The sequence below is a fragment of the Sorex fumeus genome, unplaced genomic scaffold (genome assembly GCF_029834395.1).
Source record: "Sorex fumeus unplaced genomic scaffold, SorFum_2.1 ptg000061l, whole genome shotgun sequence".
Lineage (NCBI taxonomy): Eukaryota > Metazoa > Chordata > Mammalia > Eulipotyphla > Soricidae > Sorex > Sorex fumeus.
Window position 1 is genome coordinate 14814124 of NW_026606118.1, and position 143235 is coordinate 14957358.

General features: G+C 45.7%; 4 protein-coding genes and 1 pseudogene across 5 annotated transcripts in view; 4 read left to right on the forward strand and 1 right to left on the reverse strand.

Moving 5' to 3' along the window:
* Positions 1-4796: 4796 nt before the first annotated feature.
* KATNA1 (katanin catalytic subunit A1) lies at positions 4797-37727 on the forward strand. 2 transcript variants are annotated; one of them, XM_056126025.1, is made up of 12 exons: positions 4797-4950; positions 8999-9173; positions 12614-12771; positions 15504-15684; positions 21159-21280; positions 23365-23470; positions 25749-25907; positions 27214-27340; positions 27709-27843; positions 28123-28249; positions 30411-30618; positions 37716-37727. In XM_056126025.1, exons 2-11 carry the CDS (start codon positions 9012-9014, stop codon positions 30607-30609), a joined length of 1476 nt encoding a protein of 491 aa, XP_055982000.1. In that variant the 5' UTR covers positions 4797-4950; positions 8999-9011; the 3' UTR covers positions 30610-30618; positions 37716-37727. The 2 variants fall into 2 exon arrangements, with proteins under 2 accessions (XP_055982000.1, XP_055981999.1); XM_056126024.1 differs by lacking the exon at positions 37716-37727 and having other exon boundaries at positions 4798-4950; positions 30411-30787.
* On the reverse strand, positions 34836-56992 carry GINM1 (glycosylated integral membrane protein 1). The gene is made up of 8 exons (XM_056126031.1): positions 56824-56992; positions 50571-50630; positions 50308-50404; positions 42376-42524; positions 41232-41388; positions 40617-40747; positions 36890-37053; positions 34836-35510 (listed from the first exon to the last, which is right to left on the reverse strand). Exons 1-8 carry the CDS (start codon positions 56938-56940, stop codon positions 35399-35401), a joined length of 987 nt encoding a protein of 328 aa, XP_055982006.1. The 5' UTR covers positions 56941-56992; the 3' UTR covers positions 34836-35398.
* A 1752-nt stretch (positions 56993-58744) lies between these two features.
* Positions 58745-58867, forward strand: LOC130034847 (uncharacterized; annotated as a pseudogene).
* A 15226-nt stretch (positions 58868-74093) lies between these two features.
* On the forward strand, positions 74094-107039 carry PPIL4 (peptidylprolyl isomerase like 4). The gene is made up of 13 exons (XM_056126023.1): positions 74094-74258; positions 81706-81773; positions 81858-81922; positions 82195-82312; positions 83071-83213; positions 83698-83794; positions 85009-85125; positions 88617-88741; positions 91267-91333; positions 92014-92125; positions 93633-93729; positions 96703-96850; positions 105443-107039. The coding sequence occupies exons 1-13, from the start codon at positions 74189-74191 to the stop codon at positions 105692-105694; spliced, it is 1479 nt and encodes a 492-aa protein (XP_055981998.1). The 5' UTR covers positions 74094-74188; the 3' UTR covers positions 105695-107039.
* Positions 107040-141811: 34772 nt separating this feature from the next.
* Positions 141812-143235, forward strand: part of ZC3H12D (zinc finger CCCH-type containing 12D) — a 16576-nt gene continuing 15152 nt past the window's right edge. Inside the window, exon 1 of the mRNA XM_056126352.1 lies at positions 141812-142113. Coding sequence (XP_055982327.1) covers positions 141812-142113 — 302 coding nt within the window. The remainder of the gene's footprint in view (positions 142114-143235) is intronic.

The window sequence follows — 143235 nt, forward strand, 5'->3', positions numbered from 1 at the left end:
GTTGCTCCTTCCCCTTTAAGAAACTCCCCCCACAAAATTAAACCCCTAAATATTTGAGGTGTTACTCTCCATATAATTAAACCAATAGCTGCCTAAATAAACAGAAGGAAAAATCTGAAAAAAAAAAACCCTCCAGGGATATATCACTAAATCTAGAGTATCTCCAGCATATTTTGAATGTCTAGGATATACCCCCAAATTACCTTGCATATGAAGAATGTATAACTATGATTTTTCTTTCATGAGAAAAAAATTTTTGCACCACATAATTTTGATATTAGATACATAACTTAGGTCTAAAATATCTCTTTTTTTGGGGGGGGGTCACACCTGGCGATGCACAGGGGTTACTCCTGGCTTTGCACTCAGGAATTACTCCTGGTGGTGCTCAGGGGACCATATGGGATGCTGGGAATTGAACCTGGATCAGCGGCGTACAAGGCAAACGTCCTACCCGCTGTGCTATCATTCCAGTCCCTAAAATATCTTTAAAGATATTACATCTCATAACTTCAAAATGATGTCGAGAAAAATATTCTCTTAAATGTAAAGATGGGGCATCTCAGCAAGACAGTAAAAGTCATTTATTTTGCGAACAAAAAATTTTAGACAAATAGAGTATCTGATGGGCATGACAGAATAGAAATATGAGAGCTTAAGAATCGGTAAACTTGGGGCTGGAGCAATAGCACAGCGGGTAGGGCGTTTGCCTTGCACACGGCCAACCCGGGTTCAATTCCCAGCATCCCATATGGTCCCCTGAGCACCGCCAGGGGTGATTCCTGAGCGCAGAGCCAGGAGTAATCCCTGTGCATTGTCGGGTGTGACCCAAAAAGAAAAAAAAAAAAAGAATCGGTAAACTTGATTATAAATTTTGAAGAACAAAAAAATGAAAATTAAAGTTAAGTGTGAGAGAGTAAAGATTTAACGTGTGCCTTTTTTTTTTCCTTTTTTGAACCCACACTTGGCATTGCTGGAGGGTTACTCCCAGCTCTATGATCAGGGGTTGCTAGGAACAATTACCTTGCATACAAAGAGTGTATAAATATGATTTTATTTCATGAGAAAAAATTGTTGATGTTAGATACATAATTTTGATATTACATACATAACTTAGATCTAAAATATCTTTAAAGATATTACATCTCATAACTTCAAAATGATGTAGAGAAAAATATTCTCTTTGCAAGAAAAATGCAAGAAAAAATGATTCTTGGAGGACCATATGGGGACCAAAAGTGTAGGCAACATGCAAGGCAAGCAGCTTATCCTGAATTATCTCTCTGGCCCACAGTTCTGAAATTCTAAATCACCCTTATGAGGCTGAGAGATAGTACAGCTGGCAAGGCGCTTGCCTTGCATATGTTTGACACAGATTTGATCCCCTGAACCATACATGGCCCCCAGAGCCCTGTCAGGAAAGATCCCTGAACGCAGAGCCAAGATTAAGACCTGGGCACTGACAGATATGGTCCAAAAACCTAAAAAAAAAAAACAAAAAATGTCCTTCTAATTCAACATACCTTTGCATTTATATATGAAAGACACACTTTGGGGTCACGAATATGGCTCAGTGACAGAGCACTTGTATGTGTGAGATCCTTAGTTACAAGACAAAGATTAAATTCAGCCAAACTTGGGGGCCAAAGTGATTGTCTGGCAGATAGGGCCCTTGCCTTGCACGTGGATGACTCTTGGATCCATGAATCCCATATGGTCACCGAGTTCTGCCAGGAGTTAAAAACCAGCCAGACTAGAGTAGTTGATTGGTACTTTCCCGAATTTGGTGTTTTATTTATTATTTATTTTATTTTTTTCTTGGGGAGGGGGGTGTCACACCTGACGATGCTCAGGGGTTACTCCTAGCTCTGCACTCAGAAATTACTCCTGGTAGTGCTTGGACAACCATATGGGATGTGGAGAACTGAAGCGAGTCAGTAGCATGCAAGGCAAACACCCCATCTACTATCTCTATGGCTCTGTTTTTATAATTTTTAATACACAGTGCAGCAGCTAGAGAGAAATTACAAGGGGTAAGATAATTGCTTTGCCTGTGGCCAACCTGGGTTCAATTTCTGACACTGCAATACAGCAAGAAAAAAAAAATAGTGCCCCCCTAGCCCCTTGAGTACCTGAGCAGTCAACCCTAAGCAAAGGGGTCAGGAATAGCCTCAGGGCACTGCAGGGTGTGGCCTTCAAGCCCCTTCTCCTATCTGACAATAAACACAGGGAAGATAGCTCAAAAGTTAGTGCACCTGATTTGCAGGGATCCAGAGCTGCTAGGGAGCATCATCAAGGAGTGAGTGACATCAGGGAGCACCTCTGAGTCCTGAGCTGGGACGACCCCTGTTTAACATTCTATTTTGTTGGCCGCTGTCTATTCAGTGTTTACAAAAGTCTGGCACATAGCACTTGCTCAGTATTTGTGGGTTGAATAATTTTTTGTTGTTTGTTTTGATATTATTTTGTTTTGGCCATACCTCGGGTGTTCAGGGAGAGTTGAGGGACCGACCATAAGTGATGCAGATGACTAACCCCTGCAAAGTTAATTTTCCTTTGGATTATTATTGCATGTCCAAATTAACTACCAGGATGCCCTAAAATTAGAAATTTAGGGGCCAAAGAAAGAGCTTGGTAGATTGAGTGCCTGATTTTCATATGAAAGGTTGGGATCTGATCCCAAGCAGGTATGGTTTCCCCAAGCACTGCCCGGAGTGTTCCAGGGCACAAAGCAGTGTGTAAGATCCCCAAACTAACTAAAATTAGGAATTTAGGTGCACGGAGAGCACTTACTTGGCTTTCATCCCTGGCGACGCAAAAACTTTTTTAATTAACATATTTTTTTTCGATTAGACTTTCGCCCCTATACCCAGGTCGGATGACCGATTTGCACGTCAGGACCGCTACGGACCTCCACCAGTTTCCTCTGGCTTCACCCTGCCCAGACATTTTTTTTTTTTTATCTCATTCTTACTTTGGACAAACCGGCCCACACGGCAGAGTCTGGCAAACTCCCCGTGGCGTACCCAATATGCCAAATACCAGTAACAATGATGGGTCTCATTCCCCTAACTCTGAAAGAGCCTTGAATATGGCATTTTTTAAAAAATCTTAGGGCTAGGACGAAGGAGACGTTACTGGGGCCTGCTCGAGGCATTCGATGAACAACAGGATGGTCGTGATCGTGTCGTGATATTTTTTTATTTTCTAAAAATTTATTTTTTAATTGAATTACAGTGAGATACACAGTTACAAACATAGAGGATAGAGGGTAGGAAATTGGCTTTGCATGTAGCCAAATGGGTTTGATTCTTGATATGCCTTACAATTAGTCCCCTGAGCACTGCCGGGAGTGAGCCCTGCATGCAGACATGCAGAGCCAGGAATAATGCCTGGGCAATGCCGGGTGCGACCCTCAAAACAACAACAAAAAATCTCTATTTCACATTAGGTGGAGGTAGAGAAAAGAGACACTGCTGAATAGTATACTCTGAAACCTCATCATTTTACTTTTCTGGTTGTACTAAAATAGTGCCCCCCCCCCCGCCCCCCGTGGAGCGATAGCACAGCAGGTAGGGCGTTTGCCTTGCATGCGGCCCCACCCGGGTTCAATTCCCAGCATCCCATATGGTCCCCTGAGCACCGCCAGGAGTAATTCCTGAATGCATGAAACAGGAGTAAGCCCTGTGCATCACTGGGTGTGACCCCAAAAAAAAAGCAAAAAAAAAAAAAAATAGTGCCCCCCCTGGCCCCAGAAAAAAAAAGTCGAGAAAGTAGGATTCCACTGGCAGAGTATCTGCATATCGTTGTTTTACTCACTCCCTGTTTATCATGTGATGTCCGGTGCCAAGTGCCTCAACTCAAAGGCCAGGTGTTCTAAAACACTTGTCATAGACGAATTGTTTGGCCCTTTTCACTCACCTGTCAAAGTCACTGTATTTTCCTAACCTCCGACCGGGGTGTGGTGAAAATCAAGTGGGAGTGAAAGTGAGCAAACATCTGCCCCAAGATATCCAGAGTGCACGCGGTCGAACTAAATTAGTCAACTCAAACGGCGCTGGGCACCCAAAAGGAGAGAGAACAAAAGGGAATGCCCTGCCATAGAGGCGGGTTGAGATGGGGGTTGGGGGTGGGTGGGAGGGATACTGGGATCAGTGGTGGTGGAGAATTGGCACTGGTGGAGGGATGGGTACTGGATCATTATATAACTGAAACCCAAGCACAAAAATTTGTAAGTCTACAACTGTACCTCATGGTGTTTCACTAATAAAAATTAAAAAAAAAATCAGGGGCTAGAGTGATAGCACAGCGGGTAGGGCGTTTGCCTTGCAAGCGGCCGAATCCCATATGGTACCCTGAGCACCGCCAGGGATAATTCCTGAGTGCAGAGCCAGGAGTGTGACCCCTGTGCATCGCGGGGTATGACCCAAAAAGAAAAAAAAAAAATCAACCGGTGCTGGGCTCGGCTTGGGTGTTGGGCTCAGTTTGGGAAGAGGCCCGATGTGCGCAGGCGTGCCAGTCCGCCGCGCCCCACCCCTCCAGCCCCGCCCCGGCCCTCGGGGCCCCGCCCCCAGACACGCCCCACCCCGACAGTTCCCACCCTGCCTTCTAGGCCCCGCCTCTCCCCGCCCTCCCGGCCCCGCCCCGCAGCTCCGCCGGCGCCCCGGCGTCGGGCACGCGCACGCCGCCCTGCGTGCTCGCGCCCGGGGGCGTCGCTCCGCGTGCGCCCGAGTCGCTGATCCAGCCGTCGCCGGCTCCGGAAGTGAGACCCTGGCGGCGTTTGCCTTCAAATTCCAGCTGGACGGAAGCGGCGCCGGGGGTCTGCGCCCGGCTCGGAGCCGCCAGTGGCGCGGGGCCGTGAGCACCTCGCAGGGCCAGGCCGGGCCCCCACCCCCGTCTCCGCGTCGCTGGCGGTGGCCCGTTTCCCGAGCCGCGCCTGGCCCGCCGCGGGTGAGTGGGCTCCCGACCCCCCGAGCTGCTCTCTCTGGGCGCTGTGGGCCGGGCGGGCGGCGACGCTCCGACCTCCCCGAGCAGCCCGGCCTCCCCGGGCTCCCTCCCTTCCCCGGGCCCGGGCCCTCCTCCTCTCCTCCTCCTTCCTCCTCTTCTTCATCTTCGGGGTCTCCCGGCACCTCCGCGCACGCCCGCGCCCCCCAAGCCCTTCTCTCCACCCCACCCCATCCCCCTCCCCGCGGAAAGCGTCGGCTCTGGGGTGCAGCTGGACGCGACGTGGTGGCCGGGGAGCCGCTGGGCACCCGGGGACGCGCCTTTGTGCTTCGCGGGTGGTCGCTGCTGCGAGGGACTGGGGGGCGCGCTGGCAACCCTCGTTTCTAGTCTTGTTGGCGCGGAGTGTCGGAGTTAGGGGTGAACGTTGGAAGGGGGTGGGGGAGGGTCCCCGAGGGCCACGCAGCGACTTCAGGTGGGTTTTTTTTTTTTTTTTGCTTTTCTTTTTTTTTCTTTTTTTTGCTTTTGGTCAGCGGGGCTGACTCCTTGGCCCCGCAGCGCTCAGGGATCTCTCCCAGGGTGGGGGTGGGGGAACCGCCTGGGATCTCGGGGGTCGAACCCGGCTCGCCCGCCGTGGGCAGGGCCGAGCTCCCTCCCCGCTGCACTGTCGGTCGCGGTCGCGCCGCCGGGGCTGGGACTGTGGTTCCCCAGAGCCACGGTGCGGGAACTCAGGGGTGGGAGGAGGGACACACCGGCCTTGTGGGTCCCCCCCCCCCCCCGGTGAAGCCCCCACCCCCACTCCACCCTAGCCCGCGGCTCCGGTGGCTCCGGTGACACAGATCGCTTCTCGCACGGGGAAAAGAGTAGCAGAGAGCAACCTCCGCTGCGGGTCCCTCTCCGTAACCTCGTGGATGGGGTCTTAGAAAAAATTTTTTAAAAAATGTAAAAAATTAAAAAAATTTTTTAAATATAATTAAAAAATCAGTCTTTTCCTAAGACTCCAGAGCGGCTCGGTTCCCGCCCCCCAAACAAACTTTTTTGCAATTTACAGCGACGCCGCCGAGCGCGCGCACTCTGCAGTCGAACAAGATGTGGGGGGACGAAACGACTTCCACGTCTTGTTTGAAACCGGCCTCTCGGTTCCGACAGGGAGGGCCAGAGACGTTTAGCACCCACGGGATTCAGGACGGGTGGATTTTCTGCCAGCTGGCGTGGCGGCTTTGTGCGTGCTCGTTGGTTGCTTTTCTTGCGAGGGTCAAAAGAGAGTGAACGTCCAATCCGTGCCGTGACTGTTAGCGTCAAGCCACGTTGGTTTTGCTTGTGTTTACTGACACCTTGTGATTCGTTTATGTTTGGATTGCTTGTCTTTTTTTTTTTCTTTCTTTTTTCAAGTTTTTTTTTGGGGGGGGGAGTTTGGGGGCTACACCCACCGATGCACAGGGCGTATTCCTGACTCAGAATTACTCTGGTGGGGCTCGGGGGACCATACGGGCATTGCACCCAGGTCAGCCTACTGCAAGACAAATGCGGTTTTTCTCTCTGTGCTGTTCCTGTTGTATTATATTTCAGCTGTTCTAATCACTGATTATTTTTGTTTTGTTTAAGGTAAACGGAAAGTTTGGCAAAACTCATAGTAAACATTAGTGGTTTCCCCCTCCTCCCCACCTATTTTTTTTTTCCTGAGCAGGTTTCTTTTTCTTTTTTTTTCTTTTTGAGTCACACCCAGCGATGCACAGGGGTTACTCCTGGCTCCTCATTCAGGAATTACTCCTGGCGGTGCTCGGGGGACCATATGGGATGCTGGGGATCGAACCCGGGTCGGCCGTGTGCAAGACAAACGCCCTACCCGCTGTGCTATGGCTCCAGCCCCTGAGCAGGTTTCATTTTGATGCTTTTTTAGAGCCATAACTCTCTGGTACTCGAATACTTATCATACCGAGATTTGGTGATTCTAAGATTAAAAAAATGTGTGCTATGCTCTAATGGGTCACTAGTCACTCATTTATTGTGCTTATTCATACTCATGGGTGACTGCCTTAGCGTTATGGTTGCTTTATATCCCAGTGACGAACATACTAAAAATTACTTGACAATGTTCTGCACCATTGTTTTGTTTCATTTTCTGTTTCTTTTGGGCCTCCCAAACTGAGCAGGACTGGTATTCAGGAGAGCTTCCTGGCATGAACCGGGACCTTCGCTCATCATCCTGCCCTTTAAGCTGTCTCTGGAACTCGTTTTACACATTTAGTACTGAAACGCCTTCAGGAAAATGCAATACTGAGCTTTACTTTTGTTTTTATAAATCTCAGTGTTGCAGGTTTTTTTCAGCAAATGGTGCTGACTTTGGGATCTGTGTCTTATAATCTATGCTTGTTTCCTCTTAGAATAAATACTATGATATCCCTCCCATGCCTAAACTTCAAGGATTTCAAGGTCTGACTTTTTTTTGTCTTTAGTGCAATTCCTTTTAAGTAGGTAGATGCTTTTGAAATATTTAGGTGGAGCTCAGTCTATAATTATGTAAAAAAAAAATTAAGTGTGGGGCTGGAGAGATAGCACAGCGGGTAGGTCGTTTGCCTTGCACGTGGCCGACCCGGGTTCGATTCCCAGCATCCCAAATGGTCCTCCGAGCACCGCCAGGAGTAACTCCTGAGTACAGAGCCAGGAGTAACCCTTGTGCATCGTCAGGTGTGACCCAAAAAGCAAAAAAAAATAAAAAAATAAAAAAATTAAGTGTACAAGGTATTCTTTATAGGTGTATGGTAGAGAAGACCCCATATTTGTTATTTTGGAAGAGAATTCGTATTTGAATCTGTAACCTGTTGTTTTTCTGTATCCTTGATTAGTTCTCCTTAATCCTAGAGGAGAAAAAAACTACAAAGTTGTCTTTTTGTAAATAAATAGTATTGACACATATTTATTAAATGTGCAAAGGAAAAGTTGTGGGTAGTGCTTTTAATATTTAATTAAAATATAATTAATTTTGTGTTGCATCTCACTTGGCTTAAATGAATTTAGTTGTTAACTAAAATAAGACATTACTACTATGTAAGCAAAAGTATGGCTTTATTAGGGAATATAAAAAAGGATACTGCAGATGGTTTTTAACAGACTCTATAACCAAGAGTCTTAAGGGCTTTTTTTGTTTTGTTTTGTTTTGTTTTGCATTTTGGATTACACCTGGTGATGATCAGGGGTTACTCCTGGCTCTGCACTCAGAAATTACTCCTCATGGTGGTGGGGATTGAACCCAGGTTGGCCACCTGTAAGGTGCCCTACCAGCTGTACTATCGCTCTGGCCTTGTCTTAAGTTTTTTTACAATATTATTTCATGTGTGTTTTAGTAATCAAATCAATAGGTAGTGTTTGTAGTTCATGGTGATTAGAACTCGGCTTATTGGTTTTTCTTTAACTCTATTAATTTCTTAAGGATTTTCAGCTGTTACACCAGGTAACTCCAATGTAATTAGGTAATGATAAGGATATATTCTCTGTTGCTATTGTCAGTGCTGGGATTGAACCCAAGGACTCACAAATGCTGTATGGAGCCTTAATACAGCACGGAAAGTGCTTGCCTTGCTCGCGGCCTAACCTGGGTGGTCCCCGACCCCCATATGCTTCCTACTAGGAATGATCCTTGAGCACAGAACCAGGAGTAAGTCCTGAGCAAAGTTGGGTGTGACCCCCCCCCCAAATAGGTCTTTGTTTGAAGTCCTTTTTCTTTACTCCCTATCTTTCCCTGCCCTGCCTCTCCATCCTGCTATTCCTTCCTTTTTCTTGTCTCTGCTCAGGAGTGGCCCTTGTGAACCGTAAGTGGTACTGGGTATACGATCCTGGGTTGGTGGATAGCTCAGTATAGGCCCAGCATTGGATCCTTCAAGCACTGCTGGGAGTGGCCTTTGAGCACAGAGCTGGGAGAGGACGCAGCATTGCCAGGTGTTTCCCAGAACACTCCCCGCCACACACACACAACCCACACCCCAACACACCAACTTTGTACTGTAGTCATTAATTTTGAAAAATACATAATATGAAAACATTTTTATTTTTGTTTCAGCTTTTAGGTGAGCATGAGTCTCCTTATGATCAGTGAGAATGTGAAATTAGCTCGTGAATATGCATTGCTGGGAAACTATGACTCCGCCATGGTCTACTATCAGGGAGTACTTGATCAGATGAACAAGTATCTATACTCAGTCAAAGACACATACCTCCAGCAGAAGTGGCAACAGGTGAGAATCATGGTTGCATATTTTATGGTTTAAAAGCTCAGAAGTGAATTTCAATAGATTGTACGTACTTTTTGAAGTTTAGAGTTTAGAGTGTTTAGAGTGTTTATTACCTGGATTTATATATGATATTACTTGAAATTTGTTTTCTTGTTATTGTGTTAGTCTGTATGCATTCACCATTGGCATTATGAATTTGTGTCAGTTTTATTCTAATTGTGTCAGTTATTCTAATTGCTAGCTGGAGCGATAGGACAGCGGGGTAGGGCATTTGCCTTGCATGCAGCCGACGTGGGTTCGATTCCTCTGCCCCTCTCGGAGAGCCCAGCAAGCTACTGAGAGTATCTCGCCCGCACAGCAAAGCCTGGCAAGCTACCTGTGACATATTCGATATGCCAAAAAACAGTAACAACAAGTCTCACAATTTGTTGTGAGACGTTACTCGTGCCTGCTTGAGCAAATCGATGAACAACAGGAGGACAGTGCTACAGTGCTATTCTAATTGTTGGAATTTAATAGGTTAAAAAAAAAACGGTTTGGGCTGGAGAGATAGTACAGCAGGTAAAGTGTTTCCCTCACATGCACCATACCTAGGTTTGATCCCTGGCATCCCATATGGTCCCCTGAGCACTGACAGGGGTAATTCCTAAATGCAGAGTCAGGAGTAACCCCTGAACATTTCTGGATGTGACCCAAATGGTATAAAAAAATAATTTTTTCCTAAAAATGGAGGTTTTTTTTTTTAATTGAATCACAAGAGATACAGTTACAAAGCTTTCATGTTTGAGATTCAGCTGTACAATGATCAAACACCCACAGAGATTTATCTGTGGGTCTCTGAAATAAGGCCAGTAAATGAGCTTGTATAGCTGAGGTGGAGGTGGTTTGTGGTCATGGCTCCCGCATACCTAACTTTTGGCCTTTTAATTTCTTGATAAACTTGGTCCTGAGTTGTTGGGGTCCGGCCAAAGGCACAGCAGCAATTTTGAGATTTTGAGGTCTCAGAAAGCCTGAAGCCTGATGCACTTTCCCTACAGGTACAGGTTGACCTGTTGGCGGTACCATGCCCTTTGAGTTGGTTTTATGAAACCATGTTGAAACTTAAGAGGCACTTGAATCTCACAGGTACCATCTTTTCTGTGGAACATTATCAAGCAAACCATATTTGAATTCGTTTGGGAACTTCAGTCACTGGGGAGCAGTAGGAACTTTGGGGGAATTGGAGGGCTCCCAAGCAATGCTCAGGGGACCTGGAGGCCACTCCAAGACTCTTGGCCAACTGGGCCAGGCTGGTAAGTGCGTAGTCCAGCCATGTGGTGTTATTCAGGAGAATCGGGGCTGGGAGCTACCTGGGATTGGAACATTAGTGCTCAGGGCTGCACTGTTTTTCCCAGTGCTGCTCGTATACTAAGTGTGTGGGAGCTGGGGTTTGGATTTGGGGATTGAGATACAAACCATCCATGTTCCAGCCCTTTGATCTGTCAGCCTCGCTCGGGACCTATAGAAATTGACAGGTGGACTTTTAGGTCTGACCCAATTGAAAGGGGCATTTGTAACAAGGTTCACCTATGTCACTGAGGAAAGAAATGTTCCAGAAATTAATAATCTTGGGTCGGAGGGCAGTAATGAAGGAGGGAAGGCACTGGCCTTATGTGTGTCAGTCCCTGGTTCAAATCCCCAGCACCGAATATGAGCACTGCCAGGCATCACTCCTGATCACTGAAGCAGGAGTAGCAAGCCCTGAGCACCACTGGATGTGACCCCAGAACAAAGAAAGAAATTGATAGTCGTCTTGAGCTGGTATGCTAAGTAGAATATTATCCCTCAGATTTTACTGAACTTCTTTGTTAGTCTTTCATTTTTTCCTTTGATCTTCTTTAAAGAGAAAATGATCCTCTTTTGAACTCAACCATTTGCCGAGTTTTCCTCTGCAAAGCCGATGATTCTTTGTGTTTTTGCTCTTTGTTTCTGGGCCACACCCAGTGGTACTCAGGGCTTACTCCTAACTCTGTTCTCTTCTGGCGGGACTCGGGAACATATGGGGTACTGGGGGATCAAACCCGGATCTGCCGCATGCAAGGCAAATGCCCTACCTGCTGTGCTATTGCTTAGCCCTTAAGAAAGAAAAAATTTTCTTTTTCTTAAGGAGCCCTGAATTTTCACTGAAAGATTTGTAATGACTTAGAATTCTAAGGCCAACTTAAAAAACTTTTTTTAATTAAAAAATTTGGGGTGGGGCTGGAGTGATTTTACAGTGAGTAGGGCAGGTCCTTGTACACAGCTGACTGAAGTATGATCCCTGGCATCCCATATGGTCCCCTGACCATTGTCAGATGGGACACTTGCCCCAAACAAAACAAAACAAGACAAAAAACAAAACAGACAAAAAAACTCAATCAGTGTCAGCTTTTGCAAGCCAAGAGCTATACTATCTCTGGCCCAATATATGTACATTTTGAAATGAGTGATGCTAGGAGGCCAGGGATATGGCTCAGTGGTAGAGCGCTTTCCTTGCTTACGTGAGGTACTAGGCTTGATTCCTGCCACCACTTGGGACCCCATTTCCCCAAGCACCTCAAGTAGTATCCCCCAGCACTGAACTGGGTAGGGTTTAAACAGATATATGTTGGGTTTTTCCACCATACCCAGTGTTGCTCAGGGCTTACTCCTGGCTTGGTGCTCTGGTATTACCCCCGGTGGTGTTTAGGGAAGCGTGTGTGATGGCAGGGATCGAACCCAGGTCAGCCATGTTTTAAGACTTCACCTTACCTGCTGTATTATCTCTACAACCCAGAGTGAAGAGTACACTTTTATATTTTTTTATTTTTTGTTTACTTGTTTTATTTTTTTGCTTTTTTTGGGTCACACCCGGCCTGGCTCTGCACTCAGATTACTCCTGGCGGTGCTTGGAGGACCATATGGGATGCTGGGGATCGAACCTGGGTCGCCGTGTGCAAGGCAAATGCCCTACCTGCTGTGCTATGGCTCCAGCACCTGAAGAGTATTTTTAAAAAAAAAATAATCTTAGTTGTATGTGAACTTAGACACTGAAACCAAACCTTTCAAACTGGTTGGCTAACCATTAATGGCTTTTGATCAGCATTTTGACAGTCAAGTAAATAGGATAAAAACCATCAATCTGCACAATTTAAAGCCATGTTATTTTATTAAATTTGAACATTACAGTAGACTTTTTTGTTTGTTATGCAACTTTGAGAAGAACCTTAAGTGAATGATGTAACTGCCCATTTTATCAGAACTGATTTTCAATTGAAGGTAATTAATTGAAACCATTATTTAAATATTAACAGTATATGTGGGTATGGTTTACTGACAGACCATTAGGAAATGGAGGTTTCTAATATCTTTAATAAATGGCCCATGATCTTGGTGGTGATTTGATTTAAAGACATTTTAAGAGTTGTATTCCCCTTTGAAACCAGGTTTGGCAGGAGATAAATGTGGAAGCTAAACATGTTAAAGATATCATGAAAACACTCGAGAGCTTCAAACTGGACAACACGCCCCTGAAAGCCGCCCAGCATGAGCTCCCAGCTTCCGAGGGAGAGGTCTGGTCCTTGCCTGTCCCTGTTGAACGAAGGTAAATGGAGACCTTTTACTTATCTGGGGGGGCTGTGGGGGCCACATCCGGTAGTGCTTGGTGTTCAGGAGTCATGCCTGGTGGTTCTCATAGGATCATATGCAGTGCCAAGGACCCACGAGGCTTGGCTAATTGGGAGGCAAGTACTTTAACCACCCCTGTATTATCGCAGGCCCAAGTGGAGGATTTTTTTTTTTTTGAATGGGGGGAGGCCACACATAGTTGGGCTTATTCCTGGCTCTGTGCTCAGGGGATCATACGTGGGGCCTGCAATCTAACCTGGTTTAGCAATGCAAGCACCCTACTCACTATACAATCTCTCCAGTAGCAGTGTTGGAGGTTTTTGTTTTGTTTTTTAATTTAGTCACCTGTGAAATTACAAAGTTATTCATGATTCAGTTTCAGGCATACAGTGTTTCAATGCACATCCCTTCCTGGTGGTAATCTTTGAAAGAAAACAGTTTAGCATAGGAAACTGATGGCATTGCCTGTTACTAAGAGGACCAGTGACCCATAGAAACTTTACTGAGTGCCCTTTCTAATTCTCTAAGTTTCATATTGTTTGACTAGGACCCATTTCTGTAAATTAGTTATTAGGTGGAAATGACTTAAAAGCAACTCAGATGGCTTAAAAGTAGAGGAGCCCCCCTTATCTAATGGAGTCTGCGAGCAAGGGACTGGGAAAGGAAATACCTGGGCTACTGCTCTCTCACCTCTGTCTGTAGCCTTGGGAAAAATCCTACTTTTCTAGTCTTCATTCTCATAGGTACATTGCAGGAGTTTAGATGAAAACAGTGATTCTCAAGCTGTTACAGAATTCGGATCAGCGGCTATACGTTGCTACATTGAAAAAGCATGCTTTTTAATTGGGGGGGTGGGGGGGGGATAAAGCTCTCAGAACAACAATTTGTTGTTTTGGGGCTATACTTGGTAATGCGTGTGGACTACTCCAAGTTTGGTGCTCTTGGGTCACTCACTCCTAGTGATGCTTTGGGAATCACATGGTACTGGCAATTGAACCCAGTTGCTCATACTTGCAAGGCAAGTGTTTTATCACTGAGTCACTTCCCTGCTCCTCAATTTTAAGTTTTTCCTTTGCTCTGTTTCTCTAGCTTCTTGTTATCTGTTGATAGTAAATGAACAATTAGTAAAAGTTACGTTGTTGCAGCACATTCAGATTTTCCTCTTCAGGCAGCCAAAATTGGAAGCTGGAGACAACATTTACTGTTTCAAAAAAGAAGAAATTCTGTTTAAAAGGGTAGAAGATGGGGGCTGGAGAAATAGCACAGCAGGTAGGGCGTTTGCCTTGCACACAGCCAACCCGGGTTTGATTCCCAGCATCCCATATGGTCCCCTGAGCACTGCCAGGGGTAATTCCTGTGTGTAGAGCCAGGAGTAACTCCTGTGTATCGCCGGGTGTGACCCCAAAAGCAAAGAAAAGGGTAGAAGATGAAAAGTGCAGTAAGGCTTCCATAGTATGGGAGAGGCCTCCTAAGCAGAATTCCAGAGAATGCAAAAATACTTCTCCTTTTTCTGTCTTCTTAACTAGCGGGCGTGGCTGAGTGCTTTTTGTTGTGTTTTCAGTGTGCAGAGCAGTGAGCCGGGTCAGGGATGAGCAGCGTGTTGAGATGATTATCTTCTGGTCAGTCCCAGTTATCGGGCCGTCTTCTTGACATTCTGTCTTCACAAACTGTACTCATCTGACCGCATCTCAGCCCATCTCATTGCCCTTAGCAATCAATGTTACTGATGTCACTGAAGCTCCGGCCATCCTGGGGAGGGAGTGCAGGGTTCAGGTGCTGACTCTGCTGTAATTCCTGTACTTCTAGCACCACCGGTGGATAGAGCCCCACCCTACTGCTCCCCCGACCTCAACCCCCACCCCAAATTGCCAATCAGACTGGAATCAGGGAGATAGTGGCAAAGGCTGGAGCACATACTCTGCTTACAGGAAGGTTCCGTTCCTGGCACCAGGGTATACAAAATGCAACATTTTTTCTTAAAACAAAAGTTGACTTGTCTTCATTATTTATACCATTATAACCATAGTGTGTTCATTTCTCATTAAGTTAGCACAGATAGCTTTGTCAAAATTTTTTGGGTTTTGGCTTTTTTGGGTCACACCCAGCAGTGCTCAGGGGTTACTCCTGGCTGTGCACTCAGGAATTACTCCTGGCAGTGCTCAGGGGACCATATGGGATGCCTGACATTGAGCCCAGGTTGGCCATGTGCAAGGCAAACAACCTACCTGCTGTGTTACTGCTCTTTTTCTTGTTTGTTTGTTTTTTAAGCACCCTGGTGGTGTTCATGGCTTGTTCCTGTGCTCAGGGATCAGTCCAGGTAGGTCTTGGGAGACCTTATGGGGTGCAAGGAATGGAACCATGGGTTTAATGTGTGTAAGGCAAAAGCACGTTACCTGCGTACCATCTCTCCAGTCCCTCAAATTTAAGTTTTAGGGTCAGAGAGACAGTTCAGCGAGTCAGACACTTGCCTTACGTGCGTCGACTTGGTTCAGTCCCTGAGCCCCACCACAAGTAAGCACAGCTGGGTAAAACAAAAATATATATAAGCATTAGATCTTAGATTTCAGTGACCTTTATTCAGTCCTGTCTTAATTTCAGCTGTTGTCTTGGCTTCCGTTCATAAGCTATAACTTGGTCATTATGTGTATTTGTTGATTCGAGCCACCTCTAGGAGCTCATTATGATTTCAGTGATCTTGTGTTTGCTTAGACCCTCACCAGGACCGAGGAAACGCCAGTCTCCTCAGTACAATGACCCCAAGCCCCACAGTAACCGTCCCAGTACAGCTGCCAGAGTTCACCGTCCATCTGCGCACAATCTTCACAATGACAGAGGGAAAGCTGTTCGTTGTCGAGAAAAGAAGGAGCAGAATAAAGGAAGAGAGGAGAAGGTCAGTTGGCTTTCATAATTGAAGATGCTTATTAACATTAAAAATCAAAACTGTACTTGGGGGCTGCAGATAGGGCGCTTGTCTTGTATGCCAATCCGGGTTCTGTCCTCAGCATCCCATATGGTGTCCCTAGTCCCTAGCACTGCCGGGCGTGATCCTGAGTGCAGAGCCAGGGGCATCATTGGATGTGACCTCAAAACCAAAAAAGGAAGACTACACACACATATTTAAAGTGTTTTTAGGTATTGAAAGTGCCACTTGGGCTCAAGATACAGCTCAGTAGACTGGAGTGCATACCTGCCTTCCTGGGGCCTGCCCTGGCTTCTGTCCCCCGTCACTACTTGGTCTCCTGAGTCCCTTTGGAATTGATCCCTAGCATAGAACCAGGTGAAACTCCTCGGCACCACCAGGTATTTCCCCAAAGCCCCTTCCCCCCAAAGCCCCACAAACTGCCTTTCCATAAATGAATAGTAGTCATTCTCCACCTAGGCTTAGATTTTTTTTCTCACTTAGTATTCAACAGATAATTTTGGTTGTTTTTTGTAACTTCACATCTTAATATGATTACATACTTGGAAACAGGTTGTAGGAATGACATAAAGACTTCCCATGTATATTTTACCCATTTTTACCAGTGGTTAATATTTTGTCTCCTTTAATTATCATTTAACCTCTGCCTATTTTTTTCCCTGAAGCATTGAGAGTAAGCTTAGAATTAACATCCCTTTACTCTCAAAGACTTGATATATATTGTGAGCACCGGGACAATTCCTTTATACAAATTTTTAAAAGTTCTGAATTTTACATTGTCAACTTAGTAGTCATCTAATCCAAAGCTTAATGATTGGTCAAGACCTTATGGGATTGCATAACTGAATGTGGAGGTCATGAGAAATTGGCAGCAGTAAAAAGTTTCTGAATACACAATGACCAAAAATTAGCACCAGATCAAATGCGTGCTGAATCTGAGGTATTTCTGGCAGCTCTTGCCTGAGTTGCATTTCTTGGGTGAAAGGGCTTGCAAGTGGAAAACTTTAAAAAGCACTGATCTAATCCTTAGATTTTTTTTTAATAAAGTTTCAATAATTATCGCAGTAATGACAGATTTTTATTTTCTCTCCTCCCATCTGATCATGCCAGGAGCCAATACAGATTCACATTTAGTTGCATTTACTTGCCATATTTAGTTTCTTTTTATGTGATCAGTTCTTGAACTATTGTCTTTTTTTTCCTATAGTATTTTAAACGAATATAGGCTATTTTGGAGTTTTAATTTGAGTTTGTCTATTGCCTTGTAAACATTTTTGGTGGGAATACCACCAAAGGGAGGTTTTTGTTTTTTTCAAAAGAAGAACAGGATTTTGAAAATTTTGCAGGGAAGGGGCAGTGCTTAGGCTTACTCCTGGATCTGTACTCGGATTTTTCCTGGTGGGGTAGGGGTACTATAAAGGGTGCTGGGGATCAAGCGTGACTTGATCATGTGCAGCACCCTACCCACTGAGCTATCTGTCCAACCTCAAAGGGCACAGGACGTATATTTGTTCTAGTTTCTCATTATAAATTGCATAGTTTGGTTAAGGTCGTATCTGTTAGGCTTCTCTACTGTAAAGTTACTCTTTTTCACCTTTTATTTACTTATTTTTACATCTGCTAATTCTTACCTGTATGTTATTTCATATGCCTCTCGGAGAGCCCGGCAAGCTACCGGGAGTATCCCCCCCGCATGGCAGATCCTGGCAAGCTCCCCGTGGCGTATTCGATATGCCAAACACAGTAGCAACAAGTCTCACAATGGAGACGTTACTGGTGCTCGCTTGAGCAAATCGATGAACAACGGGAGGACAGTGCTACAGTGCTTAATGTATTAAATTACCGTAGATCACCATGTTACAAAATAATTCGTGGTTTAGTTTTAGGCCTACAGTGATCAAGTAACAATCCCTTTACCAGTGGCCACCCCTCCCTCCACCAGGGTCTCCAGTTTCCCCCAACTCCCATCCTCACCCCCTGCCTCAATGCCGGCACTTCCCCCTTTTCCTTTTTCAGTTTTAGGCACTGTGGCTTGCAGCACTGTCCCTGCCAGGGAGTCATGCGCCTCACTGTACCTCCTTCCAGCACCCAGTTCTAGTTCAGAGTGACCATGTCCCTTAGCGTTATCGTAGTGGTCCTTACTCACCTTCCCCCACAGCGGCAAGCTCCTACGAAGGACCACTTCTCCTGCCCCTTTTCTCTGTTGTCTGGGCACGTTTTCAGCAAAGGCCATGTAGGAGACCAAGGGAGAAAATAATCCATTTTGTATACTTGTTCTTTGGCTGCCATGTTCTCCTTGCAACTAAGCTCAGTCAACAAAAACATTAACACCGAAGGCTCGACTAGCAACAACAGCTTAGTAAACCCTCAGACAGGGACTTAATGTCCTTATGGTGAGATACAGCAATTCTGACAAGTTTTCTGTTACTGAAGGATTTTTTGATCATTCCATCAGCCAGTTAGTGGTAGTAAGCAATATAAAACAAATTATTAAAAAATAAAAATAAAAAAATAAAAAACAAAACAAAACAAAAAAACAAATTATTGTGTGCCTGCTAGGCTTGAGGGATGGTTGGGAAAATGTGGACAGTTGTGGAGGGCAGGTGGCAGGCGGGGTGGGGTTGGAATTGGAATATTGAATGCCTGTAACAAATCATCACAACAGCTTTAAACCAGGGTTTAAGTAAAGTAGGGGGAAAAACCTCATGAATTTTATTCCCAGACCTCATGAATTTTACTCCCAGACCAACAAAAATTCCAGATTACATACTTGAATTTGAAGTAAGGACCTAAATTATCTTTTATCACTGAACTTAATTCACTTTCTCTTAGCTATCTCACAATTCAATATTATCCTAAAGTAAATTATTAACAATTTGTTTTGTTTTGTTTTTGTTTTGCTTTGGGGGTCACACCCGGAGATGCACAGGGGTTGCTCCTGGCTCATGCACTCAGGAATTACTCTTGGCGGTGCTCAGGGGACCATATGGGATGCTGGGAATCGAACCTGGGTTGGCTGTGTGCAAGGCAAATGCCCTACCCGCTGTGCTATCGCTCCAGCCCCTGTATTAGTTTACTCTTAAGCATGTAAATTATTATGAAGAGAGGCTGGAGTGGGTAGGGTGTTTGCCTTGTACACGGCCGACCCAGGTTTTATTCCCAGCATGCCATGTGGTCCCCCGAGCACTGCCAGGAGTAATTCCTGAGTGCACAGGCAGGAGTAACCTCTGTGCATTGCTGGGTATGACCCAAGAAGAAAAAAAAAATTATTATGAAGAAAACTTTCCATCAGAAAAGTTTCCTTTTATTAATAAAATTTAGAGATTTAAAAACTGATTATTTGAAGACCCAGTTTAAACAAATAGAAATTGAGTGGCTGAAGAGATAGCACACTAGGTAGGGCACTTGCTTTCCATGCAGCCAACCCAGATTCGATTCCTGGCACCACATATGATCTTGGGTGCCTGGCCATGCATGAATGATCCGAGAGCAGGGCCAGGAGTAAACCCTGAGCACTGCCAGTGTTATCCCAAAATAAAATTAAATTAAAAAATTGGGGAACAATGGAGTACTATGTAGCTGTTAGAAAAGATGAAGTCATGAAATTTACATACAAGTGGTACTACATGGAAAGTACCGTGTTAAGCGAAATGAGCCAGAAAGAGCGGGATAGACACAGAAAGATTGTATTCATCTGGGGAACATAAAGCAACAAAGTGGGAGACTAACACCCAGGAGTGGCTGAGATTAGTACCAGGAATTTTGCTCCATGACTTGAAGGCCAGCCACATGTGTTAGGTGAAAAGGAAGCTCAGATATAGAAGGAAGCACCAAATAAAGGGTGTTGTGAGGATCCTCCCAGGGTGGGAGAAGCATGCTGAAAGTAGACTAACCAAACATGATTGGCACGCAATGCCTCTCTTGCAAAATACAGGACCCAAAAGAAGAGAGAGAGAACAAGGGGGAATGCCCTGCCATAGAGGCAGGGTGGGATGGGGGGGTACGGGGGGTGGGAGGGATGCTGGGACCCGTGGTGGTGGCAGATGGGCGCTGGTGGAGGGATGGGTACTGGATCATTGTATAACTGAAACCCAAGCACAAAAATTTGTAAGTCTATAACTGTACCTCATGGTGTTTCACTAATAAAAACAAAACAAAAAAAAATTGGGGAACAGGAAGCTAGTAAACAGTAGGCACACCTTTTGACTGTGCTGTGGAAAAGGAGGGGTAGCTTATTTGGGTTGTTGTAAATACCATGATCCCTGCAAATCAGGGAAACAAAGTTGTAATTGGCAGAATATAGTCTCTGTCCATCTAAGTCTTTATAAGCAGGGTATCAATCTCTCCTTCAAGTTCTTTCAAAGATTGGACTCCAGTTTTGTTAGGGCTTCAGCCCTTGAGCTGTCCCCTTATCCCCTTGGCAATGCACGGTTCTTTGTTTTTGTTGTTGGGTCACACCTGGCAGTGCTCAGGCCTCAGCCTGGGCTCTGTGCTCAGAGATCACTTCTTTTTTTTTTTTTATTGAATCAGTGAGATAGACCCTTAAAAAGCTGTTCATGATTAGGTTTCAGTCATACAGTGTTTCAACACCCACCCCTCCACCAGTGTACATTTCCCAGCACCAGTGTCCCCAGGTTCCCTGCCCCTCCCTCCCTCCCTCCCTCCCTCCCTCCCTCCCTCCCTCCCTCTCTTTCTCTTTCTCTCCTCTCCCTCACTCTCTCCCTCCTTTCCTTCTCCCTCTCCCTTTTCCCTCTGTTTCCCCTAACCCCCCCCCGCCCCCCGGAAGACCATAAGGGGTGCTGGGGCGTGAATCCAGGTCGACAGCATATAAAGCATTTTCCACTGTTCTATCTCTGGTCCAGATAGTAATCCTGTTAATTCATGAAATAAAATATAAATCTCCAATGATGAAATTTAAGGGGAAGATGAAGATAAAACTTTTCTTACAGCAAAATGACAATATATAAAAATGAAGATAAATGCCATACATTCACTAGAGATTACAGCTAATTTTAGTATAATTTTATTCTGACTAACCAGTTTGTATGCATAATCATTTTATTTTATTTTTGGCTTTTGGGCCATATCTGGTGGTGTACAGGTCTTACTCCTGGATCTGTGCTCAGGAATCACTCCTGGCAGGACTGGGGAAACTCTTTGGGGTACTGGGGATTGAACCCAGGTTGGCCGTGTACAAGGCAGGAGCCTTACCTGCTATACTGCTGTGTGGCCTTTGAGTCCAAGTTTTGCTTTTACTTACAGAAACAAAATATAATTTTTCATTGTTCAGAAGCTCTTTTTAGCGTCAGGGGTATAATTCAGCAGTAGACTCCTTGCCTTGCATGTGTAGGACTGAGTTTTAGCTCTGGTACTGCAACATGAAAAATATAAGTAAGCAAATATGTAATAAAAGTTCATGTTTGGTTTTTTTTCTCCCAATGTAGAACAAATCACCTGCTGCAGTGACAGAACCAGAGACAAATAAATTTGATAGTACTGGGTACGATAAAGACTTAGTAGAAGCTTTGGAAAGAGATATAATTTCTCAGAATCCCAATGTTCGATGGTAAGTTACATTAATAGCAGAATAATTTGGTCTGATGATGCTTTTCTCAGGCAGAAAACGAAGCAAATGTGAGCATATACTAAAAAGATTCATTTTGGGGCGGGCCCAGAGTACATACAGAAAGAACTTGACACATAGGAAAAACTTCACGTTGATGCTAGAGGATAGTACAGCTCGCCTTGCTGGCTCTGAGCTCTGGTCTGACCCAGCTGCTGCCAGGAGTGAGCCCTGAGCACTGCCTGGTGTTGCCCTCGTTCTGTTGCCCTTGTTCCCCCCCCCAGCCCCCCCACCCTCCCACCCTCCGCAATAAAAAAAAAAGGGTTTTACTTTGGTGTAGGTTGTACAGATTTCTTTTGGTTTGAGATTAGTAAAATGAATACATTATTTTAAATAGAAATTCACATACAGAATGGGAAATCAAATAACATTTTATCGTCTTTTGGGGAACATCTCTCCTGGGGGATAGGCACTAGTTTCTTGTGTGTTCTATTTGGTTTCACACTGGGTGTTGCTCAGGCCCCGCATGGCTGTATTTGGGATATGATGAAGTACTGGGGGTCGAGGCCAGACTTCCTACATGCAGACCCTTTAGGTTCTCTGCCTGGCCCAAAGTACTGATTTCGTGCAGTGTGTTGCTTCTGAGAAGTAGGTGTCCGGTAGGTGATACCTTTATTTAATAAGAGAGTGGGCTGAGGACAGTACGGATCCTAAGGTCTCTGCCTTGTACGCACCTGACCTCTGTTCAGTTCTCAGCAGTTCTTCTGGTCCCCGAGTACAGCGCCAGGAGTGGACCTGAGCACCACTGCCCTTGGCATCTGCACCCTGAGCACAGCGCCAGGAGTAGGCCTGAGCACCACTACCTGTACTCAGAAAGTGAAGCAACAGAGTACTAGTTTCAGCTTTATCATTTAATCAAAGTACAGTAACACCATCACGATTTGGGAAGATTCCCTCTCCTTAACGCCGTTTCATTGTATACTTTTTGTCAAAATCTTGATGACTTTTAGGTATGTTTTGGTAACTTAAAAAATTTTTTTGGAGGGGTGTCAGAGAGATGGAACAGGGGGAATGGCGTTTGCCTTGCACGTAGCTGACCTGAGTCTGCTGGCAGTGCCTGGAACCCCATAAGGTCCCCTAAGCCCTGCCAGGAGTGATCCCTGAGCATAGAGGCGGAAGTTAACCCAGAGCATCACTGCTGGGTATGGCCTCAAAACAACAACAAAAGTTTTATTAGTATTTGATACTTATCAGTAAACATTTTCATAAGTTAAAAAAGCTACATTTACCAGTAGTACTATGTTGTAGTGGTAGGAAATGACTTTATAGTAATACCTAAGATATTAGTAATCCCTGTGTAATCCCCATGATAGTAATCCCTATGATACTTTTTAATCTCAGTGGTTACTTTTTTTGTTTGGTTGGTGTTCTTTTTGTTTTTTTGGTTTTTGTTTTTTTTTTTTTTTGTTGTTGTTGTTGGCTTTGGTTTTGGGGAACACCTGGAGATGCTTAGGGTTTACTCCTGACTCTGGACTCAGGAATTACTCTTGTCAGTGCCCGGGAGTCCATATGGGATGCTGGGGATTGAACCTGGATGACTGTTCAAGGCCAATGCCTTACCCAGTGTACTATCCCTCAGGCCCCTTAACATTACTTTCTAATTGATCTGGGGACCAGTATTGCAAAGAAACAACATTGCAACTGTTGGTACTTTATGTCCTTTAAGTTATTTCTAGCTTAAAAGAAAAATGGCTCTTTCTTCACTCTGAAGTTTCCGGAATGGGTATCATAACAGCAGGAGTTTAGAATGAAATGGCACGTTAATACTGATGAGTAGAGCAGCAGTCTCTTCTCTCGCTGCAGTCTGTGGTGCCAGGAATTGAAGGTGGTGATGAATTCCTGAAGTGTGCTGGCTAGTATGGCAGACCTCCCCGCCATGCACTGCATCACTCGTGGGGGGTAGGGAGGGGTGGCCTTGGGTTTCTGTCAGCACTCTAGAGCCACCTGCCCTCCGTGAGTTTCAAGAAGGACTGCCTCATGTTAAATAGTCAAAGACATTGATGATCACATTTTCTTTTCCCCTCCAGGGATGATATTGCAGATTTAGTAGACGCTAAAAAGTTGCTTAAAGAAGCAGTGGTGTTACCAATGTGGATGCCAGAATTTTTTAAGGGCATTAGGAGACCATGGAAAGTAAGTTTCTCAGAATGTTTACGACTATTACTACATTATTTTTGCACTGTCAAAGTGGGAGCAGTAAGGAACACCTGATAACAGGAGAGAAAAAAAAATGAGTTGGTTGAATTAAAATTTTAACTTAAAGTCACTATGTTTTAAATTTTAAAAGTGTATAAATTTGTTCAGAATTTTGTTGAAACCAAAATCTATTGCATGGCCAAGAATAAGAAATAAGTATATAAGTATGACATGAGTCCTGAAATATCAAATAACAAGAGTAGATATAGAATGAACTTGTAGTTGCAAATATGAACTGATTATGTAATACCAAAAAATACTGTATTTGGGGTGGAGTGATAGTATAGAGGATAGGGTGCTTGCCTTGTACACAACTGACCTGGATTTAGTCCCTGGCACCACATACAGTTCCTTGAACCCTGCCAGGAGTGATCCCTTAGCACCATGCTGTGGCAAAAAAAAAAAAAATAGTAGTCCATGTTACGTGTTACATTGAAGAACCTGTCGCCTTTAACTCGTAGTGTTTTTATGGAATTACTGGCCACCAGAGATAGCACAGTAGGTTCGAGCACATGCTTTGTGCGTCCTGGGTTCAGTTCCTGGCACCCTGGCATTCCCCTACACACGAAGTCGAGAAGCTCCTGAGCTCTGCTGGTTTTGACCCCAAGACAAGACACAAACAGAAGGAATTAATGAGACAATCTCTGTATCTACTGGGCAGTTTTGGTTTTTGGATCACGCCTGGCTATGTTCAGGGCCTACTCCCAGCTTGGTGCTCAGAGGTCGTGCTCAGTGGTACTGTGGGAACTAATCTTCAGGTTAGCCTGTGACTTTAAAAATGTATTCAAGTACCTCATGGTGTCTCACTAATAAAAATTTAAAAAAAATAAAATAAGCTTAAAATAAATAAAAAGAGGGGAAAAATGTATTCAAGGGGCTGGAGTGATAGCACAGTGGTAGGGCATTTGCCTTGCATGCGGCCACCCTGGGTTTGATTCCCAGCATCCCATATGGTCCCCTCAGCACCGCCAAGAGTAATTCTTTTTTTTTTTTTTTTTTGCCAAGAGTAATTCTTGAGTGCAGAGCCAGGAGTAACCCCTGTGCATTGGGGGGTGTGACACAAAAAGCAAAAAAAAAAAAAAAAAATTCAAGGGGCTAGAGTGATAGCATAGCAGGTAGGGCATTCCCTTGCACGAAGTCAGCCCAAGTTTGATTCCCAGCATCCCATATGGTCCCCCGAGCACCATCAGGAGTAATTCCTGAGTGCAGAGCCAGGAGTAACTCCTGAGCATTGCTGGGTGTGACCCAAAAAGAAAAAAAAAAGTATTCAGACTTGGGAGAGTGAGAGGGTATTGTGGGTAGGGTGCTTGCCTCGTACACAATGCAAAGCATGTACTCCAGCCCAGGAGGGATTTCTCCGCCTATGAAAAAAAAAAATTGGTGGTGGGGGAGGGGGTTTGGGTCCATGGGGCTATGCTCAGGGCTTCCTCCTGGCTCTGTGCTCAGGGCACTCCTCATGCTGGTCAGGGAACTTACTACAATGGGGTGCCCAGGATTGAACCCAGGTTGGCTACATGTAAGGCAGGTGTCTTACCTGCTGTACTATCGCCCTAGCCCCAAATACAGGTTTTAAATCTAGTTAACAGTTTAATGTTTCTTACTGAAATTTAAAAATGATTTTTTATTGAGATTCTGTAGTCTCTAATGCAGTTAATAATGGTTTCTCATGCACATACTCCAGCACCACCCCATCACCAATGAACCCCCTCACTCTCCAAGGTCTGAATACATTTTTAAAGCTGCAGGCTAATCTGAAAAAAGACTATTAAAAACTCTTCTTGGATTTGAAAAAAAAAGTGGCTACGTGTACTTATTCTTACAACTGATATTAAATGATAAGCAGAATACAATATTATAGGAATACTTCCAGGTCAGCTGTGTTAAAAAATTTCAGCAAAAAAACCTAGCAGGAAATATATTCAGATACTGATGGTGCCTCTGTTAAGATATGTTACTATTGTAGCAATATTAATACTGATTTTTTCCTGTCTCAAGTTCCAAATTTTAAAAATCCATAGCTATCTTTTTTTTATAGCTACCTTTCCTAATGAAAAAAGTAAATTTGTGATTAACTATCGTTGTTATCTATTCACCTTTCATTCGTCTTAATAGTACATGTAAGTTGTTCGAAATTTGACACTTAGTAATGGAATTTTTGTGAATTAGAACCATGACAGATAGAAGTCCTTGGCTTATGCGGTTCTGTTCCCGACAGGGAGTGCTGATGGTTGGCCCTCCCGGCACGGGAAAGACGCTGCTTGCTAAAGCAGTAGCTACCGAGTGCAAGACAACCTTCTTCAATGTCTCATCGTCCACTCTGACATCCAAGTACCGGGGAGAGTCCGAGAAGCTGGTCCGTCTTCTTTTTGAAATGGTGGGTGTGTTTCTGAAGAGTCTGCTGATTTCGTACATGTAAAGTGGGAGCGAGGGAGTCGGAACCGTCTGTCGCCTGTCGATGAGCTGGGCAGAATGACATTGTGCCAGAATATGACGGTTCTTCTCTTGAAACAGGGACCTTGCGCAAACTTGAGGGACTTGAATTTCTTCTTGATTCTGTTCAAACTCCAGAGGATGAGCCATTTCTGTAGACACTCTGGGATCATGTTTCTAACCTATCAAAAGCTGAAAGTATTTTGTTGTGTCTGGGTTGTGGGCTGCCTGGTGGTACTCGGCTGTTGTCCCTTTACATGCAAAGCTTGTGCTCAGCTGTTGAGCTCTCTCGCTATCCAGTGTTTCCTAGATTGTGATGGCACTTACCAATGTGTGATTTTTTTTTTTCCTGTTGGGCCTCTCAAGCAGTGCTCAGGTTGCCCCATGGTCCCTCCCAGTGCTCAGGCCCTGTGAGACCAGGATTATCCATCCGGGCTGCACCTGCTGATGCTGGGTGACGCCCGATGGTAGAAAGCAAGCTGGAGCTGCTGTCTGCCAGACATGCGCTTGAACCCTGTGCTGTCTTTCCGCCCCCTATTTTTGGTTTTGGTTTTTGGCCACATTCAGTGGTACTCAAGAGTTTGTGGGGGGGTGGGGAGCGGGGGGTTGGGTCGTGTGGTTCCTAGAATGAGTGTCAGCTGCATGCAGGACTTGTACCTTGACCCCTGCAGTATCTGTCTGACTTCTCAGTGACTATCATATTTTTATTTCATAGCATGCATATTATTTTGTGTTATAATCCTGTGTTTATACATAGCACTGTAGCACTGTCCTCCCATTGTTCATTGATTTGCTCGAGCGGGCACCAGTAATGTCTCCATTGTGAGACTTGTTGTTACTGTTTTTGGCACATCAAATATGTACGCCACGGGGAGCTTGCCAGGCTCTTCAGTGTGGGCAGGATACTCTCAGAAGCTTGCCAGGCTCTCTGAGAGGGATGGGGGAATCGAACTCGGGTCGGCCGTGTGCAAGGCAAACGCCCTCCCCACTGTGCTGTTGCTCCATCGATAGTGTTACATTTCTACATAACACTCATAAAATATCATAAAATACAGTATTGATTGGACCCAAAGCTGCCAATATTTAAACACCTGATGAGTTAGGAACTATACTCAGGCTGTTCCAGTTCTGTCCATCTTCCCTGTGTTGGGAAAAGCACAATGTAACAGGATCCTCAACTGTTTTCTAGATTATTTTAAGAGAAGTAAAAATCTGATATTGCATTTGCATTATTTTTTTCTTTCTCGTAGGCCCGATTTTATTCTCCAGCCACTATATTTATTGATGAGATCGATTCCATTTGTAGTCGCAGAGGGACATCTGAAGAGCATGAAGCAAGCAGAAGGGTGAAAGCCGAGCTGCTGGTTCAGATGGACGGTATGTCTGTATGGAGAGGTTTGGCCATCTGCAGTGCTGGGGCGACTCTCTACTGAGTACCAGGAGGGTCGCTCCTGGCCATGCTCACGGGGCCATTCTAGTGCCAGGATTAGACTATAGTCACCGATACAAGGCAGGCACTTTAACCCCTTTATTCTCTCTCACCCATGACTCATGCTTTTTTACATAATGCAAAAATTCACTCGGTCACCAAATTCACATTGTATATTCACTTAAGGTCAGAAGAGGCTTACAGGAATTTAAGGATTATATTCCTTTGTTGATTGTGTCAAATATTTATTTTGTAGCTGAGCTTCTTTTCACGTAATCCAATTTAGTAGTTATTTACTCTCTCACCCTTTTTTCAGGTGTTGGAGGTGCTTCTGAGAATGACGACCCTTCCAAAATGGTCATGGTACTTGCAGCTACTAATTTTCCCTGGGATATTGATGAGGCTTTAAGACGACGTCTTGAAAAAAGAATCTATATTCCATTACCATCAGGTATCTCCATTTGAATCTTGTCAGAAAGCTCAGGTTTTACTTTAAAATTTGGTGTGAACCATATTTAAGCAACAAACATGGATTGTCTTTCCTTGTTTGGCTACATAGAGGGCCCAGAAGCTTTTGTTACTGGAAGGTTTAAAATTTGATGAAAAATGGCCTTCCATTTTCAGGTAAATGCATTCCAAGAATGAAAAGGCAGTTTCTCACATAAGCCATGATTGAGAATAAATAAAATTCTTTTCGTTGTTGAAGGCTTAAATTTGTTTCTGTCATTAGCCAAGGGCAGAGAGGAGCTGTTACGGATAAGTCTTCGTGAACTGGAACTGGCTGATGATGTTGACCTCGCCAAGATAGCAGAAAATATGGAAGGCTATTCAGGTGCAGACATTACCAACGTGTGCAGGTATGAATTATTCTGGAAGCACAGATAGATGGAACTTCTATTAAGCTGTTTTTTGGGGGGGGGAGAAAGATGGATTTGGGGCCATACCTAGCAGTGCTTAGGGAACCAGATGTGGTACCAGGATCAAACCTGGGTTGTCTATATATATGTGAGGCGGGTACCTTAGCCTCGGTACTCTCTGGCCCTAGTACAAGGTTTTGATGCTGAACTAGAGAGAAAGCCCTATAGTCTATAGTGAGTCACAAGTTCTGGTATTAAATTTGTATTGACAGTTGCTGGTAAGCCACTTGGATATCTTGCATGTCATGGAAGAGTCTACAGCTCATTTGAAAGCTGCCAGTTTTTTAGACACTAACAGTAGAATTGATATGAAATGAAAAAAAAAATCAGTCTTGGACTTTAAAGAAGTGTTAGTGCCTTTGTTCAGTACACTGTCTTATATATAGGAAATCACGAAGTGGATTGATGTGACAGGGAGAGGAGAGTGAAGCTTCACTTTGGGTTAAGAGTGTGAACTGGCATCAGTGCAGCTGATTTCAGTGGCTTTTGTCCTGAGTTTTTTTCCTGGGGGGAGGGGGGAGTAGGATTAGTGGGTGAGATTGGGTCATACCTGTCTCTGGTCAGGCTTACTCTTGGCTGTATATTTAATGATGGCTTCTGGGGCTGGGGGACCGTGTGGGGTGTTGGGAATAAAAATGGCTGCATGCAAGGCAAGTACTTTACCCATTGTGCTATCCCTCCGTCTCTGCCTAATCTGAAGACCGACTCATTGGCAAGGTGCTTGCCTGCACTGGTTTCCTCATCGATACAGGAAGCATACCTTACAGGGTTATTTGAAGGGTTAATGATACAGGACCTGTGAGTTATTGTCCCTTGTATAAATGGTGGCTGCTATTAAGGATGCAACTTGATGAAAGGGAAAGAGGTATGTCACTCTCCTTGCAACAGTCAGGCACTAGGTAACAGCAGCTAGGGCACTTGCCTTGCATGCAACTGACCCGGGTTCAATTCCTGGTATTCCATATTCCCTGGTATTCCTAGCCCACCAGGAGTGATGCCTGAGTACAGAGCCAGGAGTTACCTCTGAGCACTGCTAGGTGTGGCCCAAACAACAACGAAAACACAATATAACCCCAAAAAAAGAAAGTGAGGCACTAGATAGAGAAGGGGGAGACACTATCTTATTTGGTCATTTGGTATTTCTTCTCTATATAGAAAATGGTTTAAATAGTTCATTTTTCAGTGGACGGTACAGATGTAAAGCAATTGACTTGCAGACCCTGGGGCTGACCCTGTTTCAATCCCTGGCACCACATATGGGGTCCCATGAGCACTTTCAGAAGTGACTCCTGAGACAGAGCCAGGATAAACGCTGAGACCGGCTGAGTGTGGCCCCATACTACCTTCCCCACTCCCCAAAAAGTTATTTTTCTTGCTGACATGCTTTCCTTTTTATCTGTGATGCTTATTTTTTTTGGGGGGGGGGTGTGGTTAGGACCACACCCAGTGATGCTCAGGAGTTACTCTTGGCTCTGCTCAGGAATTAACTCCTGATGGTGCTCAGAGGATGCTGAGGATCAAACCTGGGTTAGCTTCATGCAAGGCAAATGTCCTCACGGCTGTACTGTCGCTCCGGCCCCGTATTTCCCTGGATACCTATAATGCAATTCAACTGTAGTTTCCTTGTAATTCTCCTGTACTTGAACATCAGAAGGTACAGTATCAGTATTAGTTTTTGGGACACTCTGTGGTGCTTAGGAGTTACTCCAGACTCTGTGCTCAGGATTGTCACTCCTGGCACTGGCAGTTAAAACCAGAGTGGTGGACACCAGTGGTTCTCAACCTTTCAGGACTTGCAGACTGGCACTAGCCATGGACCAGTAGTTGAAGACCACTGATTTAAATAAGTAGTACTGAGGCTGGAGCAGCTGTATGATGGGGAGGGTGCTTGTGTTGCACACAGCCCACCTGGATCGATCTCCCTGGTACCACATGGTCGTCCAAGCTCCACCAGGACTCATTCCTGAGTGCAGTCAGGAGTAACCCCTAAGAATCGCTCGAGTGTGGCAATATTTGTGTGTGTGTGTGTGTATGTGTATATGTATATACACATATATATATTTATATATATATATCCCCCTCTCTCCAACTCAAAACTTAGGGATGCATCCTTGATGGCGATGAGAAGACGTATTGAAGGTTTGACCCCTGAGGAAATTCGAAATCTTTCAAGAGAAGAAATGCACATGCCTACAACTATGGAGGATTTCGAAATGGCTTTAAAAAAGGTTTCCAAGTCAGTATCCGCTGCAGACATTGAAAGATACGAGAAATGGATATTTGAGTTTGGATCATGTTAATTCTCACATGTAAGCAGTGGGAAACCTGCCTTAAGTGTTTGAATAATTAAATGTAGTTTTTCATTGCACTGAGTGCTATATTTTTTTAAACTTTCATAATGGTAAGATTTTTAAAAAGAGAAACCTTATGATTCTGAATAAAGGTGACTTTTTGTTTTTAAAGCTGCAAGCATATTGTTTCATTTTTGCATGCATTACCTTACCTCTGTTGCACTCACCACAGAAGTCCCAACACAAGCTCCGGTACTTAGCATTGAAGCCTTCTTGTGGACTTGGGTGTGTAACATCTTTTCCACCATCTGCAGCCGCTGTTCCTTCTCAGGAGTAAGTAGACTGCCTTTAGCTCCTTGGGCGCCAGTAGATGATTTGAATTCTCCCAACATTTTCCATACAAGTTGGTACTTTTTTTTTCTTTTTGGGTCACACCTGGCGATGCACAGGGGTTCCTCCTGGCTCTGCACTCAGGAGTTACTCCTGGTGGTGCTCAGGGGACCATATGGGATGCTGGGAATCGAACCCCGGTCGGCCACATGCAAGGCAAACGCCCTACCCGCTGTGCTATCTCTCCAGGCCCCCAAGTTGGTACTTTTATAAAATAAAACGCAGCACAACCTGTGCCTAGAATGACTCCCTGTGGCAGGCAGCTGCTGCTTTTCTTTTCTTAGAACTTTAGAGACTTTTCATACAACCATGCCTGAATTTATTCTCCTACAGAAAGAGATGCATTCTAAGCAAGTTGGTACTGCTGGGTTTGTGTTCTCCTGTTGGTTTGGAGGCCACACCCAGGGATACTGGTATGTGGCGAGAAGGGGAGCATACGGGGCCAGGATCAAACCTAGACCTGGCGTGGTCTCTCCAGCTACAGGTAGGCATATTTCTGTGCCTGCGCTGCTCACTTTAATCTAATGGAATTAACCACAATCGTTTCATATAAGTTAATACATGAAATAAAGGTACACAATTTATGATTACTTGTAAAAATAGAAAAACTTGCAAGAAAGGAGTGGGTGTCTTGCTATGTTCCCTAGGAACATAGCTATGTTCACTGGGAAGCGAGGGGCAGGCTAGCTGTGCCCCCTGCAAAGTCTGCGCCCCACTTTGGCATCAAGCTCCTCTTTGTAATTCTCCTCAAGAAATCTTTTTTTTTTTTTTAATGTAGGAGTACTGCTATTTATTCAGCCACTTATTAGCTGATTGAATTGGGCATGAACTCCACTTTTTTTTTTCATTTTTTATAATTTTGTTTATTGAATTACCATGAGAGCAGTTACAAAGCTTTTGGGTCTAAGTCTCGGTCATACAATGAAAGTACCTTCACCAGTGCCCATTCTCCACCCCCAAAAACCCCAGGATATCCCCATCCCACACCCTCCCCCTACTTAAGGGGGCAAATGATTTCCACATCACTCTCTTTCTACTTTGATTACATTCAGTATTTTGACACCAAACCCACCATTATTATTTTGGATTTTACCCCAACACTCAGATCTGCTGAAAAGGCAACAGTAGACAATTTGTTTTCTGTTGCTGGTTATGAATAATATATGATATTGCGTGGCTGCAGTAGTGGCCGAGATTTGTTCCTGAGTCTCTTGGATCATGGCCATTAAGCAGCTTGATCAGGAGCCAGAGAGGCCAGGCGTTCGTGGACGGGGACTTGGGGTCTCGTTGGGGCAGGGAGGAAAGGGCCGGCTCCACCACCATCCCGTGAGGCCCCACATGTCTTGTTGCTGTGGGCCCAAACCTGACTGTCCAGTGGCCTCTGGAGGATGGTGGCCACTGGGCCACTAGGGGGAACAGGCCAAGGCACGAAACCTATTTTCACTTGGGGTGGCCCAGCGCCAGTAACCTTACTGCAGGGACTGGATGCATTTCTGCCAAAAGCCACTGGGTTTCAAGATTTGTTTCTGAGTCTCTGGGATCATGGCCATTTAATGGCTTGATCAGGAGCCAGAGAGGCTATTCATTGGCGGCGACTCGGGGTCTCATTGGGGTTGGGGGGAAAGTGCCGGCTCCACACCCATCCCGTGAGGCACCACGTCTCGTCACTGCGGACCCAAACCTGACTAATGGCCTCTGGCAGATGGCAGCCACCAAGCCGAACAGGCAGAGGGACAGCACCCTTTCCCCCCTGGGGTGGCCAGGCGACAGTAACCTACTGCGCGGTCCGGATGCATTTCTGCCAAAAGCCGCTGGGTTTCAAGATTTGTTTCTGAGTCTCTGGGATTATGGCCGTTGAGCAGCTTGATCAGGAGCCAGAAAGGCCATTCGTGGGCAGCATCTCGGGGTCTCGGGACGGGGAGGAAAGGGCCGGCTCCACCCTCATCCCGTGAAGCCCCACATGTCTCGTCACTGCGGGCCCAAACCTGACTGTCCAGTGGTCTCTGGAGGATGGCAGCCACTGGGCCACTAGGGGGAACAGGCCAAGGCATGAAACCTATTCCCACCGGGGTTGGTCCAGTGCCTATAACCTACTGCAGGGACTGGATGCATTTCTGCCAAAAGCCGTTGGGTTTTGAGATTTCTTTCTGAATCTCTGGGATCATGGCTGTTAAGCAGTTCGATCAGGAACCAGAGAGGCCATGCTTCCAATTATATAGCTGAGCCGGAGGTGGTTTGTGGGTTGTATCTCCCACATACCTAACTTTTGTTTGTTTACTTTCTTGGTAAACTTTTCCCCAAGTTTTTGGGGTCTGGCCAAAGGCACAGCAGCAATTTTAGGGTATCTGGAAGTCTGAAGGTGCCATCAGGCTGCTGATAAACTCGCCTCACAGGTACAGATTGACCTGCTGGCAGCACCATACCCCCAACCTCAAGAAATCTCTTAAGGGGACTGGGAGAGATAGTACAGCAGCGAGGGTACTTGCCTTGCACACTGCTGAACTGGGTTCTACCCTGGCACTCCATATAGTCCCTGACCCCCATTAGCAGTGATCCCTGAGTGTAGAACCAGGAATAAGCCCCGAGCACTGCCAGGTATGATCCAGCAGACAAAAAATTTACAAGGTGATGCTTCATGAATGAAAAAAAGACAGCACACCCCACCTGGTAACTAACTGAAGAGGTAATTGTAACAATTTAGAAACTGACGAAAGTGAACTGAGGAAACTGAGAAAACTCCTTGAGTGACTTTAGGATCACCCTAAATTGCAATTATTCACTAAAATGGAGATAACAGCTTCCCAGGGTTGCGATTCCTTATTAAAGCCCAGAGGCAAAGTGAATCAGTCCTTCACTCAGCAACTAGTCAGGAGGACCCTCTCATAGGAGGAAAGAGAAGGCACAGACAGGTCATTGGGGGCCTGAGAAGGTGTCTGGCATGGAGCTACTGTCCAGCCGTTAATTGTAAGCTTCACGTTCCACACCACAAAGCCTCACTGTGACCCTCTGGGCAGGAAATGAAGCAAGTCATTTGCTTGGGCTTTTTTACAGTGATGGGTAGCAGAAAAAAAATTTCAATCGGGGCTGAAAGCTCAAAGGGCTGGAGCGCATGTTTTGCATATGGTAAACTGGGTTCCGTACTTAGCCCCACACTGCAAACTCCCTGGGATGGGGTTGATGAGAGAGCACAGTGGTTAAGGTGCTTGACTTAGATGTAGCCAATCCTGGTTTCAACCCAGGCACTGTACAGTTCTGGAGCACCACCAGGAGTCATCCATGAGGACCTCTGTGTGTAGCCAAAAAACAAAAAAATAACCCTAGGAGCCCAGACTAGAGACCAACTGGGACTGGCCCCTAAACAAAACTAGTAAAACTGAGTAGGAAATATATCTGTGGAGTAAAGGTAAGCTTTACCTTAAGTATATCACAATGTAGAATATGCCAACTGGGTTTTAAAAAGGCCGGCGGGGGGGGGGGGGGGGGTTGTGGAGTGATAGTACAGAGGTAAGGGTTTGCCTTGCACAAGGCCCACCTGAGTTCGATCAGTAGTATCCCATATGGTCCCTTCAGCATGACCAGGAGTGATTCCTGAGTGCAGAGCTACGAGTAGCCTCTGAGCATCTCCGGTTGTGACCCGAGAAACCAAAGAAAGACCAAAAAAGCCAAAATAAAGAGTCAAGAGCTTCAGGTCACTAATACTAAACTCAGGCACAAGAGCAGAAACCCATTTCCGTGATTGTGATGGATACTTAACTGATTTGCTCTTGGGTGTCATTATATGAAAAAGAAGGTATTATAATTCTCAACTGGACAAAGATTGTATACCAAAATACTAATTTTTTTTTTCTTCAAAAAGTTTTTATTTTAGAGTGAGGAAATATCACTATTTTTTACATCCTGGTGCATTCATGGTAAGTAGTCTTGGTACAGGATACAGTTAAATCTGATACACTTCAGTGATTTTATACTGAGTCACATAATATAAAGGCACATTTGACTGAATAAAAAAATAAGTGTTAAGCTCTTGAACTTTTAAATTAGAATTTCATAAAGTGCTTTCCATAAAGTCTTACACATTACAGTAATTAAATGGATAAATTTCCCTAACAAAGGCACCTAGGCTTAGGGCATTTGGCTTGCCTTTTAGTTTTCTTTTTGGTGATTTTTAGAAGTTCCTCTGCGTGTCTTCCATTTTGTTTAAATTCTCCTTAAAATTCACCACTTCAACAACCAGCCCTGTTACAGAAATCAGATGAATTGGTCACTTAAAGGTCAAGTTTTTGGCAGTTTTAGGAGCTTAGCCATTTTTTGTGTATAAAATGACTCAATGATTTAAAGAATTATAATCAAGTTGCTGCAAATATATAGTCGATGGTCTAAATCAGAGTCCATGGTCTGAGATGGTATTTTAAATACATGTTTTATCTTCAAGGCTTTCTGCTGTTTTCTCAGGACCATCTGGATATAAGTTCTTGGTTGTCACTGGCACAAAGTCCACTTTATCCAGCTGAAGAATTCCTCTGAAATAAAAATTAAGAATAAAAAACATGGGGTGACTTCAGGGACTGGAGCGATAGTACATCAGGTAGGATGCTTGCCTTGTACATGGCCAACCCAGGTTTGATCCCTGGCACCCCAAATAGTCTCCCGAGCACCACCAGGAGTAGTTCCTGAGTATAGAGCTCGGAGTAACCCCTGAGCATCACCAGGTATGGCCACAAAACAAAAGGTGGGGCTACTTTAGAGTGTACGTAATAAAATAACCTGGCAAGAAGTGCCTTTGATTTACTGTGCCTCTGATTCACTTAACCAAACCAGAGGTCTAGAAGGTTGTAAGCTCTAGATTTGCACAGGTTGGTTCAAAAGACTACCCCAAAGCTTCCTAAGTAGGATTCAGTGGAGTATAACCCTAGATACCTAGCGCATTTCCTCTGTCACTCAGTGACCTGCCTGACCAGAGCAGCCCCATCCAATGCCCTGCAACTGCAAATTCAGGGTCACCCAATCAAACAGGTTGGCTGCTTTTATGACTACCAAGATGACTACATGGCCACAAGAGAACCACCATACATTGTTGTTTCTGACCACTCTGGTGGTACATAGGGGCTACTTCTGGCTCTGCTTGCGGGGTCACTCCTGGTGATCAGGGGATGGAACCTGGAGCTCTAGTTTGCAAAGCAGGTGCTCAGCACACAAAGCTATTTTTCTGGAGCAATAGCACAGTGTGTAGGGCATTTGCCTTGCATGTGGCCGACCCAGGTTCGATTCCCAGCATCCCATATGGTTCCCCCAAGCACCACCAGGAGTAACTCCTGAGTGTAGAGCCAGGAGTAACCCCAGTGCATTGCTGGGTGTGGCCTAACTTTCATGTGTTTGGTTTTAGGGCCACACTTGGCAGTGCTCAGGACTTACTCCTGGCTCTTTGTTCCGAGATCACACCTGACAGTGCTTGGGGAAACTATATATGGTGCTGGGGTTCGAACCCAAGTTGGCCGCGGGCAAGGCTAGCGCCTGCTGCATTCTCTCTCCGGTCCCAACTCAGCTTTTACAGGCTGCAGAACCCCATCCCGTATGGGCCCCTTTATAAGACACCTGCAAGGTGCCATGCTACGCTCCCCTACGAGAAGATCTTCATTTTCAAGGGAGCCATCAGCGAAGTCCTCTTATCTCACTGTCACAAGGAAGTGGGGGACATGCAAACTGAAAGGGGGGAGAAGCACACATATACTGCATTTCCCACGACAGGCGTTTCCTTTCGCTAACACATTATGTTCTAAATGGTAGAGATCGCTTACTCCCAGGTGAGTACCCATGACGAGTGACTCCATAAAGGTCTTCAACAATGTCTTCACTACTGCGCACTGAAAATTCTAATACTGTTTCTGAAAGAAATACTTACTTGTACTCACAGACCGGGAAGAGCAACTTTAGGATGGTGATTATCACTGATGCTCCTACAATCCCGACCATCATGACGTTCAAAAACATAAAGAAGACTGGGAAAACACTACTCCAGAACCTGCACAAGTCCTTCCTCAGCTTCTCCATCCACTGACAGATTACCTGCCAAAAGGGGGGGGGGCGGGGGAGAAGATGTGTTTAAGTATGTATCCTAACAAACTTCTAAAATACTTTTAATCCAACTTCTTTTGGGTGGAGGGGAGGTCCAGGTGGGGAACCACAATGGCTCTGCACTCCTGGCCATGCTCGGGGACCTTATGGGAGGCTGGGGATAGAACCTGGGTCGAGGGCGTGCAAGGCAAGGCAGCGCCCTACTTATCTCGAACCCAAAAACACTAGTATTCCGGATCTTGATAGTGGTGACAGATGGCTGCATGGTATCTGTCTACGTTCGCCCAAACCTATCTAAGTGTACACTTAACGGTGAAATATTTTGGCGGCTGAAGCAATAGAATAGCATGCAGTAGGTAAGTAGGTACTTGCAAGGGGCTGCCCTGGGTTGGATCCCCACAAGAACTGATCCCTGAGTGCAGAGCCAGGAGTAAGCCTTGAGTACCACCAGGTGTGGCCCCAAAACAAAACAAAACAAAAAAAAGTAGACGTTCCCCATAGGCCAGGGAGAGCTCAGAAGGCTAGGGCGCATGCCAGGCATGCATAAAGTCCCGAGTTTGAGTCCCAGCACCACCAGGCTTCCCAAGCGGTTGCTCAAGTGTATTCCGAGTGGCCTCCAAAACCACCAAGCCCAAACACTGAAGCACTGTCAGATTAGCAGTGAGCTGGGTGTCACTGTCTGTGGCCTCTAGGCCCCTCAGTAGTACAATTGGAAGGACCAAGGCAAAAAATAAAATTGGATGCACTTTAATTTTAATGTACTTCATGCTGTTATTTGCCACTTAAACATTATGCTCTGGTGCTGGAGAGAGTACCAGTGGGTCGGGCACTTGCCTCACCTGGGTTCTACCCCAGCACCCTATACGGTCTCCAAGCCTCACCAGAAGTGATCCCTGAATGCAGAATCAAGAATAAGCCCTGAGCACCGCTGATACACACACACACACACACACACACACACACACACACACACACACACTTTACAATGACATACTGTTTTCTTTACTATCACTGTATCATTGTCATCCTCTTGTTCATCAATTTCCTCGAGCAGGCACCAGTAATGTCTCCTTCATCCTAGCCCTGAAATTTTAGAAAGTGCCACATACAAGGCTCTTTCAGGGTCAGGACAATGAGACCCATCATTGTTACTGGTTTTTGGCAGCTGAAGACCTCCGGTTCCAGCCACAGCCATGCTTAAAACCACTCTCCACATGTTCGGATGAGCCTCACGCTTTAAGGAACTGGCAGAGGAATCCTGGGACCCGGGGCTTAGATCTCCAAACCTTAGATCGGGACTAGGACTCCTCCACCCAGATCCCCCATCTTCCAGTAGGTAGGCGTTACACCCACCAAATGCCCCTGGCGCCGTGTAATCCCATCAACGGCCAAGACCCAGAGACTATAGAACCCAGCTCTCTTATTACCTAGTTCTTACTCTGAAGAACCTGGCAGGCTACCAAAAGTATTCTGCCCGCACTGCAGTCTGGCAAACTCCCTGTGACATATTCAATATGCCTTCTTCACTATAATCAAGTGAAAATGATTAACTGCTGACAAGAAGTGACGCGATTTGGGTTATTCTCCACAAAATGACAGCATCGACTGTTTGCAGTGGTTGGAAAGATAAGCATCAGAAGCTTTTTAGAACCAATGGGAAGTTCACTGGTGACGAAGCTTCCACTGAGAGAAGAAACTAAGGCACAGGCTAAGTAACAGGCTTCCAGACAGTCTGGCCTGGCCCGAGTGAGGTGGGCACACCAGAGTTCCGGTATCACCAGCAACCCTGCACAGCAATTCCAACCTGCAGGGAGAGTCTTCAAAGACTAATGTTGGAGATCTTTGGGATCTTGCTCATTAACTGAAAATCATCTGAGACTCAGTGGGGCCTAGTCAATGAATGGCGCATCACAGCTCTTCCCCCGTCCCCTGAGGATGTCTGCAAGCAGCAGAGTCCTGCCACTAGTAACACCTGGGTGTCAGTGCCTGTCTACATCTGTACCCCCTTACCAAATCCTCACCACGACCACTCTACAAAGGCACTGCGTGTCCCAGGGAACTGAGATCCTGAGGTCACAGGGGCTAGGAACTTGCCCAAGAGGTCACACCCCAAGCAAGTGGCAAAACCAAGACTGAAGCCTACAGTGTCACATGAGAAAACGGACTCTTGGGACTGGAAAGACAAGACAGCAGGTGGGCACTTGCCTTCCATGTGGCTGACCCAGGTTCACATACGGTCCTGAGCCCAACGAGGAGCACCACTGGGTATGCCCACCCCCTGCTCCACAAGAAAGTAGGGGGAAAAAATTACACACAAACACACACGTGCGCGCGTATGCCCACCCCCTGCTCCACAAGAAAGTAGGGGGAAAAAATTACACACAAACACACACGTGCGCGCGCGCATGCATTTGTGTGTGTGTGTGTGCGCTTAACCAAATGTGCCTGGTCACTGGATCCTAAGGGAAGCACAAGGTGTGTGTGTAGGGAAGGGAAGAATCAGAATAAACAAGGATATGAAAAATATGTTAGACTGAAGACAGGTAACAAAATCAAATCAGTATCAGATCACTTCCTCGTGGCTCTGCACATAGGGATCAGCCCTAAGTGGGTTCAGGGGACCACACAAGGTGCCAGGGATGAATCCTGGGCCGGCCGCATGCAAAGCTTTACTTGCCATACTCTTGTTCTCACCCTGAAACTTATTTTTTAATTAAAAAGAAACTGGAGCCAGAGATACTGCCTAAAGGGCTGGAGCATGCACTCTGCTTACAGGAGGCCCAGAGCATCAGGGGAAGCAACCCCTAACACAGAGCTGGGAGCAGCTCCTGACTACTGCCGGACATGGCCCCAAACAACCTAAAAATCTAAAAACACCCAAAAAATATCACCAGACCTGTGATGAGGGGCCCAGAGCACTAGCTCAGGGCTTAGAGCACCAGCCTGGCAAGCACATGGTTCCAAGTTCAAATCCCGTGTCCCACCGATGCCACACAAAACCTCGGTAGCTCTGCTGTCTGATCCTTCGTGGTACAAACGACTTCTGGCCACATGGCAGCCAGGTGTGTGGACGCACCGAAGGAAGGGGCGTGAGCCCAGCTAAGTCCCAGTGGTGAGGTGAGCACCCTGCTAAGAGGCTGCACCCCTGGCAAGCACGTGACTACCAGCCACCCCACAATCCAAACCCGTGTGCTTCAACTGAGAGCGTGAGCCCAGTGAGCACGTGCCCACAACCAGGAGGGCAGACTCAGTGAGCACTGTGACCAAGTGAGCAGGTGGGTGAGCGTCAGAGCTAAGGTGTGTCACAGCCAAACCCCTGGTCATCACATCATCATCATCATCATCATCATCATCATCATCATCATCATCATCATCATCATCGTATGGCAAAGGGGAACGGGAATAAAAACAACCGTGGTGAAGCCATTCCTACTAACACTCTGGATTTTCATCTTCAGGATTTCAACCTCACTTTAAATGCTATTTTCTTTGTCTTAATTCTAAGTGCTTACACTACAGAAATACCCCTCCCCCAAAAAAAACAACGGCTTTACCTTATATGAAGACGGGGGGTCGGCTCTGAGAGGTGTCTCAGGTAACTTGCCGGGTAAAGCATCTTCATCTACTGTGGTTTCCACATTCCTGATAAGATACGGGCTGGTGGTTTGCAACGAACCAACACTTTCTAGAAGGAGAAAAAGTCAAGTCACCGAGACGCCTATTTCTATATTTATGAGCGAAAAATTGACCAACTAAGAAATCATTTCCGGGGGCCGAAGTTATGGTACAGCAGGTAGGGTGTTTGCCTTGCATGCAGCCAGTCTGGGTTCAATATGGTCCCAACAGCACTGCCAAGAGTAATTCTTGAGTGCAGAATTAGGACTGATTCTTGAGCATCACCCGGTGGGACCCAAAAAGCAAATATAAATAAAGTTTAAAAAGAAAGAAAAAAAATTTTTTTTTCTCAGGACCAGAGAGATAAGACCGTGGGGTAGGGTGCTTGCTTCTCATGCGGCTGACCTGGATTCAATCCCAGTACCCCGTATGAGATAAGATCCCCTGAGCAGAGCCAAGAGGAAGCCTGTGTACAGGCAGGTGTGCACCTCCCCCCACCCATAAAAAAAAAAAAATCATTTCTGTAAGACTCTCCATCCTGCCTGTTCAAGTACCTTTCTTGGCGAGGTTGGGAAGGGTAAACAGGATGTCGCTGGCCCGGGAAGCCGAGTGCAGCATGCTCTCCTCCAGGGGCACCGTGTACCTGGAACGTCTGAGTTCTCCCAGGTTCTTAACTAAAATATTCATTTCGGTCACCTCCGCCTGCTGGGCCTGTGAAAGAATAAAATAAGCCTTTATGTTTTAAATAATGGCACAATCCAGGAGCACGTGAAACAATTTTTCCTTCTGATCTCTTCTATCCCCAAGAAGTTTCTCATTTACACACGCTTTATTTCGTACCCATTTTGAGGCATCTAATTCATGACTTTACTCATATCCCCATGTGCCTGAGCACGATTATAAAGCTGCGTTGAGGCCATTTCATTTACTTAGAGACTCTCAGAAGAAATAGCTGCAGAGCTTTGAGCCATATTCAGTCTTTTCACTGATTTGCTCTGTATAAGGTTCGTTTTGGGGTCAGCGCAATAGTACAACGGGTAGGGTGCTTGCCTTGCATGTGGCTGACCTAAGTTCAACCCTGGCACCACATACGGTTCCCTGAGCACTGCCGTGAGTGATCCATGAAAGTGAGAGCTAGGTGTATTCCTGTGTACTGCCAAACGCAGGGGTACTATAGTTTTGGTGTGGTCCAAAAACAAAAATGATGCTCATTTCATAGATATACACACATATATATACCGCTATAATAATAATTATTTTGTGGTGCCAGGGACAGAACCCAGGGCTTCCCAAAGGCAAGGCAAGTGCTCTCCTACCATGCCACACCTCAGTCCAATGTTCCTCCTTTTTTGTTTGTTTTTGGGCAACACCAGTGATGCTCAGGGTTTACTCCTGGCTCTGCACGCAGGGATCACACCTGCCAGGATCAGAGGACCATAGAGGGTGCTGGGGATCAAACATGTCAGTGCCCTACTTACCTGCTGTACTATCACTCCAGCCCAGGTTATAATATTTTTGTGGATGAATGTAACCAGTTTTCAGAAAGTTAAGCCTTCAGAGGTCAGACGATATAAAAACAAAAGGCAACATGCGAAGGTACTTTTCTCTTTTTATCAAGTCAGAAATAATTGTGAACACATACATAATACCCAGCACATCTCTCCACAATGTAATTCCCAATTCATTAGCATATCTTACTTGTTTTCCATCGATCTCGACCACCTCCTCTTGAATGACAATTAGTTGCAATCTGGAATCAGACGTCATAGGCCATTTATGAACTAAAATTCTTACACTGACAGTTCCAAAATACTCTTTCTTCAGATTTTCCAGATTGTCATTCTTCACTATATAAAAAAAAAAAAGGCAGTGACAGCTTTAATGAAAAAAACGCCACCATACCTCTTATAGACTGCCACATGTACGACAATTTCTTTGGCTTTCTTCCTCTCTAACCTCAGTGATATTTCCAACTGATGGAAACTACAGAGACTGGCAATTCATTACAATGCTCACAGTCATGGAGAAAAAGAAGAAAATGCTTAAGTCTTCAGATTTTGTTTCAAACGCCCCTTCTAAGTCACATCTTTCCTATCTTACATGGACTGTCAATCAAGAACAAACAGCATTGTTAAGCCAAGTAAGCCCATCTGTGGTCCGTCTCTTGTCAATCCATCCACCCACCCTCTCCATGCATTCATTCACACACCTACCCATCTACCCACCCATTCATCTATCTACTCATCTCCCCACCTCTGCATCCATCCACCCATCCCCCCATCCATCTACCCAACCCATGCACCCACCCATCATTCATCTACCCATCCACTCACCCACCCACCCATTCACCTGTCCATCCGTCCACACATCCATCCATCCTTTTATTTCTCAGGCAACACCTGCGGTGCTCAGGGGCTGCTTGCAGACAGTTGTGCGCGGGAGACTGTGCAGTGCCAGGGACCGAGTTAAGCTCCTGTGTGTGGAGCACGTGCTCTAGCCCACAGAGCTACTTCTTAGCCCCATCCACACGTTGTTTCACTCGCAGTGACAGAAAGGGACCAAGCACTAAGGATACTAAGTTTTCCCCTCAACTCTCTCCCCACTAAGTACTCATTACTGTGGAGAGCTCAGGAATGTGTGAGAGTGTGAAAGCCCTGTAATTACTCCCTCAGGGACAACAGCGTAGGATTAGCTACTGCCATGCTCAAGACACCACCCGCCCCCCAACCCCAATCCCACCCTCCTGGGGAAGGCATGGAGCAGTTACATTCTGTTTCCAGAGCCAACTGCTACTGTGAGGCAGGGAGTGCCACACACACACACACACACACACACACACACACACACACACGATGAATAGCCCCTGAGCAACACACATGCACAAAAGATAAATTAACAAAAATCAGTGAAATTTCTGCAAAAAAAGTAATTCCTGTCCCTCAAATTTGATTGTCTTTAGATCACTTGTCAAGCGGGAATTCAGGTGTATATTCTGTATATTCTAAACGCAGAAGCAGCTGTTTAAATGGATTCCATTCCTCTATATTGCTAAATCACTTAACTGAACACTCTTGACATTTACCTCCCCGCCAACCACCTTTTTTTGCTTTTTGGTTTTTTTTGGACCGCACCGGGTAGTGCTCAGGCGATCACTCTGTGCTCTTAGGAGCAGTTCTGCTAGGCTCCAGAGACCATATGAGGTGCCAGGGACTGAACCTAGACCAGCTATGTGCAAGGCAAGTATCCTAGTATCCTGCCTACTGTGTTATCGCTCCAGCCCCCAACCACGTATTTTTCAACTACCCCACAATGTAATGCTAACCCTCTCCACCAACAGTGCTGGATTCATGCTGAGTGGGAGTGAGGATCTTTGTCAATGAGCTGTACAGTTCTCAGTGTAGAAAGATGAATTCTCTTCACTAGGATGAATTTTATGGAAGTATGCATCAAGGTCATCGTTCTACAGTTTTAGTTAAGCAATGATTCCATCCAGAACTTTGAGAGAGAAAGAGGAGAGAGAGAGAGAGACAGAGAGAGAGAGAGAGAGAGAGAGAGAGAGGAGAGAGAGAGCGCTGGAGAACATGCTTTGCATATGAGAGGCCCAGATTCAAATCCCAGCAATACAGGGAGTAAACTCAAATGTGGCCTCCAAACAATAAATAAATGAATAAGTAATGTATCATCACAAAGTATCCAGTGAATGTTGTTTATTCAACAACATTCATTCAACATTCAACAACATTCACAGCTGATTCAGTGGCTGGAAATCCTAACTACGTATCAGAATCCAGTGGGAAATCACAGACCCCAGGGTTGGAGCACCTTAACCGCAAAAGACCAGAATCTCTGGGGTGGATCCGAGCAAGAGCACAGTGGGTAGGAGCTTGACTTGCAGCCACCGACCTGGGTTTGATTCCCGGTACACTCCCGAGCCTGCCAGGAGTGATCCCTGGCAGAGTTAGAGGTAAGCCCTGAGTACAGCCAGTGTGGCCCAAAAGAAAAACAAAAAACTCACAATCTCTGATGTGTAGAGACATCGTATGTAATTTTAAATTTTTTTACAATGCCAGGAGTAGAACCCAAAACCCCATACAAGTGCAGTGTGCAGTCTGCCACTGAGTTGCAGCCCTGGCTTTTCTAAATTAAATTTAAAAAATTTTTTTAAAAAATAAGAAGAATGGGGGCTAGAGCGCTAGCACAGCAGGGAAGGTGCTTGCCTTGCATGTGGCCAGGTTCCATCCCTGGCACCACAGATGGTCTCTGAGCCTGTCAGGAGTGATTCCTGAGTGTAGAAGCAGTAATAAGCTCTGAGCACATACAGGTGTGTCCCCTCTCCCCCAAAAAACAACAGGATTCCTCAAAAAAAAAAAAAAAGAATCGATACAGGGGTGGAGGGATAATACAGGGGTAAAGTACTTGCTGCCACACATGGGGACTTCAATTAGATCCCTGGTACCATATCTGAACCCCAGAGCACCACCTGGAGTGGTCCCTGAGCAGTGTGCCTGCACAGCTATCATCTCTTTGGTCCCCTGAATTTTTTTTTTTTTTGCTTTTTGGGTCACATCCGGCGATGCACAGGGGTTACTCCTGGCTCTGCACTCAGGAATTACCCCTGGTGGTGCTCAGAGGACCATATGGGATATTGGGATTCAAACCCAGGTCGGCCGTGTGCAAGGCAAAAGCTCTACCCGTTGAGCTATCGCTCCAGCCCCGGTCCCCTGAATTCTTAATTAGACCTGGGATAACTTCTCTTGAAGCCATGATAAACTAGCGATAACAAATTGATTATGAAGCATCACTGGAGATGTGAAAAAAAGAACTACAAGGGGCTGGGGCGACAGTACAGCAGGCTGGATATTTGCCTTGCATGCCGCCGACCTGGGTTCGATTCCTGGCATTCCATATATATGACCATATTACCTCCCCCGAGCACTGCCAGGAGTGATTCCTGAGTGCAGAACCAGAAAGACCCCCTGAGCATCACCAGATGTGACCCAAAAGCCAAAAAAAAAAAAAAACCCAAAACCCACAAATCTCTACTTCAGCATCTATCTACTGGAGGCCCAGAGCACTGCCAAGGCAGCCAAAGCCCCACAGGCACCTGCCAATTCTCAAGCTGAATAGGCAGAGAAATTGGAGAGTTGAAGTAAAAGCAGTGACTGAAAGGAGAGAAGGAGAACTCTGCTCCTGGCAGCCTCAGCCTCATGGGATTAAAGTGAAGGTTAAGACTGCAGAGGAATCCCGTCAGACAAGATCCCAGGGAGCAGCGAAGCAGGGACGGAAGCCGACGTGTCCGCCGTTGCCACTGAGGCAGCTGTCGGCCAGTTCGGCTGTGAGTGACTGAGCGGAGGTATAAAGAGGAAGGAACTGTGTACATCACAACCATATGTGCTCATACTATAATGATGTAATTTTACTTCAACCACAAGAAAAGTTTTCTTCTAAGAAAAAAAAAAGAGGGGCTGGAGCAATAGCACAGCAGGTAGGGCGTTTGCCTTGCACGCAGCTGACCCGGGTTCGATTCCCAGTATCCCATATGGTCCCCTGAGCACTGCCAGGAGTAATAACCCCTGAGCATCACCGGTGTGACCCAAAAAGCAGAAAGAAAAAAAAAGAGAATTTTAGAAATAAAGTGACATAAACTAAATCAATTAGACATATCTGGTGGAAATAAATCAGGACGGAACCAAAAAAAAAAAAGAGTTTATATCACAAACAGAGCCTTGAGAAAGTCAAATACGAAGATCAGAGATTACCAAACTTATTTGACCTACTACCCCTTGTATAGGGAAAAAAATCACTAAGCACCCCCCTGGAAACCTACTTTCTTAGACAAACAGTCATACCTGAGGCAAGTCCAACCTAAATACTGGGCCCCTCGGTCTCCCTGTGTTCCCTCTGGGAGACACAGACCGATAGGGAGAGCGAGAAAGACAGAGCGGCTGAGGAAGCAGCATTGATCGAATCTGATCGTCAAAACTTCCCCCCAACTGGCAAGCGACACCATTAGATCATACAGTAAAAGAAACCCACACGTGGACACATCTGAAAACCCACCGAAAACCAAAGGCAGAGAAAAAAAATCTCTCTGGCCTTGCCCTGGTGACGGCAGCATGCCTGCGAGCAGGCGTGCCCAGAGCCCACGCAGCACTGCACAGTCAGGACGGACAGTCTGCTCTCAAAACACGCGGCTCCCCTGTCACCCAGGCACTGGGGAAGGAATACATGCACTCTAAAGGGTATTTGCACCCCGAAGCTCACAGCACATTCACAGTGAACCCAGATGCCCACTGGCAGTGAATGAGTCAGGACGCTGGGGTCTGCATGCATGAAAGTGAGCCTGTGGGACAAAGAGCTGGAACTGGGGGTGATTATATGCCAAGTGGAAGAAGGAAGTGAAAGACGCTTATTGCAAGGCTTCACTCACACGTGGAACATGAACTACTAAAGCAAAAACACTGGGGCTGGAGCGATAGCACAGCAGGCAGGGAGTTGCCTTGCACACGGCCGACCTGGGTTCGATTCCTGGCATCTCGTATGGTCCCCTGAGCACCGCCAGGAGCAATTCCTGAGTGCATCAGCCAGAAGTAACCTCCGTTGTTCATCGATTTGCTTGAGCGGGCCCAGTAACGTCTCCAATGTGACAATTGTTATTGTGTTTGGCATATCTAATATGTCACAGGTAGCTTGCCAGGCTTTGCCGTGTGGGCGAGATCCTCTCGGTAGCTTGCCGGGCTCTCCGAGTGGGGTGGAGGAATCGAACTCGGGTCGGCTGTGTTGGCTGCGTGCAAGGCGAACGCCCTACCCCTTGTGCTATCGCTCCAGCCCAAAAAGCAAAATATAAATAAAAAAATAAAACAAATACACTAGCAAAATCCAATAAAACTAACCTCCAGAAACGCTGTCAACTACGGTGGTTACTGGAAGGGCAAGGACAAGGACAAGGGTGGGACAATAGTGGAGGGCCCCTTTCTGGCAACAGGATGGGGCTGGTGTGCATTCTGTCTGTCATGAGCAAACATCAGTACAGAAATCCATGATTATGTCACATAGAACATAGAGTTTAAATGCATGATAACTGCACAGAGTCGAAAGGGAGTGAACTGAGTTTAAGTGGGCTAAGGTCCCTGCACTGTCTGAGAAACAGTAACAGTCTGAATTTGCTGATCTCAATGGTAACCACCAAAACAGTAAAGAAAAATACACGGTAGAAGGAAACCACAAAACAAAATGTCCCAAGAGTGGACAAAAAGGGGAAGAAAAAAGGAACAGAGAAAAAGACGGGCCACAAGTAGGACGCAATAAGATGGAAGATTTATCTGCTAGTGTATTCAAGTAAAAGTCCCAATAAAAGAGTGAATTTAAAATTACGTGATTCACCTTAATTATGAGGGCCCAGCAAGACTGAAAACTGGTGAGAAGAAACCCTGTCCCCGTCAACCCTCCAGAGAGAAAGCTAAGTGCACCTGAGCCTGACCGAGCCAGGCACGTCGCTTCCAGTAAGGGCAGCTCTCAAGGGCAGTGCTCGTGTCTTCCCTGCAGAAGCCCCAGCTCAGGTCACAGTGCCACAGTTCCCAAATCCTGGGCTTGGAGTCACCCCTGAGCACCGTGGGTGGTCCCTCCCCCAGAAATGTGGGTCTCAAAGGAAGACAACAGTTCTAAATCTGTAGGGATCGAGGGGATTGTTCAGTGCAATCACTAAACTGGCAGCTCTGGTCTCTGTGATCCCTGGCTTCACAAGCAACTTCTAACTGCATAGCAGTTAAGAAGATACACGAGCACCAAGGCCAAGGAGCTTGCCCACCCTTTGGTGGGCGTGGGGAGGAGCAACGCGGTGAGCCCTGGCAAACATCACAGCCAGAGCTTTAAACCTCGACTAAGAGTGTGACTCCCGGCGAACATGTGTGCAAACTACACAGTAGTCAAACCTTGGGGCTGGAGTGATAGCACAGCGGGTAGGGTGTTTGCCTTGCACGCGATCAACCCAGGTTAGATTCCCAGCACCCCATATGATCCCCTGAGCACTGCCAGGAGTCATTCCTGAGTGCAGAGCCAGGAGTAATCCCTGAGCATCTTGCTGGGTGTGACCCAAAGAGCAAAAAAATAAAAAGGAAGTCAAACCTCAGTGAATGCTCATTGGCACCATTGCTAAAAATGTGTAAGAACTATACACAGGGTGTGTGTGTGTGTGTGTGTGTGTGTGTGTGTGTGTGTATGTGTACTAAAAGAAAAAAAGTCAAACCTCAGTGAATGTGATTCCTGACTGGCACCACTGCTAACAATGTGCGAGAACTATAGGGTGTGTGTGTGTGTGTGTGTGTGTGTGTGTGTGTGTGTGTGCAAAAAAAAAGTCAAACCTCAGTGAAAGTGATTCCTGACTCTGTGTGTGTGTACAGAAAAAAAAAAATCAAACCTCAGTGAATCTCAGTGAATGTGATTCCTGACTCTGTGTGTGTGTGTGTGTGTATGTGTGTGTGTGTGTGCAAAAAACAAACAAAAAAGTCAAACCTCAGTGAATGTGATTCCTGACTCTGTGTGTGTGTGTGTGTGTGTGTGTGTATGTGTGTGCGCGTGTGCAAAAAACAAACAAAAAAGTCAAACCTCAGTGAATGGGATTCCTGACTGGCACCACTGCTAAAAATGTGCGAGAGCGGAGGCTGGAACAATAGCACAGCGGGTAAGGCATTTGCCTTGTACTCGGCCAACCCAGGTTCGATTCCCAGCATCCCATATGGTCCCCTGAGCACCGCCAGCAGTAATTCCTGAATAGAGAGAGCCAGGAGTAACCCCTGTGCATCGCCAGGTGTGACCCAAAAAGCAAAATAAATAAATAAATAAATAAATAAAATGTGCGGGAACCATAGGGTGCGTGTGTGCAAAAAAGCAAAAAAAAAAAAAATTCAAACCTCAGTATTGTGATCTTGACTGTGTGTGTGTGTGTGTGTGTGTGTGTGAGACCCCACCAGTCACCACATCATCGACAATAAAAAGGAAAGAGGAAAAGGAAATAAAGTAAACAAACAGATGAGAAAAATCAGGTTGGAGAGACAGTAGACGGTAGGTTGCTCACCTTACATGTGGCCCAGGTTTAATCTCCAGCACCACACATGGTCCCCTGAGCCCTGCCAGGAGTGGTCCCTGAGCACAGAGCCAGGAATTGGTCACCAACAGATGTGCAACCGTTCTAACCTCCCCCCACCCCAATAAAACATTCTCTAAAACAAAACAAAAAAACAAATTATGTGAAATAAAGGTGGAAGAAACAAATACCCTGAGAGTCAGGACAATTTTCTTTTTAAACTTTTTCACAACTGTGATAAGCAATCCTCTACAATTTTTGCCTCTTGCTTGTAAATCTCCATTTTCTACTATAAGCACATTCTTCTGCTGGCGTCAACCTACCAGAAATGCAGTTCCCATCAATGACAGTGTCATGAAAGAAAAAAATGCAAACATGCCAAGAATAACCAATATAAAGAAGAAAAAATGTTATAGACACACTTGTGCTATATTCTCTAATCATCATTTATGTTCACTTTCAGAGGAAACACAATGTTGGAGAACTGTCTTACTCATTGAGTAATATCAAAAGCAGAACAATTATGAAAATAATTTAGTAGTACTCACCTATCAAGGTCTGACAGCTTATTCGGGTTACACCACTATTTACAGGGAAGTCATTTATATATACCTGTCCACTCTCATAGGTTATGTTAAGAACCACCTTAAAATAAAGCAGCATATACATTAATTCCGATGGTTTAAAAATAATGACAAACTTAAAAATGCATTATCTTAAAATGCATTATCTAGTTCACATACACAGGTAAAAACAAAACATGCCGTGAGACAGTGAAGTGAAATATTAAAAACATAATCATAAGACAAACCTGTTCCTGGACTACTTCTCCATCATCATTCAGGGTAGTGACATTAACTCTGATGCCCTCCTGCAAAGCAAATATTATGTAAGTTAGACAGTTAAGTGTTTCCCAAGAATAACCCAGTTCTTTCTCCTCTTGCTATATTTAAAATGTAAAAGTTTAAAAAAAAAACAACCTAAATTTTCAGTTTTGCGGTCTTTTATAGAACTGCACTCATAATGCCAATACGTTTTTCAATTAATTACAAAATACATGACAGGGAGAGGTTGGATTACAGAGTTTTAAGTGCTTCCCTTTGGGCTGGAGCGATAGACAATCCAGCAGGCAGGGCACCTTGCACATGGCCAACCTGGGTTCTATTCCTGGTGTCCAATATGGTCCTGCGTCCACGAAGAGTGGTCCCTGAGCACAGAGCCAGGCGAAAGCTCTCAGCACCACCAGAGCTTACAGACCCAGAGCTCAATCCCTGGCACTGCATGTAGTCCCCTGAGCACAGAGCCAAGAGTAAGCCCTGAGTTCTGCCAGGTGTAGCCCCCAAACCAAATAATAAAGGTAAAGGTAAAGGCCCTCCCGTTGATCGTCGATTTGCTCGAGCGGGCCCAGTAACGTCTCCATTGGAGACTTTGTTGTTAATGTGTCTGGCATATCCAACACTCTCGGTAGCTTGCCGGGCTCTCCAAGAGGGGCGGAGGAATCGAACTCGGGTCGGCCATGTTGGCCGCTTGTAAGGCGAACGCCCTACCCGCTGTGCTATCGCTCCAGCCAAACCAAATAATAAGTCAGTAAAATAAAGTATCACACGGGAGTACATTAAACGTCATTGTGAAATTTAAGGGCCAGGCCTGCACCTGAGGGGCAAAGCGCACTGCATGGAAGGGACCTGGGTTCAATCCCTAGCATCCCAGGAAAGAAAAAAGCAAGATTCATACTTCTATATCTACACCCTAGGTTAAAATCTGAAATACTAGATTGGGGAGATGGCTCAGAAGTTAGAGTGCATCCAATTATTGACAGGACTGTACAATCTGACCCACTGTAAATGGACATTTAAGGTGTATTCCAGGGGCTGGAGCGATAGCACAGTGGGTAGGGAATTTGCCTTGCACGCAGCTGACCCGGGTTCGAATCCCAGCATCCCATATTCCATATGGTTCCCTGAGAACCGCCAGGGGTAATTGCAGGAATGGCCCCTATGCATCACCGGGTGTGACCCAAAAAGAAAAAAAAAAAACTGTCTTCCAGGTCTGGAGCGATAGTACAGCAGCTAAGGCATTTGCCTTGCAGCAACCGTTTCAGATTCAATCTTCAGCATCCCATATGGTCGCCCAAGCATCACCAGGAATGATTTCTCAGTGCAGAGGCGATGTTCAGGGGTTATTCCTGCCAGAAGTAACCCTGAGTGTCGTCCAGTGTGACCCAAAAGGCCAAGAAAAAAAAAAAAGAATTGCTTTCCTACACAAAGCTGCTTGAGCGAATCCTTTGGTGTCCCTGGACAAGTATTTGCATAACCAGTCTGAGGGCATTTCAAGGTACATGCAAAACTTTAACATCATTAATGACACTTCATACTCTGTATAGAAAAAGCACTATTATTTGAGGGGGTGGCTACACCAGGCGATGTTCAGGGGTTATTCCTGGCTCTGCAACTCAGGAATTACTCCTGGAGGTGCTTGGGGGACCATATGGGATGCTGGGGATAGAACCCAGGGTGGCCACGTGCCAGGCAAACGTCCTACCCACTGTACTATTGCTCCAGCCACTAGAATCACTCTATTATCCAGACCAAACCAACATTCAGTAAGAGATCAGGCTGAAACTTGTACTGTTCTTGTGTCCAAATTTCAGTCAAAATTCCCTTTTTCAAACTACAGGATGTTAGCTGAAAACCGCTATCCTTACAGTCTAGAAACAACTTTAGATGGTGTTCTAAGAAAGATTTAGAGCTTCTGCTTTCAGTAATGCATATATGACATTTTATTCATTTGTAATTTACTGCACTTGTATGTATCGCTTCCCCAGATAATAGAGAGTAACCTAAATGGCAGACAAATGGATTTTAAAAAAAAAGGGAGGCAAATATGAAATCCTGCGTTTTCAACAATATAGACCTAGAGGGTACATGCTTAGTGAAATAGGCCAGATGGAGAAAGACAAACACTGTATTATGATTGTCACTCCTACATTACCACATTACATATTGAAAACACACAGAAGAACTAAATGAAACAGTAATAAAAGCTTGGACTACAAAGACCAATTAGTGGTTACAGAAGGAAGGGAGAAGGAGAGGGGACAAATAGGACAAAGGGGACAAGTGCTTGGTAAGGCACAGAACTGGACTTCTAGCGGTAAGCATAATATAGCACAAACGCACACTGACTTTCTTTCTTTTTTTTTTTTTTGCTTTTTGCTTTTTTGGGTCACGCCCGGCGATGCTGAGGGGTTACTCCTGGCTCTGCACTCAGGAATTACTCCTGGCGGTGCTCGGGGGACCATATGAGATGCTGGGAACTGAACCCGGGTCTGTCGCGTGGAGGGCAAATGCCCTATCCGCTGTGCTATGGCTCCAGCCCGCCCCCGCCACCCCCCTCCCACCACGCTGACTTTCAAGGTGAGAATTACATAATGTGCAAGATTCGATTTTAAAATATGGGGGTCTGAAAAGACAATGCATGGACACTAGCACATAGCACGTTCAACTCAATTTCTGGTTTCTTCTGAGTGAGTTTTCTTCAGGAGAGATTCTCAGCCCTTACGGCCTCCTGCCCTGAGGTGTGGAGTAGCGTCTGCAGCCTCTTCATTCTTCATATCTGCGGTCCAGTACCTATCTTGCACACCCGCCCAGGCACTGGCCGTTAGCATCAAGGTGGTAGACAAGTGCTTCGACCTTTCTGGCCACACACAGAGTGGACAAAGACCGTACAGAGCCTGGGTCGCACTTGACAAGTACTCTCGCTGAAGAGATAGCTCAGAGGGATGGGATGCAGGAAGCGGGGGCTCAAGCCTCAGCACCAAATGGCTGGGCCCCTGAGTACCACAAGAAATAAATCCATGCAAGGGATGGGGAATAGCCCCTGAAAAGTGTCAGGGGTGGTCCAGAAACAAACAAAAGAAAAAGCACACACAGGGAAAGGGGAAAAGACCTGAGACTGAACTCCAAGTATGATGGAGGGGAGCATATACTGAAAATATGGATGATGGAACTCAAGTTTCTCCTCAGCCCTGTTCAGTTCTTTCTCTACTTCCTTCACGTGTAAGATGCCCTGCTGGGGGGCTGGATAGATGTGAAGAGTATAAGGGAAATACATAAAATAAACATGGTCACACTGTGGGAAAAAAAAATACTTGGGCTGGATAGAGTACAATGGGGAAGGTGCTTGCCTTTCAAGTAGCAGACCCTGGTTCAATCCCCGGGGTTCCATTAGGAAATTTCTCTGAGCACTGAGCCAGGAGTAGCCCCTAATTACCTCCAGGTGAGGCCCCCCACCCAAGCCCAAGTCTATTCTTTCCACGTCTCTCCTCGATAACTGAGTTACTATGAGAAGAATTTACTGTCAGTTGTTTACTGTTTTATGATCTGTTCAACTTCAACTTTGGACATATGCTAATTGCAACAAAACAGAAAAAAAAATTCCCGTAATCCAATAAGTTTGAGTCACTGAGGTATTACAGAGACAAATGTCCTGATTTCAGGTTTTTTTTTTTTCTAAATATTTAAGAGTTAAAAAAAAAAAGGACAAAGGTGAAGAAGTATGTGACAGAGCAAGTCAAGCCAATGTTAATGGGAGGCTGCACTCTTCAATCTGGTCCACACCGACCACACACAGCAATTTAATTAAGAGGAGCACACTCAGTTCCCACGGGGGAGGGGGGTCCAGTGCTCCTGTCCTGGTGAGGACATAACATGGCACAAAGGTCTACTGGACAGCAATTTACCTGATATGGTCCTCCTCTCAGATTCTTTCACATGTCCTGTATATTTGAAAACTTCCACAAGGACACACTCAACAAAGTGTTTTTTTTTTTTAAATTAAGTGGTTTCCATTTCCCATCTACATTTTTTAATTTAATCTTATTTTTATAAAGTTGTTCACAATGTATTTGTACATTTTCAAGGAAGGAGATTCTCTTTCATAACCGCTCAGCATTCATGTACAACAGCCTATGAGATTCTGAGTCCGGCTCTTGACTTTCCAAAAGGGGAACAGGGGCATAAAAAGGGAAAACGAGATGAACACATTAAGAGTCCACTAGCGCCAAGGAATTTCAGCCTGCAGTCAAAAGGCATGGTTTTGGTTTTCTTTCAGATTATAGGAACCTACTACTATTTGTTCCCTTTTACAAATCCTAGAAACTGACCACGGCGAATTTTAGGATTTGGAAAGGGGAGCTGAGAGAGAGCTGAGAGGACTAGAGGCCACGTGGAGGCCCTGGGTTCAATTCCAGGCACAGCATGGCCCCTGACAGCACCCCCCCCCCCCCCCCACACACACACACAACTACTTCAGTGAACTCTATGTGGCCACCCAAGACCTGATCTGGGCCCCACACCCTAAAAAAATGTTACATTTAAATCAGAAATGGAAAAACAATGTCCATATTCAGGATGTTATAAATGATTCCATTTTTATTTGGTCTCAGAGCTTGCCATCACATCCATATTTTTGACCAGTGTTCAAACTGCATTCACCAACAAGTCCATTAAAATGCTCGCTTGTATGTATGCGTGGTGGCTTTCTGTAATGCTCCAGATGAACTTAAACTGAGATGTGTTATTTTTGTACCTAACTCGAAAACATTAAAAATATAAAAAAAAAGGGGGGGGGCTGGAGCAATAGCACAGCGGGTAGGGCGTTTGCCTTGCAGGCGGCTGACCAGGGTTTGATTCCCAGTATCCCATATGGTCCCCCAAGCACCGCCAGGAGTGATTCCTGAGTGCAAGACTAGGAGTAATCCCTGAGCATGGGCTGGGTGTGACCCAAAAAAGCAAAAAAAAAAAAAAAAAAGTATAAAAAAAATTTAATCTGTCCCCCTCCCTCTTTTTTTTTTTTTTAAATTTTTATTAGTGAAACACCATGAGGTACAGTTGTAGACTTACAAATTTTTGTGCTTGGGTTTCAGTTATACAATGATCAAACACCTATCCCTCCACCAATGCCCATTCTCCACCACCACTAATCCCAGTATCCCTCCCACCCCCCTCCCCCTTTTCTTAAAAAAAAAAAACTTTAAAAGTGCCCTTCATGCTGTTGGGGTTACTCCCGTACCGTCGTTTCTTTTCCTGCTGGAAAAACGCCTTTTAAAACCTCCACTGTGCAAAGGCGGGAACGGACCGTGCAGCAGGTAGGGTGCTTGCCTTGCACCCGGCCCGGCCGCCGGGGGGGTTCCATCCCCAGGTCCCATTTGTTCCCCCAGCACCGCTCCTCCAGGAGCCGGAAGTAATCCCCCGGGCATCCCCAGGTGTAGGTGTGGCCCCAAAACTCCAACCAAAAACAACAACAACAACAAAATCCTTCCCTCTCCAAACCCTTTCGTGCAGTACTTTCAACTCAGGAAAGGTAAATAAAACTGTCAGGAGCCCCGAGGCCGGGGAAAATGCACGGGAAACGCCAGGAGCCCTCCAACCGGACCCCACTGGGCATGGACCTGGGCAGCTCCCCTGACCCCTCCAACGACCCAGAGGGCCTTAGTGGCCGCCGCTGGCGCAATTTGGGGGGGAGTGGAGGGTGCGCAGATGCTGCACCCTCTGCAGGGGGTCAGGGGGGAGGCGGACAGGCAGCTCCGGCTGGGACCCTCCTCGGACTCCCAGGGTCTTTCTCCCGGGGGACGCCCCTCGGCAGGTAGAAGCGGCGGGTGGCCGGGTCCCCGCTGACCCCGCCCGCCGGGGACACCAGGGCGGGAGGGGTCCCTCCTCCTGAGCAGCCCCCACATTCCTGTGCGGACGGCGCGCCCCCGGCCGGAGGCCGCGACCACCCGGGGATCCCGCAGAGCCCCGTCGGGGTGGACACGGGCCGCGTCCCTCCCCCCACCCCCCAGCCCCCGGCCCCGGAGCACCGCGCGCAGGTGTCGCGGCACGAGACCCGTGGAAAAGCGACACCTCGACTGCATCTCCCCGTTTCCCGGGGGGGTGGGTCGCGCCCCTCGCCTCCTTCCCGGGGTCGCGGGGCTCGCAGGACACGAGCGTCGCCGCGGACGCCGCCGTCGCCCGGCCGGCGGGGCCCTCCCCGGACGGGAACCGAGCCCAGGCGCCCTGCCCTACCTCCGGGGCTCGGAGCGGCCGTGCCGGGGTGACCGTCGTGGCCAGCCAGCCGGCGGCCGGCAGCGAGGCGAGCAGGAGCAGCCGGAGGGCGAAGGGCGCCCGCCGAGGGGCCTCCATCTTGGACTGGCCGGGGGCGAGGCGCGGCCGCGAGCTGAGGCCCGGGCAGGCCTGAGGGGCGGGGCCAGGCTGGCCTAAGGGCGGGGCCTAGCTGAACTGGGGGCGGGGACAGGGCGGGGCCGGTCCTGGAGGGGCGGGGCGGACCCGAAGGGGCGGGGCGCAGGCTCAGCAAGGCCCCGGAAAGGGCGCGCCCGGCGCGGATTGCGCACGCGTCCGGTTGCGTCACTCTGGGGGGGCGGAGTCAGAGGCGGGGGCGGGGCTCCGATCCGTCCAGAGAACTGCGCTTGGCCTTGAGCGGTAATTTCGCAACTGAGCTATCAATAATCGTGGCCATTATTTTTCTTAAGTTAGTTTATCTGTATATTCGTTACTGGGCCCGCTCGAGCAAATCGATGAACAACGGGAGGACAGTGCCACAATGCTACCTCCCTTAGACATGTGTATATTTCATTTATGTGCTTTCCTGTCTTCCTCTAGGAAGATTTTAGTTACCAGAAAGGTAGTCATCTGTATATGCCTATAGCTTTCTCTTTGGATCAGTGTATATCTTCCTGCATCTGAGAAATGAATTTATATGTGTATATATATATATATATATATATATATATGAGCACTTTTTATACATTGAAAGCAAAATCTTGCATGGTGCTGGGGGGGAATTTTATTAGATATAGGTAGTTTTTGTCGTTGGCTGCACATGGGGATTGCCTGGGTAGATCTAAAATTACTGGTTCTGGGGTCTCCCTAGGCCTCCAACTTTCTGATTTAAGTAGTGTGGGCTGGGACTGCGGTGCTGGGGGTTTTTATAAACTTCCCGAGTCAGCAGAGGATTGTAGGTTGCTGTAGAGAGCTTGTCCATGTGTGAGGCTTGCGTTTGAATCGTAGCACGACAAACATCAAGTTTTTTGAATAGAGAGGCTTTTGAGGAGCAAGCAGCATTAAATGTTTCATGTTCAGCAGATCATGGAGGCTGTGGGAAAAACACCCCAAAGTGGAAGCGGGTCCGCTTAGGTTCTGGGGTCTTTCTGGCGAACTTTTCTCTTTTTGGCCCGCCTCACCGGCCCTTGTTGTTCTGCTACAGCAATAACCAGGTTGCCAGATTGAACACATTTTTCTTGTTTTGTTTTGGGGCCACATCCGATGGTGCTCAGGGCTTACTCCTGGCTCTGTGCTGAGGGATCATTTCAGGTGTGACTTGGAAAAATCATACATGGTGTCAGGAATGGAACTGAGGTTGACTGCATGCAAGGGCAGACACCTTACCCATTGTACTATTTCTGTGGTCCCTAATTATCATTATGTTTATGAAACCCTCTAAAGCAGTGTGTCATGAAGCAAAGGAATTTTAAGTTTATAAGATTTCTTATAACGATTGAGAAGAATTTTCACAGGTAGAAATTGGGTGCAGAATAAGAAACATTTGGTTTTTCTTTAAAATGAAACTTTTTTTTTCTTTTTGGAACACACCCGGCAATGCTCAGGGGTTACTCCTGGCCCATGCACTCAGGAATTACTCCCTGCAGTGCTCGGGGGACCATATGGAATGCTGGGAATCGAACCTGGGTCAGCCATGTTGGCTGTGTGCAAGGCAAATGCCCTACCCGCTGTGCTATCGCTCCAGCCCCCTAAAATGAAACTTTTGAGGGGCTGGAATGATAGCTCAGTAAGCTGATCCCAATGGGAGGTCCAAGTACAGTCTGCAGCACCACTTGGTCCTATGAGCATCCCTGGGAACAGACCTGCACAGGACCAGGATACCCCTTGAGCCTCACGGGTGTGGCCCCAAAGCAAAACAGAAATGAATTGCAGCTGTGTCAAATCCAATCTCATCCATTGCAGACACTGGTCCAGGAGGCAGTGACAGTGACACTGTGACCCAGGGGCCCTGATCCCCTTCCCTCTGGGATAAATTTGGTTATAGGCACTAAGCAATAAGAGCAGGAGAGATAGTATAGTGGTTAGAGCATTTGCCTTGCACATGGGTGATCCAGGTTCAATCTCCACCAACTCTTATGATCCTTCAAGCACCACCAGGAGTAATTCCTGAGTGCAGAGCCAGGAGTAACCATTGAGCATGGCTGAGTGACACCAAAACCAAACCAAGACAAAACCAGACAGTAAGCAATATTGATTAAATGCAGCAAATTCTGTATTATAATTATTTGTAGAATTTGTTCTTGTTCATGATCATGATCATGAACGATCAGTTTGAGTCTCTTCGCGTTCCTAGAGCGAACAGACGCCATTGGGCTACACTAGCACACGACAGGGACAAATGGAGACATTACTGGCGCCCGCTCGAGCAAATCGACGATTAACGGGAAGTCAAGTGATCAAGAATTTGTTCTCATTATATACAGATTTGTTTTTAAAAAAATTATCCCACGGGGAGTAAGTAAATAATTATGTCAGGCTTCTCTTGCTGTTGCTCTGGTCTGTGTGCACAGAAGTTCAAGTTCACAGTAGGTCCCGACTGTGGCTAAACGAGTGAACCCAGACCTTTCTCCTCTTCCTCCCACCTTGTTTTAAGAATATCTAGAGTAATGGTGGACTGGAGTGATAGTACAGCAGCTTGGGTGTTTGCATAGTACAGGAGAGAGGGCGTTTGCCTTTCATGTGGCCAACCCAGATTTGATCCCTGGTATCCCAAATAGCCCCATGAATCCTACTAGGAGTTCTCCCTGAGCACAGAGCCAGGCGTAACCCCTGAGTACAGCTGAGTGTGGCCCCATACTAAAAGAAAGCAATAAGTAAATGTCTGGTATAAACTTGCTAACTTCCCTTATAAAATAAATAGGGGCCAGAACAATAAAACAGTGAGTAGAGATTGTATGCATCTGACTGGATTCAATCCCGAGCACCCTATATGGTTCTCTGAGCCCTTCTAGGAGTGGTCCTCAGTTCAGAGACAAAAGTAAGCCCTGAGCACTTCCAGATGTGCCTCCTCCCCTCCCCCCCCCAAAAAAAAACAGAAAACTTTTTACATATAAAAGAGCACAAATCTTTTTTTCTTCTGCGTCTTTTATTAATTCCTCCCCTCTTCCAGCTCTTTCAGACTGGGTAAGTTGCAAAATCTTTGGCCAAAATCTTTGCCGGGTAAATTACAAAATCACCTACTAGTCTTGTGTACTGTGAGGGAGCAGTGGCATGATTACCTGGCGTGTGCTGGAGTGATAGCACAGCGGGTAGGGCATTGGCTTTGCACGCAGCCAACATGGCCGACCCGGGTTTGATTTCTCCGCCCCTCTCGGAGAGCCCGGCAAGCTACCGAGAGTATCTCACCTGCACGGCAAAGCCTGGCAAGCTACCCGTGACATATTCGATATGCCAAACACAGTAACAAGAAGTTTCACAATGTTACTGGGCCCGCTTGAGCAAATTGATGACAACGGGAGGACAGTGACAGTGTTTTCTTCAACGAAGTCCACACTTTCTTTCTTTCTTTCTTTCTTTCTTTTTTTTTTTTTTTTGGATCACTCCTGGTGGTGCTCAGAGCTTACACCTGGAGAGGCTTAGGGGAACATATGTGGTGCTGGGGATTGAACCCTGTCCTGCCACATGCAAGGCAAGCATCCTCCCTGCTGTACTCTATCCTTGACTCCCCTACCCCATTTTTTGGGAAGGCCTTCACTGCTGGGAGCCAGCAGGACCATATCTGGGTGCTCAGCAGGGGGCCAAACCCAGGGTCCTGGGCCCAGAGAAATAGCTCAGAGGCCTGGAGTACAGGGCAGTGAATGTTCCCCAAAGCACTTCCAGGAGCTCCCTTAAGCACCAATCCAGGAGCATTCTCTGAGAACCCAAGTATGACCACCCCAAGCACCCGAAACAAATCCCCCAGGTAGGTCCTATGTGCGCTGTAGCGATAGTACAGCGGGGTAGGGCATTTGCTTGGCCATATGGTCCCCTGAACCTGCCAGGAATGATCTCTGGTCACAAAGCCAAGAACAAGCCCTGAGCATCACGAGGCATGGCCCCCAAATAAACAAAAATAGGGCCCTGGACATGCCATACATAGCCTCTAGCCTTTGAGCTATTTCCAGCCTGCAGGGAGATAGGGTAAGCTTTAGTCCACAGACTGGTGATGCTCAGAGGCTACTCCTGGCTCTGCATAGAAGTGACCCCTGGCAGTACTCAGAGGATAATGTGCAGTGCAGGGGATCGAGCCAGGCTCAGCCGAGTCTGCCTTAACTCTTCTATTATTTGTTTTTTTTTATTGAATCACCTTGAAATACAGTTACAAAGCTTTCATGTTTGAGTTTCAGCCGTACAGTGATCGAACACCCATCCCTCCACCAGTGTACATTTTCCACCATCAATGTCTCCAGTATCCCCCTCATCCCATCCCTCCCCGTGCCTCCTGTGGCAGACAATTTCCCTCTTACTCTCTCTCTACCATTTTATTTTCTTTTTGGGTCACACCCAGTGATGCTCAGGGGTTACTCCTGGTTCTACACTCAGTAATTACTCCCGGAGGTGCTCGGGGGACCATATGGGATGCCAGGGATTGAACCCGGGGCGGCCATGTGCAAGGCAAATGCCCTACCTGCTGTACTATCTCTCCAGCCCCTCTCTCTCTACTTTGAGACCTCTGCTATTATTTTTCTATGCCAAAAGTAAGCAAACCATTGTGCAGGGTTTCACTCATTTGTTACCTGTTGGAAGACTCATTATTTCACATCAATGCATGAAATAAACAAAAATATGGACCACAGAGATACCTTGGAGGTGAAGGCATTTATTTTGCTTGTGATTGACTCTGGTTAAATCTCTGAAACTACATATGGACCCCTGAGCACAGAGCCAGGAATAACCTCAGAGCTCTGCTAGGTGTGGGCCAACATCTTCCAATAAAACTAGTATCACAGAAGACAAATTAGAATGTTTTTTAATTTTAATTTTTTGCTTTTTGGGTCACACCCGGTGATGCTCAGGACTGATCCTGGCTCTGCATTTAGTAATTACTCCTGGTGGTGCTCAGGGGACCATATGAGATGCTGGGAATCGAACCTGGGTTGGCCGCGTGCAAGGCAAACACCCTACCCGCTGTGCTGTTGCTCCAGCCCCCTAGAATGTATTTTAAAATAGATCTCTCTAAGTGAAAACAAAAGAATAGACAGTACTAGAAAATGATAAACCCTTGCCATTGGGAGACAAAACTAATCACCAAACGGGCCAGAGCAAATACTACAGCAGGTAGGGCTCTTGCCTACAATCCACAGCGTACCATATGGTCCCTTAAGCATCACCAGGGTAATTCCTGAGTGCAGAACCAGGAGTAATCCCTGAGCATTGCCAAGTATAGCCCAAAAAACAAAACAAAACAAAACATCCAAACCCTAATCACCAAACAGTAGTGATTGGGGAGGGAAAAGATAAAACCAGATCAGAAGAGCGGAGGTACAGTAGTGGAGGGCTCTGGGCACTTTGGGGGAGTGTAGCAGCTTTGTACACTGACAACATAAACTTTAATGCTCTTGGGGCTGGAGAGATAGCACAGCGGGTAGGGTGTTTGCCTTGTACGCAGCCAACCCGGGTTCGATTCCCAGCATCCCATATGGTCCCCTGAGCACCGCCGGGAGTAACTCCTGAGTGCAGAGACAGGAGTAACCTCTGTGCATTGCCAGGTGTGACCCAAAAAGAAAAAAAAATCTTTAATGATCTTGAAACTACCTGGCTTATAAAAAATTAATTATATGTCTATTTTCACCCCAAACAGTGATGAGATAAATAGATCCCTGCCCATATTTCAAGCGGGAGCTTCTGGGGAGCTGTGTCTGAGTGACATGACATAACCTTGGAGTGTGTTCAGGATGGCCTTGAGGTGGTCCTAGGCTCACTTAGTAACCTTAGCAACCTTGGAGCGTGCTCCAAATGTGCTCATGTCCTTGAGCTGGTCCAGATGCTGCTTTGAAAAACAACATGCTTTGAAATTTCTGCTTCTGTGTCCTCCTGCCTGTGAATACCATCTCCATCCCATCGGATATTCTAGAATATGGAGCTCTTGACTTTGTTTTTTGGGCCACACCCGGCAATGTTCAGAGTTTACTCCTGGCTCAGCACTCAGAATTCACTCCTAGTGTTTTTTAGGAGTTTTAGGACCACATGGAAAGCAAGTGCCCTACCTGCTGTACTATCACCTGGGCCCCATTTTGTCTTTGTTTAGGATCAAATCTTTTTTGGGGGAGTGTGAGATTGACTCGATCACTGGTGAAATCAACCAAGTCTCCCATTTCTCAGAAGTATGCTGTTTAGTTTTTCTCTAGCTTTTGTTTTGTTTTGTTTTGGGGGGCATACTTGGTGATGCTCAGGGGTTACTCCTGGTTCTTTGCCCAAGAGTTAATTCTGTCAGTGCTTGGGGAACCATTATGGAATGCTGGAGCTTGAACCCAGGTTAGCTGCATGCAAGACAGACACCCTACTCACTATACCATCAATTCAGTCCCCTGCCCTCTGTACTACCACTCTGGCCCTTCATTTGTTTGTTTGTTTGCTGTGCTCAGGGGTTATTCCTAGCTCTGTTCAGGGGACCATGTGGGATGCTGGGGATTGAACCCTGATCAGCCTCATGCAAGATAAATGCCCTACCCACTGTACTATCGCTCCAGTTCTGACCCTTCATTTTTTTTTTCCTTTTTGGGTCACACCCGGTGATGCTCAGGGGTTACTCGTGGTTCTGCACTCAGGAATCACTCCTGGCAGTGCTCAAGGGACAATATGGGATTCTGGGAATCAAATCCGGGTCTGCTGTGTGCAAGGCAAATGCCCTACCCACTGTGCTATCGCTCTAGCCCCCGACCCTTCATTTTTAATTTAATGTATTTTATAAATTAATCATTTTTGTATGTTTACACAGACATGATTATAAAACATCCCACTTCATTGACGCTCTCTAAAAACATGAGTTGTGTTCACAGAAAAAGAAAAATGGGAATGATCTTTGTTTCTTCCCACCATTTCTATTTTTTTTTCTTTTTGGGTCACACCTGGTGATGTTCAGGAGTTACTCCTGGCTCTGCACTCAAGAATCACTCCTGCTCAAGAATCACGGTGCTCGGGGGGACTATATGGGATGCTGGGAATCGAACCTGGGTCAGCCGCGTGCAAAGCAAATGCCCTACCTGCTGTGCTATCACTCCAGCCCCTTCCCACCACTTTTAGAATCAGGCAGACCTCAGGACTGAGGGACAGTCCCTCCTCCCAGACCACCAGCTAACAGGTTATAACCAATCCTCCAAACATCTCTGCAGCCAGGAGTGCTAGCAGTAGCCCCTGAACACCACCAGTTGTGACCCAACACCAACACCAGTCCTGAGGATGAAAGTTCAGCATAAGAGAAATGAGATTTCAAAGATGTAGGGAAATCTGTAAAGAATGTTACAAGTAGTAATGGTAGAGGCGATATCATTTTGAGAGCCTATCTGGGGTTGATTTCATATTCAGTAAATGTAAGTAAGAGATACTTTCTGTTACGGTTTGATTTTTGCCTTTCTTTGAGCTTTTAAGACACTCAAGGGATGAAGAGATTTCATGTGGGAACATAATCAGAATACAGAATGGTTTCCCTCTGTGCCAGTGGAATTCCAGCATTTGCCAGTTGGCTTACTTTATTACTTTATCAGATTTTGCTTTATTGGATTCCGGAAACTTGCTCTAATATCTTCTACTCATTTGGTTCCCAAATTTTATGTTATCAACTTACCATTCTTTTTTTGTATTCTTGAAGGGTGGCATGACCATCCCGAGGCACATGGGGGCTACTCTTATCTCAGTGCGCAGGGGGGACACTTGCTGTGGTTCTTGGGGACTGTGTGATGCCAGGGAACAAATACGAAGCTTATATATACAAAGAATGCATTTCAAGGGGCTGGAGAGATAGCACAGCGGGCAGGGCATTTGCCTTGCACGTGGCCGAGCCGGGTTCGATTCCCAGCATCTCATATGGTCCCGTGAGTACCGCCAGGAGTAACTCCTGAGTGCAGAGCCAGGAGTAACCCCTGTGCATCGCCTGGTGTGACCCCCCCCCCAAAAAGAATGCATTTCAAGGCTGGAGCAATAATACAGTGCATAATACAGTGTCTTGTATATGGCCAAACTGGGTTTGATCCCCAGCATTCCATACGGTCCACTGAGCACTACCAGCAGTAATTTCTGAGTACAGAGACAAGAGTAACCTCTGAGCAAAGCCAGCGTAGCCCCAAAACAAATAAACAACCCCCTCCAAAACCAAAAACCCAAAGAATGCACTCCAGCCCTTGGAGCTGTGTCCCAATCTAATTTTTTATAGTCTCCATGCTCTGGCATCTGTGGCTTTGCTGACCCAGGAGACACTGCTCCTTCCAGAACCAGCTAATTTCAAGAGATGATCAGCTCCTCTCTCTGGCTTGAGCGCCATTCACAGGAGAAACAACCCACCCAGGGCTTTAGCTCTGAGTCAACGTTTTTGTCACCTTCTTAAGTTCTGAAAGGCACTATTCCTCCTGGATGAACATCCCAGTCAGCCCAGAGTCAGATACAAGGTACTCAGAAATAACCTTTCTCCTCAGAGCCAATGAAATAATTCAGATGAACTGGTTCTGGGTCTCCTTCTCCTGCCATATCTTACTTTTCTACAGAAACCATGATAAAAATTCTGGTTCACATGGCCAGAGAGATAGGTGCTTGCCTTGCATGTGATCAACTAAATTTGATACCCAAACCACATATGGTTCCACACGCATTGCCAAGAGAAATTTCTGAGTAGTATTTCTGAGCCAAGAGTAAGCCCTGAGTGCTGCCAGGTGTCGTCCCCAAACAAAATTCCCGATACTCAGAAATAACCTTTCTCCTCAGAGCCAATGAAATAATTCAGATGAACTGGTTCTGGGTCTCCTTCTCCTGCCATATCTTACTTTTCTACAGAAACCATGATAAAAATTCTGGTTCACATGGCCAGAGAGATAGGTGCTTGCCTTGCATGTGATCAACTAAATTTGATACCCAAACCACATATGGTTCCACACGCATTGCCAAGAGAAATTTCTGAGTAGTATTTCTGAGCCAAGAGTAAGCCCTGAGTGCTGCCAGGTGTCGTCCCCAAACAAAATTCCCGAATATATTTTTCTTTCCCTCCTACTTCCTGACCTTGTGGCTTTCTCCTGCGGCACTGCGTAACTTGCAGTATCCATCTCTCTTGGGAATTGTGAGTCACGAGTCATCTTTTCAGTGGCTTTCACTCCTGATCCAATGGTCTCACCATACATGAGTAATGAGTTCTAGAATCTGTTTCCTAGCAGCACACTGATATGGTAGGCCAAGGACAGGCAGAGGAAGAAGCTTCCGAGATCACTCCCCAGAGGGCAGAATGCTTTCCAGTCATCCTAAATTGTTACGTTGTGAGAATTTTCCAAGAAGTCCCCCCAAAAGTTGCGAAAACGCTTGTTTGCTGAATTGAAGAGTCTTGATTCACCCACAGGGGCTGCCCAGCCTGAGAGCAAGTATCTCAATATACTGAACAGCCTCAAATTTGAGTCTGGGCAGTTTTTTTTAACATTCCTTATGCTTTTGGCTTGGCTCCATCAATCAACTTTCTCATTATCTCAAGCAAACAAGCACAATTTCAGTACAGAAGCCTGATGTGATGAGGTTAGCTTTGATCAGCTAATTGAGGTCTAAATTTTACTCTCTCTGGCAGCTGGCGAGAGCAGAGTATGATAGCTAAGCAGATTGTTTCCAGGGCATCCTGGCCTTGAAGCACCTCACCCAGCTTCCCAGCTGTCTAATAGAAGCCATCTGCTTTTCTGTAAACTTTGGGTCACCTCATCACAGAGTATTCTCTTTTTTTTTTTTCTTTTTGGGTCACACCTGGCGATGCACAGGGGTTACTTCTGGCGATGCACAGGGGTTACTCCTGGCTCTGCACTCAGGAATTACTCCTGGTGGTGCTCAGGGGACCATATGGGATGCTGGGAATAGAACCCAGGTCGACTGCATGCAAGGCAAACGCCCTACCCTCTGTGCTATCACTCCACCCCCCACAGAGTATTCTCTTTTTTTTTTTTTTTAAATTTTATCTATTGAATCACCGTGAGAACAGTCACAAAGCCTTCAGTTAAGTCTCAGTCGGTCATACATGATCAAATACCCATCCCTTCACCAGTGCACATTTTCCACCACCAAGAACCCCCTCCCACCCACCCCACCACTTGTGTGGCAGATTTCCATTTTAATCTGTCTGTCTACATTGATCACATTCAATATTATGACAAAAGACCCAACATTATTATTTGGAATTTTCTCCAACATTCAGACCTGCCAAAATGACATCATTAGATAATTTGTTTTCTATTGCTGATTATGAAGAGCTTGATGTCGTGTGGCTGCAATAGTGGCCATGCAAATTTGGATTTCTGATATTTTCGTAATAAGTCTAGAGGGATTACTGCCAAAAGCCCTTGGGTTCTGAGATTGGTTTGTGTGCGTCAGAGTATTCTCTTAAACCTCTGCCTCCACTCTTTCTCTCTCTCTCTCTCTCTCTCTCTCTCTCTCTCTCTCTGTTTTTGGGTGGGCTCGAGCGATAGCACAGCGGGTAGGGCGTTTGCCTTGCACATGGCTGACTCGGGTTTGATTCCTTTGTCCCTCTCGGAGAGCCCGGCAAACTACTGAGAGTATCCCGCTTGCCTGGCAGAGCCTGGCAGGCTTCCCGTGGTGTATTCGATATGCCAAAAACAGTAACAACAAGTCTCATGATAGAGACGTTACTGATGCCCACTCGAGCAAATCGATAAACAGTGAGAGGACAGTGCTATACAGTGCTGTGATTTTTGGGTTCCACACAGTGATGCTCAGGGGTTTCTCCTGGCTCAGCACTCAGGAATTACTCCTGGCAGTGCTCAGGAATTACTCCTGGCAGTGCCTGGCAGATGCTGGGGATTGAACCCGGGTCAGATTGAACCCGGGTCGGCCACATGCAAGGCAAACACTCTATACTTTGTACTGTCACTCTGCCCCCATCTCTCTCTCTCTTTTTTTTTTTTTAAATGTAGGAGTGGTTATTTATTCAACCATTGATTAAGCTGGAGAACCTGGCAGGCTACCGAAAGTATCCTGCCCACACGGCAGAGTCTGGCAAACTCCCCGTGGCGTATTCAATATGCCAAAAAACAGTAACAGTGATGGGTCTCATTCTCCTGACCCTGAAAGAGCCTCGAATGTGGCACTTTCTAAAATCTCAGGGCTAGGACGAAGGAGACGTTACTGGAGCCTGCTCGAGGAAATCGATGAACAACAGGATGACAGTGATACCGTGATTAAGCTGATTGAATATCACCCCCAATATTTCTTTACGAATGTGACCACAACCGCGACTATGATGAATCTCATTTCCCTGAACTAGGATTCCTCAGGGTATAAGAAAAATTAGGAAAAGAGGCGAGGGAGATGGCTCAATGGACTAGACTGTAAGGGTGTTTTGGATGTGGGAAACCCAACTTTGATCACTGACACCATACGGTCCCCCAGAGCTGCCAGGGCTGGCCCGATGGAATGGATAAGCGATTGCCATGACTGATCAGATTTGAGATTGAATTGGCAAATATTAAAGGATAGAATTATTATGCCTGAGTTCATCATAACTCAGTGAGATAGCTGAAATCAAGAAAGGGAGTAGGACATGGGTTTACTTATCATAAAGGGCCCAACGATTGCAAGGGGTCTGGGGACTCCAACCCAGTGGATGAATGCTTCAAAAACTGAGGTTGCATTTATACTCTGAAAGCACATTGCAAAGTGTCAATTAAAATCCTGCAAGACTAGCTACAGTTTTCACCTATGTTTAAAACAAGATGCAGCGCTACGAATATCACATAGGTGTTATTTAAGATCATGCAAGATTAGCTACTCATGATTAAAACAAGATATGGCTTACAGACGTTCATCAAAAAGAAAGACATGATACGGTTACAGTCATACATCACCCAGGAACAAGCTGTCTTGACATAGCTCGGGGGCAGGGCTTACTTTTCCACATCCCTTATCAGCACAGAGGGTCATAAATCCCAGGATCTCTTAGGAATTTGCACAGCTTGCACAGATTGTTGTTCTTAAATTTCAGTGTCTGGCTCTTACAAACTTGCAACCTTTATTTGGTTCAACAGTACGTGGATGATGTTTTTAAAAACTATATAATATTATAGCAGATTATAACAAATAAGTTAAATTGGAATATAACAGCCTGGGGGGGGGTGCAGAAGTAGAAATGGCCATGGAGAAAGTGAGTATTAAATTAAGTTTATTCTCCCGCCCCCGCGTCTGGCTGTCCTCGCCGGGGCCCCTTGGTGGGTTGAGTTTCCCTCTCACCCCGACCAGAGCTCCGGCAGCCGAAGACCCCCAGAACCAGCCACCACCATGCTGAGACCACTCTCCACGTGCATATGAAGGTACTGGCAGAGGAACAAAGGCATGTGGGTCCCGGGGATGAGATCTCCAAGCCTGCTCGGATCAGGGCTGAGCATCCACCACCCAGATCCTCCATCTTCCAGTAGGCAAAGGTCACACCCACCAACTGGCCCCCTGGCGCCGTGTAATCCCATCAGCGGCCAAGATCCAGAGACTATAAAACCCAGCTCCGGGAAGTGCGTGGCCGCGCGACATCTTATTATCTCATTCTTACTTTGGACAAACTGGCAGGCTACCGAATGTAACCTGCCCACACGGCAGAGTCTGGCAAACTCCCCGTGGCGTACCCAATATGCCAAATACCAGTAACAATGAAGGGTCTCATTCTCCTAACCCTGAAGGAGCCTTGAATATGGCACTTTTTAAAAAAAAATCCCAGTGCTAGGACGAAGGAGACGTTACTGGGGCCTGCTCAAGGCAATCGACGAACAACAGGATGGTCGTGATCGTGAGCGTGATTCTGAAGGGCATGAGCGCTCACAGGAGATACTCTGGCTCTTAGGAAAGGGGGAAGTGGTTAGTATACACAGTGACTTTGCAGATGAGCTCATACAAAACAAATAAAACCAGTTAAGAAATATTACAAAGAAAATTCTTCGAGCAAGGCTTTTTTCTTGTGACTGTCATAAGTTGGGGCAGAAAAGCTACTAAGTCTGGAAAATCATTTGGAATTGTGAGCACACCACAGTGTGAGTTATCAGTAAAGAAAGGTTCACTGGGGGGCTGGAGAGATAACACAGTGGGTAGCTTGCACTTGGCCGATCCGGGTTCGATTCCCAGCATCCCATATGGTCCCCTGAGCACTGCCAGGAGTAACTCCTGAGTGCAGAGCCAGGAGTAACCCCTGTGCATCGCCAGGTATGACCCAAAAAGAAAAAAAAAAAAGGTTCACTGGATGAGTTGTTTCTTGCAACAGACCTTGGGGATCTAGCTCACAAAGCCTCTGTCTTAAGATGCCAGTCTGTTGCCCCAGAAACAGTACACGTGTCCTGCACTTGCCTTGCTAGCCATTGACCCAGCTTACACAGCATATAATCTCCCACTAAGAGTGAATCCTGAGCGCAGAGCTAGAAGTAAGCCCCGAGAAATGCCATTTGTAAGCCCCCTCACCCAAGACTCTAGCTTGGATAATTATCCTGTGTTCCCCCCCAAAATAAGAAAAATGAGTAGTATTTGAAAGAAGGAAATCATACTGGACTTGGCCTTGCATATGCCTGCATTACTATCACATATGAGCATACATTTGTGTGTTTTGGTTGTACATGCACTTACATAGAAGACTGCAGGTTTGGTGATTATTTTAATTGAGCGACAGAGATTAGGGTGTGGTTGTTAGATCATACACAAGATGTCAATATATTTGGGTTGGAACAATGATACAGCAGGTAGGGCATTTGCCTTGCACGAGGCCAGCCCGGGTTCCATCCGGGCTTCCCTTTAGTGGGGTCCAGTGAGCCTGCCAGGACTGATCCCTGAGCACAGAGCTAAGAGTAAGCCCTGACTTACTTTCCAAAACCAAATACAAACAAAAAATGTGTCCATATAAGAAATTAATTGTGACAGTTGCTGGTCTTAATATTTGGAAATCAATATAAAAGTTCTAATCATGGGGCTGGAGTGATAGCACAGCGGGTAGGGTGTTTGCCTTGCACGAGGCCGACCCAGGTTCAATTCCCAGCATCCCATATGGTCCCCCGGGCACCGCCAGGAGTCATTCCTGAGTCCAGAGCCAGGAGTAACCCCTGAGCAGCGCCGGGTGTGACCCCAAAAAAAAAGCAAAAAAAAAGTTCGAAATCATGTTCTATATATAAAATCTACTTTAACATTTAATTTTGGTAAAATAGACATTTTATTCTTTTTTATGTACATATTTACTTTACAAACTGCTTGAATATTTATTTATGCTATACAATAAAACCGAAGTGTATTGAAATATAAACTACATAATAACCATGAAATATTTCCCCATATGAAAATAGAGTATTTGATTTCGCTGGAGCAGGCCCAGTAACGTCTCCATTGGAGACTTTGTTGTTACTGTGTTTGGCATATTGAATACATCACGGGAGCTTGCCAGGCTCTGCTGTGCAGGCGAGATACTCTCGGTAGCTTGCCAGGCTCTCCGAAAGGGGCGGAGGAATCGAACTCGGGTCGGCCATGTTGACTGTGTGCACGGCAAACACCCTACTGCTGTGCTATCAGCCAGATAATTGGTAAAATTGCAGGTACTCAATGTAGCATTTAAAGTCCATTGTAGGATAACACTGTTCTGTCCTTTCTGCATAGCCTCAGGAATAGTTGATAGTTGATAGTTTATTGATAGTTTATTGGACTGTGGAAAAGAGAAAAACACCTTAGGAGATATTTTGCCTGGGGCAGTCAGGAAGGGCTTTAGAATACCTTTTAGGTGGCCCTCAGGAATGGCTTTTTTTTTTTTTTTTGCTTTTTGGGTCACTCCCAGCGACGCACAGGGGTTACTCCTGGCTCTGCACTCAGGAGTCACCCCTAGCGGTGCTCAGGGGACCTTATGGGATGCTGGGAATCGAACCCTGGTCGGGCACTTGCAAGGCAAACGCCCGACCCGCTGTGCTATCGCTCCAGCCCCAGGCATGGCTTTCTTATGTTGATTTGGCTACCTGACTGGGGGGAGTGTCATCCCAGACTGCAAGGGAGTTGGAGAGACAAGGGAGCTGGAGAGAGAACAGAGCTGCAAGATGGACCACGGAGAGACTAGCAAGGGGAACATGTGCCTGAGAGAACCTAGGCCCTCCATAACATAAATTTTTTCTATGGGATAAACTTCCTTGTAATAAACTGCTACACAGATCAACCAGCCTGGCCCTCGTCTCTTCCTTCGTCTGCCCTTGCCCAACACCCGTCCGTATCAAGGACACACACAGCGGCTCTAGGGCACCGAATGCAGGCGGTGAAATAGAGCTGTCCGAAGAGCCTGCGAACACACAACCCTCAGCATGTTTAGTTTTTTACAGTTCATTACACAGTTAACGATAGACAATTTATTCCATATTGGGCTTAAGAGATGAGTGAGCCCTGGTTCAACATGGCTCTCTAAGCTATGCTGGGAGAGATTCTGGAGCAACTAACCAGGAGTAACCCTTGAGCAACTGCAGGGTGTAACCCCCCAAAATAAAACTTTGGGTCTTTCCAAGTTTCTGCAAATATGACTAGAGTTGCTTTAAATATTTATATAATGGAGTGTTTCCACTTATTTGGGTAAATGTCTAGGAGTGAAATAGCTAAATATGTTTAGCTTTGTAGGAATTGATGAATCATCTCCCAAAGCAGCTGTCTTATTTTGCATATCCATCAACAGTTTTTTAATTGCCAATATTCACCCAACCAATATTTTATTTGACACTGTCAAGGCATTATGCAATAAGGAAAAAAACTCAATACACTTGATCTTAAGGAGTTATTTCAGTAGTTCTATACAAAAAAAATCTGTCAATATGTTAGTTGTTTAAAAGCGCTGTGGCAAAAGGTTGATGAGAAAGGTAAGTGTATATATGTGGGTTTGATAATAATGGTTGTCAGTTAAGGCTTCTCGGAGGTGTGACATGAGAAAGGGAACTGAAGATCAAAGGGACTCAATAACCGGATGAACAAGGTTCCAGACTGCCCACACCAATGCAAAGGCCCTGGGCCAGTAGTGCTCAAAGAACAAGTACCTAGCACAGCTTCAGGAATAAGAATAAGAATGATGACAGGCAAAAGGAGTGACATAATGCCACGTAAGGTTTTGTGCAGCTTTAAAACGCCCATTCTCGTGGGAAATGAAGTTACTGATGCTTATAAGCATGTATAAAATGATCGGAAAAAGTTATCAGTTTGGTGGAATAAAAGTGGAATAAATGTTGCATGGAAAAAATCCACAACAGAAGGCAAGATCCATTTTCCATTGATCAAAGGTAAAATCAGTAGAAATTTGGGGTTAGTCTGTTTATAGCTGATGATAGTCACCCATATACCTGTAAAGACGTTCCTGTTAACCATCTTTTGGACGTTTAAAGGCTAATCTTTTTGGTTTTGGACCGCTCCTGGCTGGAATCATTCCTGGTGGGTTGGGGGTGGGGGGCAGAACCCGGGACGCCCGGTGCAAGGCAAGCATCTGACTCGCTGCATTACCGCTCCGGCCCTCAAAGGCTAAGTTTTTTTTTTTTTTTTTTTTGCTTTTTGGGTCACACCCAGCAATGCACAGGGGTTACTCCTGGCTCTGCACTCAGGAATTACTCCTGGTGGTGCTCGGGAGACCATATGGGATGCTGGGAATCAAACCCGGGTCGACCGCGTGCCTTAAGGCAAACGCCCTCCCCGATGTGCTATCGCTCCCGCCCCCACAAAGGCGAATTAGAAGCCGATTTAGGGGCAAGAAAGGCGCAGAGTCCCGGGGAGGGGGCGGGGAGAGGGGGGCGGAAGTCGGTGGAGCCGGGATCGCACCCGGGCTCCAGACAAGCAGAAAAGGGGCGCGGATTCCAGAGCCGCGTCCCAAACAGGGACCAAAACCCTTCGCCCAGACCCGGCTGAACCACAAGGCTCCCTACACCACCGGCACCCAAGCGCCAAGAGGGACTTCACAGCCCCACACAGCGGCCCGGGCGCCGCCCCCCTCTTCCGGAAGCGAGCCGAGCGGAAGGGGCGGTGTCGCGGGGGCGATGACGTAGAGGCGTCGCGCCGGAAGTGACGCGCGCCGCGGCGGTCGTCGGGCTGTGCCTGTCACCTCCAGGCTTGCTGCGGCGGTGGAGCTTGAGTAGGAGGTAGAGGAGGAGGAGGAGGAGGAGGAGGAGGAGCGGGCGCCATGGCGGTTCTTCTGGAGACCACTTTGGGCGACGTCGTCATCGACTTGTACACCGAGGAGCGGCCTCGCGGTGAGGCCCGACCCGGCCGCGCTCCGTCGCCGCGGCCGCGCGCTTCTTCATTTCCCTTTTCGCTCGGGGGTCCCGGCGTCGACCCCGTGGTGGCCCCGGGGGGCCGCGGCGGGGCCGTGTCTGGAGCGGACCTCGGGGTTGGGGAGGTTCTCCCGAGGATCCGGGTACCGGTCGTCCCCCAGGGCTTCGGGCACGGCGTGTAGCCTGCAGGCACGCGGGGCTGTCGCCTTTGTGCTTTTTTCCTGCGCGTCACCCGGGCGCGGAGCCACGGGGGGCTGGACGGGTGGGGGACGCCCGGGTGGGTGACAACCTTCGGGGAAGCCGGGGAATTGTGCGTGGAGGAAGGGCTGCCCTGCGGCGTGCACCGAACTCCAGCAAAAGCGCCGTCGATTTGTCTGCACGCCTTTTTTGGTGCCCACCCCTTGGGTCGAGGTCCTTGATGGGGGAGGGGGTCTTGGTGTTGTCAGTGCATCCGCAGGCGTCTTGCCCTCGTGGGTTTGGGTTTTTTTTTTTCTCCCCTTTTGGGGGAGGGGAGGCAGGAGACACCAGAACCCTTTTGAACGTCCTAGCGGTGTTGGAAAGTGCGTTGCTATGGAAACGGAGGAGCTAGTCGGGGCTCTGGGGGGCTCGGAGGAGCGGAGCGAGCAAGCGGAGAGTGCTGGACCCTTGAATTCGTTCCTTGGAAGGCGGGGTGGGGCGAGGGGTTTTTCTTCACAGTTCGTTTGGAAGTTTTTTTTGGGAAGTTTTCCGCAGCCAGGTCGTTGGTCGTGGTTTGGAGGAACGACCCCGTTCGGTGGAAGGTGCCGACAGGGAGTCTGTTCCCTGTTACGTTACAATCTGGAGTAGTTCTTGTATGACCTGCTGTGCACCAGAGTCTTGCTAAGGCTTTACGTGTAGAATGCAGGATTTTGAGGCCTGGAGATCGTTTTTTTTTTTTTCTTTCCTTTTTGGGTTACACCCGGCGATGCATGGGGCCTGGGGGTTATTCCTGGCTTTGCACTCAGGAATTACTCCTGGTGGTACTTGGGGGACCCTATGGGATGCTGGGAATCGAACCCGGGGCCGGCCGCGTTCCAGGCAAACGCCCTATCCGCTGTGCTGTCGCTCCAGCCCCATTGGGTTTTCTTTTTTGAAGGTCGTTGGCCGCTGAGTGGCGAATGTATCGACTGGGAAACGGGATTGCTGGAGAGATTTGTTGCAATCCTGAGCGTGCTGCTATGGAATGCAGTTTATTGATATATGCAAGAAACTTTGTGCCTCTTTTCTTGCTGCAAGCCCTGTCCCCGCCGAGACAGCGCCTCTCGTACTGTTGTTGCCTCTACCCCACTTTTCTTTTCTCACCCAGAAGTGGGCGTGTGTGTCGCTACTCCCGGTGCAGTACGCCTGGGATCTTGCCCGGGAATGAACCCAGGGCTCCTGCGTTCCCTCTTTGAGCGATCTCTTCAGCCCCTTTCTGAAGTTCCTTGCGAATCTTGTCTCCTCAAGAATGTACATTCCAAGAAGGCAAGGAACTGTGTTTCTGGTCTCTGTATATCCTGAGCACCCTCGTGCATTGCTACCGCTTGCAGGGTACACACAAGACTCTGCATATATGTGCATGTGTGGTTGTTGTCTTAGAGTCCTGTGTGGGTCATAGAAACTCACCTTAACAGTAAATAAAATAGATTGCTTTGTGTTACTGAAGAAAGCTTGGTTTCAAGGATGGTGGAATCCAGAGACTCAAAGTATGCTGCAGATTTTGTATTCTTTGTTGTTTTGTATTTTGCTTTGATTGTGTTGTTTCCTGTTATATTCTCTTCTGTGGAGCTGCAGCTAGCAAATGAGTGGGCCATTTCCTCAGAGGTTAAGGAACTAACAGGAGACTGGAGACTTGCAGCTAGCAAGCACAGAATGGATTAGCAGTATAGCTTGCAATACTAAAGATAGTGTTGAATATATTTATCAGTATGGGATTGGCTTTCTTTCTTTTTCTTTCTCTCTTTCTTTCCTTCTTTACGCTTTTTGGGTCACATCTGGCGATGCTCAGGGGTTACTCCTGGCTGTACACTCAGGAATGACTCTAGGCGGTGCTCAGAGGATCATATGGGGATCATATGCAGCCAACCCGCAGACCGTACTGAGGTTGGCTGTATGCATGTAACGCCCTCCCCACTCTGCTCTTGCTTCAACCTTGGGATTGGTTTTCTAGCTGGAGCCATAGCACAGCGGCAGGGCGTTTGCCTTGCACGCAGCCAACATGGCCGACCCAAGTTCGATTCCTCTGCCCCTCTCGGAGAGCCCGGCAAGCTACCGAGAGTATCTCGTCCGCACGGCAGAGCCTGGCAAGCTACCGGTGACATATTCGATATGCCAAACACAGTAACAACAAAGTCTCACAATGGAGACGTTACTGGGCCCGCTCGAGAAAATCAATGAACAACGGGAGGGTGGTTTGATGGTGTATATAACTACTTAATCAGTAAAAAGTAAAAAGACTTTGTTCCTTCTTTTCCCTTACTATTTATTATATAAAACTTAAAAGCATACACAGAAATAGTAGGAGGCAGATGAACCTTAATGTGTGAATCACCAGTTTTGTTTTAATAGTTGTCGGTGCAGAGATGGTATAGGGGTTAAGGCACTTTCCTTGTGCATACCAACATCAGTTTGATCCCAGGTACTACATATGGTCCTTAGACATTACCAGGAGTGACCCCTCAGCAAAGAACCAGGACAGCTATCCCTGAGTACTGCTAGATGTGGCTCTCTCCCCTTTTCTCCCTCCCTCCCTCCCTCCCTCCCTCCCTCCCTCCCTCCCCACAAACACCCCAGTTGTTTTGCACATAGATGTCATTGTTTTGTTGATGTCTCTGCCTCTGTCAAAGTTTTGTTAATTCCTTAAGAGGGATTTAACTAATAAGTAGTTATTTCAATCTATAGCTTTAAAAGATACTTTTATTTATTTTTTGCATCTTACCCAGTGATCACAGAAGTTACTCCTGGCTCATGCACTCAGGAATTAATCCTGGCGGTGCTCCGGGGACCATATGGGATGCTGGGAATAGACCCCAGGTCAACTGTGTGTAAGGCAAACCCCCTGCTTGCTGTGCAATGCTCCAGCCCCTAAAAGATACTTTTAAAAGTTGCCAAAAATCATTCACATTTGAAAAAATTAGCAGTGATTTCCAAATATTTTCACATTTTCTATTATCATAAATTCAACATATTTGATATACCTTATTTTTTGGCAGCCTAGGGATTGAACCAAGGTCTCATGCATGTAAAAAGACACTTTATCAATGAGCCTTATCCCAGCAGTTATTTTATTTTATTGTTTTGGGGCCCCACCAGGCTGTACTCAGTGGCTGCATCTGGCACAGTGCTGGTTTTTGGGAAAGGTGTCTTTTCTGTTTCTCAGACTTGAAGGACCTTGGAGCACTACCGCCAGGACCCCATATGCAAAGCAGTTGCTCCATTTGGTCCATTTCCCAGCAAAAGTCATATATTGTCTGTCAATATATACTACGAAATTAAATTTCATAGTAAAACCAAGGGGAAAGTGTAGATTTTTCGTTTACCTTCACACATGCACAGTGTGTCTTATTTTATCTAATTTCCCTATCACGGTGATAACTTTGTTATACATTTCTAACTTACCAGTTGAACAGTACAATGAATGTTTGTACATTGAACATTAGAACGTTGAGTATTAGTACTCAGTGATACATATTTTTTCTCAGTGGCACATTTGATGAGCTTGGATTGACATGTCCTGATCACCCAAAGTTCATAGTTATTATTAGCGGTGACTTTTGTTTGTTTGTGCTTTTGTTTAGCTGTGCCAGGGGAATCGAATCCAGGGCCTCTTATAGGCTAGGCATATTCTCTGCCTCTCAGCCTCTCCTGGCCTAGAGTACATTCCTGGTATCCGTTCTGTGGTTTCGGACAAATGTATGCTGACTTGTGTTCACCATTATAGATAGGCTCATGCTGTAATTTCTTTCCTTAAAATTATTTTTGTTTTTCAGTAAGACTTTAGGGAAACAGAAAGGAAGGGGGAGAGTAAGGCAGGGAAACTCTCAGATTATGTGAGGGGTTTCCTAAAGCCGATTCCACCATAGTTCTTGCCAACCATGGATCTCTTACAATTTCTAGATTTTCCTTTTCCAGAATGTTATCCTACCAGATGGAATCAAACTTTAGGTAGTCTTTTCTCATTGGTTTATTTAATTTAAGCATTTAAGATCCATTGACTTACTAAAGGGCCTCTTGATTGCTTCTTAATTTTGGTAATTTAATTAAAGCTGCTATTAACCCTAAGGTTTAATATGCAGGGTTTAGCATGCACGTGGGTCTGGTTGCAGGGTTTTGCATTAGGACTGTGTCTAGTTCTACAAGAAACTGCTACAGAAGGGCTGGAAAGATAGCGTAAAGGACTAAGCACATGCTCTGCATGTAGGAGACCCGGGTTCAATCCCTGGTACCATACGGGCCCTCATGCTTCACTGGGATTGACACCTCAGCGCCACCTGGTGTGGTCCAACTTCACATCCGACCCCCCAAAGACAAATTCCCAAGATAAAGTTGTATTGATTGATATAGCTAACAAATACCTTTTTATTTATTTTTTACTTTTTGGATCACATCCGGGTTTCCTGGTGGTGCTTAGGGGACCATAAGGGATGCTGGGAATCAAACCTGGGTTGGCCGTGTGCAAGGCAAATGCCATACCCACTGTGCTATCGTTCCAGCCCCTAGTTTATTTTTTAAAAAGTTTTTTTGTGGGGGCTGGAGCAGTAGCACAGCGGGTCGGGCATTTGCCTTGTATGCGGCCGACCCGTGTACGATTCCCAGCATCCCATATGTTCCCCTGAGCTCCGCTGGGATAATTCCTGAGCGCAGAGCCAGGAGTAACCCCTGGGTACTGCTGGGTGTGACTCAAAAAGCAAAAAAAAAAAAAAAAGTTTTTTTGTGTTTGGTTTATTTTTTGGGGGGTACACCCAGTGATGTTCAAGGGATTACTCCTGGCTCTGCGCTAAATTACTCCTTGCAGTGCTCAGGGGACCATATGGGGTGCTGGGGATCAAATCCAAGTGCCTTGCCCTCTGTATTTAACTCTCTGGCCCCTAAATATCTTTGAATATATAGTCTCCCACCCTTTTTTTTTTCCTCCTTGAAAGTTGGTGGGACAGAATCTCGGCCAATTTATCAGTCATTCTGAATTTGATCTGTAATATCTTTTTGATCTGTAATTTGATCTTTATGTTTGTTTGTTGGACCCACGCCTGGTGATGCTCAGGGCTTACTCTTGATTCTGCACTCAGGAATCATTCCTAGTTTGGGGGACCCTGTGGGATGCCGGGGATCGAACCCTGGTCGGACACGCAAGGCAAATGCCCACTGCACTGTCCTATTACTGCCGTCCCTCTAATTTGATCTGTAATATCTTTTTTGACTCAACAATATGTTAAGTTCTGTTTCTTCTATTTGTTTTCTTCTTTGCAAAAATATTTAATATGCGGTATTTTATATTTTTAACAACATTACCTTTGAATTTTACTTTTAAGATGTTAGAATTAATGGGCTCAAACTGTTCATTCAAAAATTTGACTACCATTTGTTATTATTGCCTAGATCTATTAGTTTTGCTTCCTAGTAAAAGAACTAGTATATGTTTAATAATAACAAAGCAAGTAAAAAAAATCTTGGTCTAGAAAAACAGTGAAAAGTGTGATATTCAAGCTTTTCTTACAGTTTGGCCTTTTCAATTGTGTGTGTGTGTGTGTGTGTGTGTGTGTGTGTGTTTTGTTTTGTTTTGGGTTTTGACTCACTTCTGGTGGTAGACCATATGGGGTGCCAGGGCACTATTGCTCAGCTCTCCCCCTCACTTTTTATCTACTGTTCGTCTGTATTGCCAGAGTAATATTAAAAATAGATCGTTTTTACCCTTGTAAGTAATATTTTAACTCTTGAAGGCCTTTTTTGGGGGGAGGGGAGCCTTCTTCCTGGCTTTGTGCTCCCTGGGGTTGTCTAGGGGACCATGTGGTGCTGGAGATTAAACCTGGGCCTCCTGCAGGCAAAACTTGTGTTCACCCCATTGACAGTCTCTCCAGATGCCTCCAGGCTCTGTAAAATTAGGGGGAGTCCCAACTCTGTCCTATGGTGCGCGTGGCACCATACAGTGCTGGGGATCAAACCCTGGGTACTTTCTCAGACCTTAATCCACTTATTTTAAATCTCTACGAGATCTCTACTTCTTTAAAATCTCTACGAGATCTTTTTATTTCCCTGGCCAGAAACAACAGTTCTCTGCTTTGAACCCTGTGGCATTTTATTTTTAATTTGTTTTGTGTTTCAGGCTACTTGCTCTGTGCTTAGAGGCTACTCCTGGCTTGGCCTGAAGGGGTCACTCTCTGCTGTGCTTTGGAACCATTCGGTGCCAGGGATTGAACTCATGTTTCCTGCACACAAATCATGTACTGCCATCGGTTGGACTCTCTCTCTAGCCCCTTGTGGCATTTTACCTTTTTTTTTCCCCACTATGTTTTTTGGTTTAGATGCCATACCGGGCAGTACTCAGGGCTTACTTCTGGCTCAGTGTTCAGGGATTACTTCTTTAGGGCTCAGGGGATCATATATGGTACCAGGGTTCAAATCCAGATCAGACATGTGCAAGGCAGGCTCCCTACCTGCTGTGCTGTTGCTCCACTTCCTCATCTCACCTTGTGGCATATGAAGAACTACTTTTACCATTTTACTTCTTGGGTAGCAGAAACAGTATTATCAGATATGTCCAGTATTGAAACTGCTTGTGCCTTGGTATAGAGAGCCAGTTTAATAAAAATTCCTTAAGAGCAGGGATAACCTACATATCGTTGTCTTTCTGATTTCTATTTTACTTTTAGAACTGGTAAGACTGTTTCTTCACAACTAGATGATAAATTTCTTAGAGGGAAGGGACCACGTTTGTGTACCAGTTACAAGCACCTAGAAAATGCTCAGTGTTTATTGGTTCGAATGTATCTAAGAAAACTGGTACCTAGTAAGGGGATGGATTTTTGGTAAGGGACCATTTAATCACAATGGGAACTAAAATGGCTCCCAGTTTGTTTTCTAATTTAATATAATTTGTACACACCTTAGATCTCTGGGTTCTTTCACATCCTCTTTACTTTTTCTTCTTACATAACCAGTCTACTAATTAACAGTTGTTTATTCCCTGATTATGTGTATAATCTCCATGAATACAAATGCTTTGGAAATATGGAAAAAAGAGATCAAAAATATACTTTAATGCATTTTGTCTTTTTAAAGACATTTTCCCTTTTGCATGGTTTTGAGTATTTGGCTATTATTGTACGGGTTTTTTTTTTTTTGGTGATTTTAGAAATTAGATTATGATAACTGCTTTGACTTGAAAAAGTTTTGTAAACCACCATGATAAATTTAGTGTTTACTTCTTTTTCAGCTTGCTTGAACTTTCTGAAGTTGTGCAAAATAAAATATTATAATTATTGCCTTATTCACAATGTACAGGTGAGTTGGTATGTACTAGTTATATCTTTTAAAAAAATTGAAACCATTGACCAAATTCTGAATAAAGTATTCTATATATTATAGAGGGATTTTATTATACAAACTGGAGATCCTACAGGCACTGGCCGAGGAGGAGAGTCTGTTTTTGGGTAAGTTTTTTAATTTTGCTTATTTATTGTTATATTTTATTTTTTTAATGGACTAAAATTTAAATAGCTTCTTAACATTGTTAATGGCATATTTTCATTTTCATTTTAAAATATGTATTAAATATAAAATTTCCTCACACATTTTCTAACTATAGCCAAAAATGTATTTTGAATCATAGTGGCATTTCTGTGAAGAGTCTTTAGTTAGTATTTTTATATTTTATTTTGAGACTACTTCTCTTTTTATAATCTTTCATAATATGTGCTTTCAGTCAATTGTATGGTGATCAAGCAAGCTTTTTTGAGGTGGAGAAAGTGCCAAGAATTAAGCACAAGAAGAAAGGCACGGTATCAATGGTGAACAATGGCAGTGATCAACATGGATCACAGGTTAGGAAATAGGTGAAAAGATGAGTTTTGAATTAAATTGATATGGGAGGAACTCCCAAAGTTGCTGCTTTTTCAGTGGCGGGGTGGGGGTGAGGGTTTGGGCTATAGCTGGTCATGCTCAGGGCATACTCTTGGGTCTGCTCAGGCATCACTTTAATAGGGTTCAGGGGATCGAACTGGAGTAGGCATTGTGCTGGGCAAGAGCCTTATACCCTGTCCTATTTCCCAAAGTTATTTCTTTTTATTTATATATATTTTTTGTTTTATTGTTTTGGGGTCACAACAGCTGTACTCAGGAATTAAGTCTTAACTCTGTGGTCAGGGATCATTCCTGGTGATGCTCAGGGACCATATGATGTTCACGGGACCATATGCACTGTAAAGCAAGAGCCTTATCCACATTCGTCTCCCCAGTGTTGTTTGTTTGTATGTTTTAAAATTTAAAATTTTTTTTTTTTTTTTTTTTGTTTTTTGGCCACACCTGGCTGTGCTCAGGGTTTATTCCTTTTTTTTTGTGCTCAGGATTACTCCTGTCTCTATGCTCAGGAATTATTCCTGGTGGACTTGGGAGACCACATGAGGTGTGGGGGATTGAACTGAGTTATCTGCATGGAAGACAAGTGCCTTATTCTCTCTGTATTCTCTTTGTACTCTCTCTCTCTGGCCCCTCTCTGGGATTATTTGAAGATTAAACAAGATAAATTGATTGCACTTTGAATTATATTTATGTATTTAAAATTCTTTGTCTTTTTATATAGTTCCTTATTACCACAGGAGATAATCTAGATTACCTTGATGGTGTTCATACAGTGTTTGGAGAAGTGACAGAAGGCATGGATATAATTAAGAAAATTAATGAGACCTTTGTTGACAAGGACTTCGTACCTTATCAGGATATCAGGTGTGGTTACAAAAGTGTTTGCGTTTTATGGAATGTGTTGAACTCCGTCTCACCTGAGTGACAGCATACAATAGAATTAGATACTGCATAATTCTAAAATGCAATAAAGGATTGTTAGAATCCTAAAAAATTTTCGTTTTTTTTATACTTCTACAAATTATCTATACTTATTTTGGGAGGAATTACTGATTTTTCAGTCATTTAAAAAATATAGATTATTGAGCAGTTTGGAAAAATGTACTAAGAAATTTGTTATGTCTTAGTAATGCAGAGTAATAAATACTACAAAAGCCAGTAGCACCAGTACTCTAGTAAAATTCTTTTTTTTCAATCCTTTAATTTTTTTTTATTTGCTCTGATAACATTCTTATGCAGTAAAGAACTCATTTCTTTTGGCATTGCAAAGACTTAAGACATACATTACAATCTTTACAAAATCTGAAATAACTTGAAAGTAATGTTTGACTTGGATTTCTTTTGTAAGGATAAATCATACAGTGATTTTAGATGATCCGTTTGATGACCCTCCTGATTTATTAATTCCTGATCGATCACCAGAGCCTACAAGGGAGCAGCTAGATGTAAGTCGGGTTCTCTTTTCATGTAATGTACATGAATATTGATATTTTATATAGATTCTGTTTGTTTCTTTTTTATTTAATTTTGGGGGCTTTGGGGCCATGTCTAGTGCTGTTCTCTATGGTTACCCCTGTGCTCAGGGATCGCTCCTGCTGGTGATCAGTGAGACCACCCATGGTGCTGGGAATCAAACTGGGATCAGCCTCATGCAAACAAACGCCTTCACCCCTACTACCTCTCCAGCCCCAGATTCAACTTCTTAAAACATTTCTTTTGAATGGTTATACTGTTTATAATTATCATTATCATTTTTACTAGAATAAGTTTTGTGTTAGAGAGATACTCATTTTTTCATAGACTTTGGTCTTGAAGCTTTATGAACACCTTGGAAATGTTCCCCTCTCTCTCTCTCTCTCTCTCTTTCTCTCTCTCTCTCTCTCTCTCTCTCTCTCTCTCTCTCTCCCTCCCATGCTGTACCTAACAATGCTCAGTGGCTACCCCCCCGACTCAGTGCTTGGGAGTCTCTCCTAACAGTGCTTAGGGGACCACGCAGTGCTGGGTTGAAACTGGGCCTCCTGCATGCAAAGCCTGTACTCAGCCAACCTTGAGCTCTTTCTCCAGCCTCCCTCCATATTTTAAGGTTAAATGTTTGCTAACCAAATTTAGCTTTGTAGTAGGGAATATGTATCAAAACAAGCATGGTGGGATCTGTTACTTATTTGCTAAGATCACTTATCTTCTGCATTTAAGTAGTATTTAATGGTCTAATTTCTGTACATTCATTTTAATTTTTATAAAATCAACTGGACTAATACTAACTACCTGAAATCAATTTTTAGAGTTTTGATTTTATTTGTTTCATTTTGGATTTTGGGTCACTTCTGGCAGTGTTTGGAAACACATGTGCTGCTGGGAATTGAACCAGAGCTGGTGGCATGCTGTATGGGCGCCTTATCTCCTTTACTATTTTTCAGAGCATTTAGTTTGTTTTTCATGCTAGTCTTAATACATTTGATGGAGTTAAGACTAAAGTATGTCTTCCTTGTGTGTGGATTTATGTGTTTATTTTTGGTGACTGATCGAACCAGAAGGTTCTCACATATGTGGGGAAAGTTCTCTATTGCTGAACTACATCTCTGCCCCCTTAGGTTTTATTCTTTAAATTTATATTAAAGAAATATTTTTTAATTATATTTCTCTAAATTCTGCCTTATAGAGTGGGCGAATTGGAGCAGATGAAGAAATCGATGATTTCAAAGGAAGATCAGCTGAAGAAGTAGAAGAAATAAAGGCAGAAAAAGAGGCCAAAACTCAAGCTATTCTGTTAGAAATGGTAAAATAATTTATCTTTTGTTCAAATTTTTGCAACATCTTCAGTTTTTTTTTTGTTTTGTTTTTTTGTTTTCTTTTGGCTGGTGGGTGGGAAGGAGTCTTCACTCCTGGGTTCTGGGAGCCACTGTACCCCTGTAGTGCTTGCAACTCCATGCGGTACCCTCTATCAGAGAGATTGCCTGGCCCTATTTGCAAGTATTTAAAGCTTATTCACTGTGAGCTAGTGTTCAGTCTTTGACAACCTTAAAATGTTAAAAAGCTAAGTTGTCTGGATTAGATTTTATATAGTGTAAAAAATGAATTCTAGATAGTTCCAATGCTCTTTTGGAAAATAGGGTTTAACAGTAGCCAGAATCTGGAAAACAACCTGAGTGTTCAAGAACAGACGACTGAATAAAGAAACTATGGTATTATCTACTCAATGGAATACTATACAGACACTAGAAAAAAATGGTAAAAGGTAAAGGTAAAGGCCCTCCCGTTGATCGTCGATTTGCTCAAGCGGGCCCAGTAACATCTCCATTGGAGACTTTGTTGTTACTGTGTTTGGCATATTGCATACTCTCGGTAGCTTCCCGGGCTCTCCGAGAGGGGCGGAGGAATCGAACTCGGGTCGGCCATGTTGGCCGCTTGTAAGGCGAACGCCCTACCACTGTGCTATCGCTCCAGTCATAAAATTTGCTTATAAATGGATCGACTTGGAGAATATCATGCTGAATGAAATCAGTCAGAAGGAGAGGGGCAGATATAGAATGATTGCACTCATTTGTAGGATATTAAAAAAACAATCTGAGACTAATATCTAAGAACAGTAGAAACAAGGGCCAGGAGGACTGGTCCACTGTTGGAAGCTTGCCACAAGTAGAGGGGTGCAGTTAGGAAAGAGAAGGGACCACTATGACAGTGATAGTTGGAAATGACCACTCTGGACAAAAATTGAGTGCTGAGAGTGAGTAAAAGGATACACATGTGATTCATTAAAAAAATTGAAAATAACCAACAGTCTCATTTTTAGAAGGAATTATGTGTATTACCCAAGATTTACTGACAGCTAGTGCTCATGTTCAAAATTCCTAACATTTCTTGCATATTTCTAAGTGGCAGTGTATAACTCTCTGAGAGAATGTTTCAGAAAGATAACTTTTAAAAGTATATAGCAGTTTCTACAAAGATAGTGAATTTTTAAGAATATGAAAATGACAGTGTTATATAAGTGCCAACATAGAAGGTGTGTCTTTTATTTGTTAGGAGAAAAACATATACTCTTTTTTTTTTTTTGCTTTTTTTCGGGGGGGCAGTCACACCGGGCAATACACAGGGGTTACTCCTGGCTCTTCACTCAGAAATTACTCCTGGCGGTGCTGGGGACCATATGGGATGCTGGGAATCGAACCCGGTCGGCCACGTGCAAGGCAAATGCCCTACCCGCTGTGCTATTGTTCCAGCTCCCAAAACATGTACTATTATAAAATAAAGAAATTAAATTTCTCTTGCACTACAGCTGAAAATAAAAGGGGGCTTAAAAAAATTTATGAACTGAGTTGCAATTGTTTTTCCCTTTTTTGGTTTGTTTTGCAATTGTTTATATTAATATAACTTTTTTTTGTTTTTGCTTTTTGGGTCACACCGAGTGATGCTCAGGGGTTTCTCTTGCTCTGCACTCAGGAATTACTCCTGGCAGTGCTTGGGGGAGGCTGGGGATTGAACCCAGGTTGGCCATATGCAAAGCAAACGCCCTACCTGCTGAACTATCACTCTCGCCCCTATTCGTATAATTTTTAAGTATTTATGCAATTGAATTTTTAAATTAATTTTTAATTTTTAAAATTAATTTTTATTAAAAACACCGTAACTTACAAAGTAGTTCATTATAAAGTTGTTTCATTTAGTATTCCAACACCACTACTCTGACCTTCCCTTCACCAATATTCCCAGTTTTTCTCCTAATCCCATCCATGTCCCATGAGGCACATAACAAATTTACTTTATTTTGCTTATTCCAACAAAACTTTTAAGAAATGGCAAATAGAATGTTCAGATACTAAATCATTAAAAGCCAGTCTGTGATTACTGTATGATTTTGACCTATGTAAATAAAATTAAAACCATTTAATACAATATAAAATGCCTATTTTCATTTACATAATGGTTTCAACTCAGGAATCTAAAGTATATTTCATTAAATTTTATGTTCTATTTGGATCTCATTATGGCAGAAATCATGTCTCACCTGTCATTAATAAAACTTTTAAAGCAAATCTATGTTAATACATTATAGAGTTTACATGAAATAGGTAAGGCCTACATATATAAATTTCCCCCCTATACTTTATATAAACACTGCGGTTAACAAAATTGTTCATGATGATTTTTTACAGGCATTCAATATTCCAACACCTGTCCCAACACTATAACACCATTTCTCTACCATTGTCTCCCATTTTTCCCACCCACCCTGTAAGCCTGCCCTCATAGCAGGTCCTCAGTAATTTATTCTATATCGTTTGTTACCAATAATTAGCTAACAGAATGATCAAAAAATGTTTCCTTAGAAGAAAATTAGTATAAACTGTTGTGTCTCACCATGGAGAAATTAAGACCTTGTCTAAGAGATTACTAAGATGTTACAGGTTAAACTTTTTGTTTATGTTTTGTTAATTGTGATTGGTTGCCTTTTACTTTACATCCCATCCAGTCTGGCCTGCTGCTTCTGTATAATCACTGTTGTAGAGTATGGAGATGTCTAGGAAGTCCAGAATTTTTAATGGGGTAATGTAACTGGAGTTAAACTTTTAACCAGGTGGCGCAGTGATTAATTGCCTTGAGTTTTGCTTATCTTTGTTTTTTTTTTTGTTTTTTGTTTTTCTTTTTGGGTCACACCCGGTGATGCTCAGGGGTTACTCCTGGCTCATGCTCTCAGGAATTACTCCTGGCGGTGCTCAGGGGACCATATGGGAATCGAACCTGGGTTGGCCGCATGCAAGGCAAATGCCCTACCTGCTGTGCTATCGCTCCAGCCCCATATCTTTGTAATTTTTAGGAGAGGGAGGGGCGGGTGTTTAGACCAGCTGTACAGATGGTTCGGTTCTTGTACTCAGAGGTGCTCAGGGCCAGCTTGGTGAGTGCTCAGGGGCCAAGGTTTACCTAATGATGCTGATGCTGGTGCCTGGGGTTGACCTGGGTCAGGTGCATGCTAGGCAGCTGCTCTTAACTTGGTGAGACATTTAAAGAATTTGCAATGAGGTCTATGAGGTGCCAGTCATGATGGTCACACAAAAGAGACCAGTAAATATTAGCTATTAATACTGTTACTGTTACTGCCAGGACAGTAAAACTTTGAATTTGGAATTCTTTCTTAGATTTCTTTTCCCGAGCTTAAGGTGTCTAATGTAAATTAGATATTTGGGGGGAAATCAGTATTGTAGACTTGAACATGGTATTTAGAATAGGAACTAAATGAAGGGATTGACTTAATGTTCTTATTTATTTTAGGTGGGAGACCTACCAGATGCAGACATTAAACCTCCAGAAAATGTCCTATTTGTGTGTAAATTAAACCCAGTCACTACAGATGAGGATCTGGAGATAATATTTTCAAGATTTGGGCCAATAAGAAGGTAATCTTTAGAAATAGTGAAAGACTCAGAAATATTAGGTATTGGTAATTTGCGAATAACATTTTTTAAAATTTATTTATTGAATCACTGTGGGAAAAGTTACAAAGCTTTCAGGTTTAAGTCTCGGTCATGCAATGATCAAACACATTTCCCTTCACCAGTACTTACTTTTTGTCACCAAGAACCCCAATATACCCCCCTCCCACCCCTCCCAAAGCCTGTGAGGCAGATGAATTCTGCTTAACACTCTATCTACTTTGATTACATTCATTATTTCTACAAAAGATGCACCATTATTGTTTAGAGTTTACACCCAACAATCAGAACTGCTGAAAAGGCATTGTGAAATAGTGTGTTTTCTACAGTTAGTTATGAGAATCATATGATGTCACACGGCCGCAATAGCGGCTGCGTGGTTTTGGATTTCTGATATTTTACTTATTAAGCCTGGAGGGATTTCTGCCAAGAGCCAGATAATTACGAGATTGGTTTCTGTGGCTCTGGAGCCTGGCCATGCCGGAGAGCCGCTCATGGTGGGCAACTCGTGACCTCAGTAGGGCGTGAAGGATGAGCCGGGAACGGTCCCTTTCCCATGAGGTTTCAGTTGCCCCGTCACTGCCAGCTCATACCTGGCTTTCCAGAAAGCTCCGAGGATTGAGTGACAATCATGTTTGGTCTATAGTCTACTTTCAGCATGCTTCTCCCATGATTGCCACTCAATGCCTCTTTTGCAAACCACAACACCCAATAGGAGAGAGAGAACAAAAGGGAGTGCCCTGCCACAGAGGCAGGGTGGGATGGGAGGGATGGGAGGTGGGAGGGATACTGGGACCCGTGGTGGTAGAAAATGGGCACTGGTGGAGGGATGGGTACTTGATCATTGTATAACTGAAACCCAAGCACAAAAATTTGTAAGTCTACAACTGTACCTCATGGTGTTTCACTAATAAAAATTAAAAAAAAAAAAAAAGATCTGAGGAGGCAGCCATCTTGCTGCCCAGGGGGAAAAAGGCAGAAGGGAGCAACACCCCTTCCCTCCCGGGCAGGCATGGTGCCATGGATTAACACATAGTCCATTCACTTTTCTGCCGCAAGCTGCTGGGCTCTGCAGCTAATGACATTTTTGATGAATCTGAAAATTTAATTTTGTGTGGGCATAATGTGTTAAGTCTTTTGGACAGTAGGAAGAAAAGTGTATTTGTGTAGATAAGTAAATATCAATATATATGCATAATTGAATTGATTTTTCTACATGCAGCACAAAATAGAGAGTGAGTGGGCAGAGAGATAGTACAGGGGTTAAGGGGCTTGCTTTATGTGCAGTCGACCCTGGTCCAGTCTCTGGCATTATACACATTTGGTCCCCTGAGCACTGCTAGCAGTAGCTTCTAAGCACCACTGGGTATGCCCCCAAACTCAAAAACAAAGTAACAGTAAGTGAATGCAACAGGTTTAAGTATGATTCGGTGTTATTCAGAGAGCCCAGCAAGCTACCAAGAGTATCTCGCCTGCACAGCAAAGCCTGGCAAGCTTCCCGTGAGGTATTCGATATGCCAGACACAGTAACAACAAGTCTTACAATGGAGACGTTACTGGGTCCGCTCAAGCAAATCAATGAACAACGGGAAGACTGTGCTACAGTAATATCATTGAAGAAAAAAAAATTAAATACCTATCCAACTTTATCCCTTTTCTCAGAATATATCACTTGTATGACTTGTCATTCCGTTGATATCGAGTTGCTTGAGCAGGTGCCAGTAATGTCTCCATTCGTCCCTGTTGCGTGCTAGTGTAGCCCAATGGCATCTGCTCTCTCCAGGAATACGTAGAGCCTCAAACCCCCCGGCCCTGATTTTGAATATAAAATAAAATATAAATACTGAACAAGGATCTAGTCAAAATCATGACAAAACAGTATATATCATACTTTAAAAAATTGCTAGTTTGTACTCTCTCTGTCTCTGTCCCTCTCCCTCTCTCTCCTCTTCTCTCTCTCTCTCTCTCTCTCTCTCTCTCTCTCTCCCCCTCTCTCCCTCTTCTCTCTCCCGACCTTCTCTACCTCTCTTCCCCCCCTTTCCATCCTCCAGTGCTCAGGGCTAACTCCTGGCTCTTCTCTCTGGGATCACTCCTGACAGGGCTTGGGAGACCATATGGGGTGTTGGTGATCAAATCTGGGTTCGCTGCCTACAAGGCAAATGCCCTGCCCACTGTACTAGCTCTCTATTCCCCTATTCTTTCTATTTTTCACTTACAGATACTTCATATACTGACTTCTTGCCACTAAGGAAGGTTGGGATTTACTTTTAATTTATGGTTGCCAAAAAACATTTAATATTTTTTTCATACTTCAGGAATTTAAGACTATAACTCTAAATAGTATACTTAGAGTAGAATAAGTATTATTGATGCCATTTGGAGAAATGTGATTTAATGAACTTAAATTTCTTTGCCCCTTAACTCTTCATTTTCTTTTTCATTTTTGAATAGTAAAAGTGAATGCCTTTTCTTTAATTTCAAACTTGCAGTTGTGAAGTTATCCGTGACTGGAAGACAGGAGAATCTCTATGTTATGCTTTTATTGAATTTGAGAAGGTAAGGTATAAATACAGGTATTAGCTTTGGTGTTTGGTATTGTTTTTTGTTTGTTTGGTTTTGGGGCCACACCCAGCAGTGCCCAGGGCTTACTCCTGGCTCTGCACTCCTGGTGGTGTTCAGAGGACTATGTGGGATGCTGGGGACTGAACTCAGGTCTGCTGTGTGCAAGGCTAGCACCTGACCTGCTGTAGTATGGTTCCTGCCTCATATGTACCTTTCTAAACCTGTTTTCTTCTTGAGAAATAGTGTCACAGAGTTGCTATTAGAGTTAATTGGGGATAGTAAATCCCAAGCATTTAGTAGCACTTGGCACATAACAAACATTTAAATGTGCTTGAGTGATAAACTTTGTATTTTCTGTATTCTGGCTACAGAAATCTATTTTTGTAGGTTTATTGTTGGTTTTTTTTAATTTTTACTTATTTATTTATTAAAAAATTTTTGGCTTTTTGGGTCACACCCGGCGTTGCACAGGGGTTACTCCTGGTTCATGCACTCAGGAATGACTCCTGGCAGTGCTTGGGGGACCGTATGGGATGCTGGGAATCGAACCTGGGTTGGCCTTATGCAGGGCAAACGCCCTACCACTGTGCTATCACTCCAGCCCCCTTGTTGGTTTTTTTAAATGAATTTTAAGAGTGCTTTTATTATTCTTGGGTTTTTGTAATTACTGTTAGGAAGAAGATTGTGAAAAAGCTTTCTTCAAAATGGACAATGTGCTTATAGACGACCGAAGAATACATGTGGATTTTAGCCAGTCAGTTGCAAAAGTTAAGTGGAAGGGAAAAGGTACGTTGCTTCATTTATTTTTTTCTTTGCTTGCTTTTTTTCCTTTTTGACTTAGGATAAACAGTCATTGATGTAATGCCTACAGTTTCTGATTCTGCATAGTTGCTCTTTAGTATCCCAGACGAGGGAGATGTCAGTGTATGTCTGCATTATATTTAACATCTTGCCCTGCGATTCTTGGCCGGTGGCCAGAGGTTTATTGCAAGGACCAACAGATGTCTGGATCCCCAGGCTGCCCCTTTGGTGCTCCCTGACCTCCACAGCTGCATTGGTGCTGCTCAGGGAACAAGTTCCAAGGGGTGGAACCAGGGGCAGCTGTATGCACGGCGTGCGCGCGCCTCAACTCCCGGACTCTCTTCAGAGTCTCGCTCGTCAGGTTTTCTTTTTGAGTATGAGAGTTTTCAGTAGTACTGAGATTATTTCTTTATATTTGCAGTAGGGCTGGAGTGATAGCACAGCGGTAGGGTGTTTGCCTTGCAAGCCACCAGCTTGGCCGAGCCGGGTTCGATTCATCCGCCCCTCTCGGAGATCCCGGCAAGCTACCGAGAGTATCTCGCCCGCACGGCAAAGCCTGGCAAGCTACCCGTGATGTATTCGATAGGCCAAACACAGTGACAACAAAGTCTCCAATGGAGACGTTACTGGGCCCGCTTGAGCAAATCGATGAACAATGGGAGGACAGTGCTACAGTGCTATTTGCAGTACTGCTACAGCAGTTCTCTTTTGTAGGAAGTCAAGACGTTATCTCCACTGTTCTCGTAAGGTCTTTCCTCCATTAGCTTACTTGTTCACAGTTATGTAGAGTGTTTTATACATACTTCATTTAAAATTGTGTTTTAGGTTACGTGTCTGTTGCAGTAGTGATAGCTTGTGTGGTTTTGTTGTGCAAGATTACTAGACCTCACCATCACCAGTGCCCACCACCCTCCACCACACTCCTTACGTCATTTCAAGTCTGCCTCTTGCCTCTTCCTTTTCCACCCCCCTGCTACTTGGTCATTTCAGTTGTGTGCTCAGAAACTACCAGAAATAGGGGCCCTTTCCTTGTTTGTTTCTCTACATACCACAGATAAGTGAAATCATCCAGTGTTTGGCAGTTCTCTTTCGACAGATCAGAGGATTTCAGTGTTTCTACTTGAAAACTGCAAACTCTTTCAGATCTGAGACTCCAGATCCCAAGCCCTCAATTTCCTCTGGACCTAATGTTCTTCAGGACTTAATGGCTTTTCTAAAATATTGCAGTTTTCAGTCTGTCATTTGAAAATTTGGTGTTGTAATCTTCGCATATACCGTTAGGTGGCAGCATATGGTTACATAAATGGGTATCTAATTTCAGTTAAAATGGTAATAGAAGATGAATTAAGATGATTTTGTTGTTCTCAGTCTTTTCTTCTGTTCCCTGATAATATATGCCATCTATAAAAATAGCTCTCATATATTACATGTTTTATAGATTGTTGCTTTTGATCAATTAGGTGATTTTTTTTTTAACTTCTTTTTTCATTAGGTGGAAAATATACCAAGAGTGATTTCAAGGAGTATGAAAAGGAACAAGATAAACCATCTAATTTGGTTCTGAAAGATAAAGTAAAGCCCAAACAGGAGTATCCTTTACAAGACCACTCAGTGTGTCGGTCAGCCTGGAGAGTGCTGTGTGATACGTCATGTGTAGACTCAGGGTCCTAACTCCTGGTGCTTTGTAAAATGTCATGTAGTATATTGTTCTCTCTCTCACATGCTCTTTGCCTCTTTGTTGGTTTTTCTGTGGTGTGGAGAAAGTTAAAAGTGAAAAATAAAATTGGGGCCAGAGCGATAGTCCAGCGGGGCAGCCATTTGCCTTGCCCGTGGCCGACCCGTGTGTGGTCCCCAGCATCCCAGAGGGTCCCTTGAGCCCTGCCAGGAGTAATTCCTGAGTTGCAGAGCCAGGAGCATCAATGGGTATGACCTAAGAAGCAAAAAAAAAGTGTTGAAAATTGTCTTCAGTATCATTATGTTTTGATTCTGCGCCACACAACAGTACTCAGGAACCACTGCTGGCTCAGTGCTTGGGGGTCAGACCTGGGCTTCCCTCATGCCGAACATGCACGCTAGCCCTTCCTTTGAGCATCCCCCTGGCCTTTTAGTATCTTTTAGGTCCCTCCTCTTTTGTTTTAATTTTATTTGGTGTCTACTTTTGGGGAGGGGGTGTGTAGGGGTGGGGTTTGCACACCAAACAGTGCTCAGGGCTTACCTCTGAGTAGCCCACTATATTGTCTAGCAGTGTACTCTCTGCTCTATAGGCTCTTATGTGCTTTCTACTCTATCGTTGTTCTTGGTTTTGGCCCCACACCTAGTGGTGTTCAGGATTACTCCTGGTTCTGTGCTTCAGAACCACTCCTGGTGGGCTTGGAGGATCATTCGGGACGCCGGAGATTGAACCTGGGTTGGCCAGGTTCAAGGCGAGAGCCCAACCTGCTGTGCTGATTGTCTGGCCCCAATGCTTTCTATTCTTGAGGTTAATATTCAGATATGATTTATAGTTTTTTATGTAACTGTAATGTCTTAAATTTCTCATTAGAGAAATTTCCTTATTATAGTTAAGCCAAGTCTTTTGTGACCAGTGTTTGTATGTTTAACTTCTTTGGAAATGATGGCTATATAGATAGCAAAATCCTATGGTTTTCTTACTTTTCTTTGTAAGAAAAGTCTGGAGTGATAGCACAGTGGGTAGGGCGTTTGCCTTGCATGCGGCTGACCTTGGGTTTGATTCTTCCATCCCTCTCGGAGATCCTGGCGAGCTACCGAGAGTACCCGCCATGACAGAGCCTGGCAAGCTCCCCGTGGCATATTGGATATGCCAAAAACAGTAACAACAAGTCTCACAATAGAGAAGTTACTGGTGCCCGCACAAGCAAATCGATGAACAGCGGGAGGACAGTGCTACAGTCTTTGTAGTCTGTCGATCTGTTATTGGACTCCTGTTGTGTGCAAGAGGTGACTTTTTTTGTTTTGTTTTTTTTGTGCTACACTCAGTGCTCAGGGCTTACTCCTGGCTCTATGCTCAGGGATCACTCCTGGTGGTGCTTGGGAGACCATATATGATTCTAGGGATTGAACCAGGTCAGCAGCGTGCGAGGCAAGTGCCTTACTGGCTGTACTTGGCTCTAGCTCAAGACTTGACTTTTACTGGATTGAAAAAGAAATTCACTGACGTTTAACTTAGGGTCTTACAAGGTGAAGATAAGAAACAGTGAAACATACTGGTGTCTTTTAACTTTTTTTTTTTCTTTTTGGGTCATACCCAGCAGTGCACAGAGGTTACTCCTGGCTCTGCAGTCAGGAATCACCCCTGGCAGTGCTCGGGGGACCATATGGGATGCTGGGAATTGAACCCAGGTTGGCCGCATGCAAGACAAACGCCCTACCCGCTATGCTATTGCTCTAGCCCGTCTTTTAATTCTTTTTACTGATTTTTCTCATTATAAGTCTATCACACTATATAATGCAGAGGTATTTTTGTCCTGTGATTCTTTCTGAAGTTAAGAGGTTTCTTTTCCTAGCTTCTTTGACATTTTAGTAATCTTTTTTTCCAGTCACTATAGACATACTTTTTTAAGTATTCATCAAGGAAAGATGACTATCAGGTTGATTTTTGTTTCTTTTTTTTTTTTCCCCCCTCCTGAACCCAGGAAGGCCACCTAGAATACAAGCACCTTACTCACTGCACTATGTCTTCAGCCTCTCGGATTGTTCTGTTACATATTCACTATAGAAAAAGTATAGACTGTGTGTAATGCATTAGGCATTGCTGGTGTTGGAGCAGGAAATGTCTGAAGTACACTGACTTAATGAACATGGAGACTTCATACACAGACAGACCAAGTAGTAAACTAAGATTTGATCTGAAAGATGAAAATTAGGGGAGTGTGGGTGAGATCTTAGAATCATAAAAAAGTAGACCTGAGATTTTGTTTACTTGCCAAATTTTTGAAATTAAATGAAGACTGTCCACTTGTAACTGCCATTGGAGGAGTACGTGTAGGACACATGAAAGGAAGTATATTCTTAGAGCAGAAAGTGGAGGTAACTGTGGGTGATAAGAAAAACTGCAGGGGATTAAAATGCTCTGAGTTCCAGATATAGAGTACTAAGAGTTTAAAAAGGAAATTTGGCATATTTGTGAGTCAGGTTTTAGTCTTCTAGTGAAAGTGGTATGTCTCTACTGCCTTGTGTGGGCTACTAAGCACTTGTGATTCATAGGGCTATGTAATTAACTGTGGGGTGAAAGTTAAACTTTGGTTTAATTTCAGTTCATTAAAATTTAAATCATAACTGGTATCAGTATGATGTTTTCACCAATTTGGGTGAGGGGGCCTACACCCAGCAGTGCCCAAGGGTGCACCTGACTGAGCACATTATATCATGTACTATCTCCCCAGTTCTATGTTTTACTTATTCTATCTTTGTGAGTTTTTTTGGGGGGGGGGCTATGAAGCTACATTTGAGCCTCATGGCTTCCTTTGTTTTACCAGATGTGTATTAGTTATAATGTTTTACCGTCATCAGTTACCTCGTTTATCCTTAGCTAGTCTCTACAGCGCAAAATACGATCTAATATTAGATGAGCAGGGGGAGGACTCAAAGTCAAGTCACTCACACACAAGTAAAAAGCATAAGAAGAAAACTCGTCACTGCTCTGAAGAAAAAGAAGATGAGGACTACATGCCAATCAAAAATACCAATCAGGTACAGGACTTTACTAATGTCCAGAGTTCACTGCAGAGAAATGAATGTTTTTTTTTTTTTGTTGTTGTTAATTACATATCAGGGTTGTAATTTAGGGAGTAAATATGTTCTTCTGAAAGAGGTGGGTATGCTCCAAATTCAAAACAGCATTTCAGTAGGGCAGTGGACTTTGATTTTCAAGAATAATTGTCAAAGGAGTTGGAGAGCTATCATGGGTGAAGTGTTTGCTAACCCTGCTTTGATCTCGGCGCCATATACGGTCTCCTGAGCACGAGACAGGAGTGAGCCCTGAGCACCTCGGACTGTGGCCCAACCCCCTTTCCCACAAAAGACTATATCACAAATTTTTTAACATTGTTTTTGAAGTTAGTTAATATGGCCCATGCTGAGAAGCAGCAGTGATTTCTTTACCTATGGAGACTAGCTTATAAATAGAGGGGCCAGGGAGATACCAAGTGGTAGGGCACATGCTTTACTTGTGTGAGGCACTGAGTTTGGTCCCATGTAGTAAGCGAGGCTTGCCAAGGCCCAAAGCATAGAAACAAAAGAATTAATTTTGTTACTGTGCTAAAAAATACTCCTTTATGTTAATTTTATTTTATTTTTTAAAAACTTTTTATTAGTGAAACACCATGAGGTACAGTTGTAGACTTACAAATTTTTGTGCTTGGGTTTCAGTCATACAGTGATCAAACACCCATCCCTCCAACAGTGCCCATTCTCCACCACCACTGATGAAGTCTTATGTACCACATTTGTAGTTGTTGAGTATTTAGGATCTAGAAACATTTATGCCCTGCTTACTGATTGTATGTATGAAATAAAAGTAGCACTGATAATTAGCTTGATCGACTCCTAGATTTACCTGAACAATCACTGTCACTGTCTTCCCGTTGTTCATCGATTCGCTTGAGTGGGCCCAGTAACATCTCCATTTTGAGACTTCTTGTTACTTGTTTGGCATATTGAATACATCACGGGTAGCTTGACAGGCTTTGCCGTGCAGGCAAGATACTCTTGGTAGCTTGCCGGGCTCTCTGAGAGGGGCGGTGGAATCGAACCCGGCTCGGCTGGGCTGGCTGCATGCAAGGCAAACGCCCTATAGCTGTGCTGTCGCGAAAACCTGAACAATACTTTTTACTTATTTATTTTTTGGGTGGGAGGTGGGTTTGGGCCACAACTGATGGTGCTCAAGGGTTACTCCTGGCTGTGCACTAGAGAATCATTCCTGGCAGGGCTCAGGGGACTGTATGGGATGCTGGTGGTTGAACCCGGTTCAGATGTGTCCAAAATGTGTGCCCTCCTTGCTGTACTATAGCTCTGACCCTTGAGCAACACATTTTCTAAGACACTAAAAAATTGGCCGGCCAGGGGTGTGGCTTGGATGTGTGAGGCCCTGGCATTGGTCTCTGGCACTGCAAAAAACGTAAAGAAAGGACAACAATGGCTTAAAGAAAATTGCTGATAAAGAGAATAAATTATTTCAACTTGCATTTTGACTCTTTTTTTTTAAATTATTTTTTATTAAGACACCATGATGTACAAAGCTGTTCATCATAGAGTTGTTTCAGGCATACAGTGTTGCAATGCCAGTCTCACCAGCAGTCTCCCCAGGGTGCCTGACATTCCTCAGCCTGCCCCCTTTGCAGGCATATAACAGGCATATAACATTTATTTTCATACTGCTTATTCCAACAGAACTTAAAGAAATGGCAAAGAGAATAATCAGAAGATAAATCAAGAGAAGTCAGTTTGTAATGATTAATTTGCATATGATTTTAACCTCTGAAAGGAAATTGAAATTATTTAATACAATATAGTATAATGCATATTCTCACTTACATAGCTAAGTTTCCAACTGTGGTATCTAAAATTGCATTAAATTTTATTTTATACTTGGACCTTACTGCAATAAGTATCATATTTTTTCTGTCATAGGTTAGCTTTTTTTTTTTTTGGACCTGCCCTTGGCAGGCATATACATTTATTTCATATTACTTCGTCAAAAAAAAACTTTTAAAAATGGCAAATAGAATTATTGAAAAATGAATCAATAAAGTCAATTTGTGATGATTGATTTTTTTTAACCTTTCTTAATCTAGTTGAGGACAACCATTAGTGCCATATTCAGTACCACAAGATGGGAAGTTTCTCCTGTTCTTGAAGTTCGTTTAATGCTTCTTGCAAAACTGGCTTCAAGGCTATGAATTCCACGAGCAGTTGCCTATCCATGAAGTTCTGTTTTGTTCTTCAGATCTGATTGATAATCTGGCTGGATAGAGTATTGTTGGTGGGGTCTTCAGTTTGTTGAGCTTTTGTACTCTTATCTTTCCATAGTCTCTGTAGAGTCTCTTATTTAAATAAAAAAATAAATCACACTATAGCCCTTTTATCTTACCACATGAGGACATCTGAGCCAGGCCTAGGTTAGAGAAAACTCAGAACAGTGAGGAGGCCATGTGTGGCCATTGTGGAGAGATGTGACGTGGGTGGGCGTTGAAGGCTCTGCTGCCAGAAAGGCGAGATTTCCGTTTCTGCCCTGCTCGTCACCCATGTGACCTTAACAGTGAGTCACAGTTTCTCTTCTGAGTTTGAGATGATACCTAAACTCAGTCATATTGTTACATTGAGAAAAGGAAAGAACAAAACTCGATAGCAGACATTTTCTACGTTAGTATTCTTTGGGGGACTGGGGTGAGGTGGGGTGCCCACCTTGCCCAGGAGACTTAGCAGTATCAGGAATTAGGCCCCTGCCTCCTCCATTCTGAGGTTGCAGTCCAGCCTCTTGAGCTTTCCTGTTACAGACAAGTCACTGTTCCCTAATAGCTTAAGATCAGCCTGCTAGTGATGAGACACCTGGGGCCTCGGGATAGGGGTGGAGCCGGCCCTTGTCCTCCCCCACCCTAAGGAGACCCCCAAGTTGCCGCCCTCTGGCTACTGATTAAGCTGCTTAACAGCCATGATCCCAGAGACACACAAGTGAATTTCGAAACCCAGTGGCTTTGGGTGGAAATCCCTCCAGATTTAATTATGAAAATTTCAGAATTCCAAAATCGTATCATGCTATTCATGATCAGCAGTAGAAAGCAAAGTAATTTGTCTAATGTTGCCTTTTGGCAGATCTGAGTGTTGGGGGAAAATCCCAAATAATAATGGTGGATCTGGTGTCAAAATATTGAATGTAATCAAAGTAGAGAGTGATTAGCATGGAAATCATCTGTCACACACGTAAGGGGAGGGTGTGGGATGGGGGGGTGTACTGGGGTTTTTGGTGGTGGAAAATGTGCACTGGTGAAGGGACAGGTGTTCATCATTGTATGACCGAGACTTAAACCCAGAAGCTTTGTAATTGTTCTCATAGTGATTCAATAAATAAATTCATTAAAAAAAAATCAGCCTACTAACTCCAGACCTATTTAGGATCAGCGCTGTTTTCCTATGTTGGAAGATTGCATGGAATCTTTTCTGTGCTGCAGTTTTAAACATTTTGTACACCCCAAGACTGGGAGATTCCAGAGGGCCAGAGTGCATGCCTTGTGTGTACAAAGACCTGCGCAGGGTTTGGGTGAGGGTTACTAGGGGGCCACATCACACAGTCTACTCGAGATGGCACAGGCAGAGAACCTACATCGTTTGTCTCTCTTGTTGCCCTTTCTTTCTCTCCCTGTCGCTTACCATTTTGTTTAGTCTGTACTTAAATTTTTTTCAGTAAATATGTAAATTTTTTTTCAGAGAATATAATTTAATACTATATCTGCATTAAAAATTGACATCGAGGAACACACCAGGAACTGCTGGGGAGACCCTGTCTGTGGTGCTGGTATTCGAATGTTCAGAGCCTGTGACAGGGATTGGTGCTGTAGTTACCGCCCTTCCCCTGTGGTGTTACATTAAGAAAATTTTGAGTCACTTGGCAGCTATAAAACTGTTAAATTCTCAAGGAGTCACCTAACTTCGTTTCTTCCCCTCAGCATAGTCACTGTCACTGTCCTCCGGTTGTTCATCGATTTGCTCCAGTGGGCCCAGTAACGTCTCCATTGTGAGACTTTTTGTTACTGTGTTTGGCATATCGAATACATCACGGGGAGCTTGCCAGGCTCTGCTGTGCGGGCGAGATACTCTGTAGCTTGCCGGGCTCTCTGAGAGGGGTGGAAGAATCGAACTCGGGTATGCCGTGTTGGCCGCTTGCTAGGCAAATGCCCTCCCCACTGTGCTATTGCTCTAGCCCCTCAGCATAGTGAAGGAAATTATTTTTATTTTACACTCTTAATACAGTCATACCAATATTCTCTTAGATTTTATTGAGACAGATTTTTTTTTCTGGTTGCTGCTTTTGATTATAGCTACAAAAGTAAATTTAGGGACCCGATCAACGGTTAAGTGAGTTGTGTATTTGCCTTGCATGTGACTGACCTTGGTTTGTTCTCCGGCACCGTATATGGTCTCCTGAGCACCTCCAGGAGTGATTCCTCAGTGCAGTGCCTGGAATAAGCCCCTGAGCACCGCTGGGTGTGCCACAAACCGCACCCCCTCCTCCCCCCCAAAAAAAGTAAATTCAGTAAAGGGAATTTTTCAGCACTAGATTAATTCTAGATATTGCTCAGGTTCTCTTAGTTACAGTTTCTAGCTTAGTGTATTAAGAATATTTTAATTTGCTTTTTACAAGTTGCTTTGGAGTGCTCAGGAGTGACTCCTCACTCTTTATTCAGTGGTATTTGGGGGCCTGATAATGTCAGGAATTGAACCCAGGCCTCATGCATTCAGCCCATTGAGCTCTCTCTCTGGCCCTACAAGTTGTGTTTTATGGAGCAACAACTTTACTGTTCGGTTTGATGACCTGGCATTAATTTTCCCAATGTTTGACTTGATTCCAAAGATTGGTCCTTGTGTTGCTGAGCTTTGAGTTTCGCTGTGGTTACAGGGTCAGGGTCCTGAGCAGGGTTGTCTGTCTCAGGAGTGTTTATATCGGTTGTCAGTCTTCCACTGTGTCTTTCTAGGTGTTTAGTATTCTTATAATTTGGGCCGCTATTTTTGCTATTGCTTCACTGATTGAATATTATTTATTAAACTTTGACTTAGTGTTTGATTTAGATCTTTGATTTAATTCCTGAGAAAGATTATTAACTTTCAGTATAGACTGTTTTGCCCTGTTTTTGTGAGGTCTTTTGCTAGATTCAGTTGATTGCTTTTATTGGCCATTGTGTTTTTTTCCCCTATGTAACCATTTGTTGTTTATCTTGTTATATGTCTGTAGCGTCTTGACATGGTCTAGAGCAGTTTTTGCTTTGTTTTGTTTTTGTTGTTGTTTATTTTATTTATTTTTTTTTGGCCACACTTGTTGGTACTCAGGGGTTACTTGTGGCTCAACACTCAGGAATTACTACTGGTGGTGCTTGGGGGACCATATGGGTTGATGTAGTTGAACCCGGTTTGGCTGCATTCAAGGCATACACCCGCCACTCTGGCCCCCAGCCTTCTGGTTTCTTATTTCTGGAACAAGAATAATATTGCCAGCACACTTAGGGGGTCTGCTTAATACAGGGGATCTGCTTAATACAGTTTTTTTAAAATTTATTTTATTTTTTTGCTTTTTGGGTCACACCCCGCGATGCTCAGGGGTTACTCCTGGCTCATGCACTCAGGAATTGCTCCTTGCGGTGCTCAGGGGACCATATGGGATGCTGGGAATCGAACCTGTGTCGGCCATGTTGGCTACGTGCAAGGCAAACGCCCTACCCTCTGTGCTATCGCTCCAGCCCCCTGCTTAATACAGTTTTTAATCTGTTGACCTAAACTTTTTCTCTTACATGAGCACTATGCTGATTCTTCCTTGCTTTTCATTTTTACTTAACTACTCCTTGCACTTTACAGTCAGTTCAAACCCTCAGACTCATCTGTTGAGGCTCATCTCAGGTCTGGACTTTGCTGTGAATCTTTCTCTGCTCTCTTACAGTTTGAATTCAAACCCATAAACCCTTCTTTTGAACCTCAAGTTCTGACTTCTCTGTGACGCTTTGATAAATCTAAGCACATGTTCTGCTCTCTTGTTAGACTATGCCCTAAATTGCAAAGACCACTTGAACCTGGCTGCCTGTTTTCAAAGCTTGTGGATTTTGAAAATGATGCCAAGTAGGAGAGGTTTTATGGTTTCATTCTGTTTCAAGTCTTCAGCTTCCTTGTTTTCTTCCTCCCTTCAAGATTTAAATACTGCTTAATCTTTTTCTCCCTCCTGTTTCCTCTAATTTTAAACTCTCAAGGCATTTAAATGCCTATTTGTATAATAATGTGCTGAAAATTTTAGAGAGTTGCACATGAACAAATGGTCTCTGCATTTTAAAACGTTATTGTCTTAGTCAAAGCAGAAATAAGTAATATTAGCTATATAGATACAGTAGTACATGTGTACACCCTTGTATATGCCGCAGGAAGCACCCAGAAGAGAGAGAGAGAGAGAGAGAGAGAGAGAGAGAGAGAGAGAGAGAGAGAGAGAGAGTGTGTGTGTGTGTGTGTGTGTGTGTGTGTGTGTTTGGGGCAGTGGGGATTTGGGCCATGTCTCAAGTGGTGCGGGGACAACCTGTAGGCATGCTTGAAGGAACCATGTGGTGCCAGGAATCAAACCCAAGTCAGTGAGACAAGTGCATTTACCTCTGTACTGTCTCTCCCACTCCCCCCAAATTTTATTTAGAGATATCATGTTTTGCTAGAAAATAGTTGGTAAAGATTTAAATCAAGCTGTCTGCTCATTTTCTTCTAGGGTCTCAGAAAAATAAGAATTATTGCGTGAAGAATTATGGACCAGTTTATAATGTAGCCCACAAACACTGTTTATATAGCAATTGTGTTAGATGTATTTTCATTCTGCAGATTCCATATTGAATAATGTACAGAGGGTTGGAGAGATAGCTTAGTAGATTGATCACGTGCTTTGCATGTGGCAAATCTTCGTTTAGTCCCTAGCACTGTATGCTCCTCTGAGCACTGCTGGGTGTGGCCCAGAGGCCAAAACAACCCCCTCCCCAAGAAAACACTCAACTACAGAATCTAGAAAATATATGGAATACTTATTGCTCATTTCTTTAAAGCACAATCCTAATCTTTGGGTAGTCATCATTGTGGATTTTAAACCTTAACTTTTACATCAACTATAATCATATACCTAAGATGATGAATGGGACTGTATGAGTTCTGTCAGAGTTTGGCCTTTCTTCTGAGGAATCTATAAGAGAAAGTTGAATTTTGTGGACACTCTTTTTTGGGGGTGGTGGGGTGGTTTAGGCCATAACCGGTATGCCAGAACTTCCTCCGGGCTCTGGACTTAGTGTTCACTTCTGGTGGTGCACAGAGAACCAAATGCCGTGTCAGGAATTGAACGCAGGTCAGCTGTGTGCAAGGCAAGCTCCCTATCTGCTCTACTATCTCTGGCCCAGGAACGATCTCATGAAATCACATTGGCTCAGCTCTCTTAGATTTCAGCTTTGTAATTGTAATTGTAATTAGGGTTGGATGCAAGCAGAAATAGAATTGTTTAACTAACCCTCTTCCATCTGGGAAAAATTGCTATTTCATTTATAATAGTAGTCTTGAATGTACTCATTTTATTGTCTTTGGAGCAGTGGATTGTTCTACCATTTCCTAAACTCAGTTTTGAGAAGTAATTTGCTTTAAGATTTTGTTGAAAATATATCAGCATAGTCTGTAACCAGAGCAGTAGTACAGTGGGTAGGGCGTTTGCCTTGCATGCAGCTGACCCAGGTTCGATTCCCAAACCATCCTATAAGGTCCACCAAGCACTGCCAGGAGTAATTCCTGAGTGCATGAGCCAGGAGTAACCCCTGTGCATCACTGGGTGTGACCCAAAAAGCAAAGAAAAAAAAGAAAATACATCAGCATAGTCTAAAACCAAGGAAAGTTTATTTGAAAATTTGGAGAGGAATTGTCATAGAATTAACTGCTTAAAAATCAGACCAAAATATGCAGTATATATTTTCATTTTAGATTGACTGGTCCAAAATGTTTTGTGGTTTCCAATTTAAATAATGTCTATCTTGTAGGATTCATAGAGAATTTTAATTTTAATTCCAGGTCAATGATAGAACTGCTTTTGGGGTGGGGTAGAGTCAAAGGGAGGGACATAGACAGGTGAGGGACACTAATATTGTAGTGTCTTGATACTGCAACTGTCCTAAAAGCCTTGCTTACATTTCGGTTGGGTTTTTCAGTTTGGATTTGGTCCTTGGGTTCACCTGAAATAGTGGATACAAAGCATTAAGATCAATAAGAAAAGTGATCTCTATCTGAATTTTTTTTTTCTGCTTTTGGGCCACAGCCAGCAGTACTTAGAGCTTACTCCTGGCTCTGCGCTCGGGGATCACTCCTCACGGGGCTCCAGGAACCTTAGGTGGTGCTGGGAAACAAACCTGGATGCCCTAACCTCTGTACTATCACTCTCCCCTAGTTTTTAAAATTTAGAAGATTCTTGGCATATGTGACAGCATTCACATTAAAAACTGCCATCAATGGTGGGCTTGTCTAGTTCTTTGTTAATGATCATCTTGCTGATGGCACTCGCAACTCTTTCCATTCCTTTGGCAGGACATCTACAGGGAGATGGGGTTCGGCCACTACGAAGAAGAAGAGAGCTGCTGGGAGAAGCAGAAGAGCGAGAAGAGAGACCGGCCGCAGCACCGGAGCCGGAGCCGGTCCCGAGAAAGGGACGGCCACTTCAGTCACAGTCACAAGTCCAAGCACCAAGCCGACACCTACGAGAGGGAAAGGAGCAAAAAGAGAGACCGAAGCAGGAGTCCCAAGAAATCCAAAGATAAAGACAAGTCCAAGTACAGATGAGCAGGAGCCGGGCAGGAGTGCTCGCGGTGGTCCCCCCGTGCGGGTCCACTGCCTCTGTCTGTCCCCCTCGGGGCCTGGCCCTGTAGACTAATACTGATTTGTAGCGGGCTCAAAGGAGAGGAGCAGTGGAACATTTCCTTTGTATACATTTTCTACAGTCTTATTGTTAGATGTAAGAGTCTCCATTTTTCAGGTCTTTCGCATTTTTTCACTTTTTTAAAAAGGAACTATTGCGTAACTATGAAAATGCACAAGCAAGTGTGTCAAAGGTATAAAGAAAAGTAAGAGGCTGGGGCATGTGCAGGACCCTCGATTTGAACCCCGTACCACATGTCCTACTGTGGCACCCCCCTCCCTCCTGTTTGACTCCCAGAACATTAGCAGACAAAAAGTATAAATAAATATGTATATATATATATATCTTTGTGTTCAGCCAGCTTAAGAAATAGAATATCGCCTTCACTTTCGAAGTCCCATGTATCTTCTCTTCAAATAATTATTTTGATTATTTGTGTTGTTTTCTTGTTACTGTAGTTTTGCAACATATGTATCTGTCCCTAAGTAAAGTGTTAAGTTTCCTATGTTTTTGAATTTTATATAAATGGTATATTATATGTTCGCCTCTGTGACCTGCTTTATTCAGCTTAGTGTTTTTGAGTCATCTTTTTTTTTTTAATTGCTGTATAGTATTACATGAATAGACCACAATTTATCCATTCTTCTGTTGATGGACATTTGGGGTTTGTTTATTTTTGTTTTTGCTATTGCAAACAATGCTGTGCTGAGTGGTACTGCTTGTCATGAGGTTTGGATATTTCATCTTTACAAGATGATGCCAGCTTCTTTTGTACAGTGGCTGTGTCATTTTTTTACCCTTCCTGGCACTGAGTTAGTACCTCTGCTTCACACGCCCTTCAACACTTCATGTTAGACTTTGATTTTGCTGATCTTTTGGCAAGTCAGTGGTATCTTACTGATTTCCAGCAGGAAGACTACTGTTACCTTTTTCAAGATTTGAAGATTACTTCTAAGATTACTTTTTTCCTACCCCTGGTATTTAGCAATTTTTGTGATGTGCTTGCTTGTATTTTTTCCTCCCTGTTCTGCAGGACTTGTGGGTTTGTGGTCTTTATCAGATTTAGAATTTTGGTTTTTACTTTTTTCTCCCCCTCTCCTTTTCTCTGGAACTCTTAGTTACTTGTTTGTTCCACCACTTGAAGCTATTACAGAGAGCACACTCCAACTGTCTTCTGCTTGTTGTTTTTCCTCTCTGTGTTCCATATTGATAGTAAGTTCATAAATCTTTTCTACTAAAAGAGCTCATTTTCTCATGATTCCTTCTGTGTTTGCCCCCCAAACCCCTGCTGCTATATGCATATGCATTCAATAGTTCAAATTTTCAGAGATTGCAGGTTTTTTTTTTATTGCCTTTTTTTTTAAATGTCTCGTCCTTTCCTCGAGGTTAGGAACATCAATATTTATAATAACTTTATTTTACTTAGACATGTTATTACTGGAATCAGTTCTCATCCATTGCTGTTGGTTCATTGCCCCCCCCCCCCCCCACCCTCCCATATCATGAGGTTGTTATTTGCATGCTTTGTGGTTTTTGGATTTTATGCTGTTGGGTGCTGGCGTTTTTTGTATATCTTCAGATATTATGATTGGTTCTGGGGCCTGTTACTGAAGGTAGCTTGTTCCTCCTAGAAAAGCTTTCTTTGAAAATTAAGGAAGGACAATAAAAACTCCAGGCCTCTCTCATTAGCCCTGAGAGTAGTCTTCCCTGTGCCTGCTTTGTCGCAAGATTCTCCACTCTGGCTGTTGGGAACAAGCGGATTCTGAAGTGGATGTGGGCCCCTGAGTTCGGCGTTTTTCTGGCGGTCCTTTCCCACCTTCCTTTCCTCACACATGTGCTCTACTAGTCAGTTAAAGGAAGACCCAGAGGAACTGTGTGTGCCCTTGGTGCAGGACCAAACCCCCAGTCTCTGGCATGCAGAGCATGTGCTCATCCCTTTGAGCGATCTCTCAAGCTCCCAAATCTCTTCAATATGAAAAACTTTATACACAGAAAAGCACAATGAACCTCTCAGTCCATTCCGTCCAGACTGAACAGTAGCATCAAACAGTGTGAAAAGCTCACATGGGCCCAGAGAGTGAACAGGAGGTAATGCAGTGGTGTTGTGTATGTCTAGGACTGTTTATGTTCCCCCAGCATAGGCAGGGGTCTCCTGAATACAGTAGGGTGTGGGCTGACCTCTGACCCCACCCCAAAGGGGAAAAAAACACCATGGCATTGAACAACTTTCGGCATTTCACTACATTGTCTAAAAAAGCAAGTACTCTGTATAAACTACAAGTATCACACTTAAGAAAATAATAATCCTGTATAATTACGTGATCTCTGTAATGATTTCCCAATGGTCCCAAAATGTCATTTTATGTGTTGGTTTTGTTTGTTTGGTTTTTGAGCCATGATATCCCCTGAACATCCCCTGGTGATGTTCAGGGGATACTCCTGACTGCTCAGACATCACTCCTGGCGGGGCTTGGGGAGCCATATGGGATACCCTGCCTGCTATACTATTGCTCTAGCCCTTGATTTTTTTTTTTTTTAAATCTAGGCTCAAGTTTCACTCATTGTGTTTTCCTTTTTATTCTCAATCTGGAAAGGTTTCTATTTTCATTCCTCTTTTCCTTCCCTCTCTCTTTTTTTTTAAATAACCTTGACTTTATGATGAGTTCACACCAGTTGCTCTGTAGAGTGTTCCATTCTCTGGATTTATTTGTAGTGTCTTCACACTGTCTTTCAGTCTGTCTGTTTTCTGTAAGCTGGAAGTTAGGCGTAGGTTTTTGTGTAGAATTACGTTGTCTGCCTCCCTGTTTGGTGGGCTGAGAATTGTTGGTGGGGGCACCCAGACTTCATAAAACCTGCTTCGGAAGCCTGCCCTGCCCCCAAATAGAATTTGGTTATGTATTTTAGGCAGAATTTTTTTTTTAAGTTTAATGTCAATCAGTCTTTTTTCTGTGTATTCAGCTTTTTATATTTTGTTCAAGAAATTCTTAAAAGATTCTATATACTCAAAGTTATTATAAAGCTTGGTTTTTTTTTTAAAAAAAAACACTTAAATCTCTACTCCATATTGAATTGTTACATGTGTTGTATATATGGTGTAATGCAGGTAAACAAAGGAACTCTTTCAGATGTATATGTAGAACCAAAGCCCATGGATGAGTGACATATTCCCTGGTGACCTACAACTCCACTTCTGTGTGTGAATTTCTGTGTTTGTGCAGGTTTAGTTTCATGGGCTTAGTGTTGTGTTAGTATATTGTTTCTCTTAGTGCCAATACCAAATATCCACATTTCTGTGGTTTGATAGAAAGTCTTGGTTTAAGCAAGTGCCTCTCCCTCCCCTGGCACTTTCCATACCCCAAGTTTCTTCACTAAGGATGATTTGGCAGTTTGTTCTGTGCCATTTTGGAACTAAAACCTTGCCAGGTTTTGAAGAATTCTGTTCAGACTCAAGTTGCATTTGCGTTCAAATAGATAACTTCGTGGTAACAGACAACTTCATCTATTGAATCTTTCTCAGAGATAACCTGTCTGTTTAGTTCTTTAACCTCTTAGAATTTTCTTGTGAAGCTTTTGAATATCTTGTGTTAGATTTGCTCCTAGTTCCCATTTCCTTTATGTTTTGTTATGTATCTTTGTAAATAAAAATTTTCTTTTTCCTAACTATGGTTTTGATTACCATTCTTAAATGCAGCAAATTTGCAAGTGCGCCCTTTTATGTGGACAGTCACTATCACTATCACTTCGTTCTTCGTCAATTTGCTCGAGCGGGCACCAGTAACATCTTTATTTGTCCCTGTCACGTGCTAGTGTAGCCCGATGGCATATTGGGGACTCTTTCAAGGTCAGGGGAATGAGGACCATCGTTACTGTTTTTGGCATATCGAGTGTGTCACGGGTAGCTTGCCAGGCTCTGCCATGTGGACGGGATACTCAGTAGTTTGCCGGGCTCTCTGAGAGGGATGGAACGTTTTGGGGCAGCCTCTAATCACCTTTTCAGGTGTGCCCAGTCAGGCATATATGCGGGCAGGATACTTGTAGCCTGCTGTGTTCTCTGAGAGCAAGAACCAGACAATAAGAGGTCAGACAACCACGAATGTAGCCATGTGCTTCCGGGAGCTTGGTTTTATAGTCTCTGGATCTTGGCTGTTGATGGGTTACATGACGGTGGGTGTAACTGTCTAGCTACTGGAAGATGAGGGATCTGGGTGGAGGAGGCCCAGTCCCGAACTGAGCAGGCTTGGCGATCTCAGCCCCAGGTCTCGCACACCTGGGTTTCTCTGCCAGTTCCTTCATGCGTGAGGCTCATCCTAGCATGTGGAGAGTGGTCTCAGCATGGCTGTGTCTGGGTCCCGGAGGTCTTCAGCAGCCAGGGCTCTGCTCGGGGCGGAGAGGGAAACTCAATCTGCCCCCCTCCAGGGAAACTCAACCTGCCCCCCTCCAGAGGCCCCGGTGAGGACAGCCAGGCGTGGGGGCAGGAGACTCTGTGTTGTTCTCTTCCGGGAGCTTGGTTTTATAGTTTTATGTGGACAGTAGTACTTGTAAATGTGAGTTAATTTTGTTTTCTTTGCCCAATCTTTTAACAAATAAAATATATGCTTAACAAAATGAAAATAAATGGGACTACACAAAAAAGTTTTCGCATGGCAAAAGAAACAAACTACAATCAAAACATCTGACATAATGGGAGAATACTTGCACACCATACATTCTATAAAGGGCTAATTTCCAGGACTTATAAAGCACAGAACAAAGCTCAACAACAACAAAAAATTTAAGAGATGAATAGACACTTGCCCTAAGTCGACTTAGAGACAAGTCAGCAGACAAGCAAAAAAAAAAAAAATGCTCACTGTCACTTCCAAGGAATATGCATATCAAAAGTGAGATCGTTCACATCACTGAGACTGGCATATATGAAAGACTGGAAGCAGCCAGTGTCGGCGGGGATGGCGTGAGAGGAACCCTCCTTCACTGTAGATGGGAATGTTTCTGCTTATCCTCAATGAAGATTCCTCAAAAATGTAAGACTAGGGCTTGGAGAGAGCACAGCCCTACCCACTGGCATCCCATAGGGTCCCCTGAGTACTGCCCAGAGGCCCAGAGTGATTTCTGAGTGCAGAGCCGAGATCCCTGAGCATCACTGGTTGTGACCCCCCCCCCCCCCACAAAAAAAAAAAAGAAAAGAAAACTACCCTTCTACATTGTATTTTATAGTGTTTGGGGTGGGGACCTGTACTGAGTGGTGCTTGACGGACCATGTTGTGTTGGTGGTGGAACTTGGACCTTCTGAATGAAAAGTATGTACTTAGAAGACTATCCTTAATTGCAAAATCTGGTTATTTGAGGTATCAGGTATACATGTAGCACTAGGGCCACAATATTAACAAAGATATGTGTATGATGGTTGGAAATGATCACTCTGAAGAGCTAAGTGCTGCAAGAAAGAAAAGGGATGTGCATGATACCATTTCAGTAACAGTATTACAAACAGCAGTGTCTAAAAGGGAAATGGAGGGGGGGCTGGGATGATAATACAGCGGGTAGGGCGTTTGCCTTGCATGCGGCCAACCCGGGTTCAATTCCCAGCATCCCATATGGTCCCCTGAGCACCGCCAGGAGTAATTCCTGAGTGCAGAGCCAGGAGTAACCCCTGTGCATCTCCAGGTGTGACCCAAAAAGAAAAAAAAAAGGGAAACGGTAGTGGTGGTGTGGGGGGCCAGAGGCGGAGAGAGAGGGAGAGAAGTGCCTGCTATAGAGGCAGGTTGTGGGGGTCAGGAGAAAAACTGCAGACATTGGTGGCAGGAAATGTGCACAGTTGAAGGGATGGGTGTTGGTATCTCACCATGATCCAAATAAAACTAAAAAACAAAGTTTGCACGTGTGTGTGTGTGTGTTTGTGTGTGTGTGTGTGTGTGTGAGAGAGAGAGAGAGAGAGAGAGAGAGAGACACTGGTTTGTATTATTCAGAAAGTGATAACTAATGACCATGGCCTCTTTTCACAGTGTCCATTAAGAATCTGAAACTGAAAATGCAGGATTCCAAGGTCAAGTGACCATTTTTTCATCTTTTTCGTATTTGCTTCTCTAGGTTCTAGGTGAACTTTCAAAACTAGCGCCACGAACTAGAGAGATGTGCCCGACATATGCCCGACCCAGGTTCCATCTCTGGTATTCCATGAGGCCTCCCAAGCTCTTGTCAGGAGTCACCTCTGAGCACAGAGCCAAGACTCAGCCCTGAGAACTGCTGGATGTGGCCATAAACCAAGACATGAGTAAATATGAAACTTCCTATAAAAAAAAAAAAACAGAAACCAGCTTCCAGTAATACCTACTACCCATTTTTGCTAAAACCCAAATAAGAGAAAAAATTGAGTAGAATTTTTTTTTTATTTTTTGCTTTTTGGGTCACACCAAGCGATGCTCAGGGGTTATTCCTGGCTCTGTACTCAGGAATTACTCCTGGCAGTGCTTGGGGGACCATATGGGATGCCGGGGATTGAACCCAGGTTGGCTGCGTGCAAGACAAATGCCCTACCCGCTGGGCTATCGCTCCGGACCAGAATTTTTATTAAAAGGAAAAAAATATTATTTTGAGATTGAATTTCTTTACTCATTCATTATAACTTTAGGTGGATACTCACACCAGTTGAGGTTTTAAAGACTTTAATTAGTTTCAAAATTGAATCACTGTGAGACCATTACGAAGCTATTCATGATTGGATTTCAAACATCCAGTGTTCCAACACCTGTCCCTTCACACTTCCCACCACCAATGTTTCCAATTTCTCTCCCACCACCCCTCTATCCCCCTTCCCCCCACTTGTCTCTATGGCAGGCATCTTTCTTCCTTCTCTCTTGTGCATTATGGTTTGCAATACAGGTACTAAGAAGTCATCGTGTTTGTTCAGGGTGTTCAGTATTTTTATTGGAAAGATACAACTGGAGTAGCTTTTCATTAACTGGGTGGCAACTTTGGCATGTGACTGCTGAGGCTTCTGGAAGTACAGAGAGGTTGGGAGAGGTAGCCCATCCCGACCCCAAGAAAGCCTGGAGATTTCAGGCACAAGACCCGCATAGCTGAATTTTCAACAGATTAATAATGGTGAGGTCTATTCTAAGATGGAGTCTGGCGGGGAGCATGGCCACAATTTTGGATTGTGGGAGCAAGCAGCTGCCGGGGGCTCTGGGTGGTCACTGGGCAAACCTGCTGTCCTGTGATCTGCCCAGGGTTGTTCAGCCTTGCACGGGTCCGAGATTATCTGCGGCTTTTGATCTCTTTTGAGATTTATTTATGGATCCCTGAAGCAAGACCTATTAATGAGCTTGTATAGCTGAGCCAGAGGGGGATTGTGGGTATGGCTCCCACATACCTAACTCTTGATGGTTTAATTTCTCAAAAAACTTGGCCCTAAGTTTTTGGAGTGGGGCCAGAGGCACAGCGATGATTTGGGGGTATCAGGAAGCCCATGGGAACCATCAGGCTGATGATGGGTGGTGATGTGGATGGTGATGGCAACAGTGGCCCCCACAGGGACCAGGCCAAGGCCCAGCTGATAGCTGTTGTGATTCAGGTGCTCTGGATGGGCCACAGCTACCAGTCAGCAGAGCCTGGCCAGGAGGCACACGCCCCCATCCTGGTACTCCGGACAGTTGGTGCACAGGGAAGTTTTCCTCCATAGCCTGCTGCCGACACACAGGCTGGTCCAGTCCACTTGCTGACTGCCATGCATCCCATGGCAGGTGACTTGCCAGTTTCATTGTGTATTTTTTAAAAAATTATTTTATTTTTATGAAGTTGTTCACAGTAGTTCATTACAGATAATATTCAAACACCAATCCCACCACTGTGCACCTTCCCACCAACATAAAAGGAAAGTGTGTGAAGATTGTTGTATTTCATCCTGAAGCCCTTGTATAAGAGATTACAAGCATGAATGTTAAACCCAAACAAATGTGTGCTACTTTTGGTACATCAGTGGGCTAGAGTTTATATAAGAGACTGTGTGGCCACAAATGTGGCCACACGCTCCAGAACATTCTATGTCGCTCTCTTCTGGAAGCTTTATTTCATAGTCTCTGGATCTTGGCCATTGATGAGATTATATGGCACCGGGGGCAGTTTGTGGGTGTGATTGCCAAGCTACTGGAAAAAACTAGGGAGCTGGGAGGAGGAGGCCCAGTCCTCCGAGCAAGCTTGGAAATCTCAGTCATGGGTCCTGTATACCTGGGTTTTTCTGCAGGTTCCCTCATGGTGAAGCTGGTCCAAGCCTGTGGAGAACGGCCTTGAGCATGGCTGTGTGGTTGGGTTCTGGAGGTTTTTGGCTGCCAGCGTTCTGCTGGGTGGGGAGGGAAACTCAACCTGCCCTCCTCCAAACTGCCCTGTGAAGACAGGCTGGCATGGGGTCAGGATGTTCTATGGCCAGTTTCGTTTAGTGGCACTCCCCCTGAGACAGAATATCCAATGGCGCCCTCATTCACTTATGCAGAAATCTTCTGACCCTTGACCATGGCTGTTCAGAGTGCTGAGAGCTGCCATCCCTCCCCCTGCTCTGACACTTGCCACTATGCTATTGTCTTGACTGGAACGCTTCAAGGTTTTAAAACTACAAAGACAATCTATAGAATGGGAAAGGATATTCACCTAATACCCATCCAATAAGGGCTTGATATCAAGGATATACAAAGCACTGGTTGAACTCCACAAGAAGAAAACATCCAACCCCATAAAAAATTGGGGTGATAAACAGAAACTTTCTCAAAGAAGAAATCTGAATGACTAAAAGGCACATGAGAAAATGCTCTACATCACTAATCATCAGGGAGATACAGATCAAAACAAAAGTGAGATATCATCTCACACCACAGAGACCAGCCCACATCCAAAAGAACAAAAGCAACCAGCGTTGGCATGGATGTGGGGAGAAAGGGACTCTCCTTCACTGCTGGTGGGAATGCCGACTGGTTCAGCCCTTTTGGAAAATAATATGGACGATTCTCAAAAAATTAGAAATTGAGCTTCCATTTGACCCAGCAATACCACTCCTGGGAATATATCCTGGTGAGGCAAAAAAGTACAATTGAAATGACATCTGCACTTGTATGTTCATTGCTGCACTGTTCACAATAGCCAAAATCTGGAAAAAACCCGAGTGCCTGAGGACAGATGACTGGTTAAAGAAACTTTGGTACATCTACACAATGGAATACTATGCAGCTGTTAGAAAAGATGAAGTTATGAAATTTACATATAAGTTGTTCTACATGGAAAGTATCATGCTAAGTGAAATGAATCAGAAAGAGAGGAACAGACATAGAAAGATTGCATTCATCTGGGAAATATAAAGTAACAGAATGGGATACTAACTCCCAAGAATAGTTGGGATAAGTACCAGGAGGTTCGCTCCATGGCTTAGAGACCAGCCGCTCATGCTGAGGGAAAACGCAGCTCAGATAGAGAAGAGAGCACCAAGTAAAGAGTGTTGGGAGGATCCACCCAGGATGGGAGATGCATGCTGAAGGTAGACTATAGACCAAACTTGATTGCCACCCAATACCTCTTTTGCAAACCACAGCACCCAAAAGGAGAGCGAGAATAAAAGGGAGTGCCCTGCCACAGAGGCAGGGTAGGATGGGGGGGGATGGGGCATGGGAGGGATACTGGGATCATTGGTGGCAGAGAATGGACACTGGTGGAGGAATGGGTACTCGATCATTGTATAACTGAAACCAAGCACAAAAATTTGTAAGTCTACAACTGTACCTCATGGTGTTTCACTAATAAAAACAAAATAAAGATTCTAACCAGAACTATTTAAAGCTAACGGTGGAGACACTCTAAATAGGCCAATACTTCTCAAATACTTTTTCATAAATGGGTTGCTTTTTGGCAACTGGTAGCTGTGCTTAATTTGTTTTTTCCACTCATTAAAAAAAAATCCTGGTTTCAGCGTGACATTTCTTACCCTTCTAGACTGAGTCACACAGGATGCTTAGGAGATAGTAAAATCGAAATCCCAGGAGTCTTACCTTTCAGGTTGCTAGAAACTGCCTTCGTAGGGGAATTTTAGAGAAGCCTGTGTTTCCTGTGGTTAAATACTAGAATATGGAGATTTTGTTTTCCAATTTTTTTTTAATTTTTAAAGAGAGACTCAGTATTTTATTTTTTGGGGTTGGAGTCCACACCCAGAAGTGCTCAGGGCTTACTACTGGCTCTGTGCTCAGGGATCACTCCTGGTAGGCTTGGGGGCCATATGTGATGCTGGGGATTGAACTGGGGTGAGCCACGTGCAAGACAAGTGTCCTACCCACTATACTACCTTTCTGGCCCTTTAGTTATTCCTGTTAATGGGACAGTCTTTAACCCTGTGTTATTCACCTTGGTTGATACTTAACTTTATTTTTTTGCTACTTAACTTTCATTTCAACTTTGCTTCCATTTGTGGTGTAGGAGAGGGGCTTCATGTGCATTTCAAACGCGGTGATGCTCCTGCATATCTTTTGCCCAGGAAGTTAAAGACCCAAAGAACTGTGCATGGGCTCACATCCCAGGAGACCGCACGAAGGGAGAAGTGGGAGTGGGAGAGAGGCTGCTTTGTCGTCTTGAATCCAGAACAAAACACCACAGGGACCGCTGGTTCCTGAAAAAAGGAAAGTTATCTTTTGTTGAGTTCCCTTCAAAAGGCCCTTAAAGAAGTTGGGATTGTGGGTCAGAAGACGTGCCTGGAGAGGCTGGGGTCAGGGAATTGTATAGCAGGGAGGGTTGCACACAGGCCTTGCATGTTGCTGACTTGAGTTCAGTCTCCAGCACCCATAGGGTCCCCTGATGGCAAGCGTCAGCCCCGAGTGTAGAGCCAGAAGTAAACGCTGAGCGCTGCCTTGTTCTTCAAGGGAAAGGAAGTGTGTGGGAAGGGGAGAATGGGAGGGAGGGAAGGAAGGAATAAGGGAAAGGAGAGATGGAAGGAAAGGAGTGAAAAGGATGGGTGGAAAGAAGGAAGGAAGAAGGAAGGAAAAAGGGAGGTAGGGAGGGAGAAGGAAGGAGAGACGGAAGGAAAAAGAAGAATGGAAGAAAGAAGGAAGGAAAGGAGGGAGGGAGAGAGGGAGGAAGGGAGGGAGGGTGGGAGGGAGGGAGGAAAGAAGAAAGGAAGAAAGAGAGGGAAGGAGGGAAAAAGAATAAGGAGGAAGGGAGGAAGGAAGGAAGGAAGGAAGGAAGGAAGGAAGGAAGGGAGGGAGGGAGGGAGGGAGGGAGGGAGGGAGGGAGAAGGGAGGGAGGGAAGAAGGGAAGGAAGGAAGAAAGGAAGGAAGGGAGGGAGGGAAGGAAGGAAGGGAGGGAGGGAGGGGGGAGGGAGGGAGAGAGGGATGGATGGAGGGAGGGAACCTCAGGCTTGGTCAGGCAGCCTGGATTGACACAGGAAACGGATTTCCAAATGGAGAAGTGTTACCATGACAGACTGTGGAGCAAAGTTACCATGGAGTGGTGGATGGGCTGCAACCATCTTCCTCAGGTGAAGTCCACTTCGTGCAATTCAGCCGGTGTCCACTACACGCATGGCCCCACACCCCAGACCATATTGCACACAAGTGGAGTTCCCGGGGGGGCGGGGAACTGCAGTGCTCAAAGAGCAGTGCTCCTCACTGTCTCCGAGAGGGCGCCTCAGTTGCAGGACCCCTTCAGCGAGTGGGGTTGAGAGGCAGTACTGCACACGCTCGCTCGCCTTGCGGACCCTGGTTCCATCCTTGGCACTACAGGGGCCTTTGAGCGCCACCTGGAGCGACTCCTGAGCACAGAGCCAGGAGCAATCCTCCAGCTCCTCCATGGTGATCCCCTCTAAAAGAAAAAAAGAAAGCCAGTAGCTTCGGAGTGGTCCTGAGTGGACAGTGCTCAGTCGGGCTTAGCTGTGGTGGGCTGCATAGCCCAGGATGCAGCGGACCAGCCTGAGGACCCTGTGTGACTCGTCTGTCCCCAGCGGGCATGGGTGACCCAGGGAGCCTGCGGCGCTGTGAGTGCTTCACCCCTTGCTAATTGGACTCGTTCTCTGCAGCCAAGTCTCAGGCTCGGAGCTAGGGCCCTTCCTGCAGCCTGGGTCACGGAGAACGATGTAGGGTTCCCCACAGCCCCTGCTGGGGCCTCCACTCGCTCTGGGGGGCACCTCCTCAGTGAGGGTGCAGGCGGGCCCTGCTGTGTTCATGGTTGGTCCTGGCACAAAGATTCACACGGCCGCTGCTCCCATCTTCCCATTATGCCAGGGGCTGCCCACTCAAACTGGTACTGCATCCCAGAGTTCGAAGAAAAGATGGTTGGGGGGGGGCTAGAGGATCGTACGGAGAGGTGCCGTTACAAATGCCCCTGGGTGGCTCAAAACAGCAGGCAGTGGGGACTGGACAGTTACAGCAGCAGGAGGACACTTGCCTTGCATGTGACTCACCTGGGCTCAGTGCCTGGAAACCCATATAGTCTCCTGAGCCCACCAGAAGCGATTCATTTTTTTAATTAAAAAAAACTGAAGTTATGATAAAAAAATTAAAGAGTAAAAAAGAACAAAAAACTGAAGTTGTTTATAATAATTGATTACATTCAATTTACTGAGTTGCGCCTGAGTTGCGCAGAAGGAAGAGAGCGGCTTGGAACGCCTTCAAGAGCGTCGAAGAAATAGCTAAGAGGACGAAGAAACTCCGGCTCTGGGTACATCTCTTCGACTCCACCATTCTTCCTGCATTAACATATGCCTCAGAGGCCTGGGCCCTACAAAAACAGGATGAGAATGCCATTCGGGTCTCCCAAAGAGGAATCGAAAGAGCTATGCTTGAAGTATCATGCTTCACTCAGGTGCGAGGAAGAATCCGAAATTCTGACCTCCATCGACAATCAAGAATCAGGGACGCTGTCTCTTTTGCCAAAGCTTTGAAAATCAGATGGGCTGGACACATAATGCGATTTGGAGATGACCGCTGGACTAGAGCTGTTACCGACTGGATTCCACAAGACGTCAAAAGATCGCGTGGCTGCCCACCTATGAGATGGTCAGACTTCTTCATCAAGACCAGGAACGAACTTTTTTTTTAATGTAGTAGTACTGCTATTTATTCAGCCACTGATTAGCTGATTGAATTGTGCATGAATTCCACCTTACTTTTTTTTCATTTTTTATAATTTTATTTATTGAATCACTGTGAGAGCAATTACAAAGCTTTCAGGTTTAAGTCTCAGTCATACAATGAAACACCCATATCTTCACCAGTGCCCATTCTCCACCCCCAACAACCCCCATCCCACACCCTCCCCCTGCCTGTGGGGCAGATGATTTCCACATTACTCTCTCTCTACTTTGATCACATTCAATATTTTGACACCAGACCCACCATTATTATTTGGGATTTTACCCCAACACTCAGATCTGCTGAAAAGGTAACAGTAGACAATTTGTTTTCTATTGCTGGTTAGGAATAACATATGATGTCACGTGGCTGCAGTAGTGGCCGTGCAATTTTGAAATTCCAAAATTTTAACACTTAAATCTGGAGGGATTTCTGCCAAAACTTGCTGGGTTCCGAGATTTGTTCTTAAGTCTCTGGGATCATGGCCGTTAAGCAGCTTGATCAGGAGCCAGAAAGGCCATTCATGGATGGCGACTCGGGGTCTCATTGGAATGGGGAGGAAAGGGCCGGCTCCACCCCCATCCCATGAGGCCCTGCATGTCTCGTCACTGAGGCCTCAAACCTGACTTCCCAATGGCCTCTGGAGGATGGCAGCCACTGAGTCGCCTAGGGGGAGCAGGAGAAGGGGCAACACCCTTTCCCCCCTGAGGTGGCCCGGTGACAGTAACCTACCGCAGGGTCTGGACACATTTCTGCCAAAAGCCACTGGGTTCTGAGATTTGTTTCTGAGTCTCTGGGATCATGGCCATTAAGCAGCTTGATCAGGAGCCAGAGAGGCCAATGAACAAACGGTTTGAGGCTCTTTGTGTTCCTGGTGTGAGCAGATGCCATTGGGCTACACTAGCACGCAACAGGGACAAATGGAGATGTTACTGGTGTCGGCTCGAGCAAATTGATGAGTAATGGGATGTCAAGTGATCAAGTGATCAAGTGATTATATTCAGTATTCCTACACCAATCCCACCACCATGACACCTCCCCACTATTATTTTGAATTTTTCCACCACCACCCAAGCCTGCCCCAAAGGCAGATCCTAAATATTTATTTTGTATTGCTTGATATGAATAATCCCCTAAAATTGATCCAAAAGCTTTCCTTAGAGAAAAATGTGTGAACAATGTTGTCTCTAACCTTGGAGCCATTAAGCCAGGAGTGATTCTCTTTTTTTTTTTAAATTTTTTATTGGTGAATCACCGTGAGGTACAGTTACAGACTTACAAACTTTTGTGCTTGTGCTTCAGTCATACAGTGCTCGAATACACATCCCTCCACCAGTGCCCATTCTCCACCACGGATGATCCCAGTATCCCTTCATCCCCCCTCCCCCCCAGGGGTGATTCTTGATCACAGATCCAGGTGTAAGCATTCTTCAGCATCAGCTTACCTTACCTGGAGCTCCTCTATCTGCAGCCAACGCTCCTATATTTCTCCACCGACACCTGACTTGGTGACTTCAGGGCCTGTGGGTGCTGGAGAGAGGGCTCATTAGCTGGACTTGACCCCAGAGATCCTATTTCTATTTTTTTAATTGAATTACTGTGAGATACAGTTACAAAGCTTTCATGTTGGAGATTCAGCCATACAATGATTGAACATCCATCCTCCACCAGAGCACATTTTCCATCACCAATGTCCCCAGTATCTGCCCCCCTCCCCCCTATCCCAGTCCTCACCCTGCCTCGATGGCAGAAAATTTCCCCAATACTCTCTCTCTACCTTTTTGGGCATTATGTTTTGCCCGAATTTTCCTACCACCATTCAAGTCAGCCTGCCAGGGGCAGATACTAGATAATTTATTTTCTATTGCTTATTTTGAAAATCATGAGAGTTCATGGCTGTGTGCTTCTGAAGTCTTACATTGTAAATGGTTGTGTTCCGGAGATATCTTTGTTGGGCACTAATCCCTTTGGGGATTCAGCTGGGAGTCTCCGGACCAGGACTGTTGGTGCGCTAAGATGATGCCTGGCTGAAGCTTGTGGTGTGACAGCCAGACCTCGGAGTGGGGAGGGACCTCCCGGTGCCTCTGCTGCCATGCAGCCTGGAGATTTATTTAGTCCTGGAATCCACATCCCTGGGCCTTGCTTGTAGAAGCTCTTGGTCGCCGGGATTCCATGTGGAGTAGGAGGGGAGACTGCACCTGCTCCATCTGGGGTTCCCTGGTGAAATTGGCTCGGTATGGGGCCCGGAGGGATCTCTGGTGCTGTGGTACCGTCCAGGACTCGCTGCTGGGTCTCTTGATTCTATTTCTATTTTAAACTTCTTTTATTACAATACTGTGGTTTACCGAGTTGTTTCAGGCATTCGATGTTCCAACACCAATCCTGCCTCCAGTGTGACCTTTCCTGCACCAATGCCCCCAGTTTCCCACCCACCACCCCAGCCTGCTCCCTTACAGGCACAAACAAATTTAGTTCATATTGTTTGTTACAGCATAAAGGCAAATGGAATCATCAAAACTCAGACCAATAAAAGTCAATATGTGATAATTGGTTCTTTTTTTGGGGGGGAGGTGGGGAGGGACACATCTGGCAATGCTCAGGGGTCACTTCCTGGCTTTTGCACTCAGGAATTATTCCTGGCGGTGCCTGGGGAACCAGATGGGATGCTGGGGATAGAATCCAGGTTGGCCACATGGCGAGGCAAATGTCCTACCTGCTGTACTATCACCACTCTGGCCCAATTTGTGATAATTCTATCTCACAGTACTTACTAAAGTCATAGTCTGAGGGTCAACTGTGCTAGTTGTGTGCCCTCTTTTTGTTTAGTCTCACTCTATACAACTTTCACATCAGATTTGCTATGGTCCTACTGGGTTGACAGTACTCTGAAATTTGGAGGTGTCATGGGCCACTTGGTGACTTGGCAGTTAGATAAGGTTCAGCTGTGGTGCTGGACCATTTCTTTTTTTTTTTCCTAGTTTTTATTAGTGGAACACCATGAGGTACAGTTGGAGACTTACAAATTTTTGTGCTTGGGTTTCAGTTATACAATGATCAAGTACACATCCCTCCACCAGTGCCCTTTTTCCACCACCACGGGTCCCAGTATCCCTCCCACCCCTCATTCCCCCATCCCAAAGTCAGAGACTGTGGACTGCTGGGAATTCGGGCAGAAAGGGAAATCTGTGCTAATGGAATGATCAAAATTTACGTTAGTACCAGAAAATCTGTGGAAACTGCTGTATCTCACCATGGGGACATTCAGTTCTTGTCTGAGGGTTTACTAAGCTGATGTTGCTAAGCTGATGTTGCTGGCTGAGCCTTCTGTGTTAATATTTTTGTTGACTGAGCACCACCAGGTGTGGGCCAAAAATAGAACAAACAAAAATATTTCCCACTTTTTCCTGAATTGAGTTAATATACTTTGAACCCTAGTCCCAGACTGACTGATTGTGAAGGTTTGCATGTGCTCCTGATCCTCGATTTTCTCTACCTGGAATGTCCTAAAGCCCCAAATCTCTTGGAACACTAAAAAACATTCCCAAGAGTCAGCCAAGGCCTCACATGCTCTGCAAATCTCTCCCTCCCCCTCCCTTCCCTCTCTCCCCTTCCTTCCCCCTCCCTCTCCTCCCTCTCCTCTCCCTCCCTCTCTTCCTCCCTTCCTCCCTTCCTTCCTCCCTCCTCCCCTCCCTCCCTCCTGAACACCACCAGATGTGACCCCTAAAAAAACAAATGAGAGGCTGGAGCGATAGCATAGCGGGTAGGGCGTTTGCCTTGCATGTGGCCGACCTGGGTTTGATTCCCAGCATCCCATATGGTCCCCCGAGCACCACCAGGAGTAATTCCTGAGTGCGTAAGCCAGGAGTAGCCCCTGTGCATCGCTGGGTGTGACCCAAAGAGAAAAAAAAAATGAACAAAACTTACATATATATTGGAAAGTTTTGGCTACCCCAAACAAAAATAAAGACATCTGTAGGCATCCCAAATACCATGAACAAAGGTAAAAGCCAAGTATTAGCCTGCATGGCCAGGAGACAGCTGAGAGACTGAAAGCATGCTTTTCAGAGACTCAGGGACCCTGATCTGTTTGATCTCCAGCATCGCACAGGCCCTGAGCACCTGGGAAGGACCCTCCCCCGCCTCCCCCAGTGCAAAGCCAAGCAGGAGACCCCTCACCACCAGCACGACAGGGTGTCACCCCCAAATGAAAAAAATAAAGCATTAGCCTGGGAGCCAACAGTTCCGGTGTCTCCAGAAGATGAAGGATTCATTTGAAGAATATAATGAAGGTTAGGACCAACAAGTAAGACAAAGGGCGCATAATTGGCAAGGAGGGGGACAGAAGAGGAAGGTTGCTCATCCAGCAACACACGGGAAGATCCTCAAGCTCATTCATCCTTGGAGGGAGTGAGGATCACCTGCAGATCAGAGAGGCCATGGTTTGTGCATCAGACGGGCAGAAAGCTGGACATTCCCACTGGCTGATGCGGGCAAGGCTGATGGGGTGTGAGTCTGCGGGCAGTGTCTGGCGGGGCTGCCCCAGGGGTTGGCCAGCCACCACTCTAGATGCCCATGCTCTGCATCCACTCCTGAGTCATATACTCAGTGGAAGGCACAGTAGGGGGAGGGGAGGCGGCCACTGAGCAACACTCAGCCCACCTGACCCCACATTCGTGAGTCCTCCGGGGTGCGAGGAACCTCTACTCAGACATGTGGGAGCCACTGTCCCCACCGGCTGGCCACTTCCTGAAAGCACAGACCTCTGTCTCACCACTGGTGAGCAGACACGGTCTGGGGACAGGCTCAAGGCCAGTTTTCAGCAGCAGCAGAGAGAGAGCGGGGGTGGGGGGTGGGCAGGCTGGCGTGTAAACAGGGAGATGGGTCCCCACGTCCAGGCTGGGTTATGCTTCTGCCCTTTTTCAGCTCCTGCTGGGCACAGACTGGGGTGGGGGGGGGGGAGGGATCAGTAATAACACAGGCAAAAAACCCTTGATGTCTTGTTCATGTCTTCTTTATGTTTCCTGTCCCCGCACCTGGCTGTCCTCGCTGGGGCCCTTTGGAGGGGAGCAGGTTGAGTTTCCCTCCCTCTCCCGACCAGGGCTTTGGTAGCCGAAGACCTTCAAAACCAACCACCACCATGCTGAGACCACTTTCCACACGCATGAAGGTACTGGCAGAGGATCAAAGGCATGTGGGTCCCAGGGCTGAGATCTCCAAGCCTGCTCGGATCGGGGCTGAGCATCCTCCACCCAGATCCTCCATATTCCAGTAGGCAGGGGTTACACCCACCAACTGGCCCCCTGGTGCCGTGTAATCCCATCAACGGCCAAGACCCAGAGACTATAAAACCCAGCTCCTGGAAGCTGGACATCTTATCTCATTCTTACTTTGGACAAACTGGCAGGCTACTGAATGTAACCTGCCCACACAGCAGAGTCTGGCAAACTCCCTGTGGCGTACCCAATATGCCAAATACCAGTAACAATGATGGGTCTCATTCTCCTAACCCTAAAAGAGCCTTGAATATGGCACTTAAAAAAAAAATCTCAGGGCTAGGACGAAGGAGACGTTACTGGGGCCTGCTCGAGGCAATCGATGAACAACAGGATGGTCGTGATCATGATCGTGATCGTCTTGTTCAACTGGAAAGAGTCTAAATGCTCATTTCTGTTGGCCACATATGGCAGTGCTCAGGGGCTACTTCCAGCTCTGTGTTCAGGGGTGGTCGCCAATGGTACGCCAGGGGCCATGTATTGCCAGGGATTAAAACTGGGTCTATTTTCTCCTAAATAGCCTTGAATATAATCTCAGGGCTAGGATGAAAATGACGTTACTGGGGCCTGCTCGAGGCAATCGACGAATAACAGGATGATGAAATGAAATGAAATGAAAACTGGGTCTTATGCATGCAGACCCACGGAGCTCTCAGATACCACAGTCACCGTGCTGAAGTCTGAATCATCTCTCCCAAGATTTCAGTCAGAATTCCTGGGCCTCCTCTACAAAACGCCTACTTGTGTAACAGTTAAGCAAAGGTTAAAAAGGTCCTATTTGTGATGAAGTCATGATATTTGCTTATAAGTGGGTGGTCATGGAGAGTCTCATGCTAAGTGAAATGAGTCAGAAAGAGAGGGACAGACATAGGATGACAGCACTCATTTGTGGAATATAAAATAATAATATGAGACTAACACCCAAGGACAGTAGAGACCAGGGCCAGGAAGATTGCTCCATGGTTGACAGCCTGCCTCATGAGCTGGGGGAGAAGGCAGCTGGGATAGAGAAGGGATCACTAAGTCAATGATGGTTGGAGGGATCGTTCAGGATGGGAGATGTGTGCTGAAAGTAGAGAAAGGACCAAACATGATGGCCTCTCATTATCTGTATTGCAAACCATGCCCAAAAGACCCAGCTCTCTGTGAAACTTGGAACCTTGGGTCTGGAGTGATAGCACAGCATTAGGGCATTTGCCTTGCACGAGGCCAACCCGGCCAAACCGAATTTGATTCCTCCACCCTCCTCCGAGATCCCGGCAAGCTACCAAAAGCATCTTGCCCGTACGCAAAGCCTGGCAAGCTACCCGTGACGTATTCCATATGCCAAACACAGTAACAACAGGTCTCAAAATGGAGGCGTTACTGGGCCCGCTTGAGCAAATTGATGAACAATGGGAGGACAGTGTTGTTTGTTTTGAAAAACAGCGCAGTCCCCTTCTTCTCTGGTCCTGTGAAGAGGTATCCTCCACCTGGGCTTGCATGCCAAGCAGGATTCTGAGGTCTCCTGGCCTAGATCTATCTTTTAGCAAACTTGGCGGTGCTTGACAGTCGGCTAGATGAACCTTTCTTTAGTTGGTGCCTCTACTAGACCTAAAAATCTGTGGCTGTTATGGAGGAAATAAAGTGGGAGGGACCAGACAAACCTAGATGTTGATTAGTCTCTTATTTACATATGCCATCCTATTGGTTACTTTACAAGCCCTTATTTTCATATGGCCCTATGCGATCTACTTGACCATCTTTTTTACATAGGGCATAACCAATGAGAGTGCAGAAGCAGCCAAGGGGCGGGGTTACAGGGTACACATAAACACAGATCAGTATTCCATTAAATTGAGTTGCTGGAGCAATTGTTAGACTCCTGTTGAACCTGAACCCATTATTGCTGTTGCTGAGGGTCCCAAAGAAGAGTCAGCGGGCAGAAATGTACCCATATGAGCTGCAAATAAAAAGTCGTAACGTACAGCTGGTGATCGGTGTGCTTGTTCTTTTTTTTTTTTCCTTTTGGGTCACACCCAGCGATGCACAGGGATTACTCCTGGCTCATGCACTCAGGAACTACTTCTGGCAGTGCTTGGTGGACCATATGGGATGCTGGGAATTGAACCCGGGTCAGCCGTGTGCAAGACAAAGGCCCTACCCAGTGTACTATGGCTCCAGCCCCCAATGTGCTTGTTCTTACTTGCGGGGCTTGAGAACCCGAAGTGAGCTTCGTTGCGACAGTTGGTCACTTAGAGAAACAAGTTCTGGGACAACGTTTTCTTGAGCAACATCCCTGGGTTGTGATGAAAATGCTCAGCTTATCCCGAGGCTTCTGGTGGGCGTCTGAAGATGTCTCCTCCCCCTACACCCCACCGCCATCTTCCTCAGGATTTGGGCTGGATATATTGATGGCAGTTAGAAAACTAATTCAATTTTAGCTGTCTCCTAATATAGATTGATTGATTGATTTTTAATTTTTGGGGGTCACACCCAGCGATGCTCAGGGATTACTCCTGGCTCTGCAGTTAGGAATTAGTCCTGGTGGTGCTGGGGGACCACATGGGATGCCAGGGATTGAACCTGGGTCAACCGTGGACCCAACCACTCTGGCCCTGGGTGTGTGTGTGTGTGTGTGTGTGTGTGTGTATGCATGCATGTATTTAAAAAAATCAGCATGCTTTATGAAGAATTTGGGATCCAAGACTCTGGGTTTCTGTCCTAATGCTTGAAAGAAAGATCCCTTTAGTCACCTTGCCATCCACTAGACTGGAAGGACTATAGTTCTTCTTGGAGGGCGGTATCAGGGGTAGAACATAAGATCTCAAACAGTGCTTCCATCAAGCTACATCACTGACCTTTGAAGGATTATCTTAATGATTAAGTTTTAGTTTGGGACTACTCCTGGCACTTCTCAGGGGATAGTCCTTACTCTAGGCTCAGGGGTCACTCCCCCAAAGTTGCTTAGGGCACCAGAAATTATACCCAGAGCTCACCATACAGAGCACAAACTTCAGCCCCATGAGCTCTCTCCTGTCCCTCTCAAAAATGATTTTAATCCAGTTTCTAGAATAATGTTTTTTTTCTTCTAATGATTTTTAGTTATAGTGGGGAAATTTTTCTTTTTGTTTCTTTTGGGGGGTGGGGTGGGCACTCTCAGTGCTATTCCTGACTCTGTGCCCAGAGATCCCTACTGATGGTGTTTTGGGGACCCATACACAGTGCCGGGATCAAATCTGGGCTGGTCACGGGCAAGGCAAGCATCTCATCTGCTCTACTCTCCCTCCAGTCTCTCTCCTGGGAATTTTTATTCCCTGATCCCTTTCCGTCTGATGATTGATGTTGCAGGCTGCCTCTTTTCTTCTGTGGAGACAGATGCGAAATAAGGAAGACCAGCAAGTTGGATGTGGCACAGAATGGATACCACTCTCATTTCTTCAGCTACAGTGACCCGAGTGGTTTCATGCCCCCGGTAGCCAGTTGCCTGCTCATCTGCCCACGTGGCCTTGGCACTGTGGGTTGCCAGCACGCACGTTTGATTGTATTTTCTCCCAGAGTCTGACTCCGAAGTGGCTTCCTGCAGGTCATGTGGGGTCTAGAGCTCAACCTCGAATGGTGGCAAGTGAGGTACATGTGCTGAAGCCGGAGAAACAAGCTTCTCATCCACCCCTGCAGGGCCATAGCAAAGGGAGCGCAGGGTCCTTTCGGGCGGGGCAGAAGGAAGCTTAGGATGTTGTGACTTGCTAGGGACCCTGTTATGGAAGTTGGGGGCTCTCGGGCAGGCCCCCCTCCCCAACCCACCTGGTGCACCTCTCTCTCCAAGGCCCTTTCCAGTCTCTTCCTCCCTCTGGGCTCTTGAGGGCTGGGTTTGGGGAGTGGAGTTGGGAGCACCCACCCCCCCACCCTTCCAGGGAGCACCGAGACTGGAACATTCTTACATTCTTCACACGGAGGCCTGAGTGCGGTGGGCACAGAAGCTACGCTGCAGGCTGGGCAACCTGTGTGGTGGCCTTCCTGCCTGGTGGCACCCTCGTGCCGTCCTCACTCCGAGCTCGCTTTGCATGTGGTTGCTGAACATGGGCTCTGTGACTCATGCTGGCCCCGGCTCGTAGCTCCCCCCCCTCATTTGACTTTTTCTTCCTTTCCTCTTTTTTTTTTGAAATAAAATGCAAAGCAAAATCTTTGTAGCTGCCTGTGCTGCCCTGGGGTCCGGGTAGTGGAGTGTTGGCACCAAGTGGCTCTGGAGGCCACTAGGCCCAGGCACACTACTGGCAGGGAGGAGAGTGGATGGGAGAGTTGAGAAGAGCGTGGCCCCTTCTCCCCCACCACGTGGAAGGCAAGTGACAACGGCCAGCTGGTGAGTGGCTGTCCCCCTGCCACCAGTCAGTATGACACTGTGCAGACACGGTTCAAGCCAGGCAGGGAGGGATAGTCCAGCAGGTGGGTGGTGGTGGGCGACCAGTTCTCGGGCCAGCAGTTCACCAGGCTTCTTGCTTCTGAAATTACTTCCAGATTTAAAAAAAGAAGAAGAAGAAGAAGAAGAAGAAGAAGAAGAAGAAGAAGAAGAAGAAGAAGAAGAAGAAGAAGAAGAAGAAGAAGAAGGTGAAATGGTTTTAATATTCAGTAGGTGAAATTCCAGGCTCATTTTAGCCAACTCGTTTGATTTGATTTAGTTCATTAATTAATTTAGGCTTTTGGGGTCATTCCTAGCGATGCTCAGGGGTTACTCCTGGCTCTCCACTCAGGAATTACTCCTGGTGATGCTCAGGGAGCCATAAAGGATTCCGGGGATCGAACCTGGGCTGGCCACATGCAAGGCCAATGCCCTCCCCACTTTACTATGGCTCTAGCCCCCTTGCGTTTGATTTCAAAGGCTTCTGTGGGAGGGGCTAGTGAGGGACGCCAACAGGCTGACCATCTGCTTTGCATGTGGGAGGCTCAGGGTAATTCCCGAGGCCATTTGGTTCAGAGTCGGGCATAGCCCCTAGGCATGGCTGGGGGTGGTCTCAAAGCAAAAATTATTTTGTGTTGTTTTTGGACCTACCTGGTGGTGCTCAGGGCTTATTCCTGGCTCTCCACTCAGGGATCACTCCTGGTGGGTCTTGGGGGACCATATGGGGTGCTGGGGATAAAACCCAGGTGCAAGGCAAGTGCTAACCCACTGTACTATCTCTCTGACCCTCAAACAAAAAAATCCACAATTTCATAAAAGGAAGTTCTTGTGGGAGAAGGATTATTCCCAGAAAACTCTTTATTTTGTTTATTTTTTTTCTTTTTGGGTCACACCCAGTGATGCACAGGGGTTACCCCTGGTTCTGCACTCAGGCATACTCCTGGCGATGCTCAGGAGACCATATGGGATGCTGGGAATCGAACCTGGGTCCGCTGCATGCAAGAAAAATGCCCTACTTCTATCCACTGTGCTTTTGCTCCAGCCCCCGAGGAAACTCTTGAAGTAAAGAATCCTAAAAATGGTGTAACCACGCTGCCAGAACTCACATTCTCTGCATCTTCTCGGCGGGTCCAGGCCAGGCCCCCAGAGACTATCACAGGGGGTATTGATGCGTGGGTGTCTGGCTTCCTGGTCCGGCAGAGGCACGTGACAGGCCCCCAACACCCGTCTCTTCTGGAGGATGTTCTCATGGGCTCAGAGATGGCCTGTGAGACCCTGAGAAAAGTCAGGTGTTTTTTTTGGGGGGGGGGGAGTTGGGATAGGGGGAGAGGTTTAATTTTTGTGGTGCTAGGGATCAAACCCAGAGCTTCTGTATGAGGCAGGTGCTACTCTAGACCCCAGTCTGGAGAGGAATCTTTCACAGGAAGGGAGCAAAGGGAATGTGGCGGATCTTCCCGCAGTCAGGAGAAACCTCATGCTTGCCCCCCTCATGGGTTGCCATCACGGTTGGCTGTTGGTGTGATGCCTGCGCTATCAAGAGGTCAGGCAGAGAATATGGTAGAGGAGGGTTGCTGGATTGGTTGAGTTTTTTTTTCTTTCTTTTTTCCTAGTCACACCTGGTGTCCCTTAGAAACTTCTCCTGGCTCTCTGCTTTGTGGGGGTCCCTCCTGGCAGAGTTCTGTGGGCCCCTCCTGGAACACACCCCCACCTCCAGCATGCACTCCTGCCCTGGGACCATCTGACCATCTTCCTGGAGTAACCCCTGAGCATCGCTGGATGTGTCCCAAAAAGCAAAACAAAAACAAACAAACAAAAAAAACTTGACTTCTAGGTTGTCCTGGAATATGGATCTGGGCTCTAAGTATTTGCATGCACCTCTTGATTGAAGGATTTTGTCAAGTTTGACCAGAAAACCAAAGGCCAGGCTGTTCTCCCAGCCCGTTTCACACCAGCCAAACGTGAAAGGGTCTGGGAAGAATGGATAAGGCATCAAAAGGAAGGAGGCTGGGGTGTGACTCCGTGGTAAAGCACATGTGTCTGGTGTGACTGTGGCCCACAGCCATAGGTGTAATGGAGAGAAAGCAGGAGCTCTGGCACAGGCCAGGACATGGATGGGGCCTTGGTGACATTGTACAGGAAGAAACAAGCTTGTGACAGAAGGACAAATGGGAATGGTTCAGTGATTCTGCATGGAGGAACAACCCGGCACAGGCAGGCATATAGGGACTGAAGGCAGGTTGGGGGTTGGGGGTGGGGGTTACTGAGGGAAGGAAGAAAGAGGAAGGAGTTAACGGCCCCATTTCCATTTGGGGAGCTGAAACATTTCTGCAGATGGGTGGGGGATTGTTTAATGCCACTGAACCTCCTTCTTCCAAAGAGCCAAGATGATACTTTTTTTTTTTTTTGTATATTCTTATGGCTGTTTAAAAAGATGGTAATCCCTTAAAAAAATAAATAAATAAAGGTCAGTCCCTGACACAGGGCTGCAGGCTCTGTGCTTCCTCAAAACCTAACGACAAATCTACCCAGGGCTTCCTCGTGGAAGCTGAACTCATCTCTGGCCACCCCTGCCAGGCTCAGCACTCACCCGGCCCAGGAGGCGTCTGGAGAGCAGACCCAGGGCTGACACAGGGCATTGCCCTCATCTGTGACGCTGGGGGTGGCCCTGGGCAGACCCCTGCTGGCCCGGCTGGTGCGGGGGACTCCGACCTCTGAGTCAGGCCTGTTCCGAGAGCTGGTGGCAGGACCCCAGGTAGGTGGGTTAAGCTGCTCTTTTTACCCCAGTGAGTCAGGACCCAGTTGAGTCAGGGCAGAACCTTCTCGAACCCCAGGGACTTGGGGGCGTAGACAAGGTGCCCCTTCAAACTTCCAAATCCTGTGTACTCCACATGCCACTGGTACTGCGCATCTCTTTTTTTTCGCTTTGTTCTTAAAGTTGCTTTTTTGGGTCATACCTGGAGATGCTCAGGGGTTATTCCTGGCTCTGCACTCAAGAATTACTCCTGGCGGTGCTCAGGGGACCATATGGGATGCTGGGAATCGAACCCAGGTCTGCTGTGTGCAAGGCAAACACCCTACCCACTGTACAATTGCTCCAGCTCCTGTTCGTAAAGATTTTTATAATTGATTAATTTATTTACTTACTTATTTTACTTAGTCACCATGCATTAGAGTTTTTCATGAATAGGTTTTGGGCATACAACGTTCCAACACCAATCCCTTCAGCAATCCACTTCCCTCTACCAAAGTCCCCACTCACCCACCCCTTTGGATTTTGGGCCACACCCAGCAATGCTCAGGGGTCACTCCCGGTGGTGCTCAGGGAACCATATGGGATGCCGGAAGTTGAAGCCGGGTGGGCCGTGTGCAAGGCAAGCACCCACCCTGCTGTGCTGTGCTCTGATCCCTCTGGGCCCCACCTCTAACCCCTCAGTCTCCCGCTCTGTATCTCCTTCCTCGGTGCCTCGTGGATTGCTTTGCTTCTCTCTGTGGTGCTGGGGGTGTGTGGTTCAGGGATTTGGGGCCCTGGATCCCCAAACCACATTCTCGAACCCATTTCCCGAGGATCTCTTCAAGCCAGAGAAGACAGGCCTTGAACCCTCCCCTGGAAGAGACAACTGACGTCAGACTCGTCCCCTCTTCTGCTCTGTGGAGGGTCCCTTGGGCCTGGCCCACGGGCCTCTCCGTGCCTTCCCAGCTGGCTGACCCCGTGAGCTCTCACCAGGCGCAGGGCGTTTTTCAGAGCTACCCCTCAGCATCTGCGCTGTGGGTGACTTCCAGTCAAGATTGGGGAAGCAAACGCAAATGAAATTTTTCACGCTTTCATGTCTTAAAAATAGAAAGGGGGAAAAAAAAAGAAAAAAAAAGAAACTGCCGGTGATGTTGTAGCTGAGTCCACCTCTGAGGGGAGGCTTGTGACTGGAGGTGGGGAAGTGTACCCCCAGCTTCTCCCACATTTAGAAATTCTAAAAGGAAATTAAGTTTATTTTAAAGCCTCAAGGGAGGAAAAAAAAAAACCACCCAAAACAGCCACTTCTGAAGTTGGTTTCAGTTACTTTTTGGGTAAAAACAGCTCTGGTGGTGTTTTTATAAGTCACCTTTGACATTATTCTCACTGAAGGAGTTTCTCTGTGAAGTGGCTGAGGGCAGGGCCTACCCCCAGGGGGGTAAAAACCTTCTCTCCTCACTGTTTCTTCTTTTTTATTTTTTCACTTTTGTGAGATGCTCATGTTTTTATCGCCCCAAAAGGCAAATCACAGAGCAACCGGTTGTGTTGGGTTTTTTTCCATCTCAGTGATGACAAAGACTTAGGCCTGGTCCTGAAAGAGCTCAGAGGGACACGGACCTTTGGGCCTCTTGATTCTGTCCCCTCCCTACCTTTCCTGGACCTGGGAGAGCCTCAGATTTGGCCCCGGCAAAGCTGTCCTCCACCACCGGGGAACTCACTCGGGGCAACGGGCAACGTGGAGATTGGAAGAACTCAGAACACCAACTTCCTGCTGCCTGCAGGTCTGCTGCGGTCTTCTCTCTCTTTCTCTCCACAGTTCCCCCCACTCTCTCCTGCTCCCCTCCCCGCTCTCTCCTTTCTCCCAGCCTGAGGCACTCTCATCCTGAGGAGGACTGGGACTGAGGCCAGGAACAAGAAAGAGGTGAGGAGACACCATCTCCTGGACTGTGTGTGTGTGTGTGTGTGTGTGTGTGTGTGTGTGTGTGCAGAAGGGGGTGCTGGAACCATGTGGGGAGGGTGGGGGGCCTGTATGATGCCTCAGATGCAGTTTGGGGCCATTTTCTATGCGTTGGCTTAAAGGAGGTGGATTTCCAGTTGGAGAGAAGCTCCTTCTCAAAGCGGGGTTCAGTTCCCTGGCATGCCCCCCAACCCCCAAAGGTTGATTTCCAGAGACATTGATATTTTTTTCCTGAAAAGTGGGCAACAGGTCAAATAAGTTTTTTTTGGGGGGTGTCTCTGAACTGGTCTCCAAATTTGACTGGAGAGTGGATCAGGTCTTGCTTCTCCTGCTAAATGCTTTTCAGCTTAGTGTTCTGGAGGGCACTGGCAGCAGAGTGTGGTGGTGAGGTACATCCTGGTGGGGGCAGGCAGGGAACCCGGGGACCCTCACAGTTCGGGCAGGCACTCAACCATGTAAGCCACACACCCAGCTCTAAAGACTTCATTATTATTATTATTATTATTATTATTATTTATTTATTTTTTTTATCACTCTCGCCAGTGCTGAGGGGTGTTTCTGGGTCAGTGCTGTGTACACGAGTATATGTGTGGGTTGTCCTCAGAGACGCTGGGAGGTGGGGACCTTGTGGCACCTGGGGTCGAACCCAGCCCCCCACATGCAGAGTGTGCATGCTAGCCCTCTGAGCTCTCTCTCCAGCTCCTTAAAGAATTTTGACATTTCCTTCGTACAGGATGGAGGGATCCAAGGGTTTGTGGGGGAGCTGTGGAAATCTTTAATCTATGGACTGAGTGGGTTACAGTTGCCGTGGGCTGAGGAGTTTGTTCTTTTCTTTTTTATTTTTAGGGTCACACCCGGTGATGTACAGGGGTTACTCCTGGATCTGCACTCAGGAATTACTCCTGGTGGTGCTCAGGGGACCATAGGGGATGTTGGGGATCGAACCTGGGTCGGCCGTGTGCAAGGCAAACCCCTACCCGCAGTGCTATCTATTGCTCCAGCCCCGAGGCTATTCTTGATGACGGGGTGTTTCTGAATGGCTAAGGTCTCTTCACGACACTATTCTGGGGGTCTTTATGGACTCTTTCCCTCAAAGGAAGAGAGGTCATTCCTCGCCGGTGTTTCGGGGGCACACTTCTCTAAAGAACTGTGCTTGGCATGATTTTGCACACTTTTTATTGGGGGTGGGGGAATGGAGGGTGGTGGGTGTTGGGTCACACCTGGTGGTGCTCAGGGATCACTCCTGGCAGTGCTCAGGTGACCATAGATGGTGCCAGCAATTGAACCGCTCCTGGCTTCACGCTCAGGGATCATTCCTGGTAGTGCTCATGGAATCAGATGTGCTGCTGGGGGTTGGACCGGGCCTAGTAGCAGTGCCTTGCCCTGTGCAAGCTCTCTGGCCCTTGTTCACATTTTGGGGGGTGGGGGGCAGTGATTGGGCCACAACCTGGTGGTACTCAGGGCCTACTTCTGAATTCGTGGTTTAGGGTTGGGCTCTGGGGAATTGAACCCGTCAGCTGCGTGCAAGGCAAGGAGCGTCCCCACGGTGTTGTCTCCACTGTACTGTCTCTCTGTTCACAATTTTTTTCTTTCAGCTTTTTGGGTCATAGCTGGCGATGCCCAGGGGTTACTCCAGGCTCTGCACTCAGAATCACTCTTGGTGGTGCTCAGGAGACCATATGGGATGCTGGGAATTGAACCCGGGTCAGCCGCATGCAAGGCAAACACCCTACTCGCCGTGCTGTCGCTCCAGCCCCTCTGTTTATATTTTGGACTGCCTTCCAAACAGGCTGTGAATGAATTGGAATTGTATCCTGTAGCCTTTGATTTCTGGAGAATGGGGACCCGGCACAATGCTTGGAGCCAAGCCAGAGATGAGTCAGTTTTTTGTTAAGTGAATGAACAAAGAATGAATGAAGGAGTGAATGAATGAGCCAGAGCAGTGGTGGTGTGAGGAGGAAGGAGAGAGGAAGCGATGAGGGCCAGTTGCCAGGAACAGGGTTACTGACCGATTAGGCATGAGGAGAAGAGAGAATTCAAAACTGACCTCAGGATTTCTTCCTGGCCTCTGGATGAGGCCTTTGGGTTAGGGTGGGAATCCCAAGAATATTGGAGGAGGAAAGACAGTTTCCTCTTTGGGCCTTGATTACAGAAAACTCTATGAAGCTCTTCAGCAGAGAAAGGCACTGTACCAGGAACTGCGACTCCAAGGCCACGAGTCAGAATGTGAGAATGTGGGTCCCAGTTAGCTGAACAATAGGCAATTCACCACTCAGACTGTTGAGACAGATGTAACCTCAGCATAGCGGGCAAGCTGACCAGATGCTTATTTTGTCTGTGGAGACAGGGATGACCTTCCTGAGTGGCCTTTTGAGCCGAACCTTGAGGTTTGCCACACCAGGAAGAGAGGACTATACAGCAGCACAGGTGGTGAGAATGTTCTGGAATATTCCAGGAAGAGGCTTGGCACGGCTCAGAGGAGGAGCCTGTTGTGGGGTGGTGGGCAGTGAAGTGGGCAGGGGCGCAGTTTCACGGCTGTCTGTCGAGGAGCTGAGGTTCTTTCTGGCAGTGCCCAGGTTTAGATGGTATTCCTAAACAGATGGTGACAAGGTCAGATGTGTTAGAGAGGGGATGGAGCAGGGACATCCTTGAGAAGGTAGTTGCAAAGTGTTAGGTGTGGACTGAAGTGGGCAGGGCTGGCAGGCAGTAGGATGGAACTGGGAGGGGGCTGGACAGGGAGGAAGGACACTGGGATCTCTGCCTTGGAGTCGTTGATGGCACATCTGTAGGTCGTCTGTATAGAGTCATCTATTGGGAATCTATGAGTTACAGAAATATTTTTTAATTAAATTTGTTTTGTTTTGTTCTGTTTTTTGGGCTATACCTGGTGATGCCCAGGGGTTAGTTCTGGCTCTGCACTCAGGAATTACTCCTGGCAGTACTCAGGGGACCATATAGGGTTCTGGAGATGGTATCTGGGTTAACTGTATGCAAGGCAAGTGGCCAACCCCCTGTATTATTGCTCCGGCCCCTTAAACTATATATATATATATATACATATATATATATATATATATTCTGGCAAGCTCCCCGTGACGTATTCGATATGCCAAACACAGTAACAACAAAGTCTCCAATGGAGACGTTACTGGGACCGCTCGAGCAAATTGACAATCAATGGGAGGGCCTTTATCTTTTTACCTTTACCTTTTATATAGTCATAGATATACAGTGATATATATATATATATATATATATATCACTTGTAGCATTGTCTTCCCATTGTTCATCGATTTGCTCAAGCGGGTATCAGTAGCATCTTCGTTGTGAGACTTGTTACTGTGTTTGGCATATCGAATACGCCACGGGGTGCTTGCCAGGCTCTGCCATGAGGGCGGGATACTCTTGGTAACTTGCTGGTCTCTCTCTGTCTCTCTCTCTCTCTGTCTCTCTCTCTCTCTCTGTCTCTCTCTCTCTCTCTATTTTTTGGGGGGGCCCATATCTGCTGGTGCTCAGGGCTTACTCTGGGTCAGCTTCATGCAAGGCAAGTGCCTTAACTCCTATACTATCTCTTCAGCTCCAGGGAATTTTAAAATTTAAGGACACTTTTCATTCTTTAAAAATACTTTAAGGGGCTGGAGCAATAGCACAGCGGGTAGGGCGTTTGCCTTGCATGCGGCCGACCGGGTTTGATTCCCAGCATCCCATATGGTCCCCTGAGCACCGCCAGGGGTAATTCCTGAGCGCAGAGCCAGGAGTAACCCCTGTGCATTGCCAGGTGTGACCCAAAAAGCAAAGCAAAAAAAAAAACCAAAAACAAACAAAAAAAACCCCAAAATAAAAACACTTTAAAGTGTTTTTTTCTTCTATTCAGAAACTCGCCCAGGTTTTTGTTTATGTGAGATATATATATATATATATATATATATATATATGTATATATATAGTTATGCATCTTATTAGAATAAAATAATCAAGGCATTTAAAAGATTCTTAAATATTAATAAAGCAATTATGTTGGTATAATGGCATTTAAAAATGAAAAATAACTATCTTCTGAAGCCAGAAAGTAAGAAGACTGATACTAATCTCTATTTTGCTTTTGTTTTTGGGCCAGACCTGTCGATGCTCAGGGCTGAGCATGACTCTGTGCTCAGTCATCACTCTTGGCAGTGATGGGCTTGGGGAACCACATGTGGTGCCAGGCACTGAACCGGGGTGAGCCACATGCAAGGCAAGGTACCTACCTATTGTACTATTGCCACAGTCCTGATTTATAATTTTTAAAAAACCTTTTGAGATCTGTTTGAAGAGAAGACAGCAGGATTCTCAGACTTGCTTTTGCATTCAATCTGTCCCACTATAGCCATAATATTCCAGATTATTATGGAATAATCTGGAATGCTTCACTGTTCAGTTGTGAGAGAAGTGCGAGAGAAAAACAAAGGACACCTTAGCATTATTATCTATGTATTTTATATCTATAATTCTTTTTTTTGTCTTTTTGGGTCACACCTGGTGATGCTCAGGGGTTACTCCTGGCTCTGCACTCAGGAATTACTCCTGGAGGTGCTTGGGGGACCATATGAGATTCTAGGAATTGAACCTGGGTTAGCCGCGTGCAAAAAACGCCCTACCTGCTGGGCCAATATATCTATAATTATTACTTCTCAAACTTCCTATAAAAGGGTCTTAGTGGTCCCCAAACCAAGGGTTCCTGAACCACACTTTGAGACTCCCTGAAGTGGACTCAGCAAATGTCCGGGGCTCACCAGCATCCTGCAAGCCGGTGACCTGCCTTCATGTAGCATGCCTGGCATTTAGTGCACTTGTCCAAGGTGTGGCCTAAGGCTTGGGGGCTGGGGAGCCTCATTAGCTGGTAATGAAGCTCAAAGGGGAAGCACTGGGAACACCCTGAATTCATCCCTGCTCTCGTGTGCTTATCCACTGGATGTAGTTCTTGCCTCCAGGACCACCAGGCCTGAGCCCTGAACCCCCAGGCCTACATGGGGGACCGAGTAGAGTCAGGAGTGGTCTCCAGCTCTGAAGTACTGCTTGGCTGACCTCACGAAAAGATTCTAATAAGATGCATAACTATATATATATATATATATATATCACATAAACAAAAACCTGGGAGAGTTCCTGAATAGAAGAAAAAAACACTTTCTACCTTTTTTTTAAATTTTGAACACTAGCACAGTTTTTTGCGATTTTTATACACTTTATTTTCATAAAGTAGATCACAGTAGTTCATTACAGATAATATTCAAACCCCCACCCAATCAGCAAGCATCTTCCCACCACAGTAAGAGGGAAGTGTGTGAAGATTGTTGTATTTCATTCTGGAGCCATTTAAGCCTGTACATGAGAGAATACAAGCAAGTATGTCAAAACCAAACACATGTGTGCTATTTTAGGTACATCAGTGGGCTAGAGTATAAGAGGTCATGTGGCCGCAAATGCGGCCACGTGGTCCAGGAAATACTGTGTCGCTCTCTTCTGGGAGCTTTATTTTATAATTTATGGATCTTGGCCATTCATGAGATTACATGATGCTGGAGGCAGTTTGTGGTTGTGACTGCCAAGCTACTGGAAAACTGGGGAGCTGAATAGAGGAGGCCCAGTTCCAATCCAAGCAGGCTTGGAGATCTCAGCCACGGGTCCTGAATACCTGGGTTCTTCTGCCGGTTCCTTCATGGGTGGGGCTCGTCCAAGAATGTGGAAAGTGGCCTTGAGCATGGATGTGGCTGGGTTCTGGAGGTTTTTGGCTGTCGGGGTTCTTCTTGGGGTGAGGAGGGAAACTCAACCTGCTCCCCTTCAAGGTGCCCTGGTAAAGACAGCCTGGCGTGGGGGCAGGAGATTCTGCCTAAACTTGTAGCTTTTTAACAAGAAAGTCAAATTGTTTACCAATACATCCAGTAGGACCTTATTCAATACAAAGACACTCCCTGCAAAAATACATGGTGTATCTCTTAGATATGTAATTAAATGCACAAAAATAATGCCAGAGGGATATGAACCAGGAGTTAACAGGGGAGGCAAGTTGGATTTGAAGACGGTATGAAGAGATAATATACTTTTTTATTCTTTATACTTCTGTCTTGTTTCAGCTATTCATAGAAAATATGATTTCATGATCATTTTTGTATTTTGTTTATATTTTTGGGCCACACCCAGCAATACTCAGGGCTTACTCCTGGCTCTGCACTCAGGAATTACTCTTGATGGTGCTCTGGGGACCATATGGGATGCTGGGGATCAAACCTGGGTCCGCCATGTGCAAGACAAATGCCCTACCTGCTGTGCTTTTGCTCTGGCCCCCATTTTTTTGTATTTTAAAATACTTTGAAAGGTGCTGATCTTGGGTACTAGAAAAGGGAGTTGGAGCCAGTCTGCTCAGAGTGTTCTCACTGACTTCATCATCTTTTTAAAACCCCCTGTCAAGGGGCCAGAGCGATAGCACAGCAGGATAGTACACTTACTTTGCACATGGTTGACTCAGGTTACCCCGAGCATCACCAGGAGTGATTCCTGAGCATGGTGTGACCCAAAACCCAAAACCAAATGAAACCAAAACAAAATACCTGTCAAGGCTCAGAGTTGCCTGGGCCAGATCTGGGGGAGGAGGTTCTGTTTCAGGGGTTCAGAGTGGTCTGGATTCATTGCGAGGGGGGATGAGTGTCTCTGCACAGAGCTGAACTTGGGCCAGAGCCCAAGTGGGGATGGGGTCCCTCAGGAGTGGTGGGTGTTATCCCCTGGATGGAGGAGCCAGTACTCCTGGCTGGGCGCCCATGACATTCTCCTGGGCTTTCTCCTGCCCTCCCCTGCAGGTGGTTGATGCCACCAAATTTCTTCTTCCCTGAAAGACACCAGGGAAAGTGGTTGCAATGAGTTCTAATGGCCTCATTGATAACCACTTCTCAAAAGACCCCAGCTCCAAGTACAATCCAGCCCCGACAGTCTCACAGGCATTTCTGGGGCCCGTGGATCACTTTCTCTTGTGCTGTGTGACCACTGTCTGCCATGTTTCAGGCTGGTGAACCTTATGGCAGGGTGATGTGGGGTGCAGGTCTCAGAGAGCTCAGGAGAATCACGCAACTGCACCCCACACTGAGTCACCGTAAATCCCCAGGGGGAATTGGGACTAGTGCTGTCACCAACACACAAGCGCAAATGTCTTTTCGAATTCGTGTTTTTGGGTCTTTGCAGTAGAGGCCAAGAAGTGAAATTGCTAGGTCATATTAGTTTCTGGTTTTGTTTTGGTTTTGGTTTTTGGACCATACCCGGGTGTTCTCAGGGCTTACTCCTGTCTCTGTGCCCAGGATCAGTGCTAGTGGTACTTAGGGGACCACATGTGGTGCTGGGGATAGAATTTGGGTTAGCTGTATGCAAGGTGAGTCCCTTACCTATAGTACTATCTCTCTGGCTCTTCAATTCCCTGTTGTTTTTTTTTTAGGAGACTACATATTATTTTTCCAAAGAGATTGGACAAGTTGACACTCCCACAAACAATGGGTGAGGGTTTTTCCTACATCCACACCAGCACCGATTGTTTTTGTTTTCTTTGATGCAGGTGTCTTACTGGTATGAGATGACACCTTATTGTTTTAATTTGCATTTATCTGATAGGTGATGCAGTGAATCCTTTTCTTATACCTATTGATTATCTGTATGTTTTCCTTGAGGATATTTCTGTTCATGTCTTTTTCCCAATTTTGGTTAATTGTTCTCTTCTTGTTAAGCTTTACAAGTGCTTTATACAGCTTGGATATCAAATCCTTGTCAGATGAGTGGTGGGCAAATATTTTCTCCAAGTCTGTTGGGTATTCTTTTACTTTAGGCATCATTAATTTTGTGGTGCAGAAGCTTCTTAATTTCATGTAGCTGCATCACTATTCCTAATAGCCCAAATCTGAAAACAACCCAAGCGTCCAAGACCAGATGACCGGATGAAGAAACTATGGTGCATAGATTCAGTGGGATATAACTTGGCTCTAAGACAAAAATCAGGTGGGCTGGTGTGATAGTACAGTAGATAGGGTGTTTGCCTTGCACGTGGTTGGCCCAGGTTTGATCCCCTGCATCCCATATGGTCTCCCAGCACCGCAAAGAGTAATTCCTACATGCAGGGCCAAGAGTAACCCCTGAGCATTGTCGGGTGTGACCCAAATAAATCAAACAGAAAAAGGGCAAAATCATGTGGTTTGCTTCTGCGGGGATGGAACTAGAGTATCATGCCAAGTGGAGGCAGTCAGAAGGAGATGGACCGTCACAGAATGATCTTTCTCAGATGTGTGAAATAAAGAAACACAGTATGGCAGTAACTATGGTCAAAGGCAACAGAACTTGGGAATTGGCCAACAGAACTGGGCTAATGGAGGGTGGGCAGAGGCCAGGTAGATGGGAGAGGCCTCGAGACGGTGATGGAGAGAAGGAGAGGGCACTCGCGGGGAAGACATGATGCTGGGACGTGGCGTGATGAGTGGTGCTAAATCACGGTGAAGGTGGCAGGGACACTCGCCACTGCTGCCCTTGCCTCACAGATGGGCCTTTTCTCTACAGCCTATGCCCACTGGCGCTGCCAGGAGGCAGCTGGGGGACCAGCTGGCACAGCATGGAACGTTCCAGCAAGATGGAGTTCTTCAGAAAGCTGGGCTACGGCAGCCACGACGTGGTCCGGGTGCTGGACAAGCTGGGTCAGGATGCCCTGGTCAACGATGTCCTGCAGGAGCTGATCCAGACGGGCAGCCGGCCCCGGGAGCCCGAGGCCAGCGACATGCCTCGCCTGGTGCCCAGGGGCTGTGGGGCCCCGGCCTGCGCCCCCCTCAGGCTGGGGGCCAACCTGGACGAGGACAGAGGAGGCCCCTCCAGCTCCCTGCGACCCATCGTGATTGATGGCAGCAACGTGGCCATGAGGTGGGGTCTGGGTGCGAGGGGCTCTGTGCCGATGCGCTTTGGGGGCCAGAGAGTGGGGTTCAGAGTCCTGCTTGGTCTCAGTCAGTCATCTAACCTCTCTGAGGCCCCTTCTCACCTCACGTTGGTATAAATATCCTTAGAAAAGGCGGGACTGGAGCTCAAACGACCCCCAGGACAGCCGCTACCTCGCCCTAAAATATTGCAAGCCTGAGGGTCGGCCACGAACTGCCTGAGCATCCAGCCACTGACCAGGCGGACCGTCCAGGACTTGTGAGCACTGTTTGGGAGGCCCCAGCACAAAAAATCAGAGACACCCTAGAATGCAGAGTACTAAGGAGAATGGGCCAGCAGTACCTAGGGGACTGGGCACAGAGTACTTGGAAAGTTGGCACAGAGTACCTAGGAGAGAGTAAACACCGAGTACCTAGGGAAGTGGGCAGAGTACCTAGGAGAGAGAAGACACAGAGAACCTAGGATAGCCGGCCCAGAGAACCTAGGAGAGCCAGAGGGTACCTAGGAGAGTGGTCAGAGTACCTAGGAGAGCCGGCACAGAGTACCTAGGAGAAAGAGAGGACACAGAGTACTTAGGAGAGAGCAGTCACAGGTTACCTAGGAGAGTAATGCTAAGTAGGTTTTGGATGGGAATCTCATGCTTTTTACTGGAACTGAGCACACTTCCTCCTCTCGTGTGCCCCCTTCTCTGGGTGCTTCCTCTTCCAGGTGTCCTGCCCCTCTTGGGGTGCTCCCTCCTCTCCGTGTACTATCCCCTCCCGGGGTGCTCTCTCCTCCCCATGTGCTCCCCCTCCCTGCATGCTCCCTGCTCCCCTCCAGCCCCCTCCTCCCCGAAGGCTGTGTCACCATGACCTCAGGGCATCCTCTCTCTCTTTCCCGCTGTTCTGTCCTCAGTTACAGGGAGGTTTCAGCTCTGCTCTGCCCCTGGGGCACCCTGAGCCCAGCAGCGTGTGGCCCGGGTGGCTCCGAGCAGTGGTAGCACCTCTCAGCTAACGGCACCCCCGCAATGCCTATCCTTTCCGGGCCCCCCAGGTCCGACCCGCCCTCTCTAGCTGCTCCCCGAATCTTGGGGAACTCTCCTTTACCGGGAGACGGGGCAGAGCTGTGTGG

Coding starts and splice junctions, on each gene's coding strand:
- KATNA1 (XM_056126025.1), top strand. CDS start 9,012: ATGAGTCTCCTTATGATCAGTGAGAATGTGAAATTAGCTCGTGAATAT. Junction 25,908..27,213: donor TCCGTCTTCTTTTTGAAATG/GTGGGTGTGTTT, acceptor TCTTTCTCGTAG/GCCCGATTTTATTCTCCAGC. Junction 27,844..28,122: donor CTATATTCCATTACCATCAG/GTATCTCCATTT, acceptor TTCTGTCATTAG/CCAAGGGCAGAGAGGAGCTG.
- GINM1 (XM_056126031.1), bottom strand. CDS start 56,940: ATGGAGGCCCCTCGGCGGGCGCCCTTCGCCCTCCGGCTGCTCCTGCTC. Junction 50,405..50,570: donor GAGAAGTAGTCCAGGAACAG/GTTTGTCTTATG, acceptor CTTTATTTTAAG/GTGGTTCTTAACATAACCTA. Junction 42,525..50,307: donor AAGCTGTCAGACCTTGATAG/GTGAGTACTACT, acceptor TTTTTTATATAG/TGAAGAATGACAATCTGGAA.
- PPIL4 (XM_056126023.1), top strand. CDS start 74,189: ATGGCGGTTCTTCTGGAGACCACTTTGGGCGACGTCGTCATCGACTTG. Junction 81,923..82,194: donor GGAGGAGAGTCTGTTTTTGG/GTAAGTTTTTTA, acceptor ATGTGCTTTCAG/TCAATTGTATGGTGATCAAG. Junction 93,730..96,702: donor AAAGTAAAGCCCAAACAGGA/GTATCCTTTACA, acceptor TAGTCTCTACAG/CGCAAAATACGATCTAATAT.